Here is a 144,179-nt window from a genome sequence, read left to right on the forward strand (position 1 = left end):
CAAGAGGAAGATGGGCATCGAGGAGGCTCCTTATGGAGTTTGATAGCCATTTGGACAAGAAACTGCTCTTGCCTGGACTGTTGCATAAACTGGACACAGAGAACCCTCAGAGAGAGGACTGCTGAACTTGCCTAAAGGTGAGATGGTTTTTTGGGGTTCCCGACTCATGAAAGAGTCTGTGAGACATTCTGAAGGACACAGCAGATAGTGACTGAACTGCCTTCAAAATTTGCTGCTTCATGGAAATGTCTCTGGATACTATGGGCCTGAAGGCCAAAGATGGATGCCCCAACGGTACAGAGGAACTTTGGGTGACTGTCCAGGCAGTGAGATGTCTCTGTGATTTCTAGAGTTTTGTAAGTTGCTTACTTCTCATTTACTTAGGTAATATTGTGTCCTTCTGGAGTCTTTGATGGAGTTGAAGAATAGATAGATATAGTTGTTTTCCTATGTTATGATAAAAGATAAAATAGATATAAATATTGTAACTGTAATTCTTACTTGATAACTGTTTTGTTATATGTAATTTTGCTATGTTAAAGTGAAAGCCTTTCTTTTTTGTTTAAACAGAAAAAGGGGAAATGATGTAGGTGTGTCTTTTATCTATCTGATGATTTCATTGGTTAATTAATAAAGAAACTGCTTGGCCTGATAGGTCAGAACATAAGTGGGTGGAGTAGACAGAATAGGATGCTAGGATTAATAAAGAAACTGCTTGGCCTGATAGGTCAGAACATAAGTGGGTGGAGTAGACAGAATAGGATGCTAGGAGTGAGGCAGATGCCTTGGGCAGTCATCATGCTTCTCCTCTCTGAGACAGATGCGATGAAGCTCTGGCCCAAGATGGACGTGGGTTAAAATCTTCCCGGTAAGCCACCACCTCGTGGTGCTACACACATTACTAAATATGGGTTAATGCAAGATGTGAGAATTAGGTAATAAGAGGCTGAAACTAATGGGTTAGGCAGTAAACACTGAATACAGTTTTTGTGTTGTTATTTCGGGGCATACACTAGCCAGGCAGCCGGGAGCTGGGTGGGAACACAGCCCGCAGCTCTCATCACTACAAATTTCTGAGTTCGAGGCCAGCCTGGTTTACAGAGCAAGTTCCATAGCTACTGAGAAACCCTTGGGGGAAAAAAAGAGGTCAAACTCAGGGCTGGAGAAATGGCTTAGTGGCTAAGAGCATTGACACACTGATTCTTCTACAGGACCCAGGTTCAAGTCCTAGCACCCACATGGTGATTCACAACCATCTGTAACTCCAGTTCCAGGGGATCTAATAATTTCTTCTAGCCTCCAAGGACACTGTGTGCATGTGGTGAACAGATATACATGCAGTCAAAACAATAAATCAATCTAAAAAAGAGTCAATTTCACAGAAGATATGAAGGCTGCCATGTGTTGAGGGGAGGGAAGAATGGTTAGCATTCAGGCATTTATACTGGCCTGCTCTCAGGATCCTGAGAGAATTTGTTCTCAGATGCAGCCTCTTCCTGTGCGCAAGAGCTATATTCCCTCATAAAAGTTAAGCCCCCTCTCACCCCTCATTCTCTCTCTCCTCCACTCTCACCCCCAGGGACCATCTCTTCATCAACCCCCCACCCCCACCCCCAATAAACCTCCCACTTGAGTTCTGTTGCATGGTGTGACTTTCCTTCCTCTGCCCTTTAAACGACAACATTGGTGCCAAAACTGGCAGGCTCTCCTGGCAGTATCTCCTGCCCACAGACAGTCTGAGGCATGCTGGGATCCTGTTCCCAGTCTACCTGCAACAGTCTCACATTCCACCTAACGGATGGATGGGTCCTCCCAGCAACACATGTATGATTGGAAAGTTTCTCTTCTTCCTGTGGTGTAACCACTTCCCTAGTTCCCTGGGAGTAGCAGTTGAGCATCCCGCACCGCTCTGGTATTCTTGGAGGCAGAGGAATCCCCAACCACAGTCTTTAAGGCTATGGTTGATCCTCCTTGCTGATACTCACTTTTGGCCATTTTCCAAAATGGAGTGAGGCTTACTCTCTCTTGAGCGTGGTTTCTAGCCTTTTGGTCCCACCCACAAGTCCTGATATGAGGCAGCGGACATCTCTCTCAGAGCCCTCATTTCTTCCGTGATGACTTACTGAATAGCTTGTGCCTACTCAGCCCTTGGCCTCTATTCTTTGCGTGATGACTTACTGAATAGTTTGTGCCTACTCAATCCAACTCTTCCTGGATTCCTGGGAAGCTAGGAATTTTAGGCCTTTGGATTTTATTTCTCTGCCTCACTCATGGGAACTGCATCTTCCAACATACCTCCAAGCTCCTCTCTGGCATGTCTCTTGGAAAAACCTTAGACCTCTATACTTAGCACAGACTTAAGGGATTCTAAGTTTATCTGCCTTTGCAATCAAGTCTGACTCCAATAACCCTTAGATCAAAGTGGCCACTTACTGGCAACCTGGATCCCAATATTATACAGGACCTTTGCAACTTTTGCCAGAGATTGGGTAAGTGGAAGGAGGTACCCTTGTATACAAGCTTTCTCTTACCTTAGCTCCAAAACTTCCCTCTGTCCTTCCTGTCCCACCATTCAGCTCCTCTTAGCTATGAAGTCTGGGCTAGAGGAACCCTCCACTGCCCTCCAGCCCCTTCAACCTCCCCAGTAACAGGCCATTCTAACTGTCCAACTCCAGCACCCACTTCAGCTACCCTGTTATTCGTTCCCACTCTGCTATGAGACCCTTTCCATCTCTTTCTACCCAGCCTAACCCTGGCCACAGTTCTCCCTTTTGTGAGAAGTGGCCGGCGTGGATGGACTGGTTAAGGTACATGCCCCCTTTTCTTTTCCTTCTTTTTTTAAAAAAAGATTTATTTATGTATACAGTGTTCTGTTTGCATGTATGCCTGCAGGCCAGAAGAGGGCACCAGATATCATTACAGATGGTTGTGTGCCACCATGTAGTAGGAGCAGCAGGCCTGCTTTTCGTCTGGCCTGGTTCCCACACAGCTAGCTTTACACCCAAAATAATTACACGGAAACTGTATTCATTTAAACACTGCCTGGACCATTATCTGTAGCCTCTTATTGGCTAACTCTCACATCTTGATTAACCCATTTCTAATAATCTGTGTATCACCATAAAGAGGTGGCTTACCGGGAAGATTCTAGCCACCATTCATCTTGGGTAGGAGAAGCATGGCAACTGCCTGAGGCGTCTGCCTGACTCTGCTTTCTTTCTCCCACAATTCTGTTCTGTCTACTCCGCCTACCTAATTTTCTGTCCTATTAAAGGGCTAAGGCAGTTTCTTTATTAACCAATGAAAATAACACATAGACAGATGACCCTCCTCCATCACCACCATGTGGTTGCTGGGAATTGAACTCAGAGCCTCTGGAAAAGCAACCAGTGCTCTTAACCACTGAGACATCTCTCCAGTCCACATGTCCCCTTTTCGTTAAATGAACTCTCTCAAATAGAAAACAAAGAAAAACCCTGGGGTCTTATACATCTAACTTTGCTTCTTTCGTTAAAGAATTCCAATACATCACCCAATTGTTTAGCCTCACCTTCCACGAGATATATATACATACACACACATACACATACACACACACAGCCTGCCTCCTGTCTGGTCTCCATAAGGGCTGCCCTTAAACCAGTTAACTATGAAAAACTCCAAGAAGTTGTTCAGGAAAACCTGTCTCATTTCCTAGAACTCTTCACAAAGACTCTCTTACAGTATACCAATCTAGATCCCGAAAATCCAGAGGGCAGACAACTCCTTATGATCTATTTCTTTTCCCAGAGCTTCCCTAACATTAGCGCCAGGCTTTAATGTTTGAAGAGAGGATGCCTAACCCCACTGGCAGAAGTCTTAGCGCTGCCCTTTAAGGTGGACAGTGGGAGAGAAGAAAAAGACTGTAAACAGAAATACCAAACGCTGGCTGTTGGGAGCAGAGAGACCCCAGATCCTAAATTTCTTGTAATTCCCTGATCTGAGTGACTACAGCTGCTCTAAGCACGAGACCTTCAGGAGTTCCTGATGGCAGGAGAGTGGTTTCTGGTGGGTTTGGCTGGGGCATGGCTATCTCTATATAATCTGCCCCTGAACACAATAAAGGGGGCATTCTTGGGGAATTCATCCCCCCGAATACTTAAGATCAGACACTGTTTTATAAAAAATTTAGGGGGGAGATGTTGGGAACAGTGAGACCCCAGATCCTGAATTTCTTGTAATCCCCTGATCTGAGTGCCTACAGCTGCTCTGAGCACGAGACCTTCAGGAGTTCCTGATGACAGAGTGGTTTCTGGTGGGTTTGGCTGGGGCGTGGCTATCTCTATATAATCTGCCCCTGAACACAATAAAGGGGGCATTCTTGGGGAATTCAAGGGTGACCCGTGTCACTGTCTCTGTCTTTCTGTGTGTCTCTGTATTTTAACCTCCAGTCCCTTGCCCGAAGCTCGGTAACTGGGTGCCAGCGCACTAAACATACACAGGGGAGCGGTGCGTGGCAATTGGAGGTCTCCACCGAGATTTCGGCAATTGGAGGTCCCAGCCGAGATTTGGGAACTAGGGAACACTGAGAGGTCGCCCTCAGAAGGTGAGGGTGGATTGGGGTATGGTTAATCCTGACGTCCTTCGCTTCGGTTTGGCAGCAAAGTCCAACCAAGAAAGAGGGCAGAGGACAACCTGTATTGAGAAAAGATAGAAAGAAAGTATATAGCTTAAAAAGATAAATATGTACAGATGTATGATATGTTGATTGTGTTGTCTTTTGTGTTCTGGACTGGAGAAAGACATTTGATTCTAGGAACTGCTAAGAAAGGTATCTTGACTTTAAAATATGGGCTTAAGAATTTGATGTTTTGGAAAGGAGGTTCTGTTTTGTCTCCACAGACGATGAGAGCCTAAGAATTTATTCAATATTCATGTGGTTTGAATCCCCAAGACCTCCTGAAATGTTGCAGTGGAGTGAGAGCGGCAGCGGCTCCAGGTGGCCAGCGCTGAGTGGCTGCAATGCGTGCAAACCCCGGGACCTGCCTCGAGGACCAATGAGGCAAGAACGCTAGGCCCGCGACTGAGCTACTGGAAAATGGCAGTAAATTGTAGTAAATACCCCTAAGTATGCAGCATCCCCTCTCAGCAGGAAGTAGCCAGACCTACTGACAACGTCCAAATTCCCTAAGTGGGCCGCTTCAGTGGTTGCAGAGCAGCAAGCCTGCTTCCCTGAATTCTGCTACACTTCATGCACCAGTTTGGGGCAGATGTAGGCAGATCCTGGGGCTCAGCAGCCATCCAGTCTAGTCTAAAGTTCCAGGATCAAGAAAGAGCCCCGCCCTTAAGAATAAAGTGGAGAGCAGTAGAGGAAGAGGCCAGTGCAGGCAAGAAGGGGTGATGGATTGGACCAAAATGGTATTTGTGGTATGGAAAATGGCAGCTTGAGATATCCAAAAGTCTCCCCCTTTCCCAAGCTTGTGCTTTATTTTCACTGCCTATAGTAAACTGTGGCCCAAAAATATCAAATAAAAAATTGTTTATATCCAAATATATTGTTTTTGTTTAATACTACTTTAAATACCACAATGAACTCCCTTTCTGTTCTACCTGGGATTGGGATGTGAGCCAACCCTTTGGCATCCTATGCCAGTTGTCCACACCATGGTCTCACACACGTTTAGACTCATTAAGTAAAATTAATGTTAGTTGTACAAAGCTACTGGGACTTTTTGGCAGTGAATCTAATAACCAGTCAGCTTCTAAGAACTAGCAGTGACCCCTCACAGTTTTGGGAAGGGCTACTCAGAAGGCTGGAGTCAAATTATCACTAGTTGTGACTGGAAGACACTTTTGACAACACTCCAGCTAGTCTTGCATAGCTTTGAAGCCTGTATGCAGCACTAGACTAGGCAAGCACATACTGGTGTAAGAGCAGCAAGTGGGGATAACCAAACACTGTGATTAGGTTTGAGGCTTGATCCATGGGAAAGAATCCGGATCTGCTACTGGAAACTGTCTGGGGAGTTCCCAGTTGGCCCTAGGGAGGGGGCTACTGCTGTTGTTTGTTGTTAAATGATAGTGCCATGCCAGTCAAATTCCAAATAATGTTTATATCTATAAATTAGTGATGCTGGAAGCGATTTTGGCAGTGGAACTGCTGAGACTCACTGACAATAAATGACCATTGAATGCTCATGCATACGTGGGACGTACATATCCCACCCCTCCTCAAGGCTTAGGGAACACTGAGGAAGGGAGGGCAGAAAGCTGGAGGTGGAGAGTTGGTGTTTCTTGAAGATCCAGTCCTCTAATGCGCTGACAAGGGTTAGAAGAGATAACTGGAAAAACTGGACACCAAGAGAATAAATCATCCAGTCCCTGGATGGGCTAATGAACTGAATGCACAGTTTGCAAAACAGGAAGCAGAGGCTGGAAATACTTGAACCTTCAGCATCCTGGGCATTAGAGAAATGTGACTGCTGCTGAGGAGATTCCATCTCACCCCAATCAGCTGACTGTCAGTGAGAAAATAATGTCCCTGGAGGCAGAGGCAGGCCGATCTCTGTGTTTGAGGCCAGCCTGAGCTACGCAGTGAGTCTCAGGCCAGCCAGAGCTACATAGGAAGACCCTGTGTAAACAGAAGAAAAGGAAATGCTGGTGAGGATGTGGGAGAAAGAGGAATCCTATTTACCGCTGGTGGGAATGTGGATTTCTGCAATGGAAATCAGTGTGGAGGTCCCTTAACTACAAATAGAGTTAACACATAATCCAGCTATGTATTCTTGGGTATACATCTTTATTTACTTATTATTAGTAAAATTTATTCATTTATTTTACATCTGGACTGCAATTTCCTCTCCCTCCTCTCCTCCCACACCCTCCCTGTGTATGTAACTTATAGACTCTAAGTCAACTCAACACCAATATACTTGCCCTTCTGTTTTTACTGCTGTGCTATAAGCAATGGTTAAGAAATGGAGCCAGCCTCTGGTTCTATTAGACCAGAATCATGCCTCACAAGGCTGGCTATGGACTGGAGCCAGGGCCTGGGGGCATTGTATTCCCCCGTATATGTGTATATGTGTAATGTGTATATGTGTATAAGTATGGTCAAATGTTCCAGACCCTGGGATGTGAAATACTCTGACGTCCCAGAATGTACCTTGCTAAGGGAGATCTTGAGATATTCTGAGCTCCCTGTATTCTGCTGCCTGATGCCCTTTGCTGATTTTCTGTTTCCCCATCTGAGGGGAATAAAAAAACAAACTTGCTGGCTTGGGTCATCAGCCCTAGCAGCCCTCTTGACCCCTGCATTGGAATGTTCCTTTTTGTTATCCCTTTTATTATTATTTTTTTCCGTTCCGGGTCCTCCCCCTTGAGACCCTGTCCGGTTGTCTGAGTATGCCCATTCTGGGTACATTCTTAGATGTGATAAACCTGTGTGCTGCTTCTTAACGGGAGCCATAGACGTTGTCAGGGAGACTAGACGGTTGATTTGGCAAATGTTACCTATCTATTATCTGTCTCTGCCTGTCTGGTCCGTCTGCTGGTCCATCCAGCCACCTTAGTATCTTAGGATGGGATTTGGTATGCAGCACTCATACCAGATAGAAACCCACCCAGGAGCCCACCCACTGGCAGCGCCGCAGGTGTGCACCTGGGATAGAGTCATTCAACCCAAGGCAGGGTGGTAATTAATGGAAGGAGCTGACTGCTACATTCACTACCTGCTCGCCACATCCCCCTCCCAGGCTCTCACACCACATTTGGCCACCCTCTGGCATCTGTTTCTCCAATGGTCACATTGCGCTCCTGTTTGTCAGAGTGAGTGTTCTTAACCCGACGGCGCCGCAATTCGCATTGTTCCAGCCTTCCCCCTGAGTCTGTCGTCCCTAGGGTGCCAGTCTGAGTCCGTCCTTTTCCTGCATCGAGTCTTAACACCAACAGTTCCCGGCGCCACTCCTGGCTGAGCTGGAGCCAGATTCCCGACACAACTGGGAGAATCGATATAGCATCCCTGTATTGTAGATTTTTGCAAACTCTGAGGCCACACTGTGCCCCCACCCCCACTCCAGGCATAGTCAGATGGATGGGGTGTGCCTGGGGTGGTGGTGCTCCTCAAGGTCCTGGAGGGAAGGAGGCACTCCCAGTCCTTTCCCCCCCACTCTTAAAACCCCATTCCAACCCCCACCCCTATCCTGCATCTATCTAATAGGAACTGAAGGAAAGGCTCAATTCCTCTCCCTCTCCCTTTCCCTTTTCCTCTCTCCCACTCCCTCACCCTCTCCCCCCACCTTTTTTCAAGGGTAGTTCTTTACTACTTCAATAACAATCACACCTGTAACAGGTTTCTACACTTAATCCTAATGTCTGTGCTCATCAAGTGCATGCGTTCCTGAATTCCTACTAACTCACCTGGTTTTCTGTGTGGCAGGTTTAAGTAGGCTGGGTTTTGTTTGTTGAGACTCTTGCTGGCTGCGAACTCATTATATAAACCAGACTGGCCTGGAATTTATAGAGATTGGCTGGACCCTGCTTCCTGAATGCTGGGGTTAAAGCCTTGCCCACAAAAGTCATCTGGCCTTTCCAGGTCTGTGTGCTTCCCTTTTCCTTCCTTCAGTTTTCATTTTTGTCTGTTCCACCTGAGAATAATCAAAGGGAAGAGACAGGGGTTCGTTTTCTCCCTTTCTACCCAACAAGACAGGAGCTCACAGAGTTCTGCATGTGTATGTGTGCAGTTTAGCCATCCAATCTCCACACAGCCTTTCCGACTGAGGGGCCTGAACTCTGACTTCACTCCAAGTCTCTACTGAACCCCGGGTCTTCATCAGATCCTGCAGTAAAGGTCAGCGTTCTCTTTTTCATCCTCTCTGTTCTTTGCAGTCGTGGAAGTAGATTAGAGAGCTGAAGAACAAAGGTAAACAAGAAGCCAGAGGCTGTGATTCCAAGAGACTGGTGCCCCCGGGGTTTCAGAGAAGCAAGGAGACTTGTTATGCAAATATGGATGGAGTGGTGTCAAGAGGGTTATTGCTAGCTACAGCTGCTGCTGTAGCTATGTTAGCTATGTGGTTTCCCCCTGGCATGTAAAATAAGGACCTAGTAAAATTAGAGGTCATGACAAATTTTATAAAACAGCACAAATCCAAGATTACTTAAGATACATGTTTCCTCGCTCCTTTCCTCCTTCTCTTCCTTCCCTCCTTTCTTTTGTGTTTGTGTTTTTTGAGACAGAGTCTCAGGTAACCCTGACTGGCCTCAAAATTTTTTATAGAACCAAAACTGGCTTTACATTTTTGAGCCAATAGTGCAGGCAGAGAAGGGGATCTACGACTTTGATGTCAGCCCTGTCTACATATTGACTTCCAGGAGAGCCAAGGAGATTTAGGAGATTAGGAGAACTAAAAGTCCTATAAATCAATCAATCAATCAATCAATCAATCTTCTGAAAAATCCTGCCTCTGCTTCCAAAATGCTCAGATGGTTCTGGTTTTGCCATTTTATTTATTTGACATGGTTGGCCATGGTGGAACACAAAACTGTCATATCCTTGAAGAAGGTCGCCCCAAGCTGATGTTTGTGCATGGCTCTATAAACACTCTATACCCACAAAAACAGTTTCGTCTGTAGGGAACTATTTTGGGTGGTTGCTACCATAGTGTTCTATCTCTCTGCAATTTGCCATTTGTTTCTCAAAAGACCATCTACCAATTCCACTTCTGCTGTTGACTCACTGAGCACACTATCCACAGTGTGAATGGATCTCCCTTTAGCCAACTAGGTGAGTAATTCTTTAGAAGATCCTTGAAGCGATGACCGCCTCTTCTCCTTCACTACATCTCAGGTCGCCTCTCTCTCCCTTCAGCCCACAATTCTGGGCAGTGAACACTGTCTAGGGTTCCTGCTGGGAGGCCCCAGAGCTATGCCTGTCTGCATTGCGTAGCTGCAGTTCCTATCTGCTCCTGAGACGGACAGGAAAAACACTTTGACCAAAGTTTCTGTCATCTCTCATGACAGTGTCTCATGATACAGTTTTTTAAAAAATACTTTTTATTTATTATGTATACAATATTCTGTCTGTCTGTATGCCTGCAGGCCAGAAGAGGGCACCAGACCCATTACAGATGGTTGTGAGCCATCATGTGGTTGCTGGGAATTGAACTCAGGACCTTTGGAAGAGCAGGCAATGCTCTTAACCTCTGAGCCATCTCTCCAGTTTTAAAGCTAACTTTGGGCAGATCTTTGAGCCCAGAGACGGCTCAGCCCCTAGAGTGCTTGCTGCCAGCTTGATGATGGCGGGAGGAGAGAGCTGCCGCATGCCCGCCGTGTCGTCCGCTCATCCCCACACGTACACATATGCACTCACAAGATACATCTATTTAAAATATTTTAATATATTTAAAAATTGTATTTATTTTGGGGTGGGTACATGCCATGGGGTGTGTATGGAGGTCAGAAGAAAGCTAGGTGGAAGTGGATTTCCCCTTCTTTGAGTCCAGGGATCAAAATTCCAAAATGGTAAGCCACTCACCCCAGCCATCATAACATCCCATGAAGTCCCTCCCTCACAGCTGAAGAGGGGAGAGCAGTAACGGGGGCCCAGCTTAGGGTTACTGGGGTGTCATTCTCTTAGCTCTTGGACAGAGATGTCTTTCAGCTCCTGCTCCCTGGTTTAGGCTCCCCTGCCTTAGGCTCGCTGAGCAGTTTAAGGTTGTGGCCTCTGCCTTCCTGTCCAGAGCTCTTTCTCCCTTCTTCATTCACCATCGTGACCTTAAAACTGCTCCTCCTGCAGTCTCCAGCCCATAAACGTCAGACAGCGTCTCGCGTGCTGATGACATTCCAACCTGCCCCTAGAGAATCTGAGTCTGTCTCTTACCAAAAGGTCACCTGGTATTTGGGATATATGTCTCTTACTAAAAGGCATGATGTGGTATTTGGGAAGCCGAGACAGGAAGACTGAAAGTTCGAGGCCAGCCAGGGCTGTAGGGAAGACTCTGCCTCAAAACATTTACTATTCTTTCTGCCCACAAGCAGTCACTGGTATTTTTTAGTTTAGAAGCCTGGGGCAGTTCCAAGAGGTTGGATATCAGACCACAATCCCAATCAATATGTAAATTAAGGAGATAGTAATGGGCAGGTAAATGCGCTTGCCACCAAGTCCAATAATTGAATTTGAGTTTTGGAGCCACATGGTAGAAGGAAAAAACTGATTACTGCAAGTTGTCCTCTGGCCTCCAAATGTGCCCTGTGGCATGTGTATACCCCTGCCCCAACATCAAAACAACAACAACAACAACAACAGTGACACAAGAAGTAGAGAAAGGAGACTTATTCACCGCAGTAACACTGGGAGGAGACCCCAAGTCTGTGAGGTTTAAGTTTTAGACAATGTCTCACTATTCTCCTCAGGTGTGGGGTACACTGGAGGAGCTGTCCTTGCCACGCTGTTCTCTCTAGAATTCAAAGGGACCCGAAGGCAAGGCTAAGGATGGTGATTTATTTCTATGCCTTCAGCCAAAGTATGCAGAGGAAGAAGCCTGGCTTTTAGTGACCATGAGGGCCCATGGGAGGAGTCAGTGATATCTATTTCAAAACGACACCTCCCCGGGAAAATCTTAAGCTAGAAATTCGGGCCCATGCTCTCTTCACGTGTGGTCATATCTAGTGTACAGACCTCAGTGGTCATTCTTACGTCATTCTGCTTCTCTCTAGCCTTTCCACAGAGAGGTGCGTTTCGTACCCCACCCCTTCTCATGCCTTTGCTTTTCCCTGGGTTTTATTTTTCTTTCTTTTTAGATCTGTTTTTATTTTTATGTACATATGTGTGTCTGTATGTCACTTGTCTGGTGCCCACAGAGGCCAGAAAAGGGCATCTGATCACTTGGAGCTGGCGTTACCTGTGTTTGTGAACCAACCAGTGTGGCTGTTGGCAGCTGAACTTGGGTCCTCTGGAAGAGCAGCAAGCATTCTTAAACCCTGAGCCATCTCTCCAGTCCTTCCTTAACTCTTTTCTTTTTTCCTAACTTTTGTTTTGTTTGAGGCAGAGTTTTTCTGCATAGCTCTGGCTGTCCTGGAACTGGGTTTGAACTCAAAGCCCCTCCCTCTATTGCTTCCCAAGTGCTGGGATTAAATGTATAGACCACCAAGCTGGTTATACAAAATTTTTCTTGTTCTCTCCAGAGCAGATAGAACCAGGGAAGCTAGCTGGGTATTTTGCTGCCCCTAAGAGGGAGGTGCTGAGGAAGGGACTGGGGACTTCAGTTTATGGAAGTGGCTGACTCCCTCCTGTGTTCCTATCGCTGTTATTTTAAGTCACCACACCCGAGGATTAATCAACTGATTGGTTGACTTTTTTGAAACTGGCTGTCATGTGGCCCAGGTTGGTCTGAAATTTTCTATGTAACTGAGAGTAATTTTGAAGTCCTGATTTTCATGCATCTATCTCCAGAGAGCTGTGATGACAGCCATGTGCTTGGCTCCCCACGTAAAGGATTTAAAGGGTCATGGCAAACATGCTCTTGGACCTGGTGTGGGTGGATTTTTACAAAATGTGGTCTGTAGAGTTTGGTTACCTGTTGAGGAAGTTTGGGCCTTCAGCTGTACAGGCGTCCTTGGTGGGAATGAGCTACCTGTTGGCCTTTACTGTGCTGCAGGAATGGATATCCTGGGAAAGGATCCACAAGACTGTGCTTGAGGATGTGGTTCTAGGGACAGCAGGTGCTCTTAGGGTGGGCCAGAGGACATGCAGAGTCCCTCTGAGACCTTTTCCAGGAGGAGGACTGAGTGACTGTGGCTTCTAGCGGAACTGGGAATTTTCTTCTTTCCCTCAGAGAAGAAACCAAAGCAATGAAACAGTTTTTGTGGTAAATATATTCCTAGAAAAAGTAGACAGAAGGGAGGGGAGGTGGGGAGTGTGAGGGCAATTCCATTCTAGCACCAGAAAGAGGGAAGATATGTAGTTGATTGAAAACTTTGTGCTAGGCTCCTTGACCCCAGAGGCACTCAGTTCTGGATGTTTCACTCTGGGAAGTGAACGTGGAGGATGTGGAGATTTTAACTAGGCAAAGATGCATGGCATTGATTACGCTGCCGAATATTACTTTACTGCGCTACATCTGTTCCTGCTGCATTTGTGTAATGATGTAAGGAGGTGTGGTTAATTATGTATTGTTGTGTAGCATCTGCTTCACCCTGCCTGCCTCGCCACATGATTGGTGCATTAAAGAGCTGAATGGCCAATAGCTAGGTAGAGAAAGAATAGGTGAGGCTGGCATGGAGAGAGAATAAATAGGAGAAATCTAAAAGGAAGAATGAGAGGAGAAAATGAGGGACGTGCCTGGGACAATAAGTCAGGCAGATGCCAGACAAACACAGAGAAGCAGCGAAAGTAAGAAGTGCAGAAGTAAGAAAGGTAATAAGCCCCAAGGCAAAAGGTAGATAAAGAGAAACAGGCTAATTTAAGTTAAAAGAGTTAGCCAGAAATGTCCCTAAACTAGGTCGAACATTCAAAGCTAATAAATCTGTGTCATGATTTGAGAGCTAGTTGGTGGCCCAAAAGAAAAAGCCTGCTACACAGAGATGTTGCTCTTGTGGTATGGGGTCAACGGGTGTGTGTGACTCTGGTATGTCATGTCACGTGGGTGAACAAGTGGACCAGGCCATTTCTCTAAATGAAAGTACATTAGGTCTTAATATACACCCGTCCCTCACCAGTGGGCAGGCATGCGCTGCTACACCCAGCCTTCCCAACTTTGTATTTGAGACAGGGTTCTGTTATATAGTTTAGGCTAGCCTCAAGCCTATAACCCCTTCCCTCAGGCTCCTGAGTGTGGGGATTATAGGTATAGCTAGCTGTATGCCCAGTTTCTCTGCTACTTTTCTGTGATGGTCTTTTTAGTAAGCTTCTCCTAAACAGGCATCTTGGGACATTGATTTGTTATGCAGTGTTAAGCTTATTCCCAACTGGACACAATAATCTAACCTTCCCATAGTTTCTTTAGCTATGATCACTGAGTTTGGACACAGTGAATACATACAATATCAGTCAGAGATGCATGATCTCTGAGTCATGTTAAGAGTGGCTGTTCAGGGCTGGAGAGATGGCTCAGAGGATAAGAGTGCTGTCTGCTCTTCCAGAGGTCCTGAGTTCAATTCCCAGCACCACATGGTGGCTCATAACCATCTGTAATGAAATATGGTGCCCTCTTCTGGCCTACAGGGATACATGCAGGCAGAATATTGTATATATAATAAATAAATCTTAAAAAAAAAGAAAAAGGAAAAAAAAATCCGGGTGGTGGTGGCACACGCCTTTAATCCCAGCACTCAGGAGGCAGAGGCAGGCGGATCTCTGTGAGTTTGAGGCCAGCCTGATCTACAGAGTGAGTTCTAGGATAGGCTTCAAAGCTACACAGAGGGGCTGGAGAGATGGCTCAGTGGTTAAGAGCACTGGCTGTTCTTCCAGAGGTCCTGAGTTCAATTCCCAGCAACTACATGGTGGCTCACAACCATCTGTAATGAGATCTGGTGCCCTCTTCTGGTGTGCGGCCATACATAGAGGCAGAATGTTGTATACATAATAAATAAATATATCTTTTTTTTAAAAAAAAGCTATACAGAGGAAACCCTGTCTTGGAAAACCAAGAAAAAAAATTGTTCAGCGGGAGGGGGGTATAGCACACATCTTTAATCCTTTAATTCCAACACTCAGGAGGCAGAGGCAGGCCAATTTTTGTGAGGTTGAGGCCAGTCTGACACAGAGTGAGTTCCAGGACAGCCAGGGCTACACAGAGACCTAAATAAATAAATAATAAACAAGAGTGACTGTTTAAACTGGTGTGGTTCACAGAGCAGAATGCATGAGGTACATTTATTTGTGTGGGCGTGCCTATAATGGGAGCAGTGGCCCCTATTGGCTGATGGGGATTTTTCAGTCATTTTTGACTTTATTACATCAAAGTGTCTCTGATATGTCTCCCAGGTACCACATGAGGGGCCTGTGTGGGAGTGGACAACAGTGGCACTACAGTTCTTTATATGCAACATTGCTAGTGACAGGTGCCTGGGAGACGTGGGAAACCATGGGCTAGTGGGGCCTCTGTGTTCCATCACCCCCCTGGTCCTGAAGGGCAGTCTCCCTGATCCAGTTCTTGAGGATGGCAGGCACCCCGCACAACTTCTCTGCTGCAAAATCTGCTCCCCATGGAAAGTACTCAGCATGTCTATGTCAGTCACTACAGCTAGGTGATCATGGCTCCTGAACCAGCCAGCCATTCAACCAGTGAAATAGAAGGCCTGGGAGTTGGGGGGTGGGGATGGGGTCTCAAAGATGGGAATGGACAGGACTGACTCCTAGATCAAATTGAGACACGAAGTCCCAAGAAGGCTCTGGGCCACAGCTGTAAGGTAATGTGAATTCCTGCAGATTTCAGGATTCTTCTTTATTCAGGTTTAAAGGGGTTATGAAACTTCCTCGTGGCTGGCATTCTCAGTATCTGAGGTTGCCGAGACTCTTTCACCCTTACCCATGCATTGAGAGACTCCCTTTCCTTGTCCACACACACTCTGTGTGTGTGTGTGTGTGTGTGTGTGTGTGTATGTGTGTGTGTGTACAAAGCAACTGTGCTTGAAGTGAGAGGGGATCTGGAGTCAGAGGACCCCAGTGATAGACCAGTTCTGACCACTATTGTGAACCTGTTATGTGTTGCTGGCCTGTTTCCTCAACCTCTGCACTCCTAGGTCTATGTTTCTGATGGAGTCAGCAAGGCATATCCAGGATTAAAATGATGGAAGGCCCGATTATAACATGTAAAAATGTATAAAACCATAGAAGTCAGAGCAAGGGAGTAGACAAATCACTGACTGGGAATCAAAACGTCTGGGGTTTGATCCAGACCTGCTCTTGCTTGCTTGGTGATCTTGGGTAAACCACGTCCTTTCTGCACTGAAGTTAGCCCATAAATAGAATGTGGGTCACTGTGTTTTCCATGGTTACTTCCCAGCTGTTGGGGGATCGAGGATATTAGCCAGGTATGTGTCAGGAAGAAACCAACTAGTTCCCTGATTGCCATAAAAATGGAGTAGGAAGGGGCTGGAGAGATGGCTCGGAGGTTAAGAGCATTGCCTGCTCTTCCAAAGGTCCTGAGTTCAATTCCCAGCAACCACATGGTGGCTCACAGCCATCTGTAATGGGATCTGGTGCCGTCTTCTGGCCTGCAGGCAGACACACAGACAGAATATTGTATACATAATAAGTAAATAAATAAATAAAAAAAATGGAGTAGGAAGCCGTATTTAGACCCATCTGCCCAGGAGACAGGAAAACAGGGCTGGCTGGGAGCCAAGCAGAACCATGAGCAGCCATTAGGTGTGAGTCTAATAACCCAGACACCTTGGAAGCATTTTCTCATGTTACAAGCTGCTGCTAACTGTGGTAGATGGAACTATTTGTAAGATGGAGATGCATTAGCTTTTCTTCAATGTGACAAAGTATCTGAGAAACATAAAAGAGGCAAGATTTATTTTGCCTAGCGATTTTGGTCCATAGTCACTTAACCCCATTGCTGTGGACAGACCAGCAGCACATGGCAGTGTGCTCACTTCATGGTGGCTCGGAGTCCAGAGACAAAGATGCCAGAGATACAACATATCCTTCAAATGTATACCTGTAAACCCACTTCCTCTAATCAGGTCTCACTTCCCAACAGCCCATTAAAAATTAAAATATGTGTGTGCATGAGAATGTGTATATGTGCCGCATGTGTGTAGAAGCCCAAGGAGGTCAGAAGAGGGCATCGGATCCCCTGGCATTGCAGTTAATCTGAGCCACTATGTGGTTTTAGAAACCAAGTTTAGGTTAAGCATTTTTTTTAAAGGTTTATTTTTCAAGACAGGGCTTTTCTGTAGCTTTGGAGCCTGTCCTGGAACTCACTCTTGTAGACCAGGCTGGTCTCGAACTCACAGAGATCCGCCTGCCTCTGCCTCCCGAGTGCTGGGATTAAAGGTGTGCACGACCACTGGCTGCCACAGGTTAAGCATTCTTAACCACTAACTTGTTTCTATAGGCTCCAGCTCATCTAATTATGAGTTAGCCCATTGATCAGACTCATGTCCTCATGAGCCAATCACTTTTCCAAGCCTCCAAAGTTCTGCTTCTGAAAGTCTGAGACTGAGCCTTCAACAACCCCTTGGGTATAGACACATTACGTGGCTGTGACTAGTTGGTTTGCGTTTATCAGTTCAGAGTGTCACGTGATCTCACGGGCACTGAGATGATGCTGTTAACTCGAGAGAATCTAGAATCACTCGGAAGATGGGCTCCCGAGCATCTGTGGAGGGTTATCTTGAATGGGTTTATTGATGAGGGAAGACTCATCTTAATTCGGGCAGTAGGGGATCCTGGACTGTAATGAAATAGGAATAGCAAGCTGGGCACCAGCATTCATGTTTTGTTCTCTCCTTTCTGATGTAGATGTGCTGCGACTAGCTACCTTGCACTCCTGATGAACTGACTTCCCTCCTATGATGGACTGTACCTAGGGACTTAGGGCCAGTTTTTCGTTGAGTGTTTTTGTCTCAGCAACAGGAAAAGACAGGCACAGTTGGGAATTAGGCCCACACCGATGGGCATAACTACTAATGCCACCTTCCTTTCCTCTTCGAGCTCTTGCGTTGGGGCGTGGTCCTCTATATTCCAGTCCTTGGCATGGAGTGGGGCACAGAACCTATCTTTGATTATGAATCCTGTGAACTTGGGAAGTAACAGAAAAGACACTTGTCTTGAAGAGTTTAAGAATAACTTTTTGCCAGGTGGTGGTGGTGGTGCACACCTTCCTTTAATCCCAGCATTCGGGAGGCAGAGGCAGGCGGATCTGTGAGTGTGAGGCCAGTCTGGTTCCAGGACAGCTGGGGTTGTTACTCAGAGAAACTCTATCACAAAAAAATAAAGAAAGAAAGAAAGGAAGGAAGGAAGGAAGGAAGGAAGGAAGGAAGGAAGGAAGGAAGATAGACAAGTTTTCATAGATTCATAGAGTTGGAGAGGGCTCAGCTGTTAAGAGCATTTGCTACTCTTCCAGAGGTCCTGAGTCAGTACCCAGCACCACATCAGATGTCTCACAACCAGCTCAGGGGATCTGACATCCTCATCTAGCCTCCACTGGCATCTGGGCACTTGGGGCAGATATATAATCATACATTAATAAAAATAAAAAAATTAAAAGGAATACATTGTCTTGGAGTAAGGGGTATAACCTTCCAGAGCCTTTTGATCCCATTCTATAAGTTAGAAAATCACCTGCAAACTCTCTAAAATAAGAGTCAACTGTAAATATAATTTAAAAAAGTTTTATTAAATCATTTAGACTTGAAAGAAGTCATAATAGTTAACACACTCACGTGTGTTCTGTACACCACCAACCCAAATGGATTGATTTCAGAATTTTTATAAATAAAAAATAAACATATTTACAGGGAAAATAAAAACATGTTAGCAAGTTGAGATGATTAAACTTATCTATAATCAGTTTTGGGGATATACCCACTTGTAGTATTACAGAGAAGATAGTCTCTATTAGGATAAAATACATAATTGAAGAAGTTAGTCGTAATAGATGATCCATTTCTTATCATAGCTTCTTTTTTAAAAACCTCAGATCAGAGCCTTAGACCACGACCTAGAAAGCTTCATTTCCCCATTATTGGAGGTAAAAAGTACAAAAAGCTCATGACACTCCCTGTAACCACCTAAGGAATGAAGTTACTCAAAACTGCGGACAGACTATGACACCACTGACATGAACCTCAACCCAGCTTGTGCTATGTGCCTTCCAAATAGTGCAGACGCGTCAAGTGCCCACCAGGGACAAAAATGGAGTCAGCTTTGTAACAATCACTTCCCAAGCCACCCTTGTATCTCTAGAAAGTGTATTTGTAGAGCGGGTAGTCACCACGTGGGAGGGTCCTTTATTCTTTTGTGCTATAGATACTTCCAGTTCATATCATTTCTGGGGTTGTTTCTACCTCCTGGCAAAAAGTGAGGGTTCTAAACCTTGATCTAGTTTTGGGACACCAACGAGAAACAAGTCCACATGTCACTTACATAGCCCTTTCCTTGAAGTTCAGTTAAGAGGAAACTGGATTAGGAACACAATCCAGTCTGACTTAGAAAAACTGGTCCCAAATCAAATTGATCAAAGCATAAACTCTGAGTCCACCCCTGTGGAGAACCACATCCCTCAAGGTGTCTGCTCCCTGCCACCTGCGAGGGTTGCTGGCACAGCTGAAGGCTAGTTGCCAGGCAGCGGGCTATGTGAGCAGCTGGGCTGTCTGGAATGCTTTGTTCCAGATGAACTCATGGAGCGAGACCGTTGTCTCAGAACCGTTTTCCCGGGAAACTCCAAGTCCTCAAACACAGCATTTTCAATGATGTTTGTGGCTTCTGGCCGCTCCGTAGGGGATGGAGATAGCATGTCTTGAACCATCATATGCTGAAACATAAAATGGCTTTGTTCAAAGTTCTGGATTTAGATTATTAAGCAGTCCTTTAAGTTATGGAAAATAACAAACATAAATAAATACGCATATACTCACAGATGCACACACTGATACACAGACACAGACAGGCAGACAGACAGACAGACAGACAGACACACACACACACACACACACACACACACACACTGTCCCCAATACAGAAGCTGGACAGGGCTCTGCAGGTGGTAGGTAAACGGTCTTTAGCTATATTTAGAAGATTATATTTAGAAGATTATTTAGCTATAGTTAGAAGATTCTAACTGTATTTAGCTATAACCTCAGCTTCAGGAAAACAACTCTGTTTTAAGTGTGTGAACCTCATCTGATTAGTCATCTGTCACAGAAGCCCCAAAGTAGTCACAGAGAATATGTAGAGAGCATGGCTGGGTTCCATCACTGTGTGTGCATGTGTGTGTGTGTGGTGTATGTGTAGGTGGTGTGTGCACTTGAGCCCCTGTGGACACAGGGGAGGATGTCAGGATCCTGCTTTACTCTCCACCTTTATCCCTTCAAACAGTGTCTCTCACTGAACCTGAAGCCAGGATGGCAACCAGTAAGTCCCAGAGGCCTCTGCCCTCTGCCCTCTGCAATGCTAGGTTAAAAATGTGTGTGTAGGCATGTCCAACTTTTATGTGGTTGCTGGGAATTCCAACTTGGGTCTTCAATAAGCACTCTTACCCACTGAGCCATTTCCATGGCCCTTGCTGCCAAGGCTGATGACCTGAGTTGGCTACTTAGGTCCCACATGGTAGAGAACTAAACCCCAAAAGTTGTTCTCTAACTTCCATAGTTGTGCACGTGTATACACACACACACACACACACACACACACACACACATGCTATATTACAAATAGGCAGCAGGCTGGAGTTAGCTTGTAAGCCCTGTTGCAAATGTACAGAGGCTATCTGGGTGTAAATGGTGGTTTTACAACGAAAGGAAAAGTTTTAGAATTACACCCTTGAGGTACAGATGTCACTTGATTTTAAAATAAATTCATCTTATGAATACACAACAATCTACAATAATCTTGATAAAGTATTTTAAAAGTCAGGATTTATTAATGTATAAATATTAAAGCAATAAGCTGTGGACCCAAATGCACTATGGAAAAAAAAAGTTACAAAAAGAAAAAGACAACTTTAGAGCTTATTTTTAATATGAGGATTAGCTTAATTTTCCCATAATCTTCTAAACAGCTTCCTGTGTGGCCTGACTAGCTCCCATACCTGGAATCAATAGTAACTGGGGACTTTTGTTTAAGAGAAGCCAATCTAAAATTATTATTTTTTATTTTTATTTTTTTATGTGTACTGGTATTTGCTTTATCTGTGGAAGGATGTTGAGTCCCCTGGAATTGTAGTTATGGACAGTTGGGAGCTGCCATGTGAGTGCTAGGAATTGAACCTGGGTCCTCTACAAGAGCAGTCAGAGCTCTCAATGGCTGAACCATCTCTCCAGCCCCCAAGATAAGCCATTTTTAGAGATTGCTGGCCAACTCACCAACAGAAAGAGTTAATGTAACTCTGACCCTGCAGGTCAGTGAGTTGAGGGCAGTCCTACAAACTGGCCCTCTAGCACAGTGGTTCTCAACCTTCCTAATGCTGTGACCCTTTGACATAATCCCTCGTGTTGTGGTGACCCCAACCATAAAATTACCTTTGTTGCCACTTTATAACTGTAATTTTGCTATTGTTATAGATCATAATGTAAATATCTATGTTTTCTGGTGGTCCTAGGCCACCACTGTGAAAGGGGCCTTTGACTTCAAAGTGGTCGTGAGAGCCCTGCTCTAGAAGGTCAACTGTCTCATCTGAAAAGGGGAAGCTGACTAGTGACTAAGGACCCTTTATGGTTAAGGGTGTCTTTAAGAGCACAATTTCAGAGAAAGACGCTGAGAACTATACATACCTCTCGAGGATATTTCTGAGTAAACAGCGGTGGAAACTTCAGATTTCTTACATCAGTTAAGGTCTAAAAAGAAAGAAAAATATTGTTTAAACTTTTAACATACTCCCCACTGATAACACTCCAGCCTGTCTTTTCACTTTTTATTTTTATTAATGTATGTGTCTATATGCACTGTGTGTGCATGTCTGTCTGTCTGTCTGTGAAAGGCTTTCAACCACTGAGCCTTCTCTCCAGCCCACTCCCCATTTTCTCAATAGTGTCTTTGATGAACTGATAACTCTTGATTCTTTAATTTAGTTGGGTATCTTTTTTTTTCATTTAGACAGAGCTCACTAGATAGCTAGTGTAGTAACCCTGACTGTCCTGAAATTTTACTACGTAGATCTCGCCAACCTCAAACACCCAGAGATCTGCCAGTCTCTGCCTCCCAAGTGCTGGGTGGGATTAAAGGTGTGCACTACCACACCCATTTAGTACCATGTGCCTGAAAACCCATGGTCGTGATTTGTTCTGAGAAGGAAAAACCTAGCCAGGTGTCATTTGTCATTTGCCAGCATTGAAGCTATGAGTGCATGGCCACTTGTCCTCTGTACCAGTGTCCTCCGGTCAACTGTCACCACCAGTTCCTTCTCCCACTCATGTTACCCTTGCCGCCCCCTCTGGCTCTCACTGATCACAAAGGTACCAAATGCAAAACACTGTGACGATTATGATGAATTCATGCAAAAGGAACATCTAAGAACAGCCCTGGTGTCCATATGATCCCTTCTGCTCCCAGGAAAGACACACACACCACACACACAGTTTAAAACATTAAACATAATAAAAACATAACTCTTGTTAAGTTTTAAATAATTTTCTCTTTCTAATCTTATCCTTTTGGGAGCAAAATGTACTTACCCTGATTCGTTCCATCTGAGTGCTGAATGGGTAAAGCAATTCAAACAGAATCAAGCCCAAAGAGAAGATGTCCACTTTATGGGAGTAGTTGTTTCCATGAATCTGAAATAACATACAACTGTGTAAGAAATCATCCCAGAGAGAGTATATCCTCACATGATCAACACAGATGGTCCAGTTGCTATGACAGCATCTGTGAACCCCAGAGTTGACCTAGTACCTCAGGGAGGAAGTGTCTGTGTAAGTGTTTGCAAAGAGTTAACTGCTAAGGCCCTCTCCCCGCCCTCTTCCTCTGTGGGCAGGTGTAATTACACCACTCAGCATTACAGAGGGAAAGCCCAGGTAAGGCTGAGATATGCATCAGCAAAATCGGCAGAAACCTGGAGCCTTGTGTGCCGAGTCCATAAGGGTTGCTCTGGCCCCCCTGAGGTGAAGCTTTTCAAAGCGACACTATCTCAAGCCAATCTCATTTCTAATCACCATAGTCCTGCAGACTCCTGAAGACGGTCATTACTCCAAGCCACTAATCAACCCGTGAGCCTTCATTATGCACTTAATTGCAGACTGCTTTGTATGCATAGCTCCATTTTTCATGTGCATATTTCTTGTTCTTTCCCAGTCCTGGCAGGGAAGAGATCTGCTGCTTTTGTGTTCCCTTCCCATCATTCAGCACTGGGCTAAGTACAGAGCAGGCCCTCAATAAATTCCTGATACCATGAAGCAATGAATCACAACTGGTCTGCTCTACTAAGGAAAAGCCCCATTCAAATGCAAAGCGAACTCCTGGTGCCTCAGGAGAGCCCTTTTATTTATGAACAGTTCCTTAGGCCAGTTACTTAACTCCAGGTAAACAGCTCTGGACCTGGCTCACCTCACTGCTCGACTAGGGGAGGGAGAGGGGAAAGGTGGGTGTCAGAGCAGCAGGATTGAGGCCATCACCTCCTCTCCACCACTCCAGGTACCTGCCTCCCTGGTTCCTTCTCTGCAGGTGGCAGATGGCTTGCTTCTGCTCACAAAACAGCAGGAGGAAAGTTCCAGTGGCTGTATCTGCTGTGTCACCCTCCTTCCTTCTAAAGTGACTACAGCAATCTATCTGCACTGTCCCTTACCTGCCCCTCACCACCACCTCCGAAAGGTTCAAAGAAAACGTGTTCAAGGACATTGCCCACAGCGGTACAGGGAAGAAAGATACCTGCAGACACTATTTGGATGGTGTAAACTGACTTATTTAATGGAGGTGCCTGGACAGCTGGTGCTTGATCCCATCCAATTCAGTTCATGACATGTGACAGAGATGCTGGGGCATTATCCAGTGACAAGCCTAACAGCAAAACTGACACTAAACATTGAGCAATCTGAACCGAGTGAATGCTTCACAGACAAGAGTGTTGTTTAAGGTGGCCAGAAATACATGAATGCCATATTTTAGGAATAGAATCCCAATTTTGGTTTCCAATAAAACATTTTTTTGTTTTATATAGGTAAGTGTATGTGCACATAGCTGGAAATGACAATATTATATTATATACATACTATTAGTAAATGCCTTTTTCTTTATTATCTTTCTTCCTATATTTTCCACATTCCCTACATAGACAGATGAATATATAGAGAAAAAAGCATTATTAACCCATTACTGGATTATGAAGTTTTTAAGACTTAATTTTTTTGCATATATTTATTTGAATTATATGAATTTGTGGAGCTTGAACTATTGTTTGAATAGCTCTTTGAAGAACAGTTTATTGAGTATGTACCACAAGAGGGCAGCAGGTTGGGCAACAACTAAATATTGCCTGATACTGTATTTGAAGAAGAGAATCAAGACAATTCCCAGTCAGCAAACTTTCTTTTGAAGGCTTACAGAGCTGAACTTTTTACAAAAGCAAACATAAGCGAGAACCCAGACTCTCAGGTTGAGAGGGGACTGGGAGACTGGGAATCCTGGTTGCATTTTAATTGCTGTGCACTGCATAATATAGTCTCTACAGCTCACCTAATTTGTAGTTTCGTCTTCTTAGTCCCTTCCCTCTCCTGGCTTTGTGACATATTCTTGTTATATCACCCAGGCTGGCCTGAACTTGCTAGGTAACCTAGGCTAGACTTGAATTCACAACTCTGCTTCAGTGTCCTGAGTTTTGGGATTACAGGCATACATTACCACACCTGTCTGTCTGTCTGTCCTCTTCTCCACACTCCTGCTCTTTCTCTTTGGGTTGAGACAGGTCTCTTTCTGTAACCTAGCCTGAATTTGAACTCACGGCAATCATCCTGCTCCAGCCTCCCAACTGCTTGGATTACTGCCATGAGCCACCATGTCCGGCTCTCTAAGTCTCTCTCCAACTTCTTGTTCAGAGGTGAAAATGTGTCTGTCGCTTCTCATTCTTGTGCCCCTTTTAGGCTGTGTATTACTGGACACTGTCCGGAGGACATGGAGAAGACCCATTAGGCACAGCTATCCCACTGCCTGGCTAACCACAAGACTCACCTGCTCAGGGCTCATGTAGAGCTTGGTCCCCACTTGTCCTGTGTGTGTGGCATAGGCTGGCATTGGAGTCAGAACAGTCTGCTCTTCTTCATCCTGGTCCATGGCAGTCACTAGTCCAAAGTCCCCAACTTTGACCACATCATCCATGGTGAAGAATATGTTGGAAGGCTGGGGAAAATAAGGAAAAAAAAATCACAAGAGTATATATAGAGAAGGAAAAGAAGTCAAAAGAATTTTATGATTTCAGAAAAGAAATCAAAAAATAAATATTCTAAAGTATACGGCTCTTTAAAATGAATCACTGTCCCCATGAAGAGGAGCACCTGGCCAACACAAATTAGATTCCATGTTTTTTGAGATTTGTTTTGCTATTAAGAGAAAGACCGGTTGGTAGTGGTGCATGCCTTCAATTCCAATGCAGATGTTTAGTTCCAAGGCAGGTTCAGGCAGATCTCTGAGTTCAAGGCCAGCTTGGCCTACAGAGAGAGTTCTAGAACAGCCAAGGCTACAAGGAGAAACCTTGTCACTAAAAACAAACCAAACCAAGTTGAGTGGGTAGGAAGGTGGAGAGGCTCTGGGAGGAGCTGGCGAGGGCGAAGAACATGATCAAACTATACGTTAAAAAGAGGAAGAAAATAAAGTGTTGGTCCGGTCAGTTTATTACTAACTCATGTAATATCACCCTTTGAAAGTTACTGTTTGTCCCCCGCTTTCTAGATATGGAAACCAAAGCCCCAGTTATCATGTGGTAGGGCCAGGAACTGAACTCAGGCAGCGGCCGTGGCTCTGCTGCCGTATCCTGCATGCCTTACTCTATGGCAGATGATCTTCATCCGACCATCTAACAAATGTAACATGCCTATCAACTGTGTCCGAGGGGAAAAAGCCTATCCAGAGAATCAGAACTCATGACTGCAGTTATAGCGTTTTCTAAATCCCACACGCTCCTAATGCCAGAGCCACACTTAGGCCTCTGCCCTGAGTTCTAAATTCCCACTTGAATTTGCATATTAAATGCAGCAAACCAAATGTCACATGAGCTCCTCCAACTCCAGGTCCCCTACATGAAATCCACCACTTTCCCCAAGACAGCAGTGAGACAGGTGAGAGAGCTGGTGAGGCAGCCAACCAAGAGCCACTAAACCCAGGAAACCAAGCCTTTTAGTGCAACACACCCAACACGCCTGGAAATACACTTCCTTTGACTCAGACGCCATTATAAAATTCTGACTTTGAAGCAATGAGGTTACTGTAACTGACATCTATACTAATAAGCCTGAACGTTCCCACCAACGGCCCCATATCAGAAGCATCAGGCCCATGACTACATAAGAGCTACTATAAAACAGTCCTGTGCTGGAACTCAACCTCACTATATAGCCGAAGACGACCTTAACATTCTGGTGTTTTCCTCACTGGTCCATTTTATGTGGTGTTACAACAACCGAGATACACCCCCAGTGTCCTACTCCCATTTTCCAACAGCAACTACTGACGGAACCCCTAAAAGACAGTGTTTGTCTCTCTAGCATCTATTTCTAGTGCTTCTCTCTGAAACATCCTGACTTCCTGGGTCTGTGGCAGCCCCCACGCTGGCCTAATCCCTTTTCTGCCAAGGAGTGCGGTGGAGGGACAGGCTATGGTCCTTGGTTTACTGAGAACAAGCCCTAGGTTTTCTAGCCAACCTGGGGAAAGAAAAACTTTTCCTACCACCTCCTACTGAAGCCCTCCAGAAAACTTAAATGGCAAACAAGTCCAAGAGCCACTGGTGGCCGTCTTGATTCTGTGACAGGAAAGCCTGGCCAAAGCAGAAAAAAGAGCTAAGGAGAATTTTGCGCACCAAATGTCTGATCCTGGCCAAATCCCCACGTTTTGTTGAATGGCTGACAGAGCCCCTGAGGGCTCAGTCGGCACTAATGCTTTTAATGGCAAGCACAAGGAAATCCAAAATAAAATGAAGCAAGAGTTCAGAACACGCCAGGCATTCCTCTGAGGCTGGGATGAGGGGACAAGGAGGGCATGGCTTGGGCCACCATGGAAACCAGAGGACAAACGACCTAGGTGTGATGAGGCTGACAAAGGAGAAATAGGTTCTCTGAGGAAACACTGAGAAAAGCTCAAAGGGCTGGAGAGACAGTGCCAGCAGTGCTGATGGCAGACTCGTGACCAAACCTGTGAGGAAGGAAAGCTAGGAGATTTAACATTGATCTTGAAGCCTTGGGTCAGAACACAGCTAAAGATCCAGGCTTTTTAGCTAGGGGAAAATTCATGGTGGTATTTCTGTCAGCACACTAGACATCTTTGAAACGACTGCCTTTCCAAGGGAATAAATCGTTTCATATTCTTAGAAAAACGAAAGGGAAAATCAACTTTCGTTCAGGAATTTTTCTGGTCCATATATAAACAGAGAAGAATCTTTACAGGACAGTGCAGTGTTGAGCAGACCTTTCACCTACGTCTTGCTCACATTATACAGCAGCAGATTACTACTGCAGCGAAGGCACTGGCTTGGCCTTTCACCATCTTGTTGCTGCTGTATGACAGGCAGAAGCCCACGGGGGAACATGCACACGCATGAGGAAGGTTGGCCATACCCACACCTCAACAGCTGGTATCACCCATCTCAAGCTTTGGGTCTCTCTGTTGTAGGACCCAACAAAACAAAGGAATCACCTCTAAACTTTTCAGTTTGTGTGGAACAATCCCTGGCACCCGGTTTGGACCCACTCCAAACTTCTGATGCACAGATAGCATTTATAACAAGTGGTAGTTACATCAGAGCATAGGGGGTCTTTCCAGTTCTTATTCCTATTTTCTCCCCAAACTCTAAAACACATTAAAAAATTTAAAAATATTTTTGATGATTTTAGAAGAAAGTAACTTTTTAAAAAAGATTTATTAATTTATTACATGTGCAGTGTTTTGCCTGCAGGCCAGAAGAGGGCACAAGAACTCATGCTAGATGGTAGTGAACCACCATGTGGTTGCTGGAAATGAACTCAGAACCTCTGGAAGAGCAGCCAGTGCTCTTAACCTCTGAGCTATCTCTCTATCCCCGAATGTAACTTTTTGTTTATTTTAAAGATAATGGTTTTATGTAGTCCAGGCTGTCCTGAAAGACCAGTGACCAACTGTAGGAATTGAACTCAGGGCCTCACTGCATGCTAGGCAAGCACTCTACCAAAGGAGATACACTCCTAGACCCAGGCACCAGTTCCTGATATAGCTACTTCAGTAACTGGAGCAAAAGTTTGTGGTTATATAAAATAAGACTTAAAATATTTAAAACAAAGCCAAATCTGCCCAACATTTAAGTCACTTCTCTCAGAAAATGTTTATAGGTTACATACACACCTACTGGGGGCTATCAGGAGCATGTGGATCATGGCAAGAAACGGTTAAAATTTCAACAGAATCAGCAAACTATTTACAGTCCTGTACACTTGGTTTTTAGAAATGTACACTATAGAAACTCTGTGCATATGTACTCATTACTTAGATAGGCTCTCTCTCACTTTTTTTGTGGCCCAGGCTAGCCTTGAACTCACATCAATCCTCCTGTTTCAGCCTCCTAAGTGCTGGGATTCCAGGCATGCACTACCACTTGGATTTGAAATTTTATGCAATTTAGCGCATGGTACTGCCGCACTGTTCAACACTGCATACTCTGAGAACAGGGTTGAAGCTTCACAGCTACAGCCACTGTGTTAAGCACTTGCCACCTTTCTCCAGTTGACTTCTCCTTCAAAGCCCACACAGTGAGCAATGGGGTAAAAACATGGACTCTGCTGCCCCAAATCAGAGCTGGGTAGTGAGTAGACTCATCTCCCTTTCCACTCAGGCTTTCTCACCATGTGCTATAGAGGCCCAGGGGTACCTGTGTCAAGGCTATTCAAAGCCATAAGAAGTTGGAGGCTAGCAAGATGGCAGAGTGGATAATGGTGCTTGCTGCCAAGATTGACAACTTGAGTTCAATCCCTGGTATCCACACCGTGAAAGAAGAGAATTGACTCTCATAAATTCTTCTTTAGCCTTCACAGATATACCAAGCATACCTAAGAGTGTGCACTCTAAATAACTGTAATTAAAGAAAAACATAATGAAATATATACAGAAATACACACACACACACACACACACACACACACACACACACACACACACACATATATATGTTTTTTTCTAGACAGGATTTCTCTATGTAGCCTTGGCTGTCCTGGAACTCACTCTGTAGACCAGGCTGGCCTTCAACTCAAGAGATCCACCTGCCTCTGCTTTCCAAGTATTGGTATTAAAGGTGTGTGCCACCACTGCCAGGTGATGTAGAAGTATTATTTCCTTTTTCTTTTTTAAATAAATCTTTATTTTATATATATATATATATATATATATATATATATATATATATATATATATATATATATATATATAGTGTTATGCCTGCATGTATGCTTGGATGCCAGAAGAGGGCACCAAATCTCATACAGATGGTTGTGAACTACCATGTGGTTGCTGGTAATTGAACTTAGGACTTCTGGAAGAGCAGCCAGTGTTCTTAACCTCTGAGCCATCTTTCTAGCCCCATAAAAATATTTTTAAAGCACAGGAATTATGTAGCATAACTGCTCAGAGTGGACTTTAGAGACTCTTTTCCCTATCAAGACTACTAAAATGAACGGGCTATAGGGGAAAATGCATGGTCTGTCTGAACCTTCCAAACACAAGACCTCTTCCTCTCCTGTCTCTTTCCTGGACTGCTGTTCTCTGAAGCCTTTACATTACTCCACTCTGCCAGCGCTTTGGTTAAGGACTGACGATTGTAATCCTGCTCTGAACCACAGATATCACACCCCAGACCTGGCGTAACGTTCTCTGACTACACACCTTGAGGTCCCTGTGCATGAGTCCCTTGCTGTGCAGAAACTCCACGGCCTCTGCAATCTGCAGAAAGATGTGCAGGCACACGCTGTGGCCCCTCTCCTCCATGCTGCAGCGTCGGTTCATCCAGTCTTTCAGGTTCTCCTTTCTGCACAGCTGCATCTGAATGTACAGGTACACCTTCGGGGAGCTGGGCTGGAGCTGGTCCACAGTGTTCCTGGTGAAGTCTAAACTCAGAGTGGTTGGTCTGGTAGGAGAGGTAGATAAGGTGGCTTCGGAAGAGGATCTGCTGCCAGAGCACTTGAGCTCAGTTAGCTTGTTAACACAGTGGCTGCCATTGTGCGGCCGGGTTCTGGGGTCTTCCTTACTGGACGCATTGTCGCAGCCAGAGTCTTCAAACACTATGGAAGAGGACGTTCCCTCCCTTGACCTTGTGTAGGGAGAAGCTTCAGAAGGACAGAGTTCAAAGGAGTGCCCCTCATCATTGCCGTCCACAGTACCATCTTCCACGTCACACTCTGTCAGGCAACTGTCCTGGAGGAGGTGGGCAGCATCCACTGACTCGCTGTTGTCTCCACAGTCTGTTCCTGAGAACTCCAGGGGGGAGAATTGGCTCTCAGAGGAACTTGTCTGGCCACAGGAAATGCCCACTGAGAAAGACCGACTTCTTTGAGGTGAAGGAGCTATGACTTCAATATGTTCTTTTGTAGAGAAAGGATCCATTCTGCGGATCTTAACGGATGGTGCATCCATTGGGCTAGGAGAGCTGAGTGGCCAGTCTGTGCTAAAAGTGGGAGAAATACAAAGAACTGAATGAATATACATGAAGTTATGTGATCTGCACATTGGTTTTAAATGTTTTAAGTATTAATAATATACTTACCAAAACACATAGGGGAAATAAACCCTGCCATGAAGGACAAAGAACATCTTACCCCATCTATTTCTTTACAAAATTTTTATTTGAAAGTTTAATTTTGTTTTAAATTTGTGTATTTGTGTGTGTCTGCGTGTTCAACTCATGTGTGCAGTGCCTGCAGAGGCCAGAAGAGAGCACTGGATTCCCTTGAACTGGAGTTACAGGCAGTTGTGAGCCTTCTGATGTGGGTGCTGGGAACTGAACCAAAGTCTCCTGCAAGAGCTCTTAACTGCTGAGCCTTCTCTCCAGCCCTCAGAGCTTAATTATATACTTGAAATAGTTGTCTGTGTGGCAGTCTTTTGTACAAAAATGTAAAATAGCAGAGCAACACCATCAGGGTTTCCTGATGGCCACAATTCTGAAGCCCCTGTGCAACCTATAGCAGCTCACATGCTTTGCTAAGAGGCCACTTCCCTTCATCCTGGAGTCTATAACAGCTGTTACGTAACAAGACACCTCCAGGGACTGAACGCTCTGCAGGAGTGTTGCTTTAGTATACTTCATCGTGGCTTTTGAGGGGTTTCCTTCCTACAACACATCATACATGTATTAAACTGAAACAGCCACCCAGGCAGTGGTTGTACAGGCCTTTAATCCCAGCACTTAGGAGGCAGAGGCAGGTGGATCTCTGAGCTGGAGGCCACTCTGGTCTACAGAGACTTTCAGGACAGCCAGAGTAACATAGACAAACCATTTGTTGAAAAACTAAAATCAAAAACCCTAAAATCAAGGGGAGCAGGACTGAGCCAGTGACCTGGGCCAGAGCAGGCCTGAGACAATGGCAAGCTCCACAGAGTGGGAGCAGATCCAGACCAGGGACATTTGCAGAGGCAGGACTGAGCCAGTGGCCTGGGACAGAGCAGACCTGAGACAAGGAACTCTACTGGAGCAGGTACAGGGGAGCAACTGCTCAGCAAGTGGGCCTGAGTGAGAGATCGCCACGTGTCCGGGAATGAATTTGGACCTTCCAGGGAGTAGACCTGAAGCCAGGACCCCTGCGGGCCTGGGTGTAAGTCTGGGACCTCCAAGGTTTAAGCCTGAGCCAGGACCTCTGCAGGTCTGCGCGTGAGTCTGGGACCTCTGAGGGAATAGGTCTGAGCCAGGACCTCTGCAGGTCTGGGCTTCGGTCTGGGACCTCCGAGGGAGTAGGCAGGAACCAGAAACCTCTGTGGGTCCAGGTATGAGTCTGGGACCTCTGAGGGAGTAGACCTGAGCCAGGTCCTCTACGGGTCCAGGAGCACCCGAGTCTGAAACCTCTGAGGGAGAAGATAGAGCCAGAGAAATTTACAGGACCGGCACCAAGTCAGGAACTTCTGCAAGAGCAGATCCAGACCGGGGACATTTATAGAAACAGGTCTGAGCCGGCAATCTAGACCAGAGCAGGCCTGAGACAGCAAACTCCTCAGGAGCAGAACAAACCCTGGAAGCACTGAGCGACCTCCAGGAACATGGAGTGAACAGTGGGATAACTGGAACCATGGCACTGACTGCATCACAAGAAGCAACCATCTGAGCCTTGGATCCACTGGCACCTAGAAGATTAATCACCAGAGTCATAGACAGCCCCAATCATACCAATTAGAGGAAAAAGATGAGTAGACAAGGTAAGAACGCACGCAACAGCACAAAGAGCAACATGACACCAGTAAAATCTAGAGACCCTACAATAGCAAAACTTGAACAACCAAGTATGGATGATCCAGGAGAAAATGACCTAAAAAATAAGTTCAGAAGAATATCTGAGACTCTTAAAGAAGAAATGAGAAATTCCCTCAAAGAAATAGAGGAAAGACAAAAAAAATTGGAAATCACCAAATCCTTTAAAGAAAACCAAGAAAAAGCAATCAAACATATGAAAGAAACCATTCAAGACTTGAAAAATGAAATAAAGACAATAAAGAAAACACAAGTCAAGGGAATTATAGAAACAAGTCATGAGAAAATGATCAGGAACCACAAATGCAAACATAAACAGAAGAATACAAGAGATGGAAGAGAAAAATCTCAAGCACTGAAGATACAATAGAGAAAATAGACTCATCAATCAAAGAAAACATTAACTCTAACAAAATATCCAGGAAATATGGGACACCATGAAAAAACCAAGCCTAAGAATAATAGGTATAGAAGGAGAAGTTCAACTCAAAAGCACAGAAAATATATTTAACAAAATCATAGAAGAAAACTTTCCCAATCTAAAGAAAGATATGCCTATGAAGATACAAGAAGCTTACAGAACACCAAATAGACTGCATCCAAAAAAAGTCCCCTTGTCACATAATAATCAAAACACTAAACATACAGAATAAAGAAAGAATATCAAGAACTGCAAAGGAAAAAGGCCAAGTAACATTTAAAGGCAGACCTATCAGAATTACACCTGACTTCTCATTGGAGACAATGAAAGAGAGAAGGTCATGGTCAAGCGTTATGCAGACATTAAGAGACCACAGATGCTATCCCACACTACTGCTATGGGACAGTGGTTTATACTCTGTCAATTGTATTTTAGTAAAATGCTGATTGGCCAGTAGCCAGGCAGGAAGTATAGGCGGGGCAACAAGAACAGGAGAATTCTGGGAAGAGGAAAGCTTTTTCTGCAGTCCTGACCCAGCCACAGAAGAAGCAAGATGTGACTGCCTCGCCAAATGAGGTACTGAGCCATGTGGCTAACATAGATAAGTGGCGTAGGAGGCCCTTCTGTATTTGTGTTGCTTTCACTGGTTACTAAAGAAACTGCCTTGGCCTAGTTGATAGGGCAGAACTCAGGTAGGTGGGGAAGACAGAACAGAATTCTGGGAGGAAGAAAGCAGAGACAGGCAGATGCCATGGCTCTCCTGCCAGAGAAGGACGATGGTTAGACTCATGCAGGTAAGCCACAGTCAAGTGGCAATACACATTAATGGAGATGGGTTAATCAAGATGTGAGAGTTAGCCAATAGGAGGCTAGAGCTCATGGCCAGGCAGTAATGTAATTAATACATTCTCTGTGTGATTATTTCGGGGGCTAAGCTAGCTGGGGGGCGGGACACATCCTGCTCTCCATACAACAGAAAAGAATAATGGGTTAATAATATAAGTCGTAAGAGTTAATAAGAAGCCTGAGCTAATGGGCCAATCAGTTTATAACTACTGTAGAACTCTGTGTGATTTCTTTGGGTCTTAATGACTGCGGGAACTGGGCAGGACAGAAACCCCGACAACACAGATTATTATACGCAGAAAAAATTCAATTACCATAGAAGGACAAAAAAGATATTCCATGGAGCTGGAGAGATGGCTCAGAGGTTAAGAGAACTGACTGCTGTTCCGGAGCTCCTGAGTTCAATTCCCAGCAGCCACATGATGGTTCACACCCATCTATAATGAGATCTGGTGCCCAGAACACTATATACATAATAAATAAATTTTAAAAAGATATTCCGTGACAAAACCAGATTTAACCAACACCTAGTCACAAACCCAGCACTACACAAAATATTAGAAGAAAAGCTCCAACCCAAGGAAGTTGGCTACACAAAAACATAGACAATTGATGGTCTCATAGCAGCAAATCCCAAAGAAGGAAAAAACACACAAATTAACATCACCAACAATGAAAACTAAATTAACAGGAGTTAGCAATTACTGGCCATTAATATCCCTTAATGTAAATGGACTCAACTCACCTATAAAAAGGCATAGGCTAACAGATTAGATATGAAAACAGAATCCATCCTTCTGCATATATGAAACACATCTCAACCTCAAAGACGATATCATCTCAGAGTAAAGGGTTAGGAAAAAATATACCCATCAAATGAACCTAAGAAACAAGTGGGTGTAGCCATCCTAATATCTAACAAAATAGACATCAAGCTAAAATCAGTGAAAGAGACAAGGTCATTTCATATTAGTCACAGGAAAAATCCATCAAGAGAAAATCTCAATACTGAACATCTGCGCCCCAAATACAAGGGCACCCCCATGTAAAAGAAACACTTCTAAAGCTTAAATCATACACCAAACCCCACACACTAATATTGGGAGACTTCAACACTCCTCTTTCATCACTGGATGGGTCAGACAAAAAATTACCAGAGAAATAAGGAAACTAACAGATGTTATGACTCAAATGGACTTAACAGACATCTGTAGACTATCCCATCCAAACATAAAAGAATATACCTTCTTCTCAGAACCTCATGGAACCTTCTCAAAAACTGACCACATACTCGGTAAAAAAAAACAAACCTCAACAGATACAAAAAATTTGTAATAACCCAATGTACCTTATCAGATCACCATGACTTAAAACTAGAATTCAACAGCAATACTAATTACAGAAAGCCCACAAACACATGGAAATTAAACAGTGCTCACCTGAATCATCAATGGGTCAAGGTAAAAATAAAGGGAGAAATTAAAACTTTCTAAAATTCAATGAAAATGACTACACAACATACCCAAATTTATGGGACACAACGAAAGCAGTGTTAAGAGGAAAGTTCATAGCGCTAAATGCCTACATAAAAAAGCTGGAAAAAAAAAAAAGAAGCTAGAAAAATCCCACACTAGTGAATAAACAGAACATTAAAAAACTTTAGAACAAAAAGAAGCAAACTCATCCAAGAGAACTAGACAGCAGGAAATAATCAAACTGAGAGCTGAAATCAACAAAATAGAAGCAAGGAAGACAATACAAAGAATCAAGTAGACAAAAAGCTGGTTCTTTGAGAAAAATCAACAAAATAGACAAACCTTTATCCAAACTAATCAAAAGGCAGAGAAAGAATATCTAAATTAACAAAATCAGAAATGAAAGGGGGGACATAACAACAGACACGGAAGAAATACAGAGAATCATCAGGTCATATTTCGAAAACCTGTACTCCACAAAATTGGAAAACTTAAAGGAAATGGACAACTTTCTGGATAAATATCACTTACCAAAATTAAAACAAGACCAGATAAGCAAATTAAACAGACCTATAACTGCTGAAGAAATAGAAACCAAAGTCTCCCAACCAAAAAAAGCCCAGGACCAGATGGATTCAGCTCAGAATTCTACAAGATTTTCAAAGAAGAACTAATACCAATACTCCTCAAATTGTTCCACACAATAGAAACAGAAGGAACATTGCCAAACTCTTTTTATGAGGCTACAATTACCCTGATACCCAAACCACAAAAAGACATTACTAAGAAAGAGAATTACAGAGCAATCTCACTCATGAACATTGATGTAAAAATACTAAATAAAATACTGGCAAATCGAATACAAAAACACATCAGATCATCATCCACCATGATCAAGTAGGCTTCATTCCAGAGATGCAGGGAAGGTTCAACATACAAAAATCTGTCAATGTAATCCACCATATAAACAAACTGAAAAATAAAAACCACATGATCATCTCATTAGATGCCGAAAAAGCTTTCGACAAAATACAACATCCCTTCATAATAAAGGTCTTGGAGAGAGCAGGGATACAAGGAACATACCTAATCATAATAAAAGCAATATACAGCAAGCCAACAGCCAACATCAAACTAAATGGAAACTCCCAGCGATTCCACTGAAATCAGGAACAAAACAAGGTTGTCCATTCTCTCCAAATCTATTCAATATAGTTCTTGAGGTGTTAGAGCAATAAGACACCAAAAGGAGATAAAGGGGATACAAATCGGAAAAGAAGTCAAACTCTCACTATTTTCTGATATGATAGTTTACATAAGTGATCCCAAAATTTCTACCAAGGAACTTCTACAACTCACAAACACTTTCAGTAATGTAGCAGGATACAAAATCAACTCAAAAAAAATCAGTAGCCCTCAGATGATAAATGGGCTGAGAAAGAAATGAGAGAAATATCACCCTTCACAGTAGACATAAATAGCATAAAATATCTCACAGTAACTCTAAACAAACAAGTGGAAGATTTGTATGACAAGAACTTTAAATTTTTGAAGAAAGAAATTGAAGAAGACACCAGAAAGTAGTAAGATCTCCCATGCTCTTGGGGAGGCAGAATTAACACAGTAAAAATGGCAATCTTACAAAAAACAATCTACAAATTCAATGCAATGCCCAGCAAAATTCTTCACAGAACTTGAAAGAATGGTACTCAACTTCAATGGAAAAACAAAAAACCTAGGATAGCCAAAACAATCCTGTACAGTAAAAGAATTTCTGGAGGCATCACAATCCCTGACTTCAAACTCTACTACAGAGCTACAGAACTGAAAACAGCTTGGTACTGGCATAAAAACAGACAGGAGGACTGATTGAACTGAATTGAAGACCTGGATATTAATACACACACTTTCGAACAACTGATTTTTGACAAAGAAGCAAAAAATATTAAATGGAAAAAAGAAACCATATTTAACAAATGTTGCTGGCATAACTGGGTATCAATATGTAGAATAATGAAAATAGATCCATATCTATCACCATGCACAAAACTCAAGTCCAAATGGATCAAAGACCTCAACATAAAGCCAGCCACACTGAACCTGATAGAAGAGAAAGTGGGAAGTACACTTGAATGCATTGGCACAGGAGACCACTTCCTAAATATAACCCCAGCAGCACAGACACTGAGACAAACAATTAATAAATGGGATCTCCTGAAACTGAAAAGCTTCTGTAAAGCAAAGGACAAGGTCAACAAGACCAAACGACAGCCTACAGAATGGGGAAAGATCTTCACCAACCCCACATCAGACAGAGGTCTGATCTCCAAAATATATAAAGAACTCAAGAAACTGGTCATCAATAGAACAAATAATCCATTAAAAAAATGGAGTACAGACCTAAACAGAGAACTCTCAACAGAGAAATCTAAAATGGCTGAAAGACACTTAAGGAAATGTTCAACATCCTTCATCGTCAGAGAAATGCAAATCAAAACAACTCTGAGATTCCATATTACACCTTTAAGAATGGCCAAGATCAAAAACACTGATAACAACTTATGCTGGAGAGGTTGTGGGGTAAAGGGAACACTTCTGCATTTCTGGTGGGAATGCAAACTGGTACAGCCCATTTTGATGTCTGTGTGGCAATTTCTCAGAAAATTTGGAAACGACTTTCCTCAAGACCTAATAATACCACTTTTGGGTATATATCCAAAGGATGCTCAATCGTGCCACAAGGACTGTGCTCAACTTTGTTTGTCATAGCCAGAACCTGGAAACAACCTAAATGCCCCTCAACCGAAGAATGGATAAGGAAAATGTGGTATATTTACACAATGGAGTACTACACAGCAGGAAAAATAATGACATCTTGAATTTTGCAGGCAAATGGACAAGGCCAGAAAACATCATTTTGAGTGAGGTAACCCAGACACAGAAAGACAATTATCACATGTACTCACTCATTAGTGGTTCTTAAACATAAAGCAAAGAAAACCAGCCTACAAATGAAAATCCCAGAGAACCTAGACAACAATGAGGAACCTAAAAGAGACGTACATGGATCTAATCTACATGGGAAGTAGAAAAGGACAAGATCTCCTAAGTAAATTGGGAGCATGGGGACCTTGGGAGAGGGTTGAAGGGGAGTGGAGAGGCAGGGAGGGGAGCAGAGAAAAATGTTGAGCTCAATAAAAATCAATAATAAAAAAAAACCCTGAAATCGCCTAAACCTACTTAAGATGGAGTTATAAACTGTCAACTGCCAAAAGAAAAACCTCATTAAAAAAAAAAAAGGCAAAAAAATGAATAAACACAGAAGCATTTTATATTGAGAAAAGTCATTGTGGGTCCCTTGAATATTATTCATACTAAGAAAAAGCATATTGAAAAAGCTGAAACCAAATCTCAGGCACTTAACAAGCAGCAAGAAATAATCTGATGACATAGGACAGATGTTACCACACTTTCATTTCTAGGCTACCAAATGACACCATGTTCACAGCAAAGCACCAGCCTAGGAGACACATTTTAAGCCTAACTGAGCTACCTTTCATCTTTTAGCCAGATTTCATCCATCTTCTCTTGCCACTTCTCTGGCGGTGTTTCCAGCCAGGCATTGAAGTACCTCACAATGCCTGGGTGTTCCAGCTTAGCCAGGGCCTTGACTTCACGCATCACCTTCTCCCGTGCCAATTCCCTGAAACACAGAAAATGGGATGGTTTGTCCGTATCTGAAGTATTTGATGTCCAATGGCGAAAACCGAAGTGTACAATAGAAATCACTGAATATAAAATTAAGAACATGAGTTAGCCTTAGGTATATATTAAGTGCTAAATTACAAACAAAACATAAGTGGATTTTAGTGTTTTGTTTTGTTCTTTGGTCTTTCTGGAAATAATGGCTACAGACAAACCTACTTGCTCATGTAAATAAACTTTCTTAGCCAAATGAAAATCACTAGAGATTCTTAAATGTCTGTTGGTTCATGAGAGCAAAGAGTCACCTAGTGCTTTCCGACTGCAGCAGCAGCAGCAGCAGCAGCAGCTGCGTCCATCTCCCTGTGCTCCCCACTGCAGCAGCTGCGTCCATCTCCCTGTGCTCCCCACTGCAGCAGCGTCCATCTCCCTGTGCTCCCCGACTGCAGCAGCAATAGCGTGCATCTCCCTGTGTTCCTGGACTGAGCCAAACAAACCCTCCTTTCTTAAGCTGCCTTGCCAGGCATTTGTTACAGCAATGAGAAACAGGACCCTCCCAGCCCAGCCTCCTGAGTACTGGGGTTATAGGCATGCACCGCCAGGTCCAGGAAGCTCTTGTTTAATAGTGGTAAGCCACAAACTGTAGTTTGGATATGGAACATCCCTGGAGCCCTTGAAGGGGATCTGCTGAGTTCAGGTCTCCTCCTTTCTTCCTAGTCATGAGGTGAACTGTAAGCTGTTTTCTCCACCACATTTTCTCTCCCTTGCCTCAGGCCAACTCATCATCAACTGACACCTCAGGAAGAAGGATCCCAAATGAGCAGCTCTAAAGTGAATTATCTGGTTTCTTGTTACATTAGTGAAAAGCCAACTAATACATTATAGCACAAATATTCTGAAATGCTGTGACTACAGTTCTTACACTTGCCTGTGGGGAAATCTTAAGAATTCACATATATGTTTGTGTACGTATGATGGCGGTAAATGCTCATGTGCGTGCGTGGACACACGAAGGCCAGAGGAAGGCGCTGGGCACCCTCCCTTCTCACTCTCCATCATATTCCTGTTAAGGCAGGGTCTTTCTGAACCTCGGGCTTGCTTTTTCTTTTCTTTTCTTTCCCTTTTCTTTTCTTCTTCTTTCTTAAATCTAGGTCAGAAAGCAGGAAGCCTCACAATCCTCCTGTGTCCATCCCATTTGGCACTGGTGTTACAGGTGTGTGCAGGATGCCCACCTCTTTATTTGGGTGTTGGGATCTGAACTCTGTCTTCATGCTTGTGCAGCAAGTGTGTTAACCTCCAAGTCATCTCTCTTGGTCTAAGGACCAGACTTTAAAACAGTCTACAGAATCTACAGCTCACAGCTTTAAGACCACTGTGACTTGGCAGCATTTAGAACCACAAAGTTGGAAGAAGAAGCTACATTGTGACTACGGAGCACAAGGAAGACATTTAGCCTATGAGATGAGATCCAATTTACTAAATCCATTACCTATTGGGGAGACGGATCCTCTTGATAGCATAATTGCAATCATCTACTTTGTTTTTAGCTTCAAAGACAACTCCAAAGCCACCACGACCCATGCACTGAATTGGCTCAAAATCTGTTAGATATCTTTAAAGAAATACATACAAAATTTTAAAAGTTTGAAGTAGTTTTAAATGTTATAATATTTCAATATGAAACAGAAACAGTTCAGTATTGTATCATCATACATAAATGCGTGTAAACTCTCAGAATGTATTTCACAAAAAACACAGCTTGAATTTTACTAGCAGTGTTCTAGGTTCACCTGTGCGCATAAATAAGCAAACACGCATACATACTTATAAATTCCACACACATAAATAATAAATGCTTTGCTTAGTTGGCCATCACTTGTCCCTAAAATAACTGTACCAGTGATCTGTTCGATACAGAACTTTCCATCAGTGATCACACTACTACCTTCTCCAATCTCTAAGCTTTTCTTTTCTTCGGCATTTCTGACTCTGTCAAAGATGCTTTTTCACTGCTTGTAAATTTTCTCTTAGGAAAGTTAATCAATCTTGTTACATTTAAGCACACTGTTAGCTGACTCTGGAAGGGTGGCCTCACCAGTCAGCACACCCACCACAGTGTCCAGGGCAGCTCAGTTCCCCACTGTCAGTCACCTGTGCCTGTCACTGTCACCTGCAGCCTCCCTGTGGTGCCTCATGGCAGTCCTCCTGCTCTAGCCTCCCTACTGTTTGAATTTCTGCCAGGAGCCACGTGACTGGCTCTCTTCAGTTTCTTGTCGAGTTCAGAGGGGAAAGTGTGTCTCGTGATTGTATTTTTCACTCTAAAGCCAGTCCACATTTGAGTTGTGTTCCCCATGCTGGAATTAATGTCATAAATTCTAAGCTGTGTGTTCTGTGTACTGTAATGAGAACACAGAAGACGGGGTCCGGCCTATGCTGTGCACCATGCCCTCTCAGGCTCAGGCTTCTTGTTACTGCCACGCGCGCTCCTGGATAGCTGCTTCTTTGTACTTAATGAAACCTCATCCCCTTCATTCTAGCTGCTTAACTGTTCCGTTGCACTGTCCACACAGTGTGCAGAATGTCCACACAGTGTGCAGAATGTCCACACAGTGTGCAGAATGTCCACACAGTGTGCAGAATGTCCACACAGTGTGCAGAATGTCCACACAGTGTACAGAATGTCCACACAGTATACAGAATACTTTCTTTTGCAGTTACAATGAAGCTCATGTGTCTCAGCACGGCTGCATCATGGGGACCATAAATGTGGGCAAAACATTTTTGTTTCTTTTTGTCTTTCTAGAATCTGGACACTAGCTGGCAAATCAAAGGTCTCTCAAATGTCTGTTGAGTTACTGTGAGGATTAATGCATCCCACGGATGGAGACTCAGCTGTTCTAGGGAGTCGTTCTTATGAAGTAAGCTATGACTTGCACACACACATTAATTTAGTAGTTGCCTCAGCTGTTCAGAGAACAGCTAAGGAGGAGACATAATCGATGCCAACCCTCCCTGGGCCAATTACCTTCACAGAGAAGGAAGAATGATCATCTGAATTCCCAAAAATGGCGAGTCAAAGATCTCAGTACAAATCCGCCTCCTCAAATGCAAAAGCCCTCAACAGTTCCAGGACCGATGGTACCACCTCCCTATCTTCTAAAAAAAATGGCATCTCATACGTGATATAAGACATAACTAAGTCTCATTTTGCTAGCGTCTCAGCTGGAGGATGACAAAGCTGGGATTTGAACTCACAGCTGAACACAGCAGAGGCTGTTTGTATGCATCATTTCCCGAGACACCTACCGGGACACGTAGCCTGAGTGTTTAACGTCGTTCCAGCCACTGTCACTGGCATCAGCGCTCGCAGAATCGTACTTATTTTCAGTCTGACACTGAGTTTCAGACTCCTTCCTTTGCTGAGAAGGTAGAAAGCAGTTACTTACTGTTAGTACAAAGCTGAACGGAAGTCAGCTGATCATCTTAGTTCAAGAGCTAACATTGAAAAACAAACAGCTCTGGGGAAAATAAAAAGCATATACACAAGAAGAGCGGTTCCCTTCACTGTATCTCAACAGGCTCAATTCCCATTGCCAGCCCTAGTGTCAGTAAATGGATTTTGCTATTTACTCTTTTTTAAAATATTTGAAGTGTATGAATGTTTGCCTTCATGTATGTATGCATATGTATATATGTGTGCTAGCGCCCACCCTGGCCAGAAGAGCATGTCAGATCCCCTAGAAATACAATTACAGATGGCTGTGAGATGCTCTATGGGTACTGGGAACTGAACCTCTTCAAGAGAAGTGATCTTAACCTCTGAGCCATCTCTCCACCCCTTGTAAATGCTTTTAAAAATATTCTGACTACAGGAAATTGAACTTGGCAATGTCTCTTTATCAACCTTAGAAAGACTTTCTAGAGAATATTAAATATTAGCAGAGATAATCACGGCTCATCTATTGTATAACTAATTCTTGTCTTGCTAGGTAGGTGTTATGTAAAGGACTGGAGAGCTGGACAAGTGACTAACTTGTTCCAGAACGTCATCTGCAAGCAGAGAGAAACAAGACAGTCCCTATTAAATGTATTAGCAAGGAGAAGAGGGTATATTTATTTATTAATTATGTAAATGTATTATGTCTGCATGTACGCCTGCATGCCAGAAGAGGGTATCAGATTACGTTATAGATGGTTGTGAGCCACCATGTGGCTGGTTGCTGGGAAGTGAACTCAGGATCTCTGGAAGAACAGCCAGTGCCCTTAACTTCTGAGCCATCTCTCTAGCCTGAGGTTGTTTCTGACATAAGCAGAAAACCTAACTCGGGCATCTAAGGACCCAGGTGTGGGGAAAGTTGAGTACAGAACAGGTAGGGCATGACTCACTGAAAACCCTTGCGTTTTTGAAGGACGAACTTTATTCTATCAAAACGTGAAGTCAGCTACTAGAATTTTAATGCTAGGAAATGAGTCAAAATGGAGTGGGGATGAAGACTGGCTTGTAGACAGGGAGTGCTCGAGAGGCATGAGCCTAGTCAGAGGATATTTCAGCGATCAGAAGATGAGCCAGTGATGGTTATCTGTACCGAGGAAATGAAAACTGAAGATATTTAGGAAGAAGACCTTGACAGAACTGGTGACTGGTGCAGGAGAGAACAGAGAGCAGGTAAGAACATTGTGGTCTGAGACAGAAAATGCCAGCAAGACAGGCTGGGGACGGAATGGGATGGGATGGATGAGCAGTGTGAGCTATGGCTCATCTGAGCTAATTGTATAGTTCTAGCTAGACAGTTGCTCCAGAGAAACGATTTGGATCTGGGAGCAAACCAGGAAGTTGATGTAGGCCAATTGCCGTCAGTTCTGGTCAACATGGGCTACAGGGTAACCCCTTTCTATGAAATCGAAAAACAAAAAAAGAGGGAGGTGGGTGGGATTTGGGGGTCTCTAAGATGCTTGGCGGTGAAAAGAAGAGAACACGTGAGGAGACTCTGTGGAGTCCTGAGGTGTAGGGTGGGGCTGGGAGGAGCAGAGAAGGGTGAAGTCCTGAAGGATCCACTAACTTCCAAGAAGATTGGGAGGGCCTGGGTCAGGGAAGTCAGACAATAAAAGTCAAAGAGAAGCATTCAACAGTGTCATCACAGAGGCTCGGCTGGGGGACTGGAAAACTGTCCACTGTGTCAACAAAGGATCACCCAGAGCTCTGGTCAAAGTCAGCTTTGTGAGTTGCAGGAATGAAAGCCAGAGTGCAAAGGCCAGAGGACCAAGTGCAGACAAGGAAGCAGACATGGGGTGCAGCCATGCCTCGCATCACAGCCATTCAGGCCTCCACTGTACGCGAACAACAGTGTGCTCTACACGTATTATTATAACAACTGAAAGAGATCTTATTTTTATATATGTGTATGTGTGTGTATGACTCTATGTCAGAATATGGAGAACAGAAGAGGCTGTCAGATCACCTGCCATTGGAGTTACAGGCAGTTAAGAGCTGTCTGATGTGGGCACACAAGAGCAGCAAGTGCTCCTAACCACAGAACCACCTCTCCAGCCCTCCTGTAACATAGAATAGAGTTAAAAACCAACTGTGGTTAGTACTCTTTTTTTTATTGGGCTTTATCTATTTCAGATACACAGACACTTAACACCGTGTTGTAAACACACACTGTGTAAGACTGCAGCCTTGCACTAGCAGGCTGTGTTGTAATGTCTAGCATGCAACAGTCTTGGCCATTTGGAGTGGAAGTACACCTAGGACCTTTGCACAGCGACACATTTCCCAGAATGCACCTTCTTGGCTAAGTGATGGACGACTATATAAGCATAAGTGACCTGTGGTAGAATCAGAATACATTAACCTCTCCTACCGTGAGCTTTCTATACAGCAGATACTCTGAAGCACATCGGGTTCAAAGAGCATCTTACCCTATGGGGCTGAGGATGGAAAAGCCTGCGTACGATAAAGGTTGTGGCTACGATGCAAAGCAATATCGTTCCAAATATTTCCTTCCACCAGTGCAGGAGGAGGACGGGGTCCTTCTTGCGGATGCTCTTGCCGTAGTGTGGGCTCTCCAGGAATCTGACTGTGATCTGTGTGCTCCGTTTATTCCTCTCTCTCTTGTAATACGGCAGATAGTAACCATTGTCTGAGAAAGCAATTAAAAAGGTTTTCCTGTTACGATAAGTATAATAGTCCTACCCACCTTTTTTTTCAAGGCAGGGATTCTCTGTGTAGCCCTGACTGTCCTGAAACCCTTACAGTCTAGCTGTGAAGCTTGTACTGCTTACTGCCTTCCAAATTTATTTTTTTATTCTTCTATGTGTCAATCAACTTACCTTCATCTGAATTCTACTAATTAATTTCAAGTAACTGAATGAGACAATTAAGTAATTTTCACTTGTGAGGAATGACACTTACCATATGGATACTGGAGGATCGAAAGTGCACCATTACTGTATTCCTCATGGGAAAACTTATCATTACTGAGGCATTTGTCAAATTCATCAGACCCGACTAAGACGGGAGTCCTGGAAGGAGAATCTAAAGAGAACGTAAACAATTAACCACGTGACTTTAGTAGAAGGCTAGGCTCATTCGCTCACTTAGCTGATGTTCACCCACAGCTCAGTTCAAGATCACAGGTCAAAGAGCCCAACACCCTTGCTGCTGAGAATCAAACAGTCCTACTTAGAGCACAAGACTAGGAAGATGGCCCACACCTGCAGTGCTAGCTCTTGGAGAGAGGGAGATATTTGAGCTCAGGAGTTGGAGATGAACCCAGGCAATGCAGATCATATCTCAAAACAACAGATGCATAAAGTCATACAAAAAAAATCACTTAATCATCAGGGCAGTTACCTGGGTAAAGGCATTTGCCATAGAAGCCTCAAACTTGAGTCTGATCTTGGAACCCATATGAAAGTGGAAGGAGCGAATTACTCCACAGCTGTCCTTAGACTGACTCACGTGCCTAGGGCATGTACTTCCCATAATAAAATTAAACTAAAAAGTTTTTTAAAAAGTAATTCAAACACAACATTTACAGTAAAAAAACAAACAAAAGATGTGGAAAAATAACTAAAGGATTATCCCGGTACTTCAATTAATTTATTCTTCACAAAAATATGATGTGATAACATGTAACTTTTTCACTTTTTCTTTTTATTGAGATAGGGTCTTACTGCGTAGCCCTGGCTGTCCTCAAATTTGCTCTGTAAACTAGGCTGGTCTCAAACTCAGAGATCTGCCTACTCCTGCACCACTACCACCTGGCATATACCTCTCTCTCTCTCCTCTCTCTCTCTCTCCTCTCTCTCTCTCTCTCTCTCTCTCTCTCTCTCTCTTTTCTTTAAAAGCTATTGTTGTTTGTTTTGGAGACAGGGTCTTACTGTGTAGCCCTGATAGGCTAGAACTCACTGTGCAGACCAGGCTGGCCTCAAGCTCAGAGATTGAACTGCTTCTGCCCCCCAAGTGCTTGGATTAAAGGTGTGCTTGTTCTTTTCTTGAGATAGGGTTTCTTGTAACCCAGGCTGACCTCAGACTCACTTGGCAGCTAAATAGGACCCTGAACTCCTCTGAACCTCCTGCTTCCACCTTCCAAACGCTGGGAGGTTGCAGTTGTGTGTTACTACACATGGCTTACCTAGACACTGTAGTGGTATTTGTAAAGTTTCTAGGTGACTTACGGATTAAGGGCTTCCATTTGATCGTTGGCAGAGGAATAATTCCATTTTCGTTATTGACAGACTCCAAGGCCTTTGGGCTTGTAGGGAACTTTTCTGAGACTCTGACAGATGACTGCAGGTAAAGCTGGCCTCTGTACATCCCTGGGTCAACCACAAAACACATCAGCCATGAGACGGTGTTCTTAAAAGTTCACTTTGACTTATGGCACTTAGATGAATTCTACTTACTTCTTTGCCTACTATGCAGTTCTTTCCAGAGAAGAAAGATGTTCAAAGCATTTATATCTGACTCAACAAAAACCAAGATACATAAGGCCTCTACACTGTTAGGTTGTGGATGATCTTTCTGTACACTGGAAAGATGTCTTTGTCAGGGCACCTTCTGATTGGTTTAATAAAGAGCTGAATGGCCAACAGTCAGGAGGGAGAGGATAGATGGAACTTCCAGGGAGAGAGGGGAACTCTGGGAGGAATATGAGGTGGAAGAGATTCGCCAGCCAGACACAGAAGAAACGGGATGCACGATATAGAGAGGTAATAAACCACATGCCAGAACATATAATAATATAAATAGGTTAATTTAAGTTTCAAAAGCTAGTTGGGAACAAGCCTAAGCTAAGACCAAGCTTTCATACTTAATAAGAATCCTGTGTCATTATTTGGGAGCTGGCCATTTGCAGTCCCACTACATTGTTTTACAAATACATGGCTACTATAAGGCCTCTATAATGTTCCTCACTAAATAAACAGAACTTTTCAATAACAGAAAACCATTCTAACCAAAATATTAAAAAAAAAACAAAAACAAACAAAACTCCCGTTTCAAAGAGATGAAATGACTGTCTCTGTAAGGGAAGTTTATGCAAACAGCTGTAATTCCTGGGCAATGACTAGCAGATTGGCCAACTGCTATTACAACACATGTATGTTATTTTATATTACAAAAAGAAGGGCATTCTTTACTTACATGAATATATTATTTATATGTATATTTGACTTATTCATGTTGCCAAAGACATTCAGATTACAGTTTTTCATGGAGACTGGGTTGAGGTCTGGGTGACATATAATTTATATAATTTTGTGACAACTTAAAACCCAAACTAGTCCAAACATATGCAAAAAACTTCAAAATGTATTTATATGACAAGCTCAGTAGTCCAGAAGCAAAGAACTTTGCTTCTGTTTCTCAGGAAAGCTGTAAAGATGCCATGAAATAAACAAACTACAGCCTGGAAGGGGAGAGCAAACCTATACAGATGCGAGGCAGGGATTTTATATCTATACAGTAGAGCACTTCCACGCATTTCTAACGTAAGTCTCAGTATGCACTGTACTAATTAGACTGCAGAACTGGACAGGTGGAAAAATTGCAGGAGTACAAATCAACGCAGAGATGTTAAGGAAGGCTCAGCAATGAAGCGCTCTGGGCATCAGTGGACCGTCCACCAGCCACATCTACCCACCCAAGTACACGCTGTTCTCTGTGGCTCCTCGAGCAGCCTCTACAATGTCTTCGTCATCTCCCAAAACTTCTTCATTAGTCGTGTAGCTTGTGTCATCAAACAGACTTATGGGGATGACTTTGCCATCCCTGACCAACCAGGCAGACGCGATTGGAGTGCAGAACTAGACAAGAGGGGAAAACATTCAGAAACTTAAGCGGTATTTAAGACGTTCCAACTTGTAAATGTCGTTTACTTATTTATTATTTCTTTCTGTATGTGTGGTGTGAGTACGCACACGCATGTGGAAGCCAGATGTTGATGCTGGCTGTCTTCTTCAGCCACTTTTATTTATTTATTCTTATTTGATGAATATGGGTGTTGTGCATGCACGGATGTTTGTGCACCACATGCACGCCTGGGATCTGTGGTTGGATTTGGGTCAGAAGTGTTGGATCTACTGCAAATGGAGTTATAGGCAGTTGTGAGTAGCCACTTGGGTGTGTTAGAAATCTCACGTGTGTCCTCTGCAAGAGCAGCAACTGCTCTTATCCATTGAGCCCTCTACTTCTCAGCTCCCCCATGTTATTTGATACAGGGTCTCTCACCAACTCCAGGAACTAACTGATTAGGCTAGGATGGCCAGCCAGCGAGCTCCAGCGAGCTCCATCCATCTGCCCCTTTCTGCCTTCCCAGAACTGGTTGTTGACGTGGATCTGCAGGCCTGAATTTCATGATGGTGCTAGGGATGTGAACACGGGTTCTCATGCTTGTATAGCAAGTAATTACTCACTGAACCACCTCACCAGCTCCACAAAATGTCTCTTAAAGTCAGTTTTAAAGCAGAGAAGAGTTGAGGATACAAAGTTACCTCCCTTAGCAAAGTGTTTGATCAAGCAGGGACTGGGGGGGGTCACAGTCACCGAGTCCGGGGTCTCAATACCTGATATTCCCATTCTAGGTGGCCTCCCTTCTTATTAAACGCAATGACCTTCCAATCAGCAACGGAGACCTTTATCACCGTGTCCAGCATGGAACCTTCCTGTTCTTCCACATCTGAAATAATTTTAGAGTCTTCTTTGTTTCCACCGGGTTTAAAGGTGCTCTCAATAAATCCGGCTCTAGTTTCCATGTCTGGAATATACCGAAGTTCAAAGTGGCCAACACTGAAATTCCACCTTAAATTTACAAAGGTGTGTTTTAGAATCTTATTTTTAAACAAAGGGACCAAATAATACGCACTGTTTTTAGACTGAAGAAGAAAACAGAACAATTTTGTGATGAGAGAAAAAGTCATCATAACTTTCTGGAAAGGCACGCAATGCTGATTTCCACCACAAGAGGGCGTGAAAGAACCATGGCTGATCCTTTGTAAACAACCATTCTGAGGTTGTGGACTGGAACCACCTAAGGCCAGATGTTCTCGCAAAAATTAACACATCTCATAGAGCACAACAAAATCAGCTTAAAATTAAGTGACATGCAGCCTGCCTTAATTTCTTAATTACCTGAGCACATTACATTCAAGTGCAATAAAACCAACAAACCAACATAAAAGGCAAGGTACATGCATCAATTTTAGATTCTAATGGAAAGATAACCTTGCAGAACAACTTCAACTTTTTCAGTCACCTAAACTCTACTGTCAGATCTCTATCAACCAAGATATGGTGGGTCATTCGCTCTGTCCTAGGTGTCCGTATTCTTACCCATAAAGCAGCAATGTTTCCTCTACAGTTATGAAACAGGAAAGCTACCTAACTATTGACTTAACTATCATGTCACTTAGAAAGAAAATGGTCTACATAGAATTCTGAAATTTAGTAATGCACACACACACACATGTATCCATATATGTATAAATACACATACATATATGTTCATGTTTAAGGAACATGGAGCTTAGAAGACACACACTCTTAAGGAATCCAGAGCTTAGAACCCCACACTCTTCCAGCTTTGGTAACTCACAAATCGGCTAAGCTGCACTTCCGCTCCTGGTGGCCGAGCTCCCACTGAGCTCTCAGACTTAACAGTCTCAGCAGGATAAAGAGCAGCACGTGAATGCAAAGCTCTAGTCACAGGCCATAAAAACAGAAAGAAGAAATGCATTCTTAAATCAGGCTTGAAAAAACAAATTTCAGGAGAGACACCTGAATTCTATTTCATCAGATGACAAAATCTGCAAGTCTGGTTCAGCCTCACAAGATCAATATGGGATCTAAAATGATTGTTTTTTTTTTTTTTTTTTTTTTTTTTTTTACTACACAGACAGAGCTTAGTGTATCAGGTTGAAAAAGTCTGGGCATGACAAAGGATCAGCACAGCTAACATTTGAATCACATATTTAAGTGGAGAAACTACATAAGGGGTTCATTATTTGGAGAAACAAAAAGTATTACATCAAATGAACGGTTAGTAGTTTTAAAGAAAGCAGAGTAAATGATTCTTCTAAAACTAGGAGCCGGGACTGCAGTTCAGCGATGGAACATCGCCTCGCATGTGCAGAGAGCTGGGTTTGCTTCTCAGCATTACAAAATGAAGAGAAGTAAAGCAAAATAGGGCTAACGACCCACTAGACACTCACATGGCACACAGTAACTTTGTCTTAAGAGCTTCCTGCCATGAAATTTCTCTCAGTCATTTTACTATGACAAGTGTCACTGACTTAAGACCAAGCCAAAATACATTCACTCCATGGCACTCCAGGGTACCACACCTTGAAGCACACAATGTGAAGCTGCTTGCTATCATAAGTCAACATAAGCAATAAAACTAGCTTGCCTCCATCTTAGGCTCACAAGCCATCTTATAGTAAAAACAAACTAGCTTCATTCCTGTTTATGATTAAATCTGTTTCTCAAGGACTGGGCTGTCCCCTACCTGTAACCTCAACTATAAATGGTTCTGTAGTGCCTTGCAACCATGTCTTGTTTCTAAAGTTTTTATAACCATCTTGCAACCCTACCTTTGTTTCAAAGTTGTTATGACTACCTTGTCATGATGACCTGTTTTTATGGCTACCTTGTTATTACCACTTTGCAATCATGTCTTTGTTTCAGGAGGTCATTATGACTAACTTGTTATGTTTATGTTCTGCTCCAGTAACCCTACCTATTTTGCACACCAAATCCCCCATTTGGAAACCCCCTTACTCCTGAGCTATAAAAATCTTGTCTTTCTTAAGTCCAAAGCAGACTTCTTGAACCCCACCTTAGGGGGAGACAGTCTGCATATACAAATAAAACGCTTGGCTGGGCAGTGGTGGCGCATGCCTTTAATCCCAGCACTCGGGAGGCAGAGGCAGGCGGATCTCTGAGTTCGAGGCCAGCCTGGTCTACAAGAGCTAGTTCCAGGAGAGGCTCTAGAAAACTACAGGGAAACCCTGTCTCGAAAAACCAAAAAAAAAAAAAAGAAAAAAATAAACCAAACAAAAAAACCACCACAAAAAAAAAAAAAAACAAAAAAAAAAACAAAAAAAAAATAAAACAAAAACGCTTGCTTTATTTATCTGCTTGCTTTAATTAATTGTGCTACGATGATTTGGGTTGGGTCTCTCTCCCCACATCTTTGGGATTAACACAGGAAGGCATTTATTTCTCTTAAAAAGTACATTGTCCTTTTAGGTTAACAAATAGTTCACAGAAACTCTACAAAGGAAAGTCTGTGAGAAATCTTGACTTTAAAGAAGTCTTCTTTCCAGACATCCCCCAGGGTCTCCCTGCATAGCTAGAACTCAGAGATCTACCTGCCTATTTTGGGATTAAAGGTGTGTGCTACCATGCCCAGCTACCAAACTTCTAAATAATGCCATTACTGATATTCTGATACCCACTTCTCACTGCCACTGCGTGGCCCAACAGCTCGCACGGTCTTCTGCGTGCGTTGCAGAAGTAAGATGTCTTCCTCTTCTTCCATTTCATCGCTATCCCATCGGCGACACCCCAAGGCAGAACAGATATACCTCAGCTGAAAAGACAGATATAAAACGAATCAAGGAAGCAACATACATGCACACCTCTATATAGCCCTGGCTGGCCTAGAACTTGCTCATGTAGATAAAGCTGGTTTTGAACTCACAGAGATCTACCTGCCCCTGCCTCATAGATACTGGGATTAAGGTGTGTGTCCCTATGCCCAGAACAAGACCTCTTTCTGGTTTTTTTGTTTGTTTGTTTGTTTTGAGACAGGGTTTCTCTGTGTACTAGCCCTGGCTATCCCAGAACCTGCTTTGTAGGCTGACCTTAAACTCAGAGATTGCCTGCCTCTGCCTCCCTAACGCTAGGACTAAAGGCAAGCACCACCATGTTTATAATTTTTAAAAAGTAATTTAAAAGTGCATAAGAAGTACCTAAGTAATGAGCATCAGTTAGATTATTAAATTCTGAAACAAGTTTTTTAGAACCATAAAAGTTCCAACAGCATTTATTTCAGGGAGTGATTTTAGGATTTATATAATTGGAGCCCTATTTTGGGGGAATTCCATGAATAACAAATAGTATTTTTGCAAAAATGTCATTACGAAAATTTCAGATGAGCTGAAAAAAAAAAAGTCAATCTCAATACTTCCATCTAGCATTATGTATACAGTTTTGAAAAATCAGAACCTTTTCTAATACCTTTAGGTTTAAGGAAAAAAGAGGATCCTTAGTTTGACCCAAACTAAAATCCACACAAAAGGTTGAAGACATGCTGGAATCCCAGACTTTTGTAGCAGTACATGCAGCCAGAGGACCAGGTGATTGCGTCCAATCCTGCTGTTTCACAGGAGAAACTGGCATAAAAGAAGACTGAAACTAGAGCTACAGTGGCCAGCCTGGAGAGCATGGCCTCCTCAGCCCCCACGCAGAAGCTTGTCCAAGAGATGTGTGACGGGCCCAGCACCTGGATGAGGAACTGCTGAGCTGTGGGGACCTAAAAAGTCACATGCTCATCTTTCCTTTTCCGAGTGTAAATCTCCACAGAAAATGTTTATATACCCAGGGCTTAAGGTGGGTTGTAAAAATGACGTTTTAAATTAATTACTTCTAATGACGGATTTACCTTACATACCCGATCTCAGAGGCAGGCTGATTCTGAATTTATGTTAGAGCTTTTGCTGGAGAGAATCTAGGTCACTAATGACTCTGCCATCAGTCTGATCTAAGGCAACTCTGACCTTGGAGCTTCCAAATCTGCTAAAGTCTCAATTCCTTATCTGTTCTGTGGGTACCAGCTTTCTCCTCAGGTAATTTTATAGGGACTGAACCAGATAAACAAGCAGCAACTACTCTTATCATCAGGATTATTATTAATCTTTTAAGGGTTCTTCACCTGTAAAGATGTGAATATAATGCATGATCCTTAGGAATATTACAAATATTTAAAAAATAACACACTATAAAATGTCTAGTACAGCAAACCATATTTCTTAATTCTCCTCTCCTCCTGTTACCCTGGCTCTGATGCTTACTCCTGTATTTCTGGTTATGAGCCTTTAACAGCTGGGCCGTCTCTCCAGTCCTCTGATGTCTTAGTAACACAAATTCTATCCTCTGTGGGAAGATTTTTCTGCCCTGTCTGCCCTTTCCCAAATAACCACACGGAGACTTATTATTAATTAGAAAAGCTTGGCCAATAGCTTAGGCTTGTTCCTAACTAGCTCTTACAACTTAAATTAACCCATTTTTATTAATTTACGTGCTGCCATGTGGCTCATGATCTCATCTATCTGTTTAGCTCATGCTACTTCCTCTGTGTCTGGCTGGCAACTCTGCCTTCTCCTTCCCAGCATTTTCTCTAACCTGAAAATCTGACCTAGTTATCTGCTGTTTAGATTTTTGTTGTCTTGTTTGTCTGAGACAGGGTTTCTCTCTGTAACAGCTCTAGCTGTCCTGGAACTACCTCTGTAGACCAGGCTGGCCTCGAACTCACAGAGATCTGCCTGCCTCTGCCTCCCAAGTGCAAATTCTGGAATTAAAGGCGTGTTTCACCACTGCCTGGCTTAGCTTTTTATTAAACTAATCACAGTGACATATCTTCACACATTGTAAAGGAATATTCCACAACAATCTTCAGGGGAAAATGACATTAAAGCTCAACTGCCAACTGGAAATCTTGGCGAGTTCGAGGCCAGCCTGGTGTACACAGCAAGCTCCAGGCCAGTTAGCTACACATGAAACTCTGACTAAAAACCCTGTTTCTTCCAACACCCCCCCCCACATACACTGTCACTCACCTTTCCACTATATGCACTGAGTCCATACGTAGTAAGAGATTTTCCTCCAACCAAAACGACATCGTCTCCAAACTTATACGACGACTCCAGAAGGGACTCCACAGTGAAAGGGACGGTCTCCATGCTCTCTCGGTCACGGTCCCACTGGAAGAGGTCTCCGTCCAGGGAAGGGATTATCATCTTATTCCCAAACACCTAAAAGAAAAGCTGACTCTTAAAAGCCTCGAATCTGAAGAGTAGTAACTAAGGTCTAGGGTTCTGAGCAACACATAAAACACAATCTATCAACCAGAAGTAATGGGAAAGAACCGCCCATCACTTCACGGGCTGATAGTCCCCTGGCCTGACAGTCCAGTAAGGTTTTGTTCTCAGACTCTGCTACAGGTCAAGAGAGTTTCATACTGATGGGTAAGTTGCCAAAAGAGAGCCTGGGGATCCAGTGAAGTCAAAAAAAGGTTTTTTGTTTTATATGCATTAATGTGGAACGGTATGATTTTCTAGTAGAACATGCATTATTTTTAAACCTATGTTCTTACAGTCCAATCAAGGGAACATAGGGTGAGGGATGCTAATCAACCAGGGTCCGTTCTCTTCATTTACTTTCTCAACTCTGCTGAGTTGGACGGCTGATAACTAGGCCTCCTAAGTGTTTATAGTGCCACCCTTCCTTCTTTAAACAAAATTTATTATTTTGTTTGTTTTTTGAGACAGGGTTTATCCTTGTAGCCCTGGCTGTCCTGGAACTCTCTTTGCAGACAGTGCTGGCCTAGTACTCTTGAGATCCACCTGCCTCTGTCTCCTCAAAGTATTGGGATTAAAGGTATTGGCCACCACACCCAGATAAACAAAATCTTGATGAACGACCCAGGAAAGGCACGCAGACAAACAAAAATCACTGCCATATGGAGTTTGAATTCTGGTGTCTAGGGACAAAAATGTCATAAGTAAATGATATATAGTATATTGGTAACAGAGATTATTATGGGGAATGTAGATAAAGGGGCAGAGGAAAATGTGGGTTGAGTGAGAAGGAAATGTCAATAAAGAACTCACAGCAGATCCTGCTGGGAACGTTAATAACAGCAGGGCAAAGCTCTCAACATGAGATAGTGGATCATGTTGACATCTGGTGAACAAGCTTGCAAAGGTCTCTGGGTAGAAATGACCTGTTCACTAGTGAGGCACCAGGAAGAAAGTGCACAGGATGGGGACAACAGTGGAGGCACAGCTAGCAGGCATAAGACAAAGACTACTTAGCACTGAAGGAAGTGAGGAAGTTGGCAGAAGAGTGGAAACAGGGAGGTTTCAGTTGTGGCTTCGCTGGGCAGTGTGAGCAGAAGAAAGGAAATCGGGGCATGATCCAAGGTCTCTGGCCGTGAATGTCTTAGGAATTTTAGTACAGATTTTCATGGCATTCACCTGCTGGCATTAAAAATAAAATGTCACCAACTCCAATTAATGACACAATTCTTATCTTGATCAGTCAGCCTTCAAACTTTGGGAAGAGAGAATATGAAAGAGTTACAGACAGCAAACAAACCCTTCAAACAAACCAGCCTCCCTGCTTTAACACAGAATTCTCCTGGATGCCCTTGTTTCTGAAGCAGGCTCACTTTCACTAGTTCTAGGTTGGCATTAACTCACTCTCTATGCTTCTCGAATCTCTGCCTTAAACTTTGGGGGTCTGGAAGGCAGGTGGAGACACTGTCCTAATTCACTGCTTTCACACTGTAGTTCAGAGCCTTACTACGTCTGACCTGAGCTATTATAATACCCTTTCCTTCAGTCTAAGCTTGGTGTATCTTTTAGATTAATCACTCTGGCCCCATTAAACTTGTTATGACAATATTGAAAAATCTTCAATGGCTCTTTATTATCTTCTTACTAAAGACCCCAAATCCCAAGGGCCTGAAGCACTGTAGAGGACATTCAAAGTCCTGTGTGACTTTATATTTGTAGAATGTCTGACTTAACGTTGTCATTAGAACAAGTTTTTGCTGTGATAAAGATGCGATGCAATACAGTATGTAGATGCTATGCCATCTGAAGATACAAATTAAACAAAGCAAGTATTTACTGCTGTTTACCTTCCATCGTATGTTAGAAATTTGACATTCTACACAGCAGAATGGCAGATTCAAATTACAGTAAATTCAAATGGGTTGGGGGACCACTGGCACCAAAGGAAGAATCGCTGGGTCTGCCACCAGCAGTGAGCATCTCCTTTGGCACGTTTCTCCCACTAGCAACTCTTTTCCCTACAGCAGCAGCTGGCTCCTAGGGAATGAGCGCACAGGCTCCTAACCGCAAAAGGCAGCTGTCAAACTAATGCGAACTGAAATTCAAGAACAACCCATGCATCTCCAAAGCAACAGAAAATTAATCTCCAGTTAAAACAAATGTTTTAAACAACCAAGATGGTTTGAGATGATTGACCACAGTGAGAAAATGGCTTTATTTTAGGAGTTAAACTCTCAACAGTGGTAACTCAGCAAACACAAAACATAAGACAGAGGAATTGGGATTCAGTATTGAATCATTCTGTCACACTTCTGGATTATGATTTTAGAAGTTTATTTTTCAGTAGCTGCTCTTCGCTGATTGGCTGCCTATGAGTCATACTTGAGGCTGGTGACCTTTGCACCAATCTCTTCAAAGCCTTTCAGGCTGTGGATATGAAAGCAGATGGTGCTTTTCCTGGAGAGCCCGAGCAGATCTATATGCATGCAGTTCAGGTAGAGATGACATCACCCCTCACAATAGCATTACCTCATCCTCTAAGCAAAGGAATGAGTCACTCTGATAGTCAGCTCTGAACCTCTTGATAGAAAAAAATGTAGGTTGCGGTGCCAGCTGATGCACAAGCACATTCCACCCATATGTCACCGTGAGTAGCTATCTGTTCCGATCCGCCGCTCTGCAGATCAAGCTAATCATGAAACCTGCGTTTCCCTTTGGTCATTTAAAAATGTATAACTTCTTGCTGTTTTGTATTTATTTCCTCTATTTGTTTTCCCTTGTTCATAATTTTAAAACAAAAGGTCTGTCACATTGGCTAGCAAGCTCAGAAAAGATCTAGAGCCTTTTTCTATGCAATTATCAAGAATTAACAGCTGAGCAAAGTAATCTGACTTCTGTTACTGAACATAAAGCTAAGCGTACACAGATACAAGTGTAACCAGAACTGCTGTCTAAAAGACTACGGTGGACATAAGAACTCTGATTGTCCCTGGGAAAAGGAACCTCGATTGAAGAAGAGAAAAAAAAAAAAAAAAACAAAAAAACATTAAGATGAACATCAGGAAAAAAATCCAGCTGCCTGGGACTGTTTCTTACTTAGTTCTTCCTTGCTTTCTATGTGGCCAAGTATTCAATGCGAACTTATTGTGAAATATTTCAAACATGAAATGCATCAAGGCCAATACAGCAACCCGCATGCATTGGTTTCCAGTAATTACTGGTACTTTGCTAGGAGGTTCATAAAAGCATCAGGATTCACATTTCCCAGACTGTCCCAAAGATAAACTTTACCATGAGGAATCCCACATTTCTACATCCTACCTGATCCCCCACACTCCAGTAAGAGCCTCTTTCATTCCTCTTTTTCTGAAAATTTTTTTTGTTGTTGTTATTTATTATGTATACAATATTCTGTCTGCGTGTATTGAAAATTTTTTTAAAAAAATTATTTTCCATTTTACTCTACATATATGGGCATTTTACCTGAGCATATGTCTGTGTACCACATGTGTGCTTGGTGGCTGATGACGTAGAAGAGGGCATCGGAACCCCTGGCCCTGGAGTGACAGACAGTTGTGTGGCACTAGGTGAGTGCTGGGGACTGAACCTGGGCCCTCTGCAAGAGCAGCTCCCGAGCCCTCTCTAGTCCCAACGCTCTTTTATCAAGAAAGCATTCCAGGTACTTTAGAAGGTCCCACAGTCAGAACTTCCCACCTTCTTTAGCTTCTCCTTTTAACCTATGCACTTCCTGGAACATGTATTTCATAACTGGTGTTATTTCCTATAGTGTTAGGAGTCTGTGAACTGCACAAGCTGAGTCTTGCCCAATCAGTTTCATTAAGAAAAGTCTTATTGTAACCCAGTTATACATTCTTTCATTTGCATATCATCCGTGGTCACTCCTGAGCTCCACCTGCATTCACTACACTTACACTAATCACCCTAACAGCAACAGAGGCCATGTGTTCCCCTGTGCCTGAGGTATTTACCATCTGGACTTTCATATAAAAAGCGCGGTGACTCCTGGGTTATGCCACGCTATAGGGTGAACAGCATTTGACTGCTCCACTTTTAGTAAAGTTGTTACCAACCAGTGAGTTCTAGGGAGTCAGCTAACTTTCCCCACTTAAAAACGTCCCAGCAGTTTTTCATTCTAGTACTGGTTGATGATTCTATTATTCATCTAAACAAAATAAAATAGTGATTTCTAATTCTATCGCTTATTCTGTACTTATCAACTATTTTTTTTTTTCTATAATGAATTTCCACTCATCCTGTTTTGGAAGCCAGATGTGTATACACAGCTAATTGTCAGTAAGTGACTGAGACATTGACCATCACCAAATCTCCAAAGTAGTATCCAGTAGTAATTGATGCACAGCGTGACTAAAAATTGAAAATGGCTCCTGGACTTACTGGTGCCAGTCTGCTCTGTAACCCAGAAGGAAATACACTGACTGGGGCAGTTACAGAAGTCAGGTTCCAGATGCAGGTTGGGAGAGAAAGAATGAAGAAGGAAAAGGTGAAGAGGAAGTGGGGTAAGGATAGAAACTATCACATGCTGTTTCAACAAGGAGGATCCAACAGGGAGAGCAATGGAAACAGCTGGAAAAGACCATTACCTTGGAGCACCCACCACAGGGAAACACACTCCTGCCCCATCACAACAGAGGCATCTATAGCACTCTACAGTAACAACAAAGACCGAGAACTCATTAATACTGGAAGGGGCAGACTGGTGGATGGCACTCATCCAAAGCACTAAGTTGGACACTCTGCTTACCCACAACTGCTTTACTGGCCACACCGCTTGCTTCATCTGAAGCCAGGGCTCACGACAGAATTTCTGCACCTCGCCCAGTCTCACTCCTCAAGTCCCGCACATCACGACACACTCGCTGGGGGACCACGGATAAAAACTGACACTTCGATGCTTTACATTCCTTACGCTGACTTATTTCAGGTGAGTTCTTTAATTACTCCACAACTCCTTCATTTATCTAAAAATCAATGTTTAGTAGGGGCAGGGCACATGTGCCACCATGAATGAGGTCAGAAGACAACCTGCAGGAACCAGGTCTCTTCTTCCACTATGTGGACTCCAGGAATCAAGCTCAGGGTGTCAGGCTTGGTGTCAGGTCTCTTTACCAGCTGAGCCATCCTGCCAGCCCTTCCATAACTATTTTAGAAAGATAGACCTCTTCTGGTCCCTAAATTACTGATGAATGTTTTACTTTGGCTACCCAATAAACAGGCTTGCTCACGTCTCCCCTTCAAGCTTTCCCAAATCCTCTACAATCAAACTGCAAAGGATTTTTGACACTGTTTTTGCTGTGAGAATTCTAGAGACTCATGAATCAGGAGCTGTCTATAAGAAATGCATTTGGCAATGATTCGCCAGCTATTTCTAGTTGTGGAATTTTATATTTATATTTAAAATATTTAAAGTAGGGGATGAGAATGTAGTTCAATCGGTAGAATGCTTGCCTAGTATGGGTTCTGTCCCCAGGACTGCAGAAAACTGGGTAATCCCACCACTCAGGAAGTAGAGGCAGCAGGATCAGGTGTTCAAGGCGCTCCTCATCAGCACACTGAGTCCAAGGCTAGCCTGGGATAGATGAGACCAGTTCAAAAAAATATATAAAAATAAAGTTTAAAAAAATATGTATTAGCACCAAGTAGCAGTAGAGAAATTGGAAGGAATGCAGAAAAATCTGTAAAACCATAAAACCAGCCTATCTCTGAAATATTGTTATCTCTGCTTATCTCCATCTCAATTTTAAGAAACTGGATTCTAAAAGTCTGGTCTTCAGTTGCTGGTGTTCTTGTTCTCCTCAACGCAACCAATACTCTTGGTTCCCAGGACACTAACACTGCTCTGTGTGCAGCTCCGAGCTCACCCCTGGGAGTACAATACCTGTACAGTCAAACGCTTCCTTAGCATCTTGTAAGGAGATGGGTATTACTGCTATGGGAACTCAGCAAGCACCCTGCAAGTGAACTACGTATCTCAATCCTTTCTTCCCTTCCCTTCTCCTGTTCTTCCTTTTAGAGACATGGTTTCACTAGGGTACCCAGGCTAGCCTTGATTCCTGGATTTTCTTATTATTGCCTCTGAAAGGCTAGGACCACAGAAATACACCACACACCCAGCTCTACTTCTCTTCCTAATTTACTACTTAATTCCCCTTTGGCCTGTGCGTTCATAAAAGGCCCCTTTTTAAACTTCTCATGAACTCATCACTCAATTTCCACCATTGTCACAAGAGTCCAAATTACCATCCTCATCCAGTGCAACCTCAACTGGTCCAGCTTGCTTCTGAGCTTGGTCTAGTCCTTCCTCTCCAATTAAATTACTTTCTCACCTAAATTCCTTCAGTGGTTCCCTTAAGCTCCAGATGAAACACAAAGGCCTAACAGTCTACATCCACACAACTCTGAATACCAAGATCTCGTCTGATCTCAGAAGTTAAGCAGGTCCAGGCCGGTTAGTACTTGGGTAACAGATGCCTCATGTAATTTGCTAGACCTAGCATAACCACCCCATTCATAAACTCATCTCTGTTGCTCCCCCTTACTGCTACTTCAATTCTTTTGGTCTCCTAAGCATGCTACAGCCCTCACCACCATAACCCTCATTCCTCTTCCAGGGCAATCCTTTCCCTCCCCTCTCTACCCTTCTGCTGAGCAGTTTCTCTTCATCATTTAATTCTGAGAAGTCTTCTCTGACCACCAGACCTGGTGAGCAGCCATCCTTGCTCTATGTCCTCTTACTGCTCATCCTGTCTTCGGCAGTTACTGCACTCAATATACTATATTCATATACACAAATATATTCATAACCCTTGGGATAGCTTTTTAAAAGGCTACACGATTTTGGAGAGAGGGAAAAGAATAAACAAGAAGACTGAAGTATTTATTTATCTAGAGACAAATTTTTCTTATGTAGCCCTGGCTTGCCTTGAACTCACAGCAGTCTTCCTGCCTGAGCGCCCCCCTGCCCCATGCTGGGATGACAGGTGCAATGTATTTGAAACTATATGGAATATTGAAAAGAAGGAAGGAACTGCGGGAAGCCTTTGGGCTGCGCTAGCTCCACAGCAACAGACAAAGTTCTAAACTTCCTTGAGTTACAGATGGCTGTGATGTTGGTTCTTGGACTCAAACCTAGGTCCTCCAGAAGAGCAGCCCACTGAGCCATCTCTCGGGAACCAAGAAGTTATATTTCTAATACTCCAATTCTTTAAAGATGATGTGCTATGCATAGGACATAAATGGTAACTTTTAAAATTTTTGAGACAGGGTCTCATGCAGCCTAGGCTGGCCTTGAGCCCCGTATGTGGTAAAGATGATACTGAACTTTGATCCTTCTGCTTCCATCTTTAGGTTGCTGGGACCACAGGCCTGTGCCACCACACCTGTTTATGCAGAGGTGGTGACTGAACCCAGGGATTTTTGCACTTTACCAACTGAGCTATATCTTCAACCAAAAGTGGCAACTCTTACTTAACTAAATCGAACCATTGACGACACTGCCACTTTAGCATTTGTGAATCAATAGGAAGATGCCCCAAGAATGCAGTGGGGGCACACACCTTTAATTCCAGCACTGGGGAGCCAGAGGTAAGCAGATCTCTCAGTTCAAGGCTAGCCTGGTCTACAGGGTGAGTTCCAGAACAGCCAGGGCTGTTACACAGAGAAACCCTGTCTCAAAAAAAATCAATAGATAGGTACGTAGGTAGACAGATAGATAGATGTATTGTATTATTATTATGTATTATAGAAATTATTATTGTATTATAGAAATACTGTCTTTACTTCCCCTTATATGCCAAAATCACTATGATGGGGAAATAAAAATAAGATTGCTACGGAATCCCTGGAGATTGTGCCTCCCAGATGATGGAGAGGCTTCCCGGCTAACGAGAGCTGGAGTTCCAGCAGGAGGGATTATGAGAACTTCTGGGGCACATCCAGTTATTAGGACACACCCAGAGTTACATGCTCAAAAGAAAATGTAGAACAGGAGCCCAGGGGAGCGCTCGGCAGGGAAAACAACTGCTTGGCAAGCCTGGAACCCCTATAAAATTGAACAGAGAGAACCGACTTTACCTCCACACTAGTGCCGTGGCCATGTGACCTCCCCACATCTCACACACACAACACCACTAAATATCAAAAACTAAAATGTAGAGATAAAGCACTCTAGAAATGATTTGGTGTTTATTATCTTCAAAATTGTGAACTAATCTCAAGAACAGACCTACAACATGTCACAAGGAAAATGACTACAATACCTATTTAAGCACGCCTGTCTCACTCTTGATGGAAGGACAGTGACTCCAATAACTGACCGTCTTCACCCTGACTAATCGACACTTAGAAAAGCAATACACAGGAAGAGCCCGTTTCCTAAACAACAGCTGGGGGTAATCTCAATTTCTCATTTGGCATGTGTGCTAGAATAAATTAGTTTAGTTCACAGAATTGCTTTCAGCCACACTAAGGGCTTCATAAAAATTAAATGACAAACAGTTTCGTTTCTATAATTAAAAGCAATTAAGCATTTAGATATTGGCTTGCTGCATAATTGACAGTTAACTGTTCAAAATGGACTTCATAGCTGATGACTTAGATCATTTGAAAAGCACCTTTTAATGTTCAAATCAAAAGAAATGTGGGTTAGGCACACGGGTGCATGCCTGTAACCCCAAGACTGGGAAGACTGAGAAGAGTTAAGAAGTGCCGGGTAGCCTGGAATACTATGTTCCAGGCCAGCAGAGTGATCGTGTGTCTATGTGTCTGTTTCTCTCTCTCTCTCTCTCTCTCTCTCTCTCTCTCTCTCTCTCTCTCTCTCTCTCTCTCCCTCTCTCTCTCTCTCTCTCTCTCTCTCTCCCCGTCTATTTTTGTCTGCTTTCTCTCTCTCAATACACACACACACAAAATCAATCAATCAATCTTTTTAAAGAACTTGTCAACTTTTAGAATGAATTAGACAATCTTCAAAGATTTGTTTATTTTTATTTTAAGTGTATGAGTATTTGCATGTATGTATGTGTGCCTGTTGCCCATGGAAACCAGGGAAGGGTGATAGATATCCTAGAACTAGGAACCAAATCCAGGTCCCTCTGCAAGAGCAGCAAGTGTTCTTAACTGTTGAGCTCTCTAGCCCTAAATTAGGCAATCTTTCATAGAATGCAAAGGACTCAGTAGTAGAGTTCTTGCCTAGAGTTCATAAGGCTTGTCTTAGTTACTTTTTCATTGCTGTGATGAATCACCATTATCAAAAGCTACTTGGAGAAGTTTATTTCAACTCTCAGATCATACTCCATCACTGGTGGAACATGTAGGCAGGACTGAAGCACAGGACATGAAGAACACTGTTTACTGGCTTGCTCAGGACCACTTGCTTAGACGTAGCACCACCCACAATGGGCTGAGTCCTCCCATATCAATCACTAAGAAAATGCCTACAGGTTTGCTTACAGACCATCTTATGGATGCATTTTCAAAACTGTGGTTCCCGCTTCTCAGATATATCTAGGTTTGTATCAAGCTGACAAAAAGCTAGCTAGTACAAGACCTAAGTTCAATCTCCAGCATTACATGGTGGGGGAGGGGAGGAGAAAGAAAGGGAGAGAAAGGGAGAGAGAGAAAGAGCAGGTTGTCTTCTTTTTCTGAGGGGAATTGGGGTGGGGGTTAAAACAGTGTTTCACTTTGCAGTCTGGGTTGGCCTTGAACCAAAATTTGAGATAACAGACATGCCCCACCCATCCTAACTGAGTTCTAATAATATTCAGTTTCTAAGGATGATCTGTGAACAAATCATAATTAGTAACTATGAAAGATGCACTATTTATCTGGGTGTGTATACACAGTTGCTTTCAATATGTTTGTGACAGGATCTCAATCATGCTGGTTTCAAACTCATTATCCTCCTGCCTCAGCGTCTTAAGAGCTGGGGTTATCAAGTACTTGGAGTATAGGTGTGTGCCACCATGCTCAGCTCTAGGTGCATCTTTTCAAAGGTATTCCACCTAACCAGTGTGGTGGTGCATGCCTGCAATCCGGTACTGCGATGGCAGCGGCAGGAAGCCCCTGTGCCAGACAGGGTGAAGGAGAGTTGGTAAAACACCCTCCCTTCCCCAGGAGCACCATGTCATTGCTGTCTGTTTATGCACCTGTTTGAAGCAGAAAGGCTCATCACATGGGGAAAATCATGTCTAAAATAAAGTAAAACTCTGAATTCTAACTAAGTATAGACTAACAATAGAGTTGCTTGCTCTTTTTAGGAGGAAAGGAAGGCACAGTGCAGAAACAGAAAACAATATGATATGTCTAAAGTCTAAGTAAAAAGGTAAAAATCTAAAGTAAAAAAAGATAAAAATAGCCATCTAAGTAAGTTCAAGTCAATTGCACATGTCAATATACACATTTGGAACGTTCTTCATAAAGGCATCCTCAATAAAAGTAAGGACTAACTGGGTAGTTACAGAAGTGACCCAAGACACAGAGAAATAAGAACTCAAAAACATCTAGTCTATTGAAATTTATTTGGTTGGTTAATTGATTGGTTGAGACAGGGTCTCACTATGTAGCCCTGGCTGGCCTGGAACTCATTATGTAGACCAGGCTAGCTCTGAACTCACAGATTTCTTACTAGCTTCTGTTTTTGTGCTGGGCTTGAAGAAAAGTGTGTGCCACCATGCCCAACCCATCAATGGAAATTTTGTTTTTTACTTACATTCATTTAAAGTGTGTGTGCCTGTGTGTGCGTGCACATGCCATGGCATGAGGGTGGTGGAGGACAGAGGGCAACTTGAGGTTGTCTCTTTTCACCATATGGGTTTGGATCAAAGTCAGGTCCTCAGGCTTAGCAGCAAGTCCCTTTACCAACTAAGCCACCTTGGCAGTTCTACTTTATTTAGATTTGTGTGGCCCAAAAGTGCCCACAGACCTCAAAAAAATATCCTACAGAACAAATTATTATTTATTAAAATAAAATTTTAGGACAATCAGTGAGGAATAATTAAATCTCCATAATTTAAATCTTTAAAAAGAAAGGCTGCGCCTATATTTAAATTACCAGAGAAAAAGAAAATCAGATTTCATATCAGGAGGTCCTTCTGAAAAGTTAAAATGCATGTATTAGCTACTGGCTGTCCAAAATAGTGGGTATAATCTGTTAAAGCCCCCAGAGTGAATCCAGGCTCCGCAGTCACCCTAATACACACTCAGAGGCACAGTTGTAGGTTGGTTTCGTATTGACATTCTTTTGAGGAAGTTTTGTAGGTGCCTTGTAAACAGGAAAGAGTGCAAATGAGATGTGTAACCCATGACACCTCAGCCTTCCTGCCACATGCAATTTCTAAATATGATACAAAATATTTGCTCCTAGTGGAGCTATCACTCTCCTTTGTACACCAGGAATTTCACTGACATAGTCAAAACACCAATAAAGCAACACACTACACAATAAAACACACTAGTTTATAGACCCTTTGGAATAGAAAGAGTTCATGGCATCAAAACAAGCCAGGATGCAAGGAGATCTGAACCTAGCATGATAATAAGTAATGAATTTGTACTTTTAATGAAAAAAGTAGTGTGTGTGCATATGGTTATGTGCATGTACCTGGGGTGTTGGGGGGGGGGGTATATACATGTGTGCATGTGCAAGTAGAGGCCAGAGGTCAACCTTGAGTATCTTCTTCAGTCACTGATTCAGCCAGAGAAGCTGACCAGAAAGTCTGGGGTCCTCCAGTCTTCACTTCCCCAGCACTGGGATTATAAGATTTTATCATTACATCCAGCTATCACCTGGGTGCTTGGGGGATCCCAAGTCCTCACAGACGCAGCAAGCACTTTACCTTGCCAGTTTATACAAGCTTCTTTTTTCCACAAGGGTTCCTGGAATCCAAGCTGACTTTGAAGTCACTATGTAGCCAAGAATGACCTTGAACCCTCATTTCTCCCCAGTCCTGCCCCAAGTGCTTGGGTTGATGGCATTCACTATGTGCCCAGCTTTATCTGTGTCTTCTGAGACTGGTTCTGACTGTATGACCCCCGCTGGTATAGAAATCATTATTCTCCTGCTTCAGTCTTTGGAATTCAGAGATTACAGTTGTGCACCAGTGTATGGCCATGTATGGCAAACAGACGGAGCTGAGAGAGGACCCAGGTGGAGTCACACATCTGTTTACTGTCACTGGGGAGACATGTCCCATATGTCCATGCCGGTTCTTCCTGTCCACTTCAACTAGCCCTCCTCTCACGTGATGGCTGCCCACTAAGCACTGTATTTACAGGAGGACATAATAGCAGCTAGGATGACTAGAGTCTCCAGAAAACATTGTTCCACATGGGCTTGGAAGATATTGCCTGAAGTTCAGGGCATTTTTGTAGTAGTATTTTGCCTAACCTCCTTTCTTCTTTTTCTTTTTGGAGACAGAATTTTACTATACATGAAGCCTTGGCTGGCCTGGAACTCAAGACTATGTTGATCTTAAACTCAAAGAGATCCAACTGCCTCTGCCTCCCCAGTTCCAGGATTAAAGGTGCACACTATCACACCCAGCCCTAGTCCAACTTCTAAACATAACTTGTAGATTCTGGGTAGTATGAGTGACAGATGGATCCAACTCACAGTGCTTCCTGTCTCCCGGAAAATATGTTTATCATCTCAAATGTCCTTATAATATTTCTATCATCGATTAGGTTAGCAGCCCTTAAAGTATGGTCTATAAATTTTTTGCAGAAGGCCAAGCAGCTTTCAGAACATGGTTTGACGGCTCCTGTCACTCTAGCTACATGCTCTGAATTTGTAAGGGCAACACGTGCTGACACGCTAGTGCCTAACAGATGTGTTCCTCCCTGCTGCACACGCTCAGCAACAGAAATTGTATTTTTGCTTTTCTCTGAATTTTTGAGGCAGGGTCTTCCTATATAGCCCTGGTTGGCCTCAAGACTACATTAGCCTTGAGCCTGTAGTGATCCTCCTGCCTCTGCTTCATAAATTGCACAACCACAGGAGGATGACACAATGTCCAGATTAAGAGTTGCTCTTAGCAGAGGCAAGTGAATCTCTGTGCGTTCAGGGCCAGCCTGCTTTACAAAGCGAGACCCTGTTTCAAAAAAACCAAAATTAAACAAATAAACAAACTGTTCTTGATGGGTCTGGGGACGAAGCCCAGTTGGCAGAGCACATGCCAAGCACGTACAAAACCTCACATTTAATCCTTAGCACTAAAATGCTAGCAGGGCACTGTGTTGAATACCTGTAAACCCAACCCTCAGGAGGCTGAAGCGGGAGGACTATGATTTCTAGGAGAGCCTGGGCTCTCCAAGACTCTGCTAAAAGAAGGCTGGCGGGGGGGGGGGGGGGGGCAAGTGAGAACAGGAAGGAAAGAGAATGGGGGGAGGACACAACACAGAGGCAGACAGAGAAGTCAGAGAGAGAGACAAAGAAAGAGAAAGACAGAGAGCCACACACAAAAATAAAACATTTGAAGCAACAAACATGACAAATTTTATTGACTCTTGACCCTCAGGACTATCATCTTGTCACTGACAGGAAGTGTGTCAACACTTGTGAGCATCTTAAGCGCACCTGAAGCACATCTCGAGAGCAGCACTTGTGTGTACTGAATTATGTGCTCTGTTCAACAATCAACTGAAACCAACAACAGCGATGACACTCAGAATACTCCAGACATTTCCTCAAAAAGAACAAAGGCTTTTCACTTCAAAGACAACAACTGACAGTATTTGTGATAAAATTTGAGTTTTCAAGTGAAAATCAGAAAGCTAGGTAGGCTGTGTCTCCAGAAGACAACCTACAGTTTTCTAGTACTTAGGAAGACGGTTCAGGGCTGGGTGGGTTGCACAGTGGCAGGTGAGCTTAGTGTGCAGGAGGCCTCAGTTCCCAACACCAGAAACCCAGACCCAACCAGACCAACAGCTTCTGATTAAATCAGTGATGTTAGTAACAAACTGAATTTTTTCCAGTGTATTATGTATTAATAACTCAGTAAGCCTGTATTTCCTAGTGAAGTCAGAAAACTATGGTGCTATACAAAAGGCAAGATGGCTAGTGGATGTTAACGCAATAGAGTATAATATGTTCATTGAAGGAGCTGGTGAGATGGCTCAGCCATAAAGAGCACTTGCTGTTCTTGCAGAGGACTGGGTTGGGTTCCCAGCATCCAGACTGAATGGCCCCCAACCACTCCAGTTCAAAGGGATCCAACACTCTCTTCTCGTCTCTATGAGAACTGTGCAAACGAGGAACACAAGCAGGCACACACATATACACATAAATTAAAATAAGGTCAGAGTGGGCACACCTTTAATCCGAGCACTTGGGAGGCAAAGGCAGGCAGATCTCTGAGTCTGAGGCTAGCTGAGCTACATAGCAAGTTGTAGGACACCCAGGGCCACATAGAGAGACCCTGACATAAACAAAACAAAACAAAAACCCCAGTAATAAATAAAAACATTTAAAAAATGTTAATTGCTTTGGTTTCAGATCCTTTCAGAAACTTTTGGTGGCAGTGTCAAAACAAAGCCAAAGGTCACTAAAATATTCCTCTCTTTGCCAATGACCTATGTACGGGATTGAATAGTCTTCATATAGTTGAACCAAAAACTGCAATATAATTTTTGTTTGTTTTTCTGAGACCGGTCTCATACATTTCATGGCCTTGAAGTCATGATGTACCCAAGGCTGATCTCTAGCTCCCCATGCTGGGACTATAGTCACTGGCTCCCATGTTGGACAACAATGCAAGATATTTAAGAAAGAAGTAAATATAAAAATCTAGTTGTCTTTTACTGAACTGGAAATTAAAGAGATTTGCAAATATGTAAAAAGGGTGCCTCTTTTATCTTGATAACACGTCATGCTATCATGTACTAGGTTTATTATTAAATAGTAAGACTTTTGGAGCAACTTATTTTAATTTTTAAAAAAGATTTATTTATTATGTATATAGTGTTCTGCCTGCATGTATGCCTGCATGCCAGAGGAGAGCACCAGATCTCTTTACAGATTGTTGTAAGCCACCCTGTGGTTGCTGGTGAACTCAGGACCTCTGAAGAGTAGCCAGTGCTCTTATCTGCTGAGCTATTTTTATTTTAATTTAAATGTTATAAATATAGATATATAGCTGGGTGTGATGTAGGTACATGCCTACAATTCCAGCACTCAGAAGGCTGAGGCAGAAGGATAATGCATACAAGGTTATCCTGAACTACATAGTAAGACTCTGTTTCAGATAGACACACAGACAGATAGATATATAGATAGGGTGGTGATTTGAATAGGAATGGCATAATAAACACTGCTTGCTCAAAGTCTAGCCTGGGCTTAGCATATAAGAAATGCAGAGGTTCTGCAAGACTGTTTCCCTAATCCCCTCTTCAGTGCAGCAAAAATAATTCAGGCTGCGTTTACTGGAAGACACAGGGAAGTGTGATTACAGAAAGGAGGTTGGTAGCAAGTTCCCATCACAAAGCTCCACCAGTGTTAGTAGGGTCATTCTTAAGGCCCTCAGGTCAGCTTCTGTCTCTTCTCAACTTGATACCAGCTAGGAAGGTTTTGAAAGAAAAGATTACTGTGGGGGTGTCCACAGTCAGGAATGACTCGATGTGGGAGGAGACTGAGAGCATTCAACAGGCAACTGACTGCATGTCAGTTGCCACGACTCTAAAGACGGATGGACTTTAAATGACTTAAACAACAGAAGGAGACAACCCGGAGTCAAGATTAAATACTGGAAAATAAGCTTCTCACCTCTAATCCTCCCCATGGCACCACCCCAAAATGGGCAGTTCCTCACTGATGGGGAACTAACCTGCTAAGGGGTGGAGCTGGAGCAGTTTTGGAAGCATAATCTAAATCTGTTGCTCTCTATATTACAGAGCTCAGAACTAGGAAGTACACATTTTCTGCTATTGATAAAATTAGATGAAATGTAGTGTATTTCGGGCTGGCTCAGTGGGTAGAAGTGTTTGCCATATAGGCCTGGCAATTGGAGTTCAATCCCTGGAACCCACAGTGGAAGGAGAGAACTGATCACACAACCTCCATGTGTGCAATATGGCATGTGTGTGCTTGTGTGCCTGGGTCCTCTCTCTCCATCCACCTCCTCCTATATATATATTGACCTGATTTGGAGCATATGAAAAACAAAAAATTAGGATGTACAACACTTAAGAAAAAAATGTAGAGAGTAACAAAGCACAGGGTTCTGCAGTATGGATTTCTAACTAGAAAATCTCAATTGTTGTTCTTCCTTGGGAATCCTATGATGACAACAAGAAAAGATGATCATGTGGCCAACCAGGTAACACGCTATATGGATATAGCAGACACAGTTCCTTGGCTGCTTCTAAGGCTAACACATTGAACGCCTGCAGCAATCCTAAGAAGTGGGCACCATCATCCACACCATTTTACAGAAAGGTGCAATGACTGCTTGACGTCTCTAACCCAGGCAAAGGCTCCGAACTCAAGCGTCACAAGGAGACACACCAGTGATTCTCAGCACAACTTGAGTTTCTTACCTCTGGCTTGCTGAGGCTAGATGAAACCAAGGAACCAGAGCCCACGTCCAAATCCCACTGCTTTTTACCATGATTCTCAGCATCCAGGGCAGCAATTCTTCCATCTAAAGTGCTGATAATTACTAAGGATCTGTAAATGAAAAATAAAGAGAACAGACTTTGGAAAGCAATCTAAGACAATGTGCACTTACCCTCTCACGTGAACGGAAAGTAGTCCCATCAGTAAGAAGAGGGGGGACCACTGCCCTCAGTCTCTAAGGTCTTGTCACCTATCTGTCTCTGCAGCATGACACCAACTTCACCACGCCCTCTATCTGCTCAAGTCTCCCATGAAAAGCCCTCAATTCCTAGGTCTCCCTTCCACCATGAAGATCTCAACATCCCTGGTTTTCCTCTCCTCCTCTCTTTCCCCACCTCTGGAGATCCATTTGCAACACATTCCTCCCCAAACTTTCATGTATGGTGTATGTATGTATGTGTGCGTGCGTGCGTGCGTGCGTGCGTGCGTGTGTGTGTGTGTGTGTGTGTGTGTGTGTGAATCACAGGGGTCTTCCTGTCTCTGCTTCCCCGGGGCTGGGATTACAGTAGTGTACCAAGACACCAGTTTTTGCCTGGGCCCTCATGCTTATGCAGCTAGCACTTATCCAAATGAGCTCTGACCCAAATTTTCACTCTGCTGCTTGCTTTTCTAGAACTTTCCTTAAGAACACTGCTTCCCTACTGAAGAGAAGACATCCTCCTAACACGACTCTTGACTACTAGGTTTTTATCTCCTTGCTACTTCTGGCTCATTTTCTCCATCTTCTCCCTCAAAATTCTTGGGATTGGACTGTTCCATCCATCACCCCTACTATGGTCCTGCGCTGACCTTTATTCCTTCAAGAGTTTAGCTGCTGGGGACTCACTATCCCACATTTCTTCTGCTCAGTTCTCTGGGTTTTTACTGTGTCTACCTTGCATCGGCCTCTCCTGTCAGACCCCTGAGTCTGTCAGGACCACATTTCAGGCATCTCACCCCAGGCCCAGGTCTTCTCTTTACCGTTCACTTCCTCTTCTTTGACTCCAGCAAACTTCTGACCCCGCCAGAAGGTGTAAGTTACTGACCATACAACCCTTACTACCATCTTGCCCTCCTTTCTCTCTCTTATTCACAACGCAAGAAAAACATTTCTGCTGTTTCCAGCCTCCTAGTCTAAGGCAGCCTGAATACTCAAGAACACGATTCCAGTCTCCTATAATTCCCAATGTAAACTCAGAACCAGCTAGTCCTGGTAGATGTTCTCAGCATCTGGGAGGTTGAGGCAGAAAAATTAAGACCTTCAGGTCAACTTGGGCTACATAGAAAGACCCTGTCTCACAGGCCCCTCTTGAAAACCCCCGAAAAGCCCAAATACTAAACCCTCTTACTTCTAGCCTTTACTCCCTTTCTAGTGTCTTTCTATAACAAAACTCCCAGTACCAAAGCAGCTCTCACTGGAGTCACTACTGACCCCACAATGACAAATACTCAGGGCCAAGCAGACTCTTGCACTTTGGGAAACATATTGAAATAGAGTTTCTCTATAGCTTTGGAACCTGTCCTGGAACTAGCTCTTGCAGACCAGAACTCACAGAGATCTGCCTGCCTCTGCCACCCAAGTACAGTGCTGAGATTTAAAGTCTGTACTACCACTTTTTATGTAGCTTCTAAGATACCATATTTTCCTGATTTATGCACTGATTTATTTATTTTTCCAGAGCCAGCCCCCCATCCATCTATCCATCTACCTACCTACCTACCTACCTACCTACACACACACACAGAGAGAGAGAGAGAGAGAGAGAGAGAGAGAGAGAGAGAGAGAGAGAGAGAGAGAGAGAGAGAGAGAGAGAGAGCGCCAGCCCTGGCTGTCCAGGATGTCATTATGTAGACTAGGCTCAAACACCATTCCTAGATATTTTTCTAATATTCTTTTCCCTGAACAGACAGAGACTACTGCAAAAGACCACAACCAATTAAACGCAGAAGACAAGAGATTATGAGATCATGTGGTACCCAGTCACAACTACTATATACTATACCTACAGCATAACTCATAAGGCTCAGGGATCCTTTCAGAAGAGGGAGTGGAAAGTTTGTAAGAATCAGAGGGACAGGAAGTTTGCTGTGAGACTGTGTCTCTAAGAAATGTCAGAGAAGCTACATCCCTGAATTTTCATTAAGATGGCTGTCCAAACAAGACCTGAACAATAACAATACCAATCGACATGGTAACTTTGGAAGGGTGAAAGCTCGTTGATGTGGGAGAGTCTTCTGTTTGTGTTGATTTCATTTGTTAATAAAAAAAAATACCTTGTGCCGGGCGGTGGTGGCGCACGCCTTTAATCCCAGCACTCGGGAGGCAGAGGCAGGCGGATCTCTGAGTTCGAGGCTAGCCTGGTTTACAAGAGCTAGTTCCAGGACAGGCTCTAGAAACTACAGGGAAACCCTGTCTCGAAAAACAAAAAAAAAAAAAAAATGCCTTGGCCCATTTAATAGGCCAGCCCTTAGGTGGGTGGAGTAGACAGAACAGGAAGAAGGAAGTGAGATAGATGGCTCAGACAATCGCCATGCCTCTCCTCTCTGAGCCAGTCGCCATGAAGCCAGCCACCAGGTCAGATATGCTGAATCTTTCCCGGTAAGACACCACTTTGTGGTGCTACACAGATTATTAGAAATGGGTTAATCAAGATGTGAGAATTAGACAATAAGAGGCTAGAACTAATGGGCCAGGCAGTGTTTAAATGAATACAGTTTGTGTGTTGTTATTTCGGGGCATAAGCTAGCCAGGCGGCTAGGAGCCAGGCGGGAATGCAGCCCGCCACTCTCCTCACTACAGAAGCTCGTAGGGCCTCAACCCTAAATAAAAAAACTAGCAGCACTAGGGAATGCTGAGAGTGGGAGAAAGTCTTCCTCAGGGAAAGTGGCTCCCCTATCCCTCGCAAATGATTATCTAATACCAAGTAGTCAGTCCTGAAACATAGAAATAACTTTATATGAACTGGACAGGTTCATATAAATATATATGAGAGAGAGGAATTTGAGAGAAGGGAGGTACGTGAGAATGATTGGAGGGAGGGAGGAAAGGGAATAGAGAGATTATGTAATTATATTTTAATTTTGAAAATAAAAAATATTATAACAATTATTTTTTCCTGAATTCTATGATCTTCTTTCTTAGTTCCATTTTCTGGTTCCTCTTAAAATAGTCTCTCCTTGTTTAACTATCTTGGTGTTCTCAGCCAGTCTCACAGCTTTAAACATACCTCTGTGTTGGAAATTCCAAAACTTCTGTCTCTGGCTCTAGGCCTTTCCCCTGAGGTCTGGACACACATGTCTGAATACTATCATAAAGTTCCTTAGCAGTCCTCTTGGCATATCCAAGTTGACATGTCCAAAGTCAAGACTACCCTGAGAATTCCTCAAACACTATAATTTTTCTTACTGTTATTATCTTTCTTTGCATGGGACATACGCCCCAGAAACACAGCAGACTGTATATTTCACACTGGATGAAAGAAATAGTTGAACACAGGTTTCAACTCCTAGTTAAACACCAGGAATTTACTGGGCTTATTTTCCTGCTTTAAAGACCACACAGGAGTCAGGGGTGAGGACTCAGCTGGTAAAGGTGTTTGATACTGAGCACAACAGCCTGAGTTTGATTCCTTGGTAGACGTGGAGAGTTACCTCCGAAAGGTTGTCCACTGACCTTCAAATGTGTGTGCTGAAGCAAACATAGGAGGAGCACAAACATACACACAAAACAAACAATAAATAAAAATTCACATCTTTTTAAAAGACCACACAGGCCAAGCGGTGGTGGCGTATGCCTTTAATCTCAGCACTCAGGAGGCAGAGGCAGGAGAATCTCTGTGAGCTCAAGGACAGCCTGGTCTATGAGAGCTATTTCCAGGACAGGCTCTAAAGCTACAAAGAAACCCTGTCTTAAAAGGAAAAAAAAGACCACACAGATTCCGACTATGCATCATTATGTTCCTGGCTAGGATTAAAAGGCACAATTGCACTCCTTACATTGCATTTGATGTACAATATGCACAAAGTAAAGCTATAAGTTAATCAAGGAAATAAGTTCATATAAACTCATTTGAAGTCTCTCAAAGCACAATTTGTGAGGTGTTGTGGTAAACCCCATGATCCCAGCACTCAGGAGACAGAAGGATCTCCAGCAAGCCGGCCTGGGCAACATAGCAAATTTAAGGACAGCCTGGACTACACAGTAAAACCATGTCTTGAAAAAAAAAAAACACACACACACACACACATAACATAAATTGTCAAATTATGCATTACTTTTCTTGTTTTGGGCTTTAAAGTAGTAACCCTTTATCTTATTTGTGAAAATAAAAATTTTGTCACATAACTTTAGTTGACAAACCAAAGAAAAAGACCAGCCCAATTCCTTTTAAACTTTCTACCTGTTGCTGGAGCTGGTCTGAGGTCAAGAGAGTCTCACCCTCAGCTATGCCGAGTGTTAAAAAAATAAAAGAAAACAAATGCTATGAAATCCTCTAGCTCTCGTGTTGCAGGCCAGGGTGTATGACAAGTTGGCAGTAACAGACTAAGAATGTTCACTTTGGCTCCTTCCTATAGCATCTCAAGGAAGGGGTCCCTCGTGCCATAGCCGGAATCAGCAGCACAAGCAGGACAATGCAGACCAGAGATTCTGCAGATCACCTAATTACTGACAGAGATGGATGCTCACTGACAGATTGGGAAAGAAGCATGAAGCCAGACTCTGCTGAAAACCAAAGCAGTCCAGCTGACTACAGGAATAAAAGGACAGAGGTGCCATAGGCATCAGAACAGAGAGATGAAAAGAGGGCCAACAGAAAGGCATTTATTTCCCCATGAATGCACTATTTCAAACAAGATGAAAACCATGAACTTATTCAAGGATCAAAGAATTCACAGGTAGGGCCTGGAAGTCAGACCTGGTACACATCTCCATGGCTCTGCCCTGAATCTCCTCAAAGTTCACTTAGTTGGGGCTTTGATAATTTTTTATTTATGTATTTATTTTGCAATGTATATGTATTTCATGCCTAAAGGGGACAGCTGGTGTCTTCCTCAGTTGCACTAAATTTTATTTAAAGATTTTTTTGTTTTGTTTTTTTAAACAAGATTTATTTTTAGCTGGGCTTGGTGGTGGATGCCTTTAATCCCAGCACTTGGGAGGCAGGCAGACTTCTGTTGAGTTCCAGGTCAGCCTGATCTACATCGTGAATTCCAGGCCAGCCAAGGCTATATGGAGAATTTCCTCCCCCTCTTTCTGGCTCCCACAAACCTTTTATTTTCATTTACATGTAGTATGTGCATCTGTACATTTTGCATGTACAGGTCATGTTTGCAGGTGCTTGTGGAGTCAAAAGAAGGTGTTGGATCCCCTGGAGCTGGAGTTACTGGCAATTGTGAGCTGCCCGACATAGGTGCTGGGAACCAAATTTGGGTCCTCTGGAAGAGCAGCAAGTACTATTGAATGCTGAGCCATTTTTCCTGCAGCTCTACTTTATTCATTGAGACATAATCTCTTTTGGAACCCAGAGCTTGCCAATTGCCACTAGTCTAGTTAGTTTGCTGAGGTGGGGGGGGGGAAGGGGAGGAGTTTCGAGCAGCAAGTACCTTATCCACTGGGCCCCTTGCCTTGTTTTTAATAGATGAAATAGAGCTATTTCACTTAGCTCAATATAACCCGAATTGTCCGATCATAAAATTATTACAAACTATTAAAGGCTCACAAGACAATGAATCATGACATCCCGGGTGAATTTCATGCTAAGCTCGACTGTGTCAACTGATTTGCAACAGAGGAGGCATAGTGATGTGGGACTCCCCTCTGTATGCTATGAATATATTTTATTACCATTGGTTAATAAAGAAGCTGCTTTGGTCTATGGCAGGGCAGAATATAGGTAGGAGGAAAAACTAAACTGAATGCAGGGAGAAAGAAGGCGGAGTTAGGGAGACACCGTGTAGCTGCTGAAGGAGAAAGATGCCAGAACCTTACCGGCAAACCACAAACATTATGGTAAAATATAAAATAATACAAATGGGTTAATTTAAGATGTAAGAGCTAGCTAGGAATATGCCTAAGCCATTGGCCAAACGGTATTGTAATTAATACAGTTTCTATGTGATTATTTGAGTCTGGACAGCTGAGAACAAAAAAGCAGTCTCCACTTATAGCAAAGAATTCACGACTCAGAACATGATCTGCAACCACTTCTGCAAGCCCCAGGTCCTTAAGTAGCAGAGCATCTGTTCAGGTTCCCAGCAAGCACCACTCCAATCCTTTCCAGCTACTGCAGGAAGGGTTTCGGTGATCTACCCCCTTTACAAGTGTCCCACAGGGGCCTCTGCTTCCTACAGACTCCCAGGCCATTCCCACATCTCTTCCCAGAAGGCACTTTCTCTGTTTGTACTGCATGCTCTTCCTGAAAAGCCAAGGCCGGGTTTTCTCTCTTGGGAAAATGACAGCCCTGAACAAACCTATGTGGTATTTGCGGTTCACCATCCCTTTTATGGCGACTCAGCAGGTGGGTTCTACCCCTTATCAGGATGTCACATACAGAAAGTTAAACCTCTCACCAGTTTTCCCTCCCCCTTCTTCCTCTCTTTACACTATACCCTAACATGCAATATAGACCTCGCCCCCACTGATCTTGACATTAAGATCATTTTCGTCAAAACATTGTAAAAGCCTGACATATTTTCTGGCCTCAGGACCATTTCTTCCCTTTTCTGATGAGTCTGAATTCACAGTAGAGCTCGGACTAACTTCTGCTGTGCCCACTGCTTTACACTTTCACAAATTAGCTCCTCTGTACTTTGCCAACCTCATTTTCTGTCTGCTGCCAAACTAATCCCTTCTCCTCACACCTCTCAACCCGCGACAACACCTTCCCCCCAGGGGTTTCCAGCCTTTTCAACAAGGTTCCTTAGTTCATTCAATTATCACCCTGTCTTCAAACATTTCATTTGCCAAGTGCTTAATTCTCCAATAATGTTTTTACATTTATTTTGTTTGTATGGGGGGAGCATACACGTGCCACAACCTGAATTGTGGATGTCTGAGGACAACAGAGGAGTTGGTTCTCTCATTTCCCGAGTGGGTCCTAGGGTTGGAGAACATGTTACTGGGGTTGGTGGCAAGCTCCTTCACCTGCTGACTCATCTTGGTAGCCTGCATTGCCCCAGCTTTAAAGAAAATATTTAAAACTAGCCTAAACAGGCATGGTTTCTGGAAAGAAAGAAGTATCATCGAAAGGTTGACATAATTTGAGCTCAAAGCACGAAGTTCACTCTTTTGTGTGTGTTTGTTGAGATGGGATATTTTATAGCCTCAGATACACTGTGTACGTAGCAGAGGATGGGCCTGAAGACCTCAGATACACTGTGTATGTAGCAGAGGATGGTCCTGAAGACCTCAGATACACTGTGTATGTAGCAGAAGATGGCTCTGAAGACCTCAGATACACTGTGTATGTAGCAGAGGATGGCCCTGAAGACCTCAGATACACTGTGTATGTAGCAGAGGATGGCTCTGAAGACCTCAGACACACTGTATGTAGCAGAGGATGGCTCAGAAGATGTCAGACACACTGTGTATGTAGCAGAGGATGGCCCTGAAGACCTCAGATACACTGTGTATGTAGCAGAGGATGGCCCTGAAGACCTCAGATACACTGTGTATGTAGCAGAGGATGGCCCTGAAGACCTCAGACACACTGTGTATGTAGCAGAGGATGGCCCTGAAGTCCTCAGAAACACTGTGTATGTAGCAGAGGATGGCTCTGAAGACCTCAGACACAATGTGTATGTAGCAGAGGATGGCTCTGAAGACCTCAGATACACTGTGTATGTAGCAGATGATGGCTCTGAAGACCTCAGACAGAGTGTATGTAGCAGAGGATGGCCCCGAAGACCTCAGATACACTGTGTATGTAGCAGAGGATGGCCCCGGAGACCTCAGACACACTGTGTATGTAGCAGAGGATGGCCCTGAAGACCTCAGACACACTGTGTATGTAGCAGAGGATGGCCCTGAAGACCTCAGATACATTGTGTGTGTAGCAGAGGATGGTCCTGAAGACCTCAGATACACTGTGTATAGCAGAGGATGGCCCCGAAGACCTCAGATACACTGTGTATGTAGCAGAGGATGGCCCTGAAGACCTCAGATACACTGTGTATAGCAGAGGATGGCCCTGAAGACCTGGCCCTTCTGCCTCTGAGTGCTGCTGGGATTACAGGTATGTGTCACCACACCTGGATTGACTTTTTAATTACTGTATTCCTTATAAAATATTTCATTCCATTCCATTATTTAAAAAATCTATAGTCCAAGGATTTACACTGGATCACAAAGATCACCTATATAGATTAACAGTGATCTGGGAACTCAGGCTTAGAAGTCCTGCTAAATTCACTGTAAAACCCCCACTGTGCCCTTGCTTGTGTGATTCCACTGCCTATTCTGACCAAGAGATTTTCTTTAAATTAAAATTTTATTTATTATTATTTGCATGTGTATGCACGTGTGTGTGTATGTGTATGTGTATATGTGTACACGTGTATATGCATGCATGCATATGGATATCACAGTTTGGGGGAGTCAGGTCTTTCATTCCCTCTTACTTTGGGAGCAGGGTCTCCTTTGTTTCTGCCAAGACACTGTGTATCCCAGACTAGCTGACCTGCAAGTATCTACTGACTCTCCTGTCTCTGCTTCCCATCCTGACATAGGAGTGTTGGGATTATAGATACGCCAGTCACCTGGATTCCAGCGATCAAATGAAGTCACCGGGCTTCATGGAAACCATTTTGTCCACTGAACTATTTCTCTGGCCTTTGACATTTCTTTGAAAGACGTATGTTATTTTATGTGTATGAGTGTTTTACTTGCAAGTATGTATGTGTACCAGGTGTATGCCTGGTGCCCGTGGAGCTCAAAAGAGGATACAAGATCACCTGTAACTGGAGTAATGGATAATTGTGAGCCACTATATAGGTGCTGGAACCAAACCTGGGTTCTCTGCAAGAGCAGCAAGTGTTCTTAACCAGAGACACTTCTCCAGCTCCTACCCTGACACTTCTTATATTCAAGGATTTGATAATATGACAGTGACATTCCCATTCTCTTCAGCTTCATGCCATTATAAGGATGCCTATCTACTACAATTTAGTTAATTCTGTAAACAAAGTTATTTCTGCCAGACTCTGAGCTCTCTCTACTCTCAGTGCTGGCAGTGCCTAGCCTAGTAAAATAAGGAAATGTTTATTACACAAGTTAATTACATGATGTAAAGACATTATACACATCAAAAAGACAGAGAGGCTGAGAAAGATGCAAAGAAATGGAACTGCCTAGGACCACTCATAATTAAGTTTAGAAAAGGGCTGGGGATACAGTCTTCCCAGCTGTGAGTCTATCAGCTCCAAATCCGCCCAAATGACTATTATGTTACTATAATATGCATTTTCCTTTCCTTCCTTCCTTCCTTCCTTCCTTCCTTCCTTCCTTCCTGCTTCAAGAAATGTCATCAAAGTGTCATTTATCTTGTAACCATTCTGATTACGTCCTCAGTTTAGAAGAAATGACTTCAGGCCAAATGAATACACAGACTGTGTTGGGTCTGACTTAATTTTAAAGAGCCCTTGACTCTGACTTAGCTGCTCAGAACATCTGTCTACTGACAGTTAAGTTTGCGGGATTCTGGTGGATGCTAAACTCCTTCATAAAGTCATTTCAAAGGAGTCTTTAACTCCTATGGACTTCCCAGCAGGTGACAGAAAGCATTATCTGGATTAAGTCGTTTACATATTAGCAACAGTTTACTTTTCCCAGTGGTGGTGGCGCATGCCTTTAATCTCAGCACTTGGGAGGCAGAGGCAAGCAGATCTCTGTGAGTTCGAGGCCAGCCTGGTCTACAGAGTGAGTTCCAGGACAGTCAGGACTGTTACACCGAGAAACCCTGTCTAGAAAACAAACAAACACCCTGCTTACTTTAATATTTTCTATTTCTCTTCTTCTAGTGAATATACTTTACAAACCTAATAATATGATTTGACTGGAAAAATATATATACATATAAGTATATATATTTGATAGGGCCAGGAATCTTCTACCAACACATACATTCAGTAAAAGAAACATGTGTTTTCATACAAAAAAAATTAATACTGACTAGACTTAACTCCTTGTCCTTTTCTACTACGTAAATCTTCCAATCGAGCTTCCTATATTTAATCATATCTTAAGAACAGCTAGGCTTCTAATGAAAATAAATACAATACCTAAAACAACTATGCTTAAATGTTTTTATATATCAGCTAGACCTTGAGGAAGCTTCAGCAAATCTACATGTAACACAAGAGTAACAGAGAGTCCTTTTTAAGACAGAAACTGTTTCTAGGCAAGATATGATGCCTCATGCCTATAATCCTAGCATAAGGGAATCTGGAGGATCATGAACTTGAGGCCAGCCTGGGCTATATTATAACACTCTGTCTAAACATCAACATCAATGAAACAACCCAGCATTTAGGTGGTAGAGGCCAGAGGATCATGAGTTCAAAATCAGCCTGGGCTACATGAAGAAAATAAAAAAGTATCTCTAATTTATACAATTAAGCAATTTTACTCAAAATGGTCACTCACAAATAGAACAAGGATTTAAAAACACTACATATCTAATTTCCTCCCCTTACATTTACCCTCTAAACTTGTTTGTTTGTTTGCCCTCTTGCTTTTGATGTTCCTGATTAAGCCCTGGACCTCACTCATGTTAAGTATTTGTCTATCACAGAGCTACACCCAGGGTCCCTCAAAGCGTTTTAGAACAATTTATATAAACAGCCACTTTCACTAAAAAGAAAAGGAAAGAGGCAGGTGGGGACCTCAGGTAACTGGTGCTGAAGAGCCAAGTTCTAACTACTGTTCACAGCAACTGACTGACAGGTCTCTTTTGTAAAATGAACACACAGAGCTGGGTCCAAATGAAGACTAGCCTAGTACCTGTCACAGAGTACTAGGCATCAATGAAGTTGAAGGCAATTGTAGAGAGAAAAGACAGTCCATGTATGGGCCCAAAGTATGTTTAGCTTGGCTTACAACTTGTTTGGCAAGTTACATGTAAATTCTTCTTTAAATGTGATTTTGGTTAACCTCCAGAGTCTGGAGTGGGGAAAGTGAACATTGACAGGCCTACATGATTGACAATGTTCTCTTTCAACACAGTAGTCAGAGATACTATTTATTAATGACCTAAAGGGGATTTAAGACAACAAACAAAATATTATGATTATGAATTTGAAAATTTAAGGAAGGCCAGATTTCTGCACCTTTGCTTCCTACCCAGTCAGTCTGGGAAAAGACAGAGTCAAAAGAGAAATAAAGAGGAATTAAATCATCTTACATTTGCAAAATATTTGATGTTATCTCATTTAACCCAAAAACTTCTCTTAGTAGGGGAACAGTGTACAGAGACACCAGGAAGACATGTTAAGTTCAGTAATACTTGTGTTAGGAAGTAGGGAGAACAAGCAATGCAAAAGGAAATACACTTTGCAATGAGTGTGACAATCAAGATTAAATTAGTTCCTTATAATTTCAGAATGTCTTTGGTGTGAAAGACAACCCTCTACAGGAACCAAGTAACTCTCTGCAGGCCCAACCCACTGCAGGAACCAAGCAACAGTGTACGCCCAACCCACTGCAGGGACCAACTAACACTTGGCAATTTGTTACAGGTTAGAATTAGAGCTGGTAATATAAACTCTGCCAGTATCCTTAAAGCCCAACAGTTAAGTGTGTGATTGAGATGATCTTCCCAATTCTCTCTCTCTCTCTCTCTCTCTCTCTCTCTCTCTCTCTCTCTCTCTCTCTCTCTCTCTCTCTCTCTCTGTGTGTGTGTGTGTGTGTGTGTGTGTGTGTGTGTCTGTCTCTGTCTCTCTCTCTCGGGAGTATATCATTTGCCAGTCTAAAGCTTAGAAGAAAACTTTGGGAGACTGCTACTAGAAAAACAAGTTTATATTTTTGGGAAACAAGAATATTTATCCAGTCAGTCACATGCCTGAGATGCAGAGTGAACACGTCAAGTGCCATGGGTAAAGACGAATGCCTATCAAAGGAGAAAATGAATCTCAATAGGTACCATCTTGCTATGCATCAAAAGACAAGGCACAAAAACACAGCCCTTGATTCCCCACCTCCCCCTGTTCTGCAAATGCCAGAGTTCCTCACAGCTGTCTGCAATCAACGCTTGGTTAACTTAGCTCTGTCCCTCCAGCCCTCCCCCTGAAACAAACAGGATATCATTCTATTATTATGGAACTGATGTTTTCAGACTTTTTTTAACTTGTAAATAGCACTTAGAAAAAACCTTTTTCTTTAACTTTGAATATGTATCTCCAGCTGACCCAACTCACCCGTGGCTTCACACTCATTACACTATGCTAACTTCACACTACTGTGCAGTCCCATCGGCCAGAGATCACATGCTCTCCTCCAGGCGGATTTCTTCTAGTTTCACTCTTGTTTCTCAGTAAGGAAGAAAGTGGTCCTGCATTCTACAATCCAGAACTCACAGCAATCCTCCCACCTCTGCCTCCCAGGTGCTGCGACTATAAAGAAGCAAGAGCCACCTCAAATAAAGAGCCACCTTTATTCCTTTCATTTTCTTTTTTAATTAATTTTTATTTTTATAAAAAAAACTATCTTTTCTCATTTTACATGCCTATCCCAGCTCCCATTCCTTCTTCTCTTCCCGCTCTCCCAACCTTCCCCTCCTTCCAGCCCACATCCATTCCTCAGAGAAGGTAAGGCTTCCCATGGGGAGTCAACATAGTCAGACACATCACTTTGAGGCAGGACCAAGGCCTTCCACCCTATATTTAGGCTGAGTAAGGTACCCTCCAAAGAGAATGGGCTCCAAAAAGCCAGTTCAAGCACTAGGGATAAATCCTGGCCCCACTGTCAGTGGTTCCACAGTCTGACCACATTCAGAGGGCCTAGTTGTTCCTATGCAGGTGTTCCCTCGCCCCCATCTACCCACCCACTATAAAACTGGGAGGGGTAAAGGAAAGTAGAGGAGGGGGGAAGAGAGAAGGGAAGGGAGGAGGAGAACATGAGGGAATGGGGTGGTCCAGATGGGGAAAGGATGGAGAGGGAGAACAAGGAAAGACATAGCTTGATTGTGGGAGCCATTATGGGGCTAACAAGGATGTTCTTTTAGTATCCTTACCTCGGGTTTCAGTCAACCCTGTTGTTAGAGAAAGAGTTCAACATAACTTTTGCTCAGGCCTGCCATTCAAGATAATAGTTCTCAAACTAATGTTCATTTAATCATAACGGGATCTATTACAATATAGATGCTTAGTCAGTAGGTTGGGTGGTGCCTGACTCTGGAGGTCTAACAACATGTTTCCAAGCAATGATGTTGTTAGGGTAGGCACAGGCACACACACACGCATGCACGCACACAAGTATGACAAATGATCTCAGCATAATTTCCAACCCCCATGCCTCTTGCTGTCTGAAGTGCACTACTGTCTGCATTCTACCCATTTTCAACCCTGACCCAGCAATTTCTTGCCTGTGAACCTACCTCACCCCTTCTCCCTACACAGTGAAAACCATAAAAGCCTTGGATCACCCATAACGCTTCATTTGCACGGCTTCTCCCTGACCACTGGACTGCACACTCCTACCAAGGGCTACCTGCTCAACATGGGGACTGACAGTGAATCTTGGGCTCTGATGAGTTTAGTAAGGACCTGCTGCTGTGGATGTATGTTCTCAGGAAAACAAAATATTTCACTCTACTTCTTGCAATTTATTCTGGTAAATTACTACTTGTAATTTACAGCAGCTCCAAGATGTTTATCCAAATGTTTATGGATACTCTTAGGACTCAGGTTATTTCTAGTAGTCGCTGGGAACATAGAGTCAAGGTTCCGATACTTGTTAGAACTTAGTAACTACTACGTTATAAACTTAAAATACTTTCTAATTTAGATCTGGTTCTCCCTGTCTTGCTTTACCTAATGCTTTTATCACTCCTTTTGTTAAATAGTGCCACTTTTTCCACATGTGCTGTCTGAAAATACTTTATCATTAAAGTGTTTTATATTCCATGCAGACTTTGAAAATTATGTCAAAATTCGTCTCTTGAATTTGTATGCTTATAAGGCTAAGAAACCCAACTGAAATAAACTATGGTAACCCCTTTTAACTATCAAAGAACTGCCGGTATACAAGAACCTAACCAGAGAGCTTAAACTTTAGTGTGTTCAAGTGCAGTCGGGGGAGCTTGTTCAACACGCAGTTTTCAGGTTTTTACCCAGAAAAGGTCTGGTTCAGTAAAACCGGGGCGGAGCCTAAAAAACTGTCCATTAAACCAGCATCCCCCAGGCAATTCTGAAGCAGGTGTTCCAGCAGATCTCAATTAGAGAAACAGAAAATCAAAACTCTTGACTAGGAGTCACAACGTATTTGTATTTGAAGGATACATGTAGACATCTCTTTTCAAAGTCCTTTCTCTAAACAGCTGTCGCAACGGCGTTGGAATAGAACGAGTCACATATTTGGGAATGAGAGTGTAGAAAGGACCAGGAGGATGGACAAGCCCGGAAACAATGAATCCGAGGAAGTGGGCTTTCCTCTCTAAGCCGGGTGCTAGGTTCTCCTAGCATCCCTCATCCTCCTTTGAGGATGCTGTTGCCCTCCCACAGCCAGGACCAGACAGGCACTCTGAACGACGCAGGAAGGTGTCGCGGCTTTCTGCTTGTCCGCAGTTACTCTCATCCCTGCGAGAGGCACCCGGATCCCGGTCCGCAACCTCTCACCTGCCGCGCGGCCGCAGCTCCACGTCGTCGTCGGGCTCGGTCGCGCGTGACTCATGTTCGCCAGCAGCGGCCGGCAGCGCCTCGGCGTCCTCCACGGTCACTTCGGCCGTAGCCACCGCAGGCACCCGCGCGGCCGAAGTCGGGGCGGCCGCTGCCCCCAAGCCGAACGCCGCGTCCGCCGTGGGCGCGGGCAGGCTGCGGGCGCGCGTGGCCGCCGAGATCCCCGCCGAGCAGCCCAGCAGCAGCAGCAGAGGCAGCAACAGCGCGCGCGGCCCGGCCCGGGTGGCGCGCTCCATCAGCGGCCCGCCCCACGCGCGGGCATGGAGACCCGGCCGTCGGCGCCCGCCCGTCCCGCCGCTCGGAGCCTCGGAGCACCACGAGCGTGCGCCACGGACCCCGCCGCCTCCCGACTTCGCGCCGCAGCAGCAGGGCTGCCCGGCCACGTCTCAGCCACCGCCACCTGAGTGACAGCCTTGTGCGGACATCGCCCATTGAGCGAGCGGTCCCCTCTTCTGCTCTGCGATTGGCTGCGCGCCCTGCCACTCCGATCCAGGCGGGCGCATTCCCAGTTGTCAACATCATGCCTACCAATCAAATTGTAGTTTTGCGTGTGGAAGCCCTGCCCTTTTCCGGAAGCGATGGCCAATAAGAAATGTGCCTCCCCAGAGTCCTCCTTACTGATTGGTTAGCCTTTCCGGTTCCCGAATGCCTTCTCTGGAACAGATTGGCCCGTCCTGTGATTGCACCCGCCTTCAAAGTGAGGCGCTGGAGAAGGCTTGGAGATCATTGGTGCAAGTGCATGCCCCTCAGAGGCCCGAGATAACTGCGTCTTGATTGGTTGGAAGCGGCACTTAGTACGTGGCCGATTCTGACTGTGAAGAGGACGGTCCCCAGTGAAAGGGAGAGTGGGAGTGAGTCCCCGGTGGCCGGGAGGCGGCCGACCTTAAAGGGACAGATGCTTCTGCTCTTCCCTAGCCGAATTTGTTTTGAAAGAAGAGGGATGGGGGAAGTGACCGCACAGGTCGGGTGCCCTTAGAAGTGGATGGAAGAGAAGAGAGTTCAAGAGTTGTCCAGTTAGTGGCCGGCACGGTACTAAGAATTACAATTACAGCTTTGATATAGATGACAGTGACCTGTAGAACAGATAACCCAGTGCACCGTAAACGCCTCCTACCTCGTTATAAATGAGGGACCCAGGCCTGGCGCACTTAAGTGATCTGCCCAAGGTCACATAGTGACAGAAACGTGACTTTATTTCTGATTGGTCTGGCATACTTTACACTGCCCTCAGGAGAAACAGAACTACAAACGGCCAAAGTGGAAAAGGTCTGAACGTTTAACTAAAGCAGCTAAAATTCTCTTAAGGCAGTTGAGAACACCCTGCGGATTTCTGAGCAGGTGTGTGGGATAGTAAGAAGTTGCATCCTTCAGCAGTGTATTCAGAACAGAAACCAAAGCTCCGGGAAGAAGATTTTTAAAGATGCTGTCAGCTTGTGTACGCTGATGTCCGTCTGCACACAAACATACTCAGATTCCTCGCAGCCCCGATTCATATAAGCTCACTTGTCCTTTTAGTTCTTACTACATTCCTTTGCTTGTCTGTGCAACCAATCCCTCAATGTTCTGTCTCCCATCTCACACACACTGCCCGGCTAGTACTCCTCAACTCCACCCAAATCGCTCAGACTGGTCCTGTTTTTGATGGATCTGAAGGAGAGTCTTGTTTTCATCTCAGCTGTCTTCTACGCTGGAACTCAGTCTTTCCTCTCTGAAATACTTTGCCACTTTGTTGGGCCTAAAATCCACCCAAAAGAATGGTTGGCTACTCCCATAACATTTGTGGCTGTATGCATATATGGACTCACAGAGACTGACAGCATGCAAAAGACCTGCACAGGCGACATCCCAGGACTAACGAGGGGAAGTGGACACAAAGTCCCACCCCTAGCTAGAAGTTCTTTCCTGCTTGGGAAAGGAAAGGCATTTTCTCAGTGGAGTCTCACTGGGTATATCAACCGCACTCCAGGGCGCGTTAGTTGGTTAGGCAAAATACATGTTGTTTTGTTTTGTTTTGGTGATTTTTGTCTTTTTCTTTTTCAGCTTGCTTGTCTGCTTTGATTTCTGGTTGCCTCTGCCCACTCATTTTTGTTTTTGTGTTATGAAGAACGATCATGAAGTTGGGTGAGTAGGGAGGTGAGTGAAGTGGAAAAATACCATAAAACTATATATTGTCTGAAAAAAATTAATAATTTTAATGTAATTTTTACTTTAATTATTTTTAATTATGTGTATATGTGGGTCTCTGAGTATAGGTTTGCACATGTGAATGCAGTGCTGAAGAGACCAGAAGAAGGCATGGGATCCCTTGGAGCTGGAGTTACAGGGGGTTCTGAGCTGTTTGATGTGAATGCTGAGAACCAAATTACTGCCCAATGCAGAGCAATACATGGTTTTAAACACTTAGAAATTTCTCCAGACCTTCTTTTTATTCTTGGAAGGACTTCAGCCATGCTGGATTAGAGTTCCACACTAGGCTTCATTTTAACTAATCACCTCCTGGAAGATTCTATCTCCAAATTATATTCTGGGATTCTTGGGCTAGGATTACTACATACAGATTTGGGGTGGGGCGCAGTTCAGTACATAACATCTGGATACCAGCAGATGTGTTCTTTTACTTTCTTCAAAGTTTTATTACCTTCCCAATTAGGCATCACCTATCCACCTTATTTAAAACAGAAGCCCTTATGACCTTACTTCCTGTTTTTTTTTTCTGCTTTATTTCTCTCAGACTTTAAATGCTACAATACTATTATTCATCTGTGTTGCCTGTGTAACTCTCCATGTATGCAAGGTCTTTGATCATTTGCTCAAGGATGCATTTTTTGACATGCCTAACAAAGCGCAGGTGGCTAGTAAGCATTTAAGAAATAGTTATTGGATGGATAAATACTCCAGGTTGGAAAGGAAAGAAACAAGTGGCTAGAAAGAGAGTGATGTTGCTACGGATGGAGGAAGCTGGAAGCAATATTCTAGATGTCTGAGGACACAGGAACAGCCCTGCTTTCCATTTTGAATTCAGGGATTAGGAGGCATCCCTGGAGAATAAATTATCCTGAAGCATACAGAAAGGGGAAAAAAAACGCTCAAACAAGTTGGGTAGTTATTCACTCAGAAACCACAAGTGATAGATTAGAATACATGATATGAGAAAATTGCCAGAAAATTAGTATCATATAAAAAATGATTCTTAGCAACTTGTAACAGCCTATTTTAAATTAGCTGCTGCATATATTATTGAAAAGAGTCTTAATGATTTTCTAAATTTTTCACAAAGTGATCATGGCATAGAGAAGGCTATTAATATAAGCTAATTAATTGGGAGTCTGCTTGCTATCTGTAAATTGTAAATGTTTTGTTCATAAATTTGTTTCTTGAGAAGTTATGGAGTATCTCATGGCTCCTGCATCCAGTAAATAATAAGAATGTGACCAAAATAGTTGTAGTCCTTGTTCTTCTGAAGCTTAACTATCCAGGTAGGGAGACAGACATTAATGACTATGCTTTATTTATTTATAAAAACAAGGATAAGTGCTCGGATGGATTTAAAAAAAAACATAAATGAACAGTGATGGAAAAGGGTAATAAGGATCATTTCCTTTACTCAGGAAAATGACAAGCAAATCTTTCCACTTTGGAAAAAGAAAACAGTCATGACTCAGAAGCAGCTGACTGGACTAATAACTTGAAGGGCAGAAGAGGAAGCCTGCCAGCTTTCGGCCATGATAGCACATCCTAGTGATAGAGGCATTGAACCTGAGTCTGAGTGTCTTGGGGAAGTGAAAGGGAGTAGGGACTAGGCATGACAGCTGGTCAGGGAGTCCAAGCCAGGAAAAGGCACCCGGCACTGAAGTAGCCTGAGCCAGGGCTGCTCTGAACAATTGAGATCGGAAACAAGCTTGGTCTAGAGGGTCTGTGGGATGGATCTGAGATTTAGAAACTGCGGACTCAGTCCCTTAAAGGAGGGAGAGGAGTCAGAGTCTTTGACGTCATGTCTGGGAATAAATAACAAGAGCCTTTCAAGCAGAGACTAAGTAGAGGGGTTATTGTTCTCCACAGCACAACAGTCCCACAACGATATGGACCTGTAATCTTTCTTTCCCCTCCTTCCTGCATGACTTCCTGCTTGCCACCTCACAATCTCTGGATGGCAACTCCAGCACCAATTCTTTACTTCTGGTAAGGAAAAGGGAAAGGCCAAGAGCACACGGCTAACTAAATTTTCCAAGACTAGGAGCCCAGTGAGGGAATTTGTATTTGCATGTCACAGATCAGACCATTTCCAACAGCCACCCCAAGCTGCAAGGGAAGCACACTGCCACTGCAAATAAACACAGGGTTCTTCTCCTGAGAGTGGAGGGGAAACTGTAACGGGTGCTGCTAAAGTCAACACAGTACATTATACTGTAACTGTTGAAAGTAAACACTTGGGTGAATTTGAGTAACACACACTGTAATCAAGATGGTGGCACACGCCTTTAATCCCAGCACTCGGGAGGCAGAGGCAGGCGCATCTCTGTGAGTTCGAGGCGAGCCTGGTCTACAAGAGCTAGATCCAGGACAGGCACCAAAGCTACAGAGAAACCTTTTCTTGAAACCCCTCCACCTCCAAAAAAAGATACAGAGAATTTGGGGTTGATAAAATGGCTCAGCAGGTAAGGACCAAGCCTGAATTTGGTCCATGAGACCACGTGGCAGAAAAAAAAAAAGATTTCTGCAAGTTTTCCTCTGACCTCCATATGCATGGCTTGGCACTTGTGCATACATACAATACATACACACGTGCACAAACACACATGCATTAAATAAGTAAAAGAAAATGTAATAAAATGTTTTAAATAATACACAGCAATCCCTAGTGTGTCTTCAGGCACCCTGTGGCCAACCTCTTTCTTTTCTTTTTTTCTTTTCTTTGAGATGAAGTCTTTACTATGTAGACCAGCAGGCTGGCCTTAAACTTTGAGAGTTTCACTTACCTCTGCCTACCTCTGACTCCTGAGTGCTGGGATTAAAAGCATGCAGGGTTGGGTAAAGTTGTTTTGGTCAGATTTTCCTTCCCCCCTCCTCCCAGGTAATCAATGACTTGTTTCCTGTCACAACTGACTAATGTAAAATTTCTAGACTCTTTAATAAATTAATCACAGAGCATATACTTTACTATGTAGCGTCTCAATTTTTTAACCCATGTCTGTTGTATGTAGTAATACTTCATTTCTTTCTACTCTTAGGTAGCATTCCATTACAGATGAGTCATGTTTATTTTTCCATTAACTTATTGATGCACGTTTGTGATATAACTATTATAAATATTCACATACTAGGATTTGTAGAGAAATACATTTGCATTTCTCTTTGTTAAGTACCCAGATAGAATACTGGTTCATATGTAAATGTATGTTTATGTTTGTGATAATTTTTCTAAAGTGGCTGTACTGTGTACCATGTCCCTAGTGGTATGTGACTGTTCCAGTAGTTCTTGTCCTTACCAGTGTTTGGTCATTGTTCATCTTTTTAATTTGAGTCATTCTAGTGTATATGACATAGTATCTCACTATGTTTTTTCTTCAAAGGCAAGTTAACCTTGACAAATACTATATACATGGCAACTTAGGAACCACACTGGGCAGGGACTCAGAAGCACTCTTTACAAGGCAAGCCACACCCACTGCACCTTCCTAAGATCCAGAGAGAGCAACAGAGACCAAGGAGTGGAACATGTACCCAACACAAACAAGGCCAGATACCAACACTTCGAATCACCTCAATTATTCTTACCCTGAATGCCTAGACACCAGCACAAAAATGCAATAATTAGCAGCCAAGACAATATGCCTCCACCAGAACCCAGTAGTCCTACCAAAATAGGCCTTGAGAATGCAGTATAGTGGAAACACAAGACGATGACTTCAAGATATGTTCAAGAACATTGTATGTTTCAGGACCTTAAACAGGATATGGATGGATAAATTCCTTAATGAAGTCTGTGAAAATACAAATAATGGAATGAAATACTGAAAACAACTCAAGACATAAAAGTATAAGTAGAATCATAAAAGAAAATCCAAACTCAAATAAAACTGAAAATGAAAAAGTTAGGAAGCCAAACAAAAACCTCAAAGAGAAACCTCACGAACAAAATACAAGACACAGAAGAGAGAATCTCAGGCATTAAAACAAGGTAGAAGAATTGAATACCTCAGTCAAAGAAAACAAATCTAAAAATAAAAAATCTGGATCACAAAACAGCCAGGAAGTCTGGGACATTATAAAAATACCAAATTTACAAATAATTATTATAGAGAAAGGAGAAGCATCCCAGGCCAAAGTCACAGACAATATGTTTAACAAAATCATAGAAGAGAATTTCCTAACCTAAAGAAGAGTCTGTCAAGATACAAGAAGTGTACAGAATACCAAATAGTCTGTACCAGAAAAAAAATTCCAGCAACACATAATCAAAACAGTAAGGTACAGAACAACAACAACAACAAAACTATTAAAAGCTGCAAAGGGTAAAGATTGATGTAGGTGTGTCTTCTATCTATCTGATGATTTCATTGGTTAATTAATAAAGAAAACTGTTTGGCCTGATAGGTTAGAACATAGGTGGGTGGAGTAGACAGAACAGAATGCTGGGAAGAAGGGAAGTGAATCAGATGCAATGAAGCTCTGACCCAAGATGGACATAGGCTAGAATCTTCCTGGTAAGCCACCCCTTGTGGTGCTACACACATTACTAAATATTGGTTAATCAAAATGTGAGAGGTAGCCAGTAAGAGGCTGAAGCTAATGGGCCAAGCAGTGTTTAAGAGAATATAGTTTCCGTGTAATTATTTCACGTGTAAAGCTAGCCAGGCGGCTGGGAGCCGGGCGGGACGAAAAGCAGGCCTGCCTGCAGCTCATCACTACAAAAGATCAAGTAACACATAAAGGCAGACTCATTAGAATAATACCTGGCTTCTCAATGGAGACTCTAAAAGCAAGTGCCCGGACAGATGTTCTAAAACTCTACAAGACCTCAGATGCCAAACCAGACTAGTTTATCCAGAAAAACTTTTCATCTCAATAGATGAATAAAACCAAATTTAAGCAATATCTATGTACCAACCTAGCTCTACGGAAGGCTCTATAAGGAACCACAGTCAAGAAAACACAAAGAATTAATAATACTAGACCATCAAATCAAAATATGGGGGAAAATAACAGGAACCAATAAAAATGACTAATTGATAACTCTCTATATTAATGGACTCAGTTCCCCAATGAAAAGACAAAGACTAACAGACTGGATTAGAAAACAGGATCCATCCTTCTGTTGCATCCAAGGATAGACATTACCTCAAGGTAAAAGGAAGGAAAAGATATTCCAAACAAATAAACTCAAGAAACAAGCCAGTGTAGCCGTCTTAATGTCTGACAAAATAGATTTCTCACCAACATTAGTCAGAAGAGATAGGGAAGGACACTATATACTCATCAAAGGAAAAATCCATCAAGAGGATATTACAATTTTTAACATTTATGCATCCAGCACAAGGCATCTACTTTCATAAAAAAAAACCCACTATTACAGCTAAATTCACATATAGATGCCCACACAGTGATAGTGAATGACTTCAATATTCCCCTCTTCTCAATACAGAGATCATCCATACAAAAACTGAACAGAGAAATGTTGGTGATAAATAACATCATAAAACCCAATGGACCTAGCGTGTGTGTGTGTGTGTGTGTGTGTGTGTGTGTGTATGTGTGTGTGTGTGTGTGTGCAGCTCATGGGGACTTTCTCCAAAACTGGTCACATACCTGGACACAAAGAAAGTCTCAAAAGATATAAGAAAACTGAAGTAAAATGCTGCACCCTATTTGATTACCAAGGATTAACAATAGTTTTATTCTTGTTTCTTTTATTTGCCTGTTTGTTTTCTAAAGAGAGAGAGAGATGGTATAGAAAGGGTAAGGAGGTGGGGGAGGATCTGGGAGGAGAAGAAGGGAAACCATGATCAGAATACACTGCAAAAAACAAAAGACTTATTTTTAATTATGTTTATGTGAATGGGAGTTTTGACTACCTGTATTTCTGTGCATCATGTGTGTACCTGGTACCCTTGGAGGCCAAAAAGGACATAGGAACACTGAGGCTAGAGTTACAAACAGTTGTGAACTATCATACAGGTGTTGAGAATTGAACCTGGTTCTCTGGAAGAGCAGCAAGTGCTTAACCAAAGAGTCATCTCTTCAGCTCCCTCACTGTGGGTTTGACTTGCATTTCTTCAGTGATAATGATTTTGAGCACCTTTTAGTATATTTGTTGGACATTGTATATGTTTTGTAAAATGATTTTTCAAAGAGTTCATCAAGGATACAAATCTATTTTATTTTTAATTTTTTAAGGTTTCTACTACATATCCCTGACTGTATTGGAACTGACTATACAGACCAAGCTGGTCTCGAACTCACAGAGATCCTCTTGCCTCTGCTTCTTGAGTGCTGTGTGGTCCCAGCAACCCAGTCAGAATAACCCAGCAGCCACAGACATACATACAGATCACTCCCCAACATCTACCCCATCTATTACCTGCTGGTGCAAGTGAAGAAACTGGTTCTATAGAACATAGCTACAGGATCTCCATTCCTGAGGACAACTACAGGAGGTCTGAGAGGAGTTTTAGTGAGGACCCAGTATAGATGGGGTACCAGAAACCAGAGGCCTTGATCTGACCAAGCACATATTAAACAATGAACATTTGCAAATAAAGCTGTGTGGCCAAAAAGGTATACTGCAGGGCTGGAGAGATGGCTCAAAGGTTAAGAGCATTGCCTGCTCTTCCAACGGTCCTGAGTTCAATTCCCAGCAACCACATGGTGGCTCACAACCATCTATAATGGGGTCTGGTGCCCTCTTCTGGCCTGCAGGTGTGCACACAGAAAGAATATTGTACACATAATAAATAAATATTTTTTAAAAAAAGGTATACTGCATGATACACAAAGGCTCTCAATGTCACCAAGATGAATGAAGAGGTAATAGAGAGATGGGGAAAGATGGAGGAATGAAATGCTTCTTTTTTCTTGTTTGCTTTTTGTTGTGTTTTGTTTTGTAATTAGTATTCTTATTTTCATTTTATTTTTATCTTTCTTTTACTATTTATTTTTTAGTTTTCCTTTGGGGGTACACTATAAGGGTAAATGGCAGATACAGAGGGACTGGGAAATGAGTGGGATTGGGGTGCATGATGTGAAATTCTCAAAGAATCAATAAAAAAATGCATGTGCCACTATGTCTTTTTTTGAGAAATATTGTAGATGGTGGAGTAGCATGAATTCTTTAGGAGCAATACACACAGCTGGGCATGGAGCCTGGTCTACACAGTGAGTTCCTGGACAGTCCGAGCTGTGGCTGTGAGACCCTTTCTCAAAGAAAGGGAGGAGGAGGAAGAGGAGAAGAAGGAGAAGAAAAAACACACAATGAGATTACAGTCCACTTTTGTGTGAATAATTACTTTAAAAAGTGAAAAAAGAAGTATCAAGTGAAAAGGGGAGGGAAGTGGGGGTGGGGACATGCTCAAAGTACATCATATACTTGCATGAAAATGGCCCTGGATAATAAGAAAGAAGAAAATACAATAGCAGGAGCTGGTGAGGTATGAAACAATTAGAGGCCTGCTACAGTGCCAGTGTGAGGTGCAAAGTGTACAACAGTTTACAGTGTAACACACACAAAGTCATCCAACCTTGGTGTGGGACTCCCCTCTGTATGCTGTGAATACCATTGGTTAATAAAGAAACTGTCTTGGGCCTGTGTAGAGCCCAATAGAGGTAGGCGGGGAAAACTAAGTGCTGGGAGAAAGGAGGCTGAGTAGAGAGAAGCCATGTAGCCCCATCGGAGGCAGAAGCAGGGACTTTATCTGGTAAGCCACAGCCACATGGCAATACACAGATTAATGGAGATGGGTTAATTTAAGATATGAGTTAGCCAGAAATATGCTTAAGCTATTGACCAAAGAGTATTGCAAATAATATGGTTTCTGAACGATTATTTCGGGAGTCTCCGAACAGACAAGCAGCCTCCTACAATACATCCTCACTCCTAAGTCTTTTAAGAATATTGATTTATTTATACGTATGTGTGACTGCCTTTGTAAGTTTATGTGCACCACATGCATGCTAGAGTCTGTAGGGACCAGAAGAGGGTATTGGATCCCCTGGAGTGGACTTAAGAAAGAGGCAGGAGTAGGCTAGCCCTTCCTTGGCAGCTTCGATAGCTCTTTCCAGTACTGTGCAAGCTAGCATTCAGAGAGGAGGCTTTCGGGTCAGATTTGGCTTAAATCCTCCCTGTCCTGGGTCCCAAGTACATGATGTCTTCAGCCCAGTGCACCTTTCTTATTAAGCCGTGCGTTGGTGGCACATGCCTTTAATCCCAGAAGGCAGATCTCTGTAAATTTGAGGCCAGCCTGGTCTACAGAGTGAGCTCCAGGATAGACCCCCAAAGCTACAGAGAAAGCCTGTCTCGAAAAAACAAACAAAAACAAAACCAAAAAAGCATGAGAAGTTATTTGGATGGTGAAGTTACAAACTGTAATTCAGGAGGTTAAAATTTAGTAGAGTTTATTTTGGGGTGAGTTGTTTCAACCCTCGAATGGATACTTGGTAGCTGGATGTGGTAGTCTGCTTGTATCCTAGCACCTGAGGTAAGACAATTTTAAGTTCAAGACTGGTCTTTAAAAATGGGCACCACAGTGTGTGAGTGCATGTGTGAGTGTGTATGTGTGAGTGTGTGTGAGTGTGTGTACGTACATTTAGAGCCTGTGGAAGAGGAGCTGGCCTTTCTAATAACAAAGCACTTTATCAATGTGTTGTCCTAGCCTGACTTACTCAAAAGTGCAGAGTGGCATTCTAAGGATTTCTCCTGCAGCCCAGGGTAGCTTCAAACTTGAAAGAAGATGAACTTTAACTCCTGGTCCTCTTGCCTCCACATTCATAAAGCTTGGAATATAGGTGTGCACTACCACACCCGGCTGGAATGTGTGCTTTTGCACATTCCTTGGGATACATTAATGCATACTAAAGTTGTGGAGATGTGTAGTTTGGAATTAATAGTGTGGGTTCTGTGTTATTCCTTTTTGATATATTTAAAATGTATTTATGTGTGTGGCTTTAACCAGAGATCCTTCCCATTGAAGTGTTGCTAGTATCCGCACTGACACCCTCCCCAATGTCTAAGTTTTCATTTTATGGTGTACTAGAGAATCATTCCTGATGTCAGGAGTTCATCTCAGCTGCTGTGGCTTGATTGTGGGCTGCAAGCCTTCACTGTGGGCATTAGCCAGAACCCCTGGACACCAGCCACAGGAAGGCGGTAGCTCTCCACCCACAGCTTTCAGTTTAAGCAAGGCTCTCTGTGCAGATCAAGTGCTCTCAGAAGGTTGGTGTAATTAAGGAGAAAAGACCCTCCCCCCCAAGTTAAACTCACCATAAGAGAATGACTCAGATGCCCATCCCCGACTCTTGCCGGCCCATCTGACGCGTGCTCCTCTATTTGAGCATGGCCACTTCTTCTTACCTTCCTCCTCACACAGATTGGTTTTACCCCAGGACTCACTGTCTTTGCTATTGTCACAATTGTTACAATAATTTCATCAATTTGATCTGACTCTCTACCCTGGAACTCTGTGGCTTACCAATAAAGTGTATCCTTCCTTGTGTTTCTCATGTCAGCTGGGTCTGTGTTCCACAACAATATGGGTCTAGGTCTACCTGCTCATCTCTCATCCTCAAAAAAGTGGGCTTCCTCCAGCATGTTCTCACAACAACAGACATGTAATAGGGCATTCCTGCCACACATGCAAAGCCACACAGGCATAGTTCAAATTTCTGCTTTTTGATTGCACCTTAGCAGCGAATTAAGCATCTCACACAAGTCCTAGCAGTAAGGAAGGGGAGCACCTTCCACACACCATGATGCCTCACTGCTGCGTGATGCACACTTTTACAACAAGTGTTATTACAGCCAGAGAGATGACGTGACACTCAGGCAATCTACCACATCCATCATGAGTAGTTATGCCCCACACTTCAGAGTGTTGGTTGTGACCTCTAGTCACTCTGGAAACAAGAATTCTAACACAGCAATCTTTTGTGACTGCTCTCCCTCCCCAGCTATAAACTTACAATGTACTAGGCATCCCACCAGAAAACCCATTAACTGGAAAACGCCATGTCATAAACCCTTTGTGCAATGCTAGGGCTTCCTGGTTTCATGTTATCAGACTATAATCTCATCCAAGGTATTTCTGGTACCGCCCTATAATCTCAGTTATGGAAGAGGGGAACAAAGGTAGAGGAGGGACATGTCCCTCAGAGACTCATTGAGCTACGATATCCCAGAAAGTTCCAAGAATTCTCTAAGCAGTCACCATGAGGATACTTAAAACACAACTCTTCATTGAGAACCCCAATTCTGCTTTCCACAGCTGGTTCCAAAGTCCTTTCCTGTGTTAAAGTCAGGAATCCCGTGTTTGCCTGAGTTGAGGCCTGGAAAAGACTAAGGGAGCTATTCACTGAGGGTGACAGTATAGGACTCTGTCTCTTGTCACTGACAACAGAATAACTCAACTGTCAACTCCTGAATTTACACAGTCCAGTAAAATCCTGGGTCAAAATGTACTATCCACTCTTCTCCTCTTAAAATGCTCTTTAGATGGGAGATTTGTGGGTCTGTATATATAAGAAAAAAACACTACACACGGCAGCAACAACAAAATTGCAGCCAGGTGCTGGGTCTCCTTGAAACATCACAAATACTGAAATGTGCACAACTCTGAGTGTGTCCTAGAAAACTGCCCAGATCTTCATCCCTTCATTTTTCATCTGAAGAGATGAAGGGGTAATTCATTCCTTCAGGAAGAAATGGAGGTAATATGGAGAGTACCAGCCCTGGAACTGCCAAGTGACTTGCTGTGTGCTCAGAGACCATCTGTCTCTTCTCTTTGACCCTCACAGTGTACTGCTGGTGTCTTACTAGACATCCTTTCTGATCCCTTACACTAGGATTCTGAGAGTTCCCTTCCATCAGATGTACGCTGAGGCCACTTCTTCCTGGCTGTCTCAGTGGTCACTTGTATCAGGGATGTTCTCCTCCTCCATATTTCTACAGAGTTACTTCTCCTTTCTATATAGGGAAGGTTTACACAATTTTATTATCAGAAAAAAATCAAAACAACTAGGTAGTAATAAGCAACACTCAGTCGTTAAGAGTGCTTGCTGCTCTTGCAGAGGACCTGGGTTCAGTTGTTGGCACCTACATTGGGCAACATACAGGTACCTTATAACCCCAGCTCCAGGAAATCCAGTGCCCTCTTCTGTCTTATGGACACCTAGACATATATGGCTCACAGACACAGACAAACACATATATTTTTTTAAATTCTTAACAAAGTTAAGTAACATAAATGCCAAGTATCACTTTTGCCAAATACTGTGTAGACAGAGTATTTCTCAAACAAGGGTCATCAGTACAGCCAGTGTTAGTGTTCTCTAAGAATGGAATGAGATGACTGGGGCTTTGCTGTTTTCATTTACATGATAACCTTTTAAAGTATCATAGGATCATCTGATTAACTCTCTTTTTGGCATCCGAGAGTCCATCTTCAAGTTTTGTGTCTAAGGAAATGACAATGAGGTAATACTATTTGAACCGTCAGAGGCAACTTAGGAGAAAGAGCTATGTTCTTACACTAAAAAGATGTATTCCATCTAAATGAATACCAGTTGCTGGCAACCTCCAAGAGCAAGCACTCCACAGTGGTTCAAAACAAGACAAAAATACTGAGAGAATCAAATCCTCATACAGCATGTGGCTCTGTAAGCAAGCCAGGCAGAAACGGCCGCCTCTCCGCTGACAGCATTGTGTATGCTCTCAGTGTAGCACCGGAGCTTCGTTAAATCATCACCCGTCGGGCATCTGCTTGCAGCTCTGACAGAGTAGCTGGCTCTAGAGCAAACCTCTTACTGACTGTGACCATCCAATTATACTCAAACGGCTGCAGCAACAATTCTTTGAAGTCAACAGGCAAGAATCAAGGCATCCAGGACTTGACAGAATAAAAATGAAGAAAAAGAAAGTCGTTACATCAAGGTAACCGTCTCCATTATGTTCCTCCTCAGGACACTTGATGAATTAGGAGGGAGAATCTAGAGGCCACAGGAAACTCTAGTTCAGAGAGATTTTTAGAGTCTCAAGAGGCAACAGAAACAGAATGTAGAGCTGAGGGCTAGCTGGATCAAACTAACAAACATCTCCTAGAAAAAGAAACATCATACAGAATGTCCACAAATTACATAGACTGTTGCTAAAATGCGAACCAAAATTGTCATATTGATTATATAGATATCAGAAAAAGTTAACAAAAAATCAAAACGACAAACTAAACTCAGCTCCTTATACACAGCTGAGGACGTGAAATTGTGTACTTTGGGAAACACTTTGATTACTTCTCAAAAATGTTAAATATAGGATTATCATATAATCCAATCATCCTTTTGCTATGTAAATACCCCAGAAGTATAAATATTTATCTACACAAATATCCGTAACAATATTATTTTGAGTTTCTGTGGTTTCTCTTGCTGTTGATTTAGAGTTTTCATTCCATAATCAACAGAAGACATTGTTATTTAATTTCCTTATATTCATCATAACTTGTTTGATGTACTAAAATGTCATCTATCTTAGAGAAACCTATGGGCTGCTGAGAAGAATGTATGTTATGTTGAGCCGATTTTGTCTATGATGTCATGTAACCTTGATATTTCTTTGTTGATTTTTGTCTGAATGGCCTGTCCATTGACACAACTGGGATAGTGAAGTTACTATTACTGTGTTGAGTTCATATGTACATTTAATTTCCAGTGTATTTACTCTGGTAGTGTTGGTGCTTGGCTCACGTGTTTATTATTATAATATATTCTTGATGGGATGGCTCCTTAATCAATGCTCAGCAACTTTCCTTCTCCTGGCTGACTAATTTTGTCTTGATGCCCATCTTGTCAGACATGCAAGCAGCTGTGCCTGTTTACCCCTCATTTTCATTTGCTTGACTGCTTCTGTCCTTTCACCCTGAAGGCTAGTTCATCTCTGCTGTGAATGTGTGTTTCTTATAGGCAATTTTTTAAAAAAGGTCCTTTTTAGCTAGACAATGATGGCACATGCCTTTAATCTGAGCACTCATCATTGTCTAGCTAATGAAAATGAGGTAGGCAGGTCTCTGTGAGTTCAAAGCCAGCCTGGTCTATAGAGCTAGTTCTAGGACAGCCAATGTCAGACAAAGAAACCCTATCTAAAAAAAAATTTTTTTAACAAAAAAATAACCAAAAATCAAAACAAAAAGCTCAGTTTTAAATCCAATCTGTTATGAATTTTTATTGGAGAACTGAGACCTCTAATGCTCAGAAGTGTCGTCGGAAGCTGTCTTAGTTCTAGCATTTTGCTGTATCTGTGATGTTCATCACTCTATTCCTCGTTTCCTTATTTACCATTCCGGAGAGTTCATTATTTCTTTTGGCTTTTTGGCTGTGCTTATCTTTTTCTTTAGTGTGTAATATTCTTTCAAGTACCATCTGTAGCGCTGGCTTAAGGGTCACAAAGTCCTTTAGTTTGTATTTAATCATGGAAGTTTTAAATTTATTTCTCCTTCAATTATAAAGGGTAGTACTTCTGGATAAGGCAATCTGGGTCAGCAGTTACTGTCTTAGAGACTGAAATACACTTTTCCTACCACTCCTTGCTCTCCTGGATTTTACATTGTTTTGTTGTTGTTTGTTTTGTTTTGTTTCATTTTTAGCAATCTACTATTTTTTTCTGGATTTGTCTGTATATGTGACTTGATGCTCTCTCTTGAAGTTTTCAATATTCTTTATGTGTTTACTATTTTAACTGTAGTATGACACATGGGGAAATTCTTTTCTGGTTTTATCTGTTTCAGTGTTCAACATTCCTCCTATGTTTGGATAGCCATCACTTTCCCTAGACTCAGAAAATTTTATTGAAATTGTTTTCTTTGCTTTTAGGTTACACTTCTCATTATTTTATGCCAATGATTCATAAAACGAGTCCCATAGAGCCGGTTGTGGTGGTGCATGCCTTTAATCCCAGCACTTGGGAGGCAGAAGGAGATGGATCTCTTTGAGTTCAAGGCCAAGCTGGTCTACAACACAAGCTCCAGGACAGCCAGGGCTGTTACACAGAGAAACCCTGTTTTGAAAACCAAACCAACCAACCAAAACAAACCCCCAAAAAACAAAAATAAAAAACAAAACAAAACCATCTTGGAACAGGAGTTACAGGTGGTTGTGAGCTGCCTGATGTGGGTGTTGGGTGCCATGCCAGTGTTCTTTGGAAGAAGAGCAAGCACCCTTAGCCAGTCACCCACATTTCCAGTCACTGTTCATGCTTTCTTATTACTGCATAGTCTACCTGTACTGCTCTTGAACCATTCTATTGCGAAAGTTTTCCATTGAGTTTAGATTATTTTTATTTCAATTTTTTGTGAGATATTGAAGTTTGTGTTCTAAAGTCTGTTTGATTTTTTTCATTATTTCTCATCTCTTTATTGATATTCTCTTTCATATCCTGTTCTGGTTTCCTTATTTCATTTATATTTTTATTTATAATCCCTTTTAATTCACTCAGGAATTAATTAATTTCCCTTTTGTTCTTTTCTTTTGGCGGGGATTTTTTTTTTTTTGAGACAAGGTTTCTCTGTGTAGCCCTGGCTGTCCTGGAACTCACTTTGTAGAGTAGGCTGGCCTCGAACTCACAGAGATCTTCCTGCCTCTGTCTCCCAAGTGCTGGAATTAAAGACATTTGCCACCATGGCCTGTCAATTTGTTCCCTTATTATGTTGAAATTTCCTATAATCATTCTTTTTCAATCTTAGGGATTCTATCTAATTCAATCTCATAACTATGGAGCTGCTCATTTGTGAGGAATCATGTTGCTCTAAGTTTCAGTTTTCTTGCGTTTCTGCACATCTGGCTGCGTGGTTTTGGTTGAAATTTTTGGTTATCTGCATCCTCTCAGTTAAAGTAGTTTCACTGTTCAAGTGGGATTAGGTTGTGGTAGGATTGAAGTATAAACTTCCCTTACTGAACTGAAAACGTAGCTCAGTAGCTAAGCCCGGAGACCACGAGCTCAGGCATCAGGCACACTCTCCTGCACCACTCCGAGAACAGAAAAACTAACTTCAAAAGCAACCATAACTAGTGGCTAGGCCTACTATGAAAATACAGTAATAGTGCCTGGCATGGTGGCACACACCTTTAATCCCAGCACTCAGGAGGCAGAGGAGTTCAGGGTAAACCTGATTTACATAATAAGCTCCAGGACTATGTAGAGAGACCCCGTCTCCAAAATAAATAAATAAATGAATAGAGTGTTGCTAAATGTAGAAATCAGAAAAAAAAATCTGAGTAAGACTATCCATTAGTATTAGATCAGCAGATAAAAATAAATAAATAAAAAGGGAAACATAAATAGAAAAAAGGAACAACAAAAGCAAGAGGAGAAAAGGCAGTTCCGAACGACTAGAAAGAAGTAAAGAAATGTAATCATACAAACTAAGACATACCCAACACTCAAGAGGCCGTCAGAGAAATTCCCAGCCCCAAGTCCAGCCTCTGGGAGAGACATCATAAAGAGAAACAGAGAGAGCGGTGCAGGACGAAATAGTTCACAGATTAAATTAGATATTGAATAGTGTCTGTCACTATGCTGGCAGCCACCTGAGCACAGGTAAAGATCCTGTCTCTTTGTCATCTTGCCTTTTCTTCTCTTTTTGTTTGTGTTGGTGGCTTCTGACCAGAGCAAAATCTTTGTGGTATTTCATTTCCTGTGCTGACCTTTGGTTGTTTGTTCAACCATAGGGTATTGTTTCTATGCTGGGCCTTAGAAACTGTAACCAGAGATGTCTTTCAGTCTCTGGGTACTAGGAAGGGCTGCCAGAAAGCTCTCCACTGACCTATGCAGGACACCAGCAGCTTTAAACACTTGGAGCTGCCCTTTCCTCTTCTGGGAAACTAGTAAGTCTATATCTATAGTTCAGCCAGACAGTCTGTGCGCCAGCACGCAGTGAACTGTCCCTTGACACAGGCCCCGTCACAACGTAGTCAAAGGAGGCGCCTTTGCCTCTAGAGCCACCTAGCCAATTACTCATCAACGGTCTTTAAAAACAGCTTCTAGAGGTTGCCCTGGCCGGAGGCTGGGAGGAGATGATTTCCTGGTATGTATATTGTGTGTGGACTCAGAGATTACTGTCTGGAAGGACTGCAAATCTACTCAGTAATATGTCTAGTGTAGGGGGTAAATTTTGAATCTCTGTTTTGTTTTTGTTTTGCTTTTGGGCTTTGCCAGCATATGCAGCTGCCACGGGCTCTTCAGGTCTGTCTCTTTCTCTCTCCCTCCCTCCCTCCCTCCCTCCCTCCCTCCCTCCCTCCCTCCCTCCCTCCCTCCCTCCCTCCCTCCCTCTTTTTCTTCCTCTCTCCCTCCCTTTGTTCCCTGCCCTACCCCCACCCCCACCTTTCTTCTGCTCTGTAAATCTGGTACTGAAAGTAGAATACAAATGTTCAGGTTTTCTATCTTAAGCTTGTACTCACTTTGCACAAGGAACTGAGTTCTCTCCGAAGGACTCTGGATGGTTTCTCTCTAAGTTTTGAAGTTCCCTTTCTTTCTTTGCTACAAACACTAGTGTTTCCCCACAGTCCCCTGGCTCATAGCATAGCTTCTCTCAGCCTGCTCCTTAGAGGTTCTAGCAGGCAGTGTTTGGTGTCACCTGCCAGCCTCAGGTCTCCCTTTCCTACATGTGTGTGCCCGTGTGTGTGCCCATGTGTGTGTGTGCCCGTGTGTGTGTGCCCGTGTGTGTGCCCGTGTGTGCCCATGTGTGTGCCCGTGTGTGTGTGCCCGTGTGTGTGCCCATGTGTGTGTGTGTGTTTGTGTATGTGGTGTGCGTGTTTGTGCTTGTGCATATTGCTAGAGACCAAAGTCAGAATTGCACGCATAGCCCTTTTTCATACATTCATTCTTTAACAATACTTATATGCTTACAGTGCAGCTGACGAGTTAGGGACTGGGATTTCAACTCAGAAAATATTATCATCTTTGGTGGCATAAAACAGAGACATTGGTACTTGAAGGAAAATCCCACCATGTATTTCCTTAGGTATTCTGTACCCCTTATACAATGTTTATAAAAGGATATGATGAAGAAAAATAGGGTGCAAAGGCACACCCCAACAGGAGGATCTTTCAAGGTTTTCAATGTTCTCGTAACTTGTCAATAGCCTAGAGGGTTGAAGCCAGCTCCTCTAAAGACCAGGGCCTTGGATCCACTTGTTTCTGCGTTCTTTGCAGAGTGTGAATTCAGCATAACTCTCTTTCAGTATTTTCAGGCACGTCCAGGATAGCTCTGAATACAAGCGAGTCATTACACGTTTGATTGCTTTCTGTGGGTATTTTTATTTACCTTCAGCATCTTTTCTTAACTCATTCTGACTTTTTACACTGAACCCACAATTCCCATATATTTTTAGGTTAAAAATAAAGTGGAGCTCTCAGGGCATCTTTCTAGAAGGCTTCCTTGCCTCAGGCCCCACCTAACAGTGGTAGCTCCTTTCTTGGCTTCCAGACAACCCTGCTCATCTCTAGCAAGCACTTACCATAAGGTATTGGCTCACCTATTTAATTACCTGCTTCCTCTAAGACTGTGATTTCCTTAAGGCAGGTGCTGGGCCTTCATAACTAGGTGGGTGGGGGCTGCGTTGCAGGAGGCCAAGTAGCTTTGATCTGCTCCTCTCCCCCTGAGTCTTCTGCCTTTAAGGCTGTCTCACTCAGTCAGCAGCTAACCCGATAGCATCCCATCTATTCCCAGAGAACCAAAGAAAGCTTCTTCCCTGCAATCAACTGGCATACCCTACGAAGCCATGTACAACACTGTGCAACAGTATGAGAAAATAAGGGCTACCACAAGACATGAGTGCACTTCATCTCAGGAAGGCTGATGATCAGGGTGGTGGCTGAAGTGTTTTAGAGCTGTAGTCTCCTGGAATAGCAAGTAAGGAAAGTGAGGAGCAATCAGAAGTAGATGTGGGGCTTGAGAGCAGCCTGTAAACAGAACTTAGAATGCAAATGCATGTATGTGCAGAAAGGAAGGAGAGGGGGAGGGGAATATGAAATCGGGCTGAAGAAAGTATATTTGAGAAAATAACTTAAACTTTTATATTTTTATTAATGCACAGGTGAGTCTACGCAGTGTCACACTCAGTCCTGATGACCTTGATGAGGGAGAAATAACGTCCTTTTTAATCTTTCATGGGGTGAGATTCAGTTTTGCTGTACTTGGATTTCCAAGGGAGCTTGGAAAAATCCCAATAAAATCCCAAGGCCTGGACCCCACTCCTAGGGAGTCTGATGTAATTAATTTCTTGTGAATCCTTCCTGAGCCTCCTTACAAAAATTCAGCTAAGGCAAATACTTATGATTTTTCTACAAATTTGTACGATGCTAAAACATCATTTTTCATTACCATCCCCTTACAAAAATTAATATTAAGTGCTTTTATTTTTTTTGAGACAGGGCTTTTCTATGTATCCCTGGTTGTCCCATAACCCACTCTGTAGACCAGCCTGGCCTCAAACTCATAGAGATCTGCCTGCCTTTGCTTCTCAAGCACTGAGATTAAAGATGTGTGCCACCACCGCCTGACTAATATTAAGTGGCTTTAAAACCCATGTTATAAATGCTAAATATCAATTTTCTCTTAAAGTAAGAAAGATTTCTTGGAGAAACCACTTGTTCTAGGTTTGAACAAGAAATACACAAGGGATCTCAGAATAACTTGCCTTAAAAGAAAGGAAGAAAAACCAAACAAACCAAAAAACAAAGAAAGTGAGTTAATGGGTGTTGGAGAGATGCCTCTGAGGCAGACACCTCAGGCAGTCACCATGAAGCCAGCCACCAGGTCAGACATGCTGAATCTTTCCCAGTAAGCCACCACCTTGTGGTGCTACACAGATTATTAGAAATGGGTTAAGCAAGATGTGAAAGTTAGCCAGTGAGAGGCTAGAGCTAATGGGCCAGGCAGTGTTTAAAAGAATACAGTTTGTGTGTTGTTATTTCCGGGGCAAAGCTAGCCATGCGGGAGCTGGGCAGGATGAAAAGCAGGCCTGCTCATCTCATTACTACATGCCTCAAAGGTTAAGGGCATCTCTTAACTCTTCCAGAGGACCGGGGTTCAATTCCCAGCACCCACATGGCAGCTCACAGCTGTCTATACTTCCAGTTTCAGGGGATCTGGACCCTCACACAGTCATACATGTAGGAAGAACACCGATGCACATAAAATAAAAACAAACAATTTTTTTAAAAGAGAAAGAAAGAGTTGGTTTACAAAGACTAGAAGAATCACATATAAAGAGCTCAGGTTCTGGAACTGTAGACAACGTTCAGCACTTGTGGTGTTTTGAAAGAAAATGGCCCCAAAAGGGAGCGACACTATTAGGAGATGTGGTCTCTTTGGAGGAAGTGTGTCACTGTGGAGGCAGGCTTTGAGGTCTCATATGTGCTCAAATCACACCCAGTGAGACAGTTCACTTCCTGTTGCCTATGTAGGATGTAGAGCTTTCAGCTACCTCTGTAGCACTGTGTCTGCCTGCTCTGCACCTCTGAACTGTAAGTCACCTAATTAAATGTTTTCCTTTATGAGAGTTGCTGTGGTCATGGTGTCTCTTCACAGTAATAGAAACTCTAACTATGACCGCAATTAAGAGTGTTTTCTGCTGTTACAAAGGCCCATGTTTGACTCCCAACACCCTCTTCAGGTACCTTACAGCCTTTAACTCCAGTTCCAGAGGATCTGATATCTAATGCCCTCTTCTGGCATCCACAGCCACTGCATTAACACACACACACACACACACACACACACACACACACATGCACACGAGCATGTGCACACACTCCTAAAAATAAAATAATAATAATGAAAAACATTTGGGTCTAAACTGCAGAGACTTATTGTAGGCAACAATGGGAATAGGTTAGTAAAACCTGTAATTGTGTAATGATATTCCAAAAGTATGAACATTTAGAGATATCTAGAGGACTTCATTAGTCTTTAAACTGTGTGTGGGGGGGAAGAAGTGTGAATCAAACATAAACTATCATTGAGCAATCAAATATAATGAGAGAAGTGTCTATAGACTATTATAGAAAATATATAAAAAAGATAGGATATTGCCACTCTGTACCCCTCATCCATGAGAGGATGGGGAGTTAGTGCTGAGGCAGTGGAATCATAGTAGAGAAACAGCCCAGTGTGGCAAATCTCAAGGTACACAGCACTACTTATGAAGTCATCATTTTTACCAGGAAGAACAATGACAGCAAATATAGCCACCATCAAGCTACCTATAGATGGAACTTTCTACTCACGGGAAATACAGAGAAGTATATTATACTGTTTGTTCTAGTATGCTGTCTGTTGCTGAGATAAAATACTGACAAAAACGAACTTGGGGACTTTCTTAATTTGGGTATCTATTGCTGTGAAGAGACACCATGACCACGGCAACTCTTATAAAAGAAAGCATTTAACTGAGGCTGGTTTAAAGTTTCAGAGGTTTGTTATTAATGTCATGGCAAGAAGCATGGTAGAATGCAAGCAGACATGGTGCTGGAGAAGGACCTGAGAGTTGTACATCTTGATCCACAGACAGGAGGAGAGATTGTACTGGGCATAGCTTGAGCATATATGAGACCTCAAAGTTCACCCTCACAGTGACACACTTCCTTCAACAAGGTCATGCCCCCAATAGTGTCACTCTCTATAGGCCAAGCAATCAAACGCATGAGGCTAGGGGGGCCATTCCTATGCAAACTACCACAGGGAGGACAGGATCTATTTCAGTTTACACTTTATAGTTCGTCATGGAGGGAAGCCAAGGCAGGAACTCAAAACAGAAGCCTGGAGACAGGAACAGTAGCAGGGGCCACAGAGGAAAGAGAAACACTACTTACTGGCTTGCTTTCCATGCCTTGCTCAGCATGCCTTCTTAGAAAACCCAGGACCATCTTCCCAGAGGTGGCACTGCCCATGGTGGACATAATTCTCCTACATCATTCACCAACCAAGACAAATCCCCTTAGACATGCCCGCAGGTAAATCTAATGTAGGCACTCCTTCAATTAAGGGTTCCCAGGTGACTCTAGTTTTTTTGTTTTGTTTTTTGTTTTGTTGTTATTTTTTCAAGACAGGGTTTTTCTGTCAAGCCTTGGCTGTCCTGGAACTTTCTCTTGTAGACCAGGCTGGCCTTTAACTCATAGAGATCTGCCTGTCTCTACCTCCCGAGTACCAGGATTAAAGGTGGGTACCACCAACATCAGGTTACTCTAGTTTGTTTTAAATTGACAAAAACTAGCCAATATACCATTCTCCAGGGATGGCTAAGCAAAACCCAGTCCATAGGAAACAAATAATTATAAGGGCAAAAGGGAGACAGAGCATTCATCTGTGAAAAAGCGTTGGCACACCAGGCCTTGCAAAGGCTTTCTTTCAAAGTTGGTCCTTGGTTAATTTTAGGAAAGTTCCCTCCAAAATTCCCTAACTGTTGAGAATGGCCTTGGTGTTTAAGGTGCTGTGCAATGCAGTTCACGGTGACATCTGCTTTCATTCTGGAAACCTTAAGTTATGTTATGTGCAGACAGTGGGTACCTATAGGACCAGCTTCCAATAAATACTTTAGACAGTGAGTTTTTGATGATATTCTCTGCATGAGAACATTCCACACTTTGTCACGGTCTGATTCTGGAGTAATGACTGTATAGTGTGTGGCCTTTTTGGGAGAGCGCTTAGTCTGGCCAGAACCCTCAGGCACCCCACAGGCTCATATAGCTGAATGCTTGATAGAACTGTTTGGAAAGGATTAGGAGGTGTGGCCTTGTTGGATGATATGTTACTGGGGGCAGGCATTGAGTTTTAAAAAGTCCATGCCATTATAGTGTTTCTGCCTCTTGCTTGTGGGTCAAGATGGAAGCTCTCAGCTCCTGCTGCAGTGCCATGCCTGCTTGCCTGGCGCCTTGCTTCCTGCCATGATGGTAAGGTACTCTAGCTCTCAGAAGCTATAAGCCCCAAATAAACTTTCTTCTATGTTGCCTTGTTTTGTTGTTGTTGTTTTGTTTTGTCTTTGTTTAAATCACAGAACAGCAACTAAGTCATACCTATTTCTTTTTTTAACCTTCGTACATATGTATGTGGGTGTACAGAGGTCAGAGGATATCTGGTGTCCTGCTCTATCCCACTCCATCTTATTTTCCCTTGAGTCTCTCAATGAACCTGGAGCTAGGATAGCAACCAGGAAGCCTCAGTGGTTCTTCTATTTCTCTCCCCTGTGATGCTGGGATTACAGGTGTGTGTGTAGCTACATAAGCTATTTTCTGTGGGTTCTGGGACCCAAACTCTGGTGTCGCACTTGCTCAGTGAGTGTTCCTACCCACTGAGCAATCTCCTCAAATGCCCACGAAGAGTCTAAGAGAGGAAAGATGTGGTCCATCACGGCAGGGAAAGCATCAAATGCCCACAAGGAGTCTAAGAGAGGAAAGATGTGGTCCATCACGGCAGGGAGGGCAGAGCAGATCCTGCCCTGGTGGCAGGCAGCAGCCAGATGATGCCTACACCACTGACTTTTCTGTTTTCCTCTTTTTTTCAGTCATGGAACCCAGTTTGTAAGGTGGTACCACCCACATTCACAGAGAGATTTCCCCTTTTGTGATTTATTTCTGGAAATACCAGGGAAAACACTCACTAATCTAGATGCTTCTTAATCCTTTCAATCTAACACAGCACTATCTTGTCAGTGTACCCATGTCTTCTAGCAAGCTGGAGGAGGTGATTGCAAACAGGGAACAATAGGACTTTCTTTCACTAGTTCTGTGACTAGTGATAGTTATGGTATTCTGGGGTAATTTTCTGTAAGGCTACATGTTAGTCAAGACTCTCCTGTGGTGAGCCACATAAACCAACTCATACCATTTTTAGACCAAAAATTTTCAAAGGCTGTTGCAAGGATCTGGAGCCCTCCCAGAATTAAAGGGAAAGCACCATGGCTTGGCTGTACCATGCTTTCTCCAGGACTTCTGGGTTGGAAGCCCAGCTCCCAGCATGGTGTTACTGAAATGGTAGTGTTACCACTCATAAGTATGCAGAGAGTTTGGGTATAGAGTTTATTTAGTGGGTTATGAAGGGGAAAGGAAAGGAGGAGGAGGAAAAAGAAAAGAGAGAGGTACAGAGACAGAAAGAGAGAGGGTGAGGGTGGGGAGAGAGGCAGTAGTTACCGCTTCCTTCCTGAGGAGAGAGAAAGAGAAAAAGAGAGAGCAAGGAAAGAGAGGAGGCAGGAAATCTGCTTGCCTGGGGGGGGGAGTGGGAGGGACTTGTCTCTTAAAGGGACAGGATACCCAGGTGACAGATCAAGCTAGCAGATTATAACAGGTGGGACTTTTAAATGTCTTCAAACATTTCATTATTTACTTTTATTTTATGTATGTGTGTGCCTGGGTATATGTTGTTGTAGGAGGCCTCTTGTTGGTTCTCGGCTGCTCAGCCCCAAAATAATCACACAGAAACTATATTATTTAAATCACTGCTTGGCCCATTAGCTCTAGCTTCTTATTTGCTAACTCTTACATCTTAATTTAACCCATCTCCATTAATCTGTGCATCATCACGAGGTCGTGGCCTACCAGCAAAGCTTCAGCATGTCTGTCTCTGGCAGCGGCTCCATGGCTTTTATTTAACTCTGCCTCCTTTCTCCCAGCATTCCATTTAGTTTTCTCCACCTAGTTCTGTTCCCCTATAGCTCTGCTATAGGCCTAAAGCAGTTCCTTTATTAACCAATGATATTCACAACATACAGAGGGGAATCCCACATCAGTAGGTCTATGTACTGTCCGCATGCAGTGCCCGAGGAGGCCAGAAGAAAACATCAGATCCCCTGGAAATGGAGTTATAGGTGGTTGTGGGCCTCCATGTGGGTGCCTGGAATTGAACTCAAGATTCTCTTCTCTTGAAGAACAGCCAGGGCTCTTAACTGATGAGCCATCTCTTCAGCCCCAAGTAGTAAGAGGATTTTAAGTTGTCGTTGGCATTGCTCTCAGACAAGAGTAAGGGAGTTAGTTCCCATAAGTGTGATTTGCTATAGAAGTCTCAGCCTGACCCTTGAGATACTGTCTGGTTTCTGTCTGGCATCATGACATCACCCTCTTGCATGCTCTCCTACCAGCACAACGACCTCAAAGGAACTGAGCAGACACTGGTGCCATGATCTTGAACTTTCAGAACTGTGAGCTTAGCATGCCATTTTCCTTTATAAATAATTTCATTGCAAACAATTACTATAGTAACAGGAAAAAAAAGAGATACCAATGCTAAACAGGAAGTACAGGAACCAGGTCAGGTTTGCGGAACTCTAGGAAGCAGGAACTAGTGGACAATCTCTTCAGAGATTCCACAGAGAGGGAAATAGACCTAGCTTGGGTTATGTGTGTATTTTGAATGAGGCAAGGGGGGTGGGCCTTGATCCCAGCCCTCTCATGAGCACATACAGAGGGTGAAGAAGAGGCGTGCTCCTATGGGAAAATCATGAGATGATGACTATGACAGACTGTGACAGGGCTGGAGAGATGGCTCAGTGGTTAAGAGCACTGGCTGCTCTTCCAGAGGTCTGGGACTCAATTTTCAGCACCCACATGGAAACTCACAACCATTTGTAACTCCAGTCCCAGAGGGGCAGATGACCTCTTCTGTCCTCTGTGGGTACCAGGCAGGCATGTGGTGCACAGACATACATGCAGGCAAAACACTCATGTATACAAAATAAAATAACATTTTTTAAAGGCAAATGGTAGATGTTCATCACTGAGAACTTCTAGGAACACTGGTCAGGATAACTTGTACCACTGACTTTTCTCCTGGTCAGTGTAGCTTGGGAAATAAGGGCTATGCTAGAGAAATTCATGACATATGATTGTTCTCTCTTTCCTGCCCAAAGGTGATTTCAAACTCCCTGGATAGTGCGCGCGCGCGCACGCGCGTGCGTGCGTGCGTGCGTGCGTGCGTGCATGCGTGCATGCGTGTGTGTGTGTGTGTGTGTGTTGTGTGTGCCTGCCTCTCTCTCTCTCTCTCTCTCTCTCTCTCACACACACACACACACACACATTATTAGAGTCTCATTCATATACTCAGGCTGACCTTGAATTCACTATATAGCTGCTGATTACCTTGAACTTCAGATCTTTCCGCTTCTACCTCCAGAGAGCTAGGATTGCACCCTGCACCACCTGGTTTATGTGATACCGGGGATCAAAACTCCCTTTGCGTCAGAGTTGTCTTGTGGTATGGCCCACATCCTGTTCCAGCAAGATAAAGGAGGAGATGACATGGAGGTTCAAGGTTTTCATCCACCACCTGTCACTTAGTAGACGCTCATTAAATATTTGATGATATAAATGCATGACTAGCATGAAAGGTATTGGCTGGACTTGCTCTGGAATGAGAATCTGGGGCCTCCACCCTTCTGTAACACTGAGTATTGAGAGTGTCCAGGAAGAGAAAGAGTTCAGTAAAGGTCAGTTGTGTCCCCAGGCTCGGCACCTCAGTACCAGCCACATTCAGAGGGAAGTGGCCAACGGAAGGCTGAGCTGACAGAGACAGCCTCTGGTCTGTAGAGAGAAACACAGACTATACTTAGCGCTGGTCTTGTACACACAGCCCCGCCCCCTTGCTTTCCTTAGCAGTTTGCAGCTCCTCGACACCCCTTGTTGCCTGGAAGACAGCTTTCTTTCAGCTCAGAAGCAGGAAATGTGTGCTGCTCATCCACTCCCCTGATTGGCTTAGGAGCTGTGTTTTCAGTGTGGTGACAGTCACCTGACCCTCAGCACCACTTCTGCTCCTTTCCTCTAACAGAGCTTGGGACAGGTTTTTTTTTTTTTTTTTTTTTTTTTTTTTTTTTTTGGTCTGGAATGCCTGAGGGTGGGGCTGTGGCCAGTGCTCCTGGGTGGAGCTAGAGGATGCTGCTTTATTTTCAAGTTTGTCCTAGGAGGACAGGTAGAGCTGGGGAAGTGAGACCAGAGAGAGGCTGAGGGTGATATCCCCTTGGCCCCTTCCCGAATAGTTTGGAGGCTGGAAACTGCTGTTTAATAAGAAAACTCTACTTTTAGAACTGAAAAGAAGGCAAAAGAAGGGTCTTTTCACACACAGCGCTGGCCTCCCACATCCCTGAGAGCTGTGAAAGCCCTCCTGCCTGACCAGGAGGGCAGATGTCAAAGGCTGCTGAGGGCTCTTTAGAGAGAAAACCTCTCTGGGAGGAAAGTGTGAAGCACAGTAACTCATGGCAAATGGAGGAATATCTGCTGGTATTCACAGCAAACTCCTCATCAACCCTGGCCATGGCACACCAGTCTGCACCGGCATTGGGTGTTTCTCAGTGTGTGTTGGGGATTGAGGGGACCTTTTACTTTTCTGTTTGGTTCTTTCCCACCTCCACATCTATAGTCCTAGAATTACAGAATTACAGGTGTGTGCCGCTGTGCCTGGTTAAGGCCATGCCGGGGCTTGAAACCAAAGTTTCAGGCCTGCTAGGCAATCACTCTGTCATCTCAGCTTCATCCTTAGCCCCAGATTTTGGTTGTTGCCAATTGTTTTATATTTCTCTTTGGTTGCTAAAGGAGGAATCTAATTGATCCTTTGTGTAACCAAAGCATATGAATTAACTGAACCAGAAGAGGGGAACTTGAGGAAAAGCCCTTGAAATGTAAAACCCCAGTCCTGTGTCTGCATCTTAGTGTAGAAGAAGCTTCTAGCGCTCTAAGGCTCTCACAGAACCATCAGCCCTTGTCATACACACAAAAGCAGATATCGGAACAGGTGTTCAGAGCCAAGCCACTAAAGCTTCCTGTTCGCAAAAGGCAGCCCAGTCTCCAGACACGGCAAACTTGCAGCAGAAGCAGAGCAACTGAACAGAGCTTGTGGGAGATCCAGCTGCAGAGAGAGGGACAGGCCACAAAAGGGACTCTCAGACTAAGGGACTGGTTCTCTAAGCAAAAGAAGCAGAAAGAAGCAGAGCAGGAGGATAACAAGAAAAGAATCTCTTTTAAAAAACATTTATTTGTGTGTGTATTTGCATGATACAACATGTGTATCATGTTGGTGTGCATGCCACAGCATGCATGTGGAAGTCAGAAGACAACTTTCAGAAGTCAGTCCTCCTTCCCGGTGAATCTCAAGGACCATAACCTAGCCATAAACCACTTCCTTCTACAAGTCCCATGGACGAATAGGCTTGAGAAACCCTGTCTGTTTTAGTCTTGGAGACTCTTGGTGATCCACAAAACACAGTTGTTTTCAAGTCTCTGAGAAATCACAAGGAAAAAACTCGAAGGGGAGGGGGGAGAAAGGGAGAAGGAGAGAGAGAGAGAGAGAGAGAGAGAGAGAGAGAGAGAGAGAGAGAGAGAGAGAGAGAATTTAATTCTAGACTTCTAGTCAACTTCACAAGCTCTTCTTCAACAACACAGGCAGCTTTGAGATATGCACGTAGGCAGGTAGCTTGGTTTTCTGCAGCAGTACCAGTCTCAGTTTAAGGGCAGACAAATCTAACCAGCATACCCAAGTAGTGCTAGAAAGTACCACAAGCGTTCCATGACATGGCCATTACACGTATGAGCTTACAGCTGCCATGGCTATCTGCACAAGACTACACAAGATCAACCCAGTCAAAATTTCAGACATGGAGGGGGAAGAACTCCCGAGGTCCCACCCTTAGCAGGGGAGCGAATGGTAGCTGATGGAGGTTGAGGAAGGCAGTACCATTTCTTTGGTGGCTGTGGCCATCAGAAGGTTTCCATGCCCCAGTGATGAGCATATGGGCAATACTGAGGACTTGTGGATTATAAAAAGAAAGAGAAAGAGATGAAGTTGGGAGGGAGATAGAAGATATGTTAGAGGAGGTGAAAGGAGCTGGAGTGGGGAATGAGTCAATGAATATGACCAGGATACATTATACACATGTAAGAATCTTTATGCAAGCCAGGCGGTGGTGGCGCACGCCTTTAATCCCAGCACTCGGGAGGCAGAGGCAGGTGGATCTCTGTGAGTTCGAGACCAGCCTGGTCTACAAGAGCTAGTTCCAGGACAGGCTCCAAAGCCACAGAGAAACCCTGTCTCGAAAAACCAAAGGGGGAAAAAAAAAAAGAATCTTTATGCAAGTGAAAAAAAAGGAAAGCCCCACTAATAGGATATTATGGATACTAATATGAATATTAGTATATAGTGTGTTTGACAGTGTTATGCTTCTAGGCACGCCTGTGACCCTGAAAATAGTCAGTCCTGTTTGTGGTTATATGTGTGTGTGTGTGTGTGTGTGTGTGTGTACATACATACATACATATATATACATATATGTATGTATATATTTCTTTGGTTTAGGGCACAGAGGCACCGAGAGGACAGTTGTCCCTGATGTTACCGTTCACACAGTCTGCCCTGCAAGCTTCTGCTGTACCTCACTGCCTGCTCTTATTCATGGGCTCCTTCCAGGTGACTGCACCAGGTTTTCTCCTCTCTTGCCAGCAAGGAGACTCAGTTCAGAATATTGTCTCCAAGAGGGTGAGAGGGCACAGCTCATGCATCATGACTCCCCTTCTTCTACATTCCTTATGGGCACACTGAGTATGGGTGCTGGAGAGAGCTGGATTCGTGGGTGATGATGGTGTGAGAGTGTGTGTGTACACGTGTGCACATGTGCATGGTTTTAGTTAATTGTTTCCCAAGATTATTATTTTTTTAGTATTTATTTTTGATTAGCATATAATGAGTTTTATATCATTATGACATTTTTGAACAAAATTATAGTGGTTCTCCTTCCCCCATCTCCTACCCCTTCCCACTCCCGATGGGCCCTTTTAGCCTCCTGTTTGTCCCTGGCCTCTTTCCCTTTTCTTGTCTCTGTATCCTTGTGCCTATCCCATCCTTTCTCATCACCTGTTACTACCTTCTCTTGGTCTCCTGTCTAGAATTTTAAACTTTATTTATGTTTCCTTCTGTTTATGTGTATACAATATAGGATAGGTTTTACATAGAAAGAGAATGAGTTTGTTTGTTTTGAGTTAGGGTCACCTTGTTTATATTATACTGTCTAGATCTATTCATCTTCCTGAAATTTTCATTTTTCTCTATGGCTGAATAAAATCCCATTGTGATGTATGCTACATTTTTATTAGCCGTTCCTCTGTTTATGGACATCTGGGCTGGTTCCATTTTATACGTGCACATATGTGCATGAGTGTGCACACACGAGGACCATGATCTATGGTCAGAGGGCAACATTCAGGAGTAGATGTTAACCCTCTACTTTCTTTGTTTCTTCTGATATTCATCATGTTACAGAATAACTGGCCTACAAGCTTGTGGGGGATTCTTTTTCCTGCCTCTCATATCTCCTTAGGAGAGTTAGAATTCTAGACATGCCCCCACCTCATTTGGCTTTTTTATAACATTTCTGGGGATTGAATTCAGGTTGTCGGACTTTTGTGGCTATCCTCTTATCTGGTGATTCACACCCCCACCCCCGCTCCCACCCACTTGCATGTTTAAGGCTAGCAAGTCTGCAAGGTGCAGAATGAGATGAAATTTGAGGGAGGAGCTGATGTTAGTGTCAAACTGAGGCTTTCCTTTAGGAGCCTCAGTCCTTCAGTACTGTCCACTGCATGGAGCTTAAACATACCATAGTTAACCTGGCTTGCCTTACACTTTCTGCTATAAACACTACTCTCATTGAAAATATATTTTCACAGTGACACTCAGGCTAATGCCTGACAACAAATGGCTATAATGGTCTTAGCCAACTTCCTTAGGTGTCTGTGGAGTTGGGCCCATCCCACCAGACTCCTGGGTCTTGTGAAGTGACTTTCTTCTTGGGTTACTGTCCCTCTTGGAAGCCTGACTTTCATGAAGGTCAAACCATAACTAACCTTACTTCTGGTCCAGTCAAGATGATGTGTGAAGTGAACAGTCATGGTTCTAAACACATCAAACAGCCTCGGTTTACATGAAACTTAATTTTTCTCTCTCAAATGTTCCATACCTGAAATGGTTCTTCATAATCAAACATCAGAAGTTTTGAGTTTAATTATTAAAAACTCATAGAAGGCCAACAGAGAAATTAAAGATTAGGAGCTGGCTACCAGTCAGTAGCAGGAAGGTAGCCAAATAGCCAGCGTTCAGTGTTTGACTGGAAACAGTTAGGGTATCACTGTGTACTAGACAAGGAGGGTAGGGCAGGTGACTGGACCTCTTTGGGTACAGATAGGACAGAAATATATCTTTAACATGTAAAATGTCTTCACAGGACTTGGGACATAGCTCAGTGGGTAAGACCTTACCTAGCATGCTCAAGTCCCCCAGTTAGATTCCTAGAATAATATAGATTGGACCTAGCGGCCCATGTCTATAACTGTAGCACTTAGGAGGGTCAGAAGTTCAAGGCTATTCTCAGCTATGTAGCAAGATCAAAGTCAGCTTGGTATCCATAAGACCTTGACTTATAAGGAACTATGTATTTGTCTTATTTTTATGCATCAAGTTTTGCTCATCAAGGTCATAATAATTGTACATACAGCTGATACAGTGTGATGTTTCCATACATACAAACAGGGTATGATCTGATCCAGGTAGCTGGTATGCCTTCCACTTAAAAACACTTAGCATTTCTTTGTGTTAGGAAGGTTCAATTCCTGCCTGTTGAACTGCAAAATCATAGCGTGTTTTGAAATACACAAATAGTTGTTGTCAATCATAGTTACCCTTCTGGGCTTTATAACCGTGGAAGTTATTCCTCCCAGCTGGGTGTGGTGGCGGACTCCTATCATTCTAGCATGTGGAAGGTTGAGGCACAAGACAACTCCTTCTATATAGTGAACTCTGTCTCAGACAACAAATACTGAGGGCTGCTTCACAGGAGGGAATTCATGCCTCCTGCTTTAACCTGCAAAAGCCCATGGCTGGGGAGGTTATAGGCCCTGGGGGAATCAACTATTGTTTTTTTGCTAATTGGTCACCTATCAACTTGCTTCCAGCATTTATATTTATAGCCATAGGTTAGTGCCTCCCCCCTCCCCAAGCCTTGGTTAGAGAAGCTTCTTTTTCAGTGAAACAATCAATGCAGAGATTCCTTCCTAACTGGTCAAAGTGGGAGAATTAGGGCAGTTGTGGGCTCAACCCTAAAAGGGGGCATCAATATCAGGCTCTCCAAGGCACAGGGTACATGTGTCAGAGAGGCTGGAGAGAGTGTAAGAACTAGAGGATGGCAAAGAGTGCTCTGCCATGCTGTCCTTTGGACACGACCCGGCTTCTGGACTCAGGAGCTCACAGTAGCTTCCAGTGACCTATACAAGATCAGGTGAGCCAGCATTCCAGCAAGGATGGAAAAAGGGCTCACAGGGCCCCTCCCCAGCTGAAGAGCTATTGGCAGTTGATGACTGCCATGGGAGGGAAAGCCAGTTTTTTTCTCCTTTGCTTTTTAGAAAAATTTATTTTATTGTGTATGTATGTATGAGTGTTTTGCCTGCATTCATATCTGTGAGTACCTGGTGCACACAGAGACCAGAAGAGGGCACTGAATGGAATTACAGATGGGTATGAACCTCCATGTGTGTCCTGTTTCCAGGGAATTGAACTCTGATTGGTACCCACTGTTTTATTCTGTCTCTTTATGAGTTGATATTTTCAGTTTAAGTGAAAATTTACAGTGTCTAGATAGAATTTACAGTGTCTAGACAGAATTTACAGTGTCCATCTTTCTGAGCCTGATTTATTTCACTTACAAGGTGTTGTATGGGACTGTTTGTTCCCAGCTGCTCAGCCCCAAAATAATAACACAGAAACCAAATGATTTGCAATACTGTTTGGCCAATAGCTTAAGTGTATTTCTGACTAACTCTTATAGCCTAAACTAGCCTATCTCCATTAATCTGTGTATTGCCATGTGGCTGTGGCTTACCAGGTAAAGTTCTGTCCCGAGCGTCTGTCTTGGTGGGGCTACACGGCGTCTCTCTAGTCTGCCTTCTTTCTCTCAGCATTCTTCTTAGTTTTCCCCTGCCTTCCTCTGTTCTGCCCAGCTATAGGCCCATAACTCTTCTTTATTAACCAATGATATTCACAGCAAGGCCTTCTAGGCTCATCCATGCTGCTGCAGATCACAGGCTTCATTTTCTAGGACTTTAGAACATCACAGTTCTTTTTTAGGACTAAATAACAACCCATTATATATACAGAGACAAAGACTATTACCTTTTCTTTCTTTTTCATATATTTGTTTATTTATTTAATGTATGTGATAGCTTTGTCTGCTTGTTTGTCTGCATACCAAAAGAGGGCATCAGATACCATTACAGATAGTTGTGAGCCACCATGTGGGTGCTGGAAGAGGAGCCAGGACCTTTAACCACTGAGCCGTCTTTCCAGCCCTACAAAGATTTTTCTTGGCCATTGCAATTTGCTTAGCCCTACAGAAGCTCACAATCAGACTCATGAAGATCATTTTCCTCCTCATTTCATTTACTATTTTTCTAAATTTCACTTCTTTCCTATTTCCCCACTCAGAGTTCCACTCTTTATTTTCAGGGTTTTCACTTCAAATATACCAGTTTTAGAATCTTTTAGGGCATCTGGCCCTGAATATCATCTAGAGATTAGCTGAAGAGTGCCTTGTGACACGTCACTTGGACTAGTTTTGCTGTTACTTATTTTACACAACAACTAGGTATCTCTGTGCATTGTGAAGTGTTAGCTTTTCTAATTCTGATTTCAGATTGTGTTTATAGAAGAGAACACAGACACTTAAATCTCATATCCCCCTCATTATGGACTACAAAAGGCCATGTGATATAAATACCAGAGAGACGGAAGGACATACACATACATTTGAGGAAATAGACAATACCACTCACCTACATGGTTACACTTCTCAACCTTTCTGGATGGGATCTGATCAACTTTGAATGGAAAACTAGCTGTCCAAAGCCAGCAAGCATTTCTAGAAGCCTATCCCAGAAAAAAGACACCATAAAATAAATCTATTTTATGCATAACAGAACATATTTGATTCAATGAATATTTCTTGGATGCCATTATGTCCAAAAAATGTGTCTCTCCTAGAACCAAAGGTTTACCTGCTTTAGAATACAACTCATTTCATCTTCTCTGGCCCCACCATTTGAGCCCAGAAGGATCAAGTCATAATTGTGTAGTTTGCTCTTATGATATGACCAGCCTGAAAGCATTTGTATCAATTAAGAAATATTATACATTATCAATATCCAATTCACTTCTGTGGTATGCTAATGGACTCCCATAATGTACTAAATGTTGTGCCAAATGTCCACGCATGGAACTTGGAGAAAGGGTACAGTCCATTTTGTAATCCCTTTGCTTTGTTATTTCCTTCTTACAGTGATTTGGAACTTGTACAATTCTAATATTCATGGTCTGTCTTAAAAAAAAAAAGCAGCAAATCTTTGGACTAGTACTATAACTGTGACTGCCTGAGGCCTAATCAGGCTAAAGGTAGAGTTAGAAACCTACCTCAGTGAGATAAAGAGTGAAGGGAGGCATGGTGCTTGTGAGTCCTGAGGCCAGACTACAAAGCCCAAAGCAAGTTTTCTTGTTCTCCAACTTTGCTGAATATTAGGTTGTTAAAAACCGATGCTCCAGGCCACAAAATCAGTCTGGCCATTACTTTTCCAGTTTAAGTAGTTACACCAATGCCCCAGAGAGCTTGTGCAATGCAGGTTCTGCCTAAGTAGGAGTGGGGTCCCAGAATCTGCATTTCTGAGAGCTCCCAGGAGGTGCTGATGCTTTTGGCCCACAGCTAACACTGGATCTACACAGCCCCAGATTATCAGGTTAGGGCAGCAAGACCTCCAGGGGATCATAAAATCAAGATGTGACCTGGTTCCCTGGACTCTGTGGATTGGCTCCATTTTCATCTTCCAGCCTTGATCAGTACACATTCCCTGCATTGTGGAGACAAGAAACCCAACCTTGCATCTAGGGCTCTGACTCTGACTTTCTGCGAAGCATAAGCGTCCAGGTGATGTTTGAGTTCATGACTGACTTAGATGAGGGAGACGACAAGATAAGAGGCACCCATCTTTCTCTGTGGATTTTAGTAAAGATGCTGTACTACTCCCTGAGGATAGGGAGTAGCAGCATCTGCACACAGGGATGCTCTCGGGAGCCTACTTTACTTGTGTATAGATCAGGTGTCACTCCTGGATGTTCAGTCTAGACTCTGACTTTTTTGTTTTTTGAGACAGGATTTCCTCAGTAGCTATGGAGCCAGTCCTGGAACTTACTCTGTAGAATAGCCTGGCCTCGAACTCACAGAGATCCACCTGCCTCTGCCTCCTGAGTGCTGGGATTAAAGGCGTGCGCCACCACTGCTCAGCCAGACTCTATATCTTTATGGTTTGCCAGCATTGCTGTATGTTATAAATTGCTTTGAATCATTTTGATAAATTTTTAAATTACTTTGAGTTACTTTCTTTGTGAGCTAATGAAGGTGAATTCTTTCTTAGGTTAAATCTTCACCACACCACCAAATAGCAAACTGCCTTAGGCACAAGTCACAGTCCTGGGGAACCTGCTGAAAACTTCTTCCAGGTTCTTGTGTCCCAGGACAAAGAATTGCACCAGGGACACGTCATTAATAATAATCATAGAGACAATTTATTAAGAAAGCATTCGTTCTATTCTACTCCTGTATGCTTGAGAGCTGAGAAAAAGGCATAAGTTCCAAAGTGCTTATCCACCAGGTCAATGGCCTTTATAAGTCATTTACAAAGCACTTGACCTTTCTGGCATTTGGATATTGTGGGATTTTCTGGAGCATGTGCTCTGTGTTACATGTAGGCCAGGCAGAGAAGGGTTTTCAGTTATCTTTGTCAACTGACTTTTTACATGTTTCTCTTGACTTCCCTTCTGTCACATGCCACATTACTAGGTCTTGAGTGAGACTCTGCTGCTGGGGAGAAGTGAACAAATGTGTGATCACCCCACACAGGGAACCGAAGCAGGCTAAAGCAATGCTAGCACTGAAGTTCAACTTGGTGAACCAATGAATGTATTGGGGTTGCTTACAGGGTGGGTAAGGGTTACTCACAGGCGCAGGGATCTCTCAAAGGCAGCATCCCACCCTGGTATGAGTGACTCAAGAAAGCTGGAACCCTGGAATTGTCCGCACAACTTGCAGGCAGCTTCACAGGCTGAAGAGTCTTTCTCCTCACGAGTCCTTATTGCTTATAAATCGTGGGGAGCGGGAGATGTTACAAATCAGGTTAGTTCTAGGGACTTCCTGAGTTTTTTGAGTTGTTTGCCTCTTCAGCCTTAATGAGCCTTCCTCCAGGATGGAAAGTTTCAATTTGGAGGACATTGTTACACAGCAACGAACCAAAAATTACAGCTGGAATACACTTAGAAAGTATGAGTAGCTTGTACAAGATGGAGGGAAAGCTCGCCTACAGGCTTGAGGGCATCCTGGGCTATTTCAACGGTGGAGACCCTACTCCAGGTGAAAGTCCTTGCCTTCTGTTTTGCTTTTTTACCAGCTAAAGAATTGTGAGCTAGCATCCAACTCCCAAGAACCACTAAAGTTTAAAACATCTGGGGAGAGGATTCTGTGGGAATGGCTTTCTGGATGGAAAACAGAGGACGGATATTGAAGAAGAAAGATTTGGGAGAAGCGGGGAAGCTCCCTGGTCATTGTTTCCCCAGGATCTTTCATTAGCAGGTATCTCCTGAGTAGGGCGTGAAGAAATACTTCACACTTGAACTAGCTTCTCCTTTCCTAGTGTGTTGTATCCCCAGCTGAGGTACCACAGATAGCTTCTGTAATCACCAAGCTTTGGCTGTAGGATAAACACACCACGTGTAACAAACATAACACACATGTGATAAAAATCTATCTAATTAACGTAGAGATGATGGTGTGCAGGTCTTGGGGTATTGGAGTGGTCATAGGGAAACCATCAAGTCTGCTCCATGGAATGAACAAAGAACTGCATCTCCAGGAAAGGCAGAAGAGGAGGAAAGTGGAAGGGACAAACCTTTATTAAGCAAATGGATGTTTTAATGAAGCATCTGGATGGGTGGGGCCCTGCACCAAGAGGGTTCTAGCCTGGTTTATAGGCCCCTCCATCTTCTCTACTGGTCCTTCTCTGTATCCTCTTGGGCACTCTCCTTTTTCCCATGGTCAGGCTTTTCCCTACTCACAGCCACAAAGTCCCCAGGAAAAGGAAGCAGTCCTCTTCAAGGGACATGTCTTTGATTTCCTGCCTAAATCTAACTCTTCCTGAACACAGGGGCAGGAGGGTCAGGAATTCAAGGTCATCCTCAGTGAGTTGGAAGCTAGCCTGAGAACTCAAACCAAACATTAAAAAATTACTACTAACAGAGATTTCAATGCTTTTCCTTTTTATCACTGAAAGTGTTGTCATGTATATAGAAATGGGTACTATGGTCCAATCCCTCTTAACTTTGGCCTTGCATGGTCCAGCCTTGTTCTGACTATGATTTAAAAAAAGTAAGTAGAAAGAGATTTTTCACAGCTGAGCAAGCAAAGAATGAGGTTTTGTTTGTATTAGGACTCTGACTCAGAAACGAAAGGAGGGAAATTGTCTGGACCTAGAAGTAGCCTGTAACAGCAACATAACGTTAGTCCCAGATAATCCTCACCCAGGATCTAATCAGCGACTTGGTAACAACCAGTGATATCAATTATCAGTAAAGTATGGGGTTAGAGATATTTGATATCAACCTTCCCTTTAGGAGCTCATAGCTGAATGTGGGGGGACATCGAAATATATTGTTGACTGTGATGACTGACCTTGGTTGGCAAACCCAGGTAGAGGAAATATTAACTGAAGAATTGCCTCTATCAGATTGGCCTGTTGGCATTTCTGTGAGGGCATTTTCCGGATTGCTAATGGATGGAAGAGGGCCCAGGCCACTGTGGGAGTACCACCCCTGAACAGGGACCTGGGCTGACTGTGACCCTAGGAGCAGCCAGTAGGCAGAGTTTCTCTGCTGGTTTCTGCTTCCAGCTCCTTCCTTGAGTTCCTGCCTTGGCGTCCCTCAATTCTGACTCTAACCTGTAGGCTAAAATGAGCCCTTTCTTCCCCAAGTTGCTTTTGGTCACGGTTTGTGTGTGTTTGTTCTGTTTGTCACAGAACAGCAACAGCAACAGAAACCAATACTGGACAGTGACAAAGTACAATGGCAAATGTGCCATGATGAGGAATTAGGAACATAATGAAGGTGACACCGGCCTGAACATAAGGAGAAATATTCAAATCTTTATCAACTATTTCTCTCTCTCTCCCTCCCACCCCGTGTGTGTGTGTGTGTGTGTGTGTGTGTGTGTGTGTTCACATCCATATGTTTGAGTGAGTGTATCTGTGTATGCATGCCTGCACGTAGAGGCCAGAGGTTGACACTGCGTATCCTCCTCTACTGTTCTCTACCAAAATCCTGAGTCGTTCTCTCACTGATCCTGGTGCTCGCTACTTGACTAACCTGGTGGGTTGCTGAGCTCTGGGTGTCCCCTTGTCTCTGTGTCCCCAGTGCTAGGATCACAGAAGCGCCATTACATCCAGGCTTATTGTTTGTTTTGTTTTTTAACCTGAGTGCCAGGCAGCCAAGCCCAGGTCTTCATGCTCACACAGCAAGAACTCTCCCAGCTGAGTGGTTTCCTTTATAAACTTTATCTCAGGTGAGCAGGATCAACAAAGTCAGGTTTACTTTTATAGGCATCTAAATCTGTGCTGTCTGGACCCGTGTATCATGTGGAACACGGCTGGACCCGAGTGAGGGAGGAAGTGAGAAAGAGGCCGCTCAACAGTGCCTGTGATTAGCGCCCAGGTTGGGTCTTGGTTCTCCAACGGATGATGGGAGGGCAACTCCCCTCCTTTCCCAGCTGCTACCCTTCTCAGGTGATGTCAACAGCAGAACCATGAGTCATTATCACGAGTTGTCTGTGTCTGTTCCCACTCCGGTTCTCGCCAGATCAAACATGCTGAGATGTAGGCATCTGGCCCTGGATCTCAGGGCCTTGTTTACCTTGGAACTCAGTAAAGTCTTTGGAGTGTGCCCATGACCGATCTACAGGTTGTCTGCAGACACCTTGCTGGGGCCCAGCTTCCTTCTCTCTTCACCGTCTCCCTATGTTCCCCATGTCCCAGTTTTGGGGGAGGAATTTTTCAGGGGTTCGTCATCTAGGCCCAGGTGTTCCACCTCTGCTGGATCTCCCTGGCTTTATTTCAATCATTTATTTGGTGGCTACTCTTAACGTGTTTCTCAGAGTAGAAAGAAAGCTGTGGCATGTTCTTGAAGGATGGGGTGCTGGAGACTGATGCTGGTTTTTGTTTGTATGTCTGTTTTTCTGAGACAGGGTCTCACTATGTGGCCCTGGATGTCTGGAGCTTGATATGTAGAGCAGGTCTTCAGAAATTCATTTTTTTTGTTGTTGTTGTTGGGTTTGTTTTTGTTTTTCAAGACAAAGTTTCTCTGTATAGCCTTGGCTGTCCTGGAACTTGTTCCATAGACCAGGCTGGCCTCGAACTCACAGAGATCCACTTTCCTCTGCCTCCCGAGTGCTGGGATTAAAGGAATGTGACTGCTCACCTGTCTTCATGCCTCCTACTGCCAGACTTACCCACCACCTGTTACCTGCTAGTCTTATCTATGTTCCAAGCCCACATCCCACCACCCCCTACTCTGCCCCTTGCTTTCATTCTTCGCTTGTCACACACAGCATCATGGCTGCTGACAAACTTTAAAGCTCACATTTCCTCCGTGCTGTTTCCTTCACTACGGTGCCTTCTCTCCTTTTCTCTCAAGGATCAACTGCAGCCCTTCCTTCTCTGACAATCGCTCACTGGGGTTTTTCCAGGCTCTGGTGACTCAGATTTTCCTATGGATGTCATCCCAGGATTCAAAGGGCATCTTTAGGCTCACCTGACAGCCTTACACAGTGCCGTGCTTCGTTGGTCCTCACGACAGAATGGTCTTAGTGATAAGGGAGGAGAAAGTCATCCTGAAATCCATCCCCACGGTGCACACTGACATGCCGGAGAGGACACCTCTTGACAGAGCGGCCAACCAGCTCTTATTTTCTAGTTATTTTCTAGTTTTGTGAGATGTGAGACTTTTAGATTTAGATCTGAGAAAGTTCCATGGAACTACAACAGCTGGTTGCTCTGTGACCAGAGGTTTCTGAAGGAAGTTCCTGAATTCCAGGTGTTCAGAGCCTCCTCCTAAGCCTGTGTCAAGTCTGAGACATTAAGGACCAGATCATGAGCTTTTGTGGTACTTTCCTCTGGGGAGGTTCAGAAGGAACACACCCTGCAGGACACACACATCTTAGAAGGCAGTGTGACATTTTATGCAACTCTGGCCCCAAGTCCTTGCACGATACTCACTGCGGGAGCTTGGTAAATATTTGCTAGACCATTAAACCAAGTTAACTAAATGTACTGTTGGATCATTTTCAAAACCTTTGGGCCAGAAAATCTAAAGAAACTGGATTGCTCCAGAATTTCTTCACAGCGGGAAATAAAAGAAGCTCACCATCTAAATATAACCAGTCACAATTTCCTGTGGAGACCAGATCTACCAATGGGGTTGGTCAGCCACCTGGTGGCCGTGTTGAGCATTGCTCCCCGAGAAACTTCAATTTCCCTTCTGTTGAATTGACTTGGTGCAGAATCATATAATGTAAGATCTAGAAAAAAAAGTCGTCACTCTCAGCATTTATTTATAACAACTAAAGTAGAAAACTCTGTCAAGGGGTAGTTTTAGATTATTTACAAATGTTTGTGTGTGCAGTCTTGTAACGGGGTAAAGAAAGAGACCATAAACTAAAGTCTGCTAACCGCCTCAGAAACCAGGCCTTCTACACAGGATCTTCCTCAAGGCTCATTCTGATTGGTGCTGACAGCACAGGAAGTAAGCCTCAACTTCCTGATCCTGCTACCTCCCTCCCTCCCTCCATCCCCCCTCGACTATGGATGCGATGTGACTATCTGCTTGGCTCCTGTCCTGACTTTCTGAGTTGAGGACTGTAAACTATAATTCTAGGTCAAATAAATTCATTCCTCTGTGCTGTTTTCTGTCAGGGTATCTGTCATAGCAACAGACATGAAGCTAGGACACGTTTTACGATTGGTTTTGTGTTGATTTTATTATTGAACTTTGAATGGTCACATGGTCTTTAGATCTAAATGTTCTATTCCCCAGCTGTATTGTTAGAGAATAATTTTCTTTACCTGTAGTTTGTTTACACATCCTTTTTACACGCACACAACACAGTCTTTGTTTGTTTTCAAAGCACAGTCTTTTACAGAGCAAAAGTTTTAATTTTGGTAAAGTCCAATATATCAGTCTTTCTTTCATAGATTGTGTTTAGTGCCCACTTAAGAATTCTTCCCCAGATGCAGGGTCTGGGGTAGGAGGAAGGGAGGGAGTGGGAACTGAGATGGGTATGGAAAATGAGAAAAGATTATTTAAAAAATAAATTTAATAAAAAAATTTGAGTCTTAAAAAAAAAGAGAATCCTTCCCCAAGTAGAAAGGAGGTCATGAAAAGGGAAGAAAAGGTCAGAAAAGGTCTCAAGGGTGCAGGAGTGGGATTAGAGAGGATGAAGAAAGTCACGTGACACGAAAGCAAAGAGGGTTCGGGGAAATGGAAGGTCAGTGGCAAACCTTGTCTCTGTAAAATGTGGTGAGATATCGTTGTTGTTGTTGTTTTGTGTGTGTGTGTGTGTGTGTGTGTGTGTGTGTGTGTTGGGGGCAGGGGACCGTGCAGGGTTTGTCTGTAGTTTTGGGACCTGTCCTGGAACCCACTCTCATAGACCAGGCTGGCCTTAAACTCACAGAGCTCTACCTGCCTCTGCCTCCCGGGTGCTGAGATTAAAGGTGTGCGCCACCACTGCCTGGCTGCGTATTGATTCTCTAGGGGTGTGGGAAGCCACTGACAGAAGGGGATGAACAATGATATGTGTGTGTGTGTGTGTTTGTGTGTGTGTGTGTAGTGCAATAATGAAGCCCGTTATTTTGGATGTTAACTTTAAAGAAATTATGAAAGAAAAAAATGAAAATAAAACCAAAATACTTTTTTCTCCTATGTAATCTCCTAATTCTTTTAGACTTATAATTTAAATTTAGGTCTTTGGCTTATTTTGAGTTAATGCTTATATAAAATGTGAAGTTTCGGTTTAGCTTTGTTTGCCTATTGTTATCTGTGATAGATTAAATCATGTCCCCACATCCTCCCAAATATCTGACTATCTGAGTGTTGCCTTTTATGGTCCAGGCCAGGAGATTCAATAGCTGCCTAGGCCAGCGGGATGCCCAGTGAGTAAAGGCACCACTGCCAAGTCCAAGGATCTGAGTTCAATCCCCAGAACCTACACAGAAGAAGGAAAGAACTGATACCAGATGTTTTCTGATTTTCATGTCATATTACATAAGTGCATGCATCTATATACAATAAACAAATAAATAAATGTTTGAAAAGAATTTTAACTGTGTGGTGGGTGTACACCTTTAACCCCAGCACTTCAGAGGCAGAGGTAAGAAGACCTCTGTGAATCTGAGACTCGCCTGGTCGAGAGAGAGAGAGAGAGAGAGAGAGAGAGAGAGAGAGAGAGAGAGAGAGAGAGAGACAGACAGAGAGACAGAGAGAGACAGAGACAGAGACAGACAGAGAGAAAGAGAGAAAGACAGAGACAGAGTTAGTTCTATGACAGTCAGTGTGGTTACATAGAGAAACCTGTCTCAAAAAATCAAAAAACAACCAAAACCAACCAACCAAACAAACAAACAAAAACCCAAGAAAACTCTTAGTTTAATCCCCAAACAATAAGGTACGTTATAAGATTTAAACAATAGTAACACAATCAGATTTGACTTTAAAAATATGTCTATTTTTTCTTCCTTCCTTTCTTCCTTTTTCCTTCCTTCCTTCCTTCCTTCCTTCCTTCCTTCCTTTCTTTCTTTTTCTTTTCTTTCTTTCTTCCTTTCTTTCTTTCTTTCTTTCTTTCTTTCTTTCTTTCTTTCTTTCTTTCTTTCTTTCTTTCTTTCTTTTGTCTGCATGTATGTCTATGTACTTCCTGCATAGTCGGTGCCTGCAGAGTTCAGAAACGGCCATTGGATCCCCTGGAACTGGAGTTACAGACAGTTGTGGATGCTGGGAATTGAACCTGGGTCCTCTGGAAGAGAAACAAGTACTCTTAACTGCTGATTTATCTCTCCAGACACTTAAACAAAACAAAACAAAAAACAAAAACAAGTGTAGGCCTGGCTGGCTTTGAACTCATGAGCCTCCTACCTCCACCTCTTCAGCATATTTTACACACCACCACCACCACAACTGGTCATCTCAGGCTTTATAGACTTGGTCCTATGTTCATAGAAGAGAATTAAAACCAGGACAATGGTATGAAGCTATGAAGCTCCTCCAGTAGTCTAGCGTTGAGAAGTGACCTCTCTGAGAGGCTGCTGCTGCTGCTGCTGCTGAACCAAAAAGAAAAAGGAGGGTTGAGTCTGAGGGGCTATAAAGGAATGCACATACATACCTGCAGGTAAGACACTGATACACAGAAAGTCAAAATACATAAATCTTTAAAACTTAAAAAAGAATTGCTTACACAAATATTTGAATACTTTTCGTAGTTACTTTCTTTTGCTACATTGTTTGCTCATGATTCCTGACACTAGCAGATGACACAACACTTTGACTCTTTATTATTTAATATATTTGTATTAATGCCTGTTTGACATGGATTTGGAATTGTTTGCTACTCAAGCACAAACACAGTAAAGCTAAATATAATAGATACATAGCAGAAGAGTCATAATCTCAATACTCCCAGGCAAGAGTGGCCACACCCTACTTTTGGCTTCCCAGCACCTGTCTCCTCCAGAAACAGGACCATGACTTCATTACACATCCCCTTCCCACAGCCCACAGGCTCTCAAGAAAGAGAAGTGCTCTCACGTGAATGTCACCCACAGGCTCATACGTTTGGACGCTTGGTCCCCAGATGATGGTATTTTTTGGGGTGGACATGTAACTCTGGGGTGTGGGGTCTAGCTGATGGACGTGCCTCACTGGGGACCGACTAGCCTTTGGAGGTTCTATCTGCCTCTGGTTCCAGCCTAAGCTGATCCCTGGTGATGTGAATAGGCAGATCCAGAGCTCTTCCTCTCCTACTGCCTTGCCTCTTCTGCCTGACGGACCAGAACTGGGAGGCAAAATAAAAATTCCCTTCCTCAAGTTTCTGATGTCAGGTATTTGCTATACAAGAAAAGTAACTAACACAATAACTCTTGCTAAAGGATTTGGGTCGCAAACTAAAGTGAACCCATCTGTGTCAATCAGTTCTGACCCAGCGTATTTTCTAAGTAGGTCTAACTGGAAACAGAGGTGTCTAATCTGTAACCTGTGGGCTGCATACACCGCAGGAGAGCTATGGATGGGGCCCAACACAAAACTGTAAACTTAGTTGAAATATGAGATTTTGTTTGTTTCCCTAGCCCTATTGTATGAGTCTCCTGCAGGAGCTGTAGGTGAAAAGGTTTTGTTGGAATGACGCATATAAAAAATATATGTAAACCATGGCAACCTGAAGGCTGGGAGTTGCAGGCCAGCAGGAGAAAGCAGAGGTGTAGCCGGAAGTCTTTTTTTTGTCCTGTCAGGTCCTGCTGTACCAGTTTCTTGCTGGTCCCTGCAGCTGCTTATGAAATAATCATTCGGAGGCTTAATATTAATTATAATTGTTTGACTGATGGCTCAGGCTTTTTACTGGCTAACTCTACATATAAATGAACCCATTTCTTATCATCTGTTTATTGCCATGTGCCCCATGGCTTAATGGTAATACTCTGGCATCTTACTCCTTCAGCAGCTGCTGGCATTTCCCAGACTCTGCCCTTCTTTCTCCCTGTATTCAGTTTGGCTTTTCCACTTGGCTCTATTCTGCCTGGCTGTTGGCCAAATCAGCTTCTTTATTAACCAATGGTAATAAAACATATTGGTTGACTGGCCGCTGAGGGCCCTGACCCGCTTTGTTAGTTCCTGCTCTGGAGCTTGACTGGTGTCTTGCTGGCTGGTAATTAAATTATATTCTCTCTGCTCCCACTTTTATGTGATCAGCGTATAATTTTCATCAAACAAAAGTCCTTCACTGCCTAATTTAAGCCTCGTCATAAAAACTCCTTTTATTGGAGGTGACTGCCGCAACCCTGGATTTTAGCCACTAGGTGGCAGCAACACTCCCATGATTCTCAGTCGTTTTACACACACACACACACACACACACACCCGCCCAATCTTTTTGATTGAGCAAGAGTGAGGATCTGGTGTGTGTGTGTGTGTGTGTGTGTGTGTGTGTTTTGAAACTGTAGATTAGGCTGGCCTCAAATTCAGAGATCTGTCTACCTCCTGAGTGCTGGGATTAAATGTCTGTGCTACCACTCAGCCAAACATGAGGATCTGAGTTCAAATCCGCCAACTGCATAAAAAGCCATGTGTAGCTCCCTATAATCCCAGTGCCGTGTGGAACAGAGACAGGAGAATTGCTAGGCCTTGCTGTTATCAGCCTGGCTCCAGGTTCAGTAGAGACCCTGTCTCAAGGGAATAAGCTGGAGAGTGACAGTACAGGAAACCTGGAGTCCATGCTTACACTTGCCTCCCCTCACACAAGTAGCCTCCCCCTCCTCTTCTAAGTGTAACCAGGATTATGCCCTTATAATCTACCACCTGTCAATTTATCAAACCTATCACCTTTTAATATTAATCTTCACAACATTCAGAGTGAAAGATTTCCTCTCTTGAATATCTCCCTGGAAGGGGGTTCTTGCCCTGGGAAGGTGAAAACTAGTGAGGACTGACGATAAAGAAACTTGACTGACTGTTGACACCTACTTGATCTTCCAGGGAGCACCACCCATGTACACGGCAAGAGTTCTTAGTTGTCACAACTTGAGATGTTGCTGCCACCTAGTGGTAATAGAGCAGAGTTGCAGTCCCTTACAGTAAAGACTGCTTCAGTTCAACGCTCAGTGTTGGTGAATTTGTTGGTGAATTCAGTGCTATCTTCTGTAGTTTTAGAGAAAAAAGATGCATAGAAGACTTGACACTGGTAGCAACGGGACAATTAAATTTCATCATGAGTTTTGGAGGGGACAAATATTCAAGCAATAAGCAATAGGTATCAATACACATTGGGTAGCAAAAGGATACAAAATATCAACACCTTAGATGAAGAAGAGTGCTGTTTTCATGAACATTCTTTTCCGAGATGTTGCATAGAATGTGGCTCTTCATATGTGTTCTAGGTGAATGGATGCACTAGTTTGGCTGAGATTCTTCCCAAAGGATTGGGTTCAGTGATACAGGGAACCAACAAGCAGCTCTCTCCCACAACAGCATTAGGCATGAGCAAAGGAATTTTTACAATCTCAAGGTAAAACTCAGATACAAATTGCTTTTTTACAGCTTCTATTAACAGAGTTTTTCAGTTAAACTAGTGTTTGTATTTAGCCCATTGTCTTCTTCTGGGACTTTTTGATGGTGTTTACCAAAGCTCAAAACTCCCCTGATACCGCCAGTTTTGTGTAGCAGGGAAGGGTATGGGAAAATGCATAATCAAAAAGTCAGGTACATCTCATCATTTAAAAGTTAATTCAGCTCACATCAATTGCTGGTCATGAGTGACCCGGGATTATCTAAAAGCTGACCCTCAGTTTGCAGAGACCGCTTCAAGCCTTGCAGACAGAGCTATGGGTTGTAAAGTGAAGTAACTCACTGCTAATGGTTGTTAATCATTAAGCTGCTGAGAAAGCTGCGGACAGCTTGCTCTCAATCTTCTAAGCTTACCACTTTGTGTTTCTTTATTGCTACACTCTTATTTCTGGAATATACATTTCTATATTTTTATTCTTGGACTCTTCAATGCCAAAAACTGAGAAATATTAGAGTTAAGTAGCATAGATTGAATAGACTAAAACTTAACAGGCATCTATAGACTATTCTACCCCAACACTGCTGAATATACTTTTTTTCTCATCAGCTCATGAAGCTTTCTCTAAAATAGATCACATATTAAGGTACAAAGCAATTTTTAAAAAATACAGGAAAATTGAGACAATTCCTTGTGTCCTGTCAGATCACAATGGGATATGATTGTAGTGATATTTTGTTTGTGTTTTAACAAATAAAGCTTGCCTGAAGATCAGAGTGTGGAGCTAAGCCACTAGAGCCCAGGGAGTGGTGGCTCACACCTTTAATCCCAGGACTCAGGAGACAAAGCAGTTAGTTAGTTAGTTAGTTAGTTAGTTAGTTCAAGGCCACCTTGGGCTACATGAGAACGAATCTGTCTAAAAGAGAAACAGAGCGCACACAAAGGTGATTCCAGCACTTGGGATCACATGCCCTTAATCCTAGCACTAGGGAGGTGGAGACAGGAGTGATATGGCTGGGTGAAGAGAGGAATATAAAGGGGGAGGAGACAAGAGCTCAGTGCAGTCTAAGGTTTGGTGGAGATGGTTGCAGTCGGAGGATTGCCCCTGCAGTCTGAGGATGCAGTCTGATCTGAGCATTGGTAGAGGTTAAAGGTCTCTCTAGTGGCTGGTCACACTGTTTCTTTGATCCTTCAGCTTTCACCCCCTAATATCTGAACCCTGGTTTTATTTAAGACCAATTAGAATTTGTGTTACATATGACTAACACTTCTGCATTGCTGGTGGGAATGCAAGCTGGTACAACTCCTTTGGATGTCAGTGTGGCGATTTCTCAGAAAATTAGGAAACAACCTTCCTCAAGACCCAATAATACCACTTTTGGGTATATATCCAAAGGATTCTCGATCGTGCCACAAGGAAATGTGTTCAACCATGTTCATAGCAGCTTTGTTTGTCATAGCCAGAACCTGGAAACAACCTAAATGCCCCTCGACTGAAGAATGGATAAGAAAAATGTGGTACATTTACATAATGGAGTACTACACAGCAGAAAAAAATAACGACAGCTTGAATTTTGTAGGAAAATGGATGGAGCTAGAAAAAATTATTTTGAGTGAGGTAGCCCAGACACATAAAGACAATTACCACATGTACTCACTCATAGGTGGTTTTTAAACATAAAGCAAAGAAAGCCAGCCTACAAACCACAATCCCAGAGAATTTAGATAACAATGCGGACACTAAGAGAGACTTAAATAGATATAATCTACATGGGAAGTAGAAAGTATAAAAAGACAAGATCTTCTGAGTAAATTGGGAGCATGGGGACCTTGGGGGAAGAACTGAGGGGGGGGGGGAAGAGGCAGGGAGGGGAGCAGAGAAAAATGTAGAGCTCAATAAATATCAGTAAAAAACTTTTATTATTCATAATTCTGAATTAGTGTGGGATTATTTTGTGACTTCTGCTTTCATAGAACTCTCCTGTCCTGATTCCCCCGCCTATACTTCCTGCCTGGCTACTGGCCCATCAGTGTTTTATTAAACTAATACAAGTGACAAATCTTTACAAGATACAAGACCACCGTCCCACAATAGTGAAAGACTTCTGTGACAAAAATCAAGGAATGTGCTAGAATGTAGAAAACCTCCCATGTTCATGAATGGGTAGGATAGATATTGTGGAAATGGCCATCTGACCAAAAGCAATCTAAGGATTCAATGTAATCCTAGTCAAACCGACAACTTTCTTCACAGAAATAGAAAAAAATATTAAAATTCATGGAAGTACAAAAGGCACCAAATAACTAAAGCAGTGTTGAGCAGAGGGAATACTGGTGAAATTATCACCCTATCTGATTTCAGGTTATTCTACCGAGCATAAAACCAGGAAGAAACTGGCAGAAAACACACAGAGATCAGTGAAATAGGAGAAGGGATCCAGGACAACCACAGTGGCTGAGTTGTAACAAATATACAAAACACACATTGGTGGAAGGGGAAGTATTTCAACAAATGCTTCTGGGAAAACTGCATGTCCAAATGTCAAGAATGGAATTAGATCTTTATTTCTCACTCAGCTCAAAAACAGCAGAGCAGGAGATTTTCCTCTTTGGTGGGGGGGTGGGGTGGGAACACATCTCCAGTCCCTCTTTGGGGTTCAGACCCTGGTAAATCAGGCTGACGTTGCTTAAGTTTGAACAGAGAAAGTGAGAATTTAGGCAGCAGTGAAGGCGATAGGGCCATGCTTAATCCACTTGACAGCTTGGAAAGGATTTTTTGTGTGGGTCTCCTTCTTCCTCTAGGATCTTTGACCACCAGACGGAGGAGGGAGCAGAAGGAGGGAACAGGGTTCAGAGGGCTTGTTGTAAGAAGGAAGAAGCTTCCAAGGAGACAGTTTTCAGTGTTACCACTCAGCTTTATTCCAGAGGGAGCAGAAATACACAGGATGGGAGCAGCAGCCAGGACATCATCTAATTTGCGTTTGGCAGCATGGTCCTTCCACACAACTGGGAGCACAAAACCTAATTATCATATGGGCAACAGGGGGAGAGCATCTGCAGGGATCTGTGTCAAAGGTCATGCTTGGAATAGGCCAGGCATCCAGGCTCAGGGACACCTGGTTGAGGGCAGACCTCTGAGTCTAGAGACACTATCCAGGTCGGGAGGGCGTCCTGCTGAAAAGGGAGTCCTCCAAGCTCTCCGAACATGGTGGACTGCAACCTTAAGTTCAGGACACTCCAACATTTTTGTAGGTGTCTGTACCCCCCCCCCTTTTTTTTTTACTATTGCAGCAAAGTTTAGTTCCCTTTATCCTTCTCCTTTTACACCCTGATGGTTCTTTCAGCTCCATTGGGAGGTTATCAGTGGAATTGGATGAAACTCTGATACAGAGGTGAGCTTCCATGGGAGCCCTGGGCAACAGGAAATAGTGCAGGTGTTGGACTGGGGGGCATGGAGTTCCTTGGCAGGATAAGTCTGGAGAAGACTGATCACACAGGAGTTTTGGATGTGAATTTAACAGGTGAAAGAGTTGCATGGGTTAGATGTCCTCACTGAGCATGCTTTAAGGCAAAGTTATCACTATTGACACTTGATTTGGGGAGAAATGATTTGTGTTAGTCTGTCTGTATTTCTGTGTACCACAAGGACCTAAAAGTGGTCCAGCATCCCTTATCAGTATTCCTAGCCTCTGCCTACTAGATGCCAGTAGTACTTATTCAATTCTGTCAATAAAAAGCATCTCTACATATTGTCAAATACCCTATGATGGGCATAACAAAACCAAGCCAAACCAAACCCCAAACATTCTAAGTTGATAATCACTGCTACAAAGACCTCAAAAGGAAAAACCAAAAAACAAGTCAACCCCCATCCAGTAAGAAATAGTCCTATATACATTGCCCCACCCACCCTAGAACTATGTGACCTTAGTCAAACAACAGGAAGATAGATTGCAATATGGTGCATACCATTGTTAAGTACACAACAAGGAGGTAATGCTGACATAGCAGTGAATCATTTTGGTCACTGAGCACTGGGTACAGCCCTTACATTTCTATGGAATTCGTAATAAGCATTGCTATGGATGGGAAACCTGCCCCTGTGAAGGAGGAAGCAATAGGAGCCATGGTCGAAGCTCCAAGGACTGTTTTGAGAGTGTGAGACTAGAGAAGACACAGGAGCTTAAGCTGTTTCTTCTTTCTAATTAATTTCTATTCCTCTGTGTGTGTGTATGTGTTTGCTGTAGTGAGTGTGTAGCTCAGAGGACAACTTTTCAGAGTCATTTCTCTGCTCCCCCTATGTGGGACCTGGGGGGTGGGGTGGGTCAAACTCGGTTGTCTGGGTTGTGGCAGTTGCTTTTGCTTGCTGAACCATCTCAAGCCTCTGCCTCCTGAGTGGAGGATCAATGGCATATGCCACCATCACTTAGCTTTTGTTTTGCTCTGAATTTGCTTTCCCAACTTCCAAATTTCCAAGCTTTGAACAAACAAGTGGAGAAAGAAGAATTGATGCTGGAAAGCACAAAGGTGTGTGAAGCCCAGGCAGGCTCCCAATGGTGGCTGTGCGTCTCCCTGGGCGTGCCTTCGTCTCAGCAGTGCACTCCATAGCATCTAAACTGGGTCTCCTGGGAGCCCTCGGAAGGCAGTACCATAGCCTCTGCAGACCCAAGCACCCCCCCCCTCACCAAAAGCAACGGTTCAGTATGGTGTGCTCAATTTCCTGGGGTCCCTTATTCTTATTCTGAAGACTCTTTCCCAAGGATTCTTAACCAAGGTCCACTAGACTCCATGAAAGAAGGAAGAATTCCTGGTCTGGTGGAGGGGAGGGTTTAGTGGCTTATAAAGGGTTTAAGATTATAAAGTAGGCTAAGGCTAGGGATGTGACACAATGATAGAATGCTGGCCCAGGGTAGACAAGGCCCTGGAGTTGATCCCCAGTACTGGGGGGAGGGGAGAACAAACAGCAACAAATAAAGCAGCATGGAACAGCAACAAAACAACTTCCCATTGTTGGCTGGGAATGGTGGCCCATAGTCACAACACTTAGGAACTGGAGGCAGGAGAGCTAAAAGTTTGAGGCAGACCTAAGCTATATGGTGAGAACCTGTGTTTCAGAATATTTGTTTACATATGCGGTGATTTGAATGTAATTCCAACATTAGGCCCCAGCGATCTCTCCTTACCACACTTGATCGTGTAGACTGAGCTGGTAACATGAAGAAAGCATCAGATACAGTAGATAACTACTCTGGCAGGTGCAGTAGTGGAGTGCCAGTGATTAGCTAGCCAGGGAGAGCCAAGGGTCCTGATGCCGGAGCTGAACACTAGAGGGCACCACCTGAAGTCACCACCACTTGGAGCTGACAAATACCAAACGGCAGGAAGTTAGCAAAGATCAGACTCCCAGAGTTTCTTTTCCACCCCTAATTTCTAAATGGGTAGAGTGAGAGGACTGTAGCTGGTAACTGGTTACTGTGATGGTTGATTTTCATTGTCAACATGATGTGTCTGATGACTCAGTGTATCCACGAGGATGATTCAAGAGTTTAACTGAAGACCCACCCTGAATGCCGGTGGCACCATCCAAGCAATGGTATCCCAGAATGAATAAAAAGGGGAAAATAGGAAGCCAGCTGAGCTCTGGTATTCCCTTCCCTCTGCTTTCTGGTTTGCACTTTGGACCAAACAGCTGCTGCCATGGCTTCCCTGCCATGATGGACCTTATCCTCCCAGCCTGTGGGCTGGCATAAATCCTTTCTTCCTGTGTTTGTCACAAAAGCAGTGATGTTATAGAAAGCCAGTAGTATGACGTGGTTACTGCTGTGGCTGCTTGGCTGTGTAGCTCCTGGACTTCTGGAACTATTTGCAACATGGGCATGGGAGAGTTTGGAGCTGTGAGCAAGAGAAGGCCTAGGATGCAGAAAGCGGAGCGCATGGGTCCTTCTGGTAGGAAACTAGAAGACCAGAATGCTGGGAGAAATTGCAGAGTCCATGCCCAGCTCATGAGATTTTCTTTCTTTCTTTTTTTTATTTCTTATGTATACAACATTCTGCCTCCATGTGTGCCTGCAGGTCAGAAGAGGGCACCAGACCTCATTACAGATGGTTGTGAGCCACCATGTGGTTGCTGAACTCAGGACCTCTGGAAGAGCAGCCAGTGCTCTTAACCACTGAGCCATCTCTCCAGCCCCCATCAGGGGATTTTCAAAAGACTCTTAGGAACTCTATTGGGAATTGGGTTAGAGGTCATTCACATTGCATTCTGGGAAAGAATTTCTGCATCTTGGCTGTTTCCTGGGAAGATGAGTGAGGCTGAATTAAATAATGGATAAGTTGTTTGGCTGAGCATAAAGTCCAAGAATGTAACATGGTAACTGCTCTTTGTCGGCTCTATAGTGACCCCTGGTAGAAATAGACGATAAAGGAAGGGAAGAGTGTGATTAAAGTAGCAGACAAGGCGAGCTGGAAAAGCAACTGCAATTATCAAAAAGGTTAGCACTATTAAAGAGAAAGCTTATGCTTTATATTGGGGCAATAGGAACGGTAGTCTGAGGGCGTGCTCACAGGGTAAAAATGCAAATTCATTTAAAAGGAGAGAGTGAGCCAAGAACACAACTGTTGCTGGGCGGTGTGGTGGCCTTTAATCCCAGCACTCGGGAGGCAGAAACAGGCAGATCTCTGTGAGTTCAAGGTCAGCCTGGTCTACAAGAGCTAGTTCCAGGAAAGGTTCCAAAGCTACCGAGAAACCCTGTCTCGAAAAACAAAAACAAAAACAAAAAACCCCACAACTGTTGATCACAGTGTGAAACCTGTGATTGTGTTATTTACTCGAGAAACCAGTTTCTAGTTGTGCTGTGGCTCAGTCTTAGCAAGCACACCCCTTTAAACCAAGAGCTTTCTGCTTGTGTATCGTAAACTGGACTAAATAAAGTTAACAATAGGTCAAGAGGCAGAGCAAGCAAACACTTGGCAGGAAATGAGCCTAGGACTGTTAAAGAAAAACCATAGAGAGTAAGGAAGTCAGGAGGACAGATAGATGTATAGGAGGTAGAAAGAAGGGACACTGAGCTTGAGGAGACTGGCTTGAGATGGCGTAGGAGAAGGGGAGGGCTTCTGGACTGTCAGTGGAGGAGGAAGGTCAGCTAGCAGGCTTTCACCCCAGTATCTGTCTCCCGAGTCTTCATTGATAAAATCGAATGATTGAGATTTTGTTAAAAATACACAACAGAAGGTGTTCTCTGCTTGAAAGCAACCATCAGAAGTTCAGCTACTAAGGCACACGGGGGTCGCTATGATTCTGCTACAAAAGGGCCAGACTATATCTCAAGCAGCCAAGAGAACTTGACGGTGTTATTTATGTGGATTTGCAGGCATACAAAATGAAAGTTACGGTGTCATGGAGACTTACCTCAAAGTCATTGATATTGACAACATATAGCATGGCTGGATTCCATGCAAGGGTCCTGAAAGATGCTTTTGATTAGTGTGGACAATGATCTATGATGGCTGTACGTTTGGTTTCAAATAAGTGTATCTGTTAAGTATACAGCAAGAAACATAAAAGAATTAATACCAAGTGTTGAATAGAGAGAAGCAGCAGACAGACCGCAAACCATAATCAAACTGGGCACTCACAATATACTGCAGAGATGGCTGGGGTCAGAGAAGCACTGAAGTGGGACTTATAGCATCTAGCAGAAACAAGCTGGGAATATGTTGTTGAAGCAGTTAGTCCAATTCAATGTCTCCATGGATGACGTTCTGGTTCCCATTGCAAGCATTTTTATATCAAGAGGTAAACAAAAGTAAACTCTGTTGGACATGGTTCACTCTCTAGCTGTGCCCAAGGGCACAGGTTTTTGATATCCTTAGGGGTATGTTCTTTTCCATTCTCCCTGTCACAGAATTAGGGGGCCAGTTTGATTCGGGGGACATTTGAGATAAGCATACTTCTCAGATTTATGGTGACAGCAAGGAGATAAAAGAGAACCTCCTTGTTCTCTAAGTCTATCTTAACACGCTTAAAGCATATGGTAACTTACCTGTACAATGTACTGTAAAGCCTACTGCATAAAACTATGACGGTAAGGTTAAGTTGCAATGGAGACCCCGGTATACTGGAAATGCAAAAACTTGGATGTCCACCAAAGAAAGATTCAGGCCTGGAGTGGAGCTGGTCCAAGAGAGAAACTATGTGTGCTTTAGGTGGCAGAACTAGAATAGAAGATCAGGGTGCCCGAGGATTTTGGAGTCAGGATAGTGCCAATGAGAGCTCCATATGCTGAACATGGAACTATCAGACTTGATGTTCGCCCTGCTGGGTTTCTATCTTGTTTTGGTGCCAGTGGTGATATTAGAAGAGCAACAGGTGGCAATTAAAGTTCAAGGTGTCAGGCCACCAGGAGACAAATTCCTGATGGGTCAATCTCAGATAGACAAGGCCCCGAGACCACAGACACCAGAATGTCTTTTGCTTCTGCTGTGCCTCTCCATGTTTGTTGGTGCCATCTTTCTCTGGTATCTGGCAAGGTGTGAATGGGTGTGGGGAGATCCCCACTGCCTGTAATGTAAGTATGTTTGTCTCATGAAAATATCCTATTCTACTGGGCATTTTTACCTGTGGATTATTATGAAGATGATATCTTCCTAAGCTGTACTGTCTATTTGATGATGATGATGATGATAATAATAATAATAATAATTTAAACTCCGTTTAAACATTTTTTGATGATTGAAAATAAATACAAGGAAGTGTCATACAGTTAGGGCCTATGAGTTTTATCTAAGAAGCTGAATAGATTACAGTTCAAGTTAATGATTAAGGAAAACTACTGATTCCCAGGAGCCAAACTGGCTGTAATTCTTTTAATCTTAATATTGAAGAATGCATATCTAGGTTTTGGTGTTCATCATAGCTGAAACAAAACCTTAAATGACCTCAGGTTAGATTAAAATATTTTGATAATAGCTTTGAGGTTAGAGATCAAAAAACAAAGCAGGCCAATTATTGATAGCTGATATAGTTTCCTTGCAAGGATTGGTTGATAAGCAAAGATGATGATTAATTCCTTATACCCATTTCCAATATTCTGACCAAAAACAAAAAACAAAAACAAAAACAAAAACAACCCCCCTCAAAACCCCAAAACCAAAACAACTATTGGTGAGTGGGTATGTACCCTGAAGATTTAAAGTAGAACTGACTGCCTTTTTTTCATGTATAAAAGTTTAGGTTTGTGATTCCTTATATGATTATCTATCAAGATAAGTAATAAAGTGAGTGGTCCTTTCTTTGTTCTGCATAACGCAGCCTGCCAGCAAAAGAAATGGAGAGAAAAATACCCTGCTTGCTCACACTTATTAATCTATAACTAGTTGCATGTATGAATGGATGTGGGTTCTTAGGGATAATTTGTTTTCACATGCAATACATAAAATGTTTAATCATGTAAGGTATATGGAAAACATGCTGTTTTTAACTTGTATGCATTGCATTCATTCACGTGAAAAATAGAATGAAACCACATATATATGGCCTAAAAGATTTTGTTGGAGTATGTAAACTGTAGAGAAAAAAAAAGAAGAGAGAGAACAAGAAAGAATAAAGATAGAGCTAGAAGGAAAACATCAAGAGAGAACAAAGGGACATTTCTGGATAAAGAAAGGAAAAGAGAATATAGCCAGACGGTGATACTACATGCCTTCAATCCCAGCTTTCGGGAGACTTCTACTTTGGTGAAGTCAGAATTCAAATCATAGTTCAGTTTATTACGAGGTGATTTTATCATACATTTAAATATGGGGTTAGCATGAAGAGAGATACTATCTGTTTTGCACAGTTTTAGGTCAGCTTGACACAAATTAGTCATTTGAGTGGAGGGAACAATTAAGAAAATGTCTCCAGTGGATCTCTGTGAGCTCGAGGTCAGCCTGGTCTGGTCTACAAGCGCTAGTTCCAGGACAGGCTCCAAAGCTACAGAGAAAAAACCTAAACCTGTCTTGAAAAAACCTAAACAAACAAACAAAAACCAGACTGAGAAAGTCAGGAAGAGCAATTCAGTAAAAAGCACCCCCAACCCCCATGACCTCTACATCAGCCCCTGCCTCCAGGTTTCTGCCATTGCTTCCCTCAGTGGACAGTGATTCAGGATATGTAACCCAAATAACTTTCCACTCCAAGTAACTTTTGGTCATGGTGCTTCATCACAGCTAGGACAACTAAGGTCCCAAATGTAGATGTAGGCTCCTCGAGAGAGTGACATTTAGATGTCTGAACAAGAGTTGTGCACACCTCATTTTGGTGGCTCCTGAAATTAAATTTCTGATGCTGACTGAGGAACTTTGTCCTTTGGTAAAGGAGACGGTGAGTGGCTCCTGTGCGCGTTGGGTAGGATTACAGTCTGATAAGATAAAACTCAGGCTATAAAAATTGCAAAAAGGTGTTGCAACTTGTCTTTTTACTAGGCATTCTTGGAAAATTCTAGCTCTTGGGGGTGTGGCCCACACCTTTAATCCCAGCACTGGGGAGATAAAGGCAGGCTGATATCTGAATTCAAGGCCAGACTAATAGTTCCAGAACAGCCAGGGCGGCGTGGAGAGACCTCATCTCAAAACAAAACAAAACAAAACAAAACAAAACAAAACAAAACAAAACAAAACAAACCAAACCCTATTCAGTGGCGTGCTGTAATCCAAGCTCAGGAGAATGCTCTAAATTCCATCCCAGCCTGGGCTACACAGTGCGTTCAGGCTTATGAGGC

General features: G+C 43.2%; 1 protein-coding gene across 1 annotated transcript; it reads right to left on the reverse strand.

Annotated features, from left to right (window-relative positions):
* Positions 1-18,305: 18,305 nt before the first annotated feature.
* Eif2ak3 (eukaryotic translation initiation factor 2 alpha kinase 3) lies at positions 18,306-86,039 on the reverse strand. The gene is made up of 17 exons (XM_038320550.1): positions 85,744-86,039; positions 70,857-70,986; positions 54,051-54,245; positions 51,669-51,802; positions 48,777-49,011; positions 47,855-48,017; positions 46,389-46,529; positions 45,121-45,243; positions 44,628-44,848; positions 42,012-42,124; positions 40,195-40,317; positions 38,557-38,706; positions 29,693-30,470; positions 24,809-24,976; positions 22,321-22,422; positions 21,421-21,483; positions 18,306-19,463 (listed from the first exon to the last, which is right to left on the reverse strand). The coding sequence occupies exons 1-17, from the start codon at positions 86,037-86,039 to the stop codon at positions 19,263-19,265; spliced, it is 3,336 nt and encodes a 1,111-aa protein (XP_038176478.1). The 3' UTR covers positions 18,306-19,262.
* Positions 86,040-144,179: the final 58,140 nt, after the last annotated feature.

This window comes from Arvicola amphibius, chromosome 2 (assembly GCF_903992535.2).
Source record: "Arvicola amphibius chromosome 2, mArvAmp1.2, whole genome shotgun sequence".
Taxonomy (NCBI): domain Eukaryota; kingdom Metazoa; phylum Chordata; class Mammalia; order Rodentia; family Cricetidae; genus Arvicola; species Arvicola amphibius.

Coding starts and splice junctions, on each gene's coding strand:
- Eif2ak3 (XM_038320550.1), bottom strand. CDS start 86,039: ATGGAGCGCGCCACCCGGGCCGGGCCGCGCGCGCTGTTGCTGCCTCTG. Junction 54,246..70,856: donor CTAGCCTCAGCAAGCCAGAG/GTAAGAAACTCA, acceptor CTTTTCTTTTAG/GTGTTTGGGAATAAGATGAT. Junction 45,244..46,388: donor CAAATGGAAGCCCTTAATCC/GTAAGTCACCTA, acceptor CGTTCTCTTTAG/ATTCTCCTTCCAGGACTCCC.